General features: G+C 38.9%; 10 protein-coding genes, 2 long non-coding RNA genes, 6 other non-coding genes and 1 pseudogene across 25 annotated transcripts in view; 7 read left to right on the top strand and 12 right to left on the bottom strand.

The window, feature by feature from the left end:
• The first annotated feature begins 18,917 nt into the window (after positions 1–18,917).
• LOC131313816 (uncharacterized) lies at positions 18,918–21,083 on the top strand. The gene is made up of 2 exons (XM_058342323.1): positions 18,918–20,013; positions 20,161–21,083. Exons 1-2 carry the CDS (start codon positions 18,918–18,920, stop codon positions 21,081–21,083), a joined length of 2,019 nt encoding a protein of 672 aa, XP_058198306.1.
• A 14-nt stretch (positions 21,084–21,097) lies between these two features.
• Positions 21,098–23,649, top strand: LOC131313815 (replication protein A 70 kDa DNA-binding subunit B-like). The gene is made up of 9 exons (XM_058342322.1): positions 21,098–21,311; positions 21,537–21,703; positions 21,788–22,058; positions 22,135–22,219; positions 22,305–22,583; positions 22,659–22,791; positions 22,897–23,054; positions 23,136–23,256; positions 23,374–23,649. The coding sequence occupies exons 1-9, from the start codon at positions 21,098–21,100 to the stop codon at positions 23,647–23,649; spliced, it is 1,704 nt and encodes a 567-aa protein (XP_058198305.1).
• A 1,674-nt stretch (positions 23,650–25,323) lies between these two features.
• On the top strand, positions 25,324–27,687 carry LOC131313391 (uncharacterized). Its single transcript, XR_009196186.1, has 3 exons — positions 25,324–25,469; positions 26,790–26,854; positions 27,466–27,687. It is a non-coding gene; the product is annotated as an uncharacterized LOC131313391 (long non-coding RNA).
• Positions 27,688–30,036: 2,349 nt separating this feature from the next.
• Positions 30,037–52,021, top strand: LOC131315376 (two-component response regulator ARR17-like). Of its 3 annotated transcripts, none has more exons than XM_058344556.1 (5): positions 30,037–30,653; positions 48,057–48,133; positions 50,919–50,993; positions 51,204–51,274; positions 51,379–51,935. In XM_058344556.1, exons 1-5 carry the CDS (start codon positions 30,515–30,517, stop codon positions 51,515–51,517), a joined length of 501 nt encoding a protein of 166 aa, XP_058200539.1. In that variant the 5' UTR covers positions 30,037–30,514; the 3' UTR covers positions 51,518–51,935. The 3 variants fall into 3 exon arrangements, with proteins under 3 accessions (XP_058200539.1, XP_058200540.1, XP_058200538.1); XM_058344557.1 differs by lacking the exon at positions 48,057–48,133 and adding an exon at positions 30,924–31,000 and having other exon boundaries at positions 51,379–51,932; XM_058344555.1 differs by lacking the exon at positions 30,037–30,653 and adding an exon at positions 47,171–47,787 and having other exon boundaries at positions 51,379–52,021.
• Positions 32,023–32,108, bottom strand: LOC131315441 (small nucleolar RNA SNORD34). The gene has a single exon (XR_009196767.1). It is a non-coding gene; the product is annotated as a small nucleolar RNA SNORD34 (small nucleolar RNA).
• A 1,656-nt stretch (positions 52,022–53,677) lies between the features above and the next one.
• LOC131315381 (small nucleolar RNA snoR100) lies at positions 53,678–53,788 on the top strand. Its single transcript, XR_009196716.1, has one exon. It is a non-coding gene; the product is annotated as a small nucleolar RNA snoR100 (small nucleolar RNA).
• A 1,078-nt stretch (positions 53,789–54,866) lies between these two features.
• LOC131315374 (trans-cinnamate 4-monooxygenase-like) lies at positions 54,867–59,083 on the bottom strand. The gene is made up of 4 exons (XM_058344554.1): positions 58,386–59,083; positions 57,798–58,159; positions 57,429–57,559; positions 54,867–55,577 (listed from the first exon to the last, which is right to left on the bottom strand). Exons 1-4 carry the CDS (start codon positions 58,806–58,808, stop codon positions 54,979–54,981), a joined length of 1,515 nt encoding a protein of 504 aa, XP_058200537.1. The 5' UTR covers positions 58,809–59,083; the 3' UTR covers positions 54,867–54,978.
• A 6,532-nt stretch (positions 59,084–65,615) lies between these two features.
• TRNAR-CCU (transfer RNA arginine (anticodon CCU)) lies at positions 65,616–65,688 on the top strand. Its single transcript has one exon. It is a non-coding gene; the product is annotated as a tRNA-Arg (tRNA).
• Positions 65,689–65,868: 180 nt separating this feature from the next.
• On the bottom strand, positions 65,869–71,838 carry LOC131315373 (protein NETWORKED 4A-like). Of its 4 annotated transcripts, none has more exons than XM_058344551.1 (4): positions 71,536–71,838; positions 69,528–69,580; positions 68,572–68,683; positions 65,869–67,841 (listed from the first exon to the last, which is right to left on the bottom strand). In XM_058344551.1, the coding sequence occupies exons 2-4, from the start codon at positions 69,540–69,542 to the stop codon at positions 66,160–66,162; spliced, it is 1,809 nt and encodes a 602-aa protein (XP_058200534.1). In that variant the 5' UTR covers positions 69,543–69,580; positions 71,536–71,838; the 3' UTR covers positions 65,869–66,159. The 4 variants fall into 4 exon arrangements, with proteins under 4 accessions (XP_058200534.1, XP_058200533.1, XP_058200535.1 ...); XM_058344550.1 differs by lacking the exon at positions 71,536–71,838 and adding an exon at positions 70,800–70,939; XM_058344552.1 differs by lacking the exons at positions 69,528–69,580; positions 71,536–71,838 and adding an exon at positions 69,363–69,410.
• On the top strand, positions 70,893–71,707 carry LOC131315377 (uncharacterized). Its single transcript, XR_009196712.1, has 2 exons — positions 70,893–70,965; positions 71,526–71,707. It is a non-coding gene; the product is annotated as an uncharacterized LOC131315377 (long non-coding RNA).
• A 5,079-nt stretch (positions 71,839–76,917) lies between the features above and the next one.
• Positions 76,918–81,407, bottom strand: LOC131315375 (eukaryotic translation initiation factor 2 subunit beta-like; annotated as a pseudogene).
• Positions 77,528–77,609, bottom strand: LOC131315438 (small nucleolar RNA SNORD34). Its single transcript, XR_009196764.1, has one exon. It is a non-coding gene; the product is annotated as a small nucleolar RNA SNORD34 (small nucleolar RNA).
• On the bottom strand, positions 78,018–78,102 carry LOC131315439 (small nucleolar RNA SNORD34). The gene has a single exon (XR_009196765.1). It is a non-coding gene; the product is annotated as a small nucleolar RNA SNORD34 (small nucleolar RNA).
• Positions 81,408–81,972: 565 nt separating the features above from the next.
• LOC131315440 (small nucleolar RNA SNORD34) lies at positions 81,973–82,058 on the bottom strand. Its single transcript, XR_009196766.1, has one exon. It is a non-coding gene; the product is annotated as a small nucleolar RNA SNORD34 (small nucleolar RNA).
• A 14,621-nt stretch (positions 82,059–96,679) lies between these two features.
• On the bottom strand, positions 96,680–98,221 carry LOC131313759 (pathogenesis-related genes transcriptional activator PTI6-like). The gene has a single exon (XM_058342255.1). The coding sequence runs from the start codon at positions 97,926–97,928 to the stop codon at positions 96,933–96,935; it is 996 nt and encodes a 331-aa protein (XP_058198238.1). The 5' UTR covers positions 97,929–98,221; the 3' UTR covers positions 96,680–96,932.
• Positions 98,222–103,694: 5,473 nt separating this feature from the next.
• On the bottom strand, positions 103,695–109,398 carry LOC131312323 (ubiquitin-conjugating enzyme E2-17 kDa). 2 transcript variants are annotated; one of them, XM_058340001.1, is made up of 6 exons: positions 109,190–109,336; positions 108,924–109,000; positions 108,689–108,820; positions 107,848–107,975; positions 106,987–107,091; positions 103,695–104,092 (listed from the first exon to the last, which is right to left on the bottom strand). In XM_058340001.1, exons 3-6 carry the CDS (start codon positions 108,756–108,758, stop codon positions 103,949–103,951), a joined length of 447 nt encoding a protein of 148 aa, XP_058195984.1. In that variant the 5' UTR covers positions 108,759–108,820; positions 108,924–109,000; positions 109,190–109,336; the 3' UTR covers positions 103,695–103,948. The 2 variants fall into 2 exon arrangements, with proteins under 2 accessions (XP_058195984.1, XP_058195983.1); XM_058340000.1 differs by lacking the exon at positions 108,924–109,000 and having other exon boundaries at positions 109,190–109,398.
• A 1,197-nt stretch (positions 109,399–110,595) lies between these two features.
• LOC131313619 (uncharacterized) lies at positions 110,596–112,163 on the bottom strand. Its single transcript, XM_058342023.1, has 2 exons — positions 111,190–112,163; positions 110,596–110,868 (listed from the first exon to the last, which is right to left on the bottom strand). The coding sequence occupies exon 1, from the start codon at positions 112,113–112,115 to the stop codon at positions 111,234–111,236; it is 882 nt and encodes a 293-aa protein (XP_058198006.1). The 5' UTR covers positions 112,116–112,163; the 3' UTR covers positions 110,596–110,868; positions 111,190–111,233.
• Positions 112,164–113,013: 850 nt separating this feature from the next.
• LOC131313618 (probable inactive receptor kinase At5g58300) lies at positions 113,014–118,348 on the bottom strand. Of its 2 annotated transcripts, XM_058342021.1 has the most exons (5): positions 117,992–118,348; positions 117,099–117,193; positions 114,541–115,862; positions 113,226–113,880; positions 113,014–113,161 (listed from the first exon to the last, which is right to left on the bottom strand). In XM_058342021.1, exons 3-4 carry the CDS (start codon positions 115,805–115,807, stop codon positions 113,237–113,239), a joined length of 1,911 nt encoding a protein of 636 aa, XP_058198004.1. In that variant the 5' UTR covers positions 115,808–115,862; positions 117,099–117,193; positions 117,992–118,348; the 3' UTR covers positions 113,014–113,161; positions 113,226–113,236. The 2 variants fall into 2 exon arrangements, with proteins under 2 accessions (XP_058198004.1, XP_058198005.1); XM_058342022.1 differs by lacking the exon at positions 117,099–117,193 and having other exon boundaries at positions 113,014–113,880; positions 117,992–118,341.
• Positions 118,349–123,405: 5,057 nt separating this feature from the next.
• Positions 123,406–123,705, bottom strand: part of LOC131313203 (26S proteasome regulatory subunit 6B homolog) — a 6,437-nt gene continuing 6,137 nt past the window's right edge. The window contains exon 6 of the mRNA XM_058341379.1: positions 123,406–123,705. This exon is cut by the window's right edge and continues 157 nt beyond it. The gene's annotated coding sequence lies outside the window, so the exon portion shown is untranslated.

Below are 123,705 nucleotides of genomic sequence, written 5' to 3'. Positions count from 1 at the left end.
CGGGATGCATGTGCTGTCTCAAGGACGGCGGATTGACTACCTGCCGATCCCCCATCTCTACTGATTCTGATTCTGACTCTATCTCCGACTGGTAAAGCGGATTGCTGACACTAACTGACTCAAAAGGTAACTCTATATGAAGACCACTAATGGGGATAGACTCTGACTGGTAATCAGCTGAGTCTTACTCTAAACTAGAAGAGGAAAAACTAGAAAGCACAGGCTGACTCGACTCCAGTTCTTTCCGAGCTAAACGATGAGTCGGGTCGCGATAATAAAGAGGGTCCTGTTTAAAGGACACCTTTTTCTTAACACCTATGGTGACTCACTAAAAGACAAACGACATGAAAACTCACAATCTTGAACACACGTCGCCGTCCCCGGCAACGGCGCCAAAAATGCTTGACCGACCGGGTGTTAATAAATAAAGACTAAAAACGCGTCCCAAGCGTAGGACTCTCGACCAATGTAGCACAATAATTCCGGAAGTACCGGAGTCGAACCACAGAGACGGACGGACGGTGTTGACTCAATTGTGATGAACTTTAGTTTAATCTGGCTCTTAGGTAGCCACCCTTTGTTTGATTGATTGATTTACTACCTAAATCACTGAATTGATTTAATTAACTATAAATTTAAAGGAGAGTACAGCCGTGGGAACCCAGCGTCTGCAACTAGCCTAACCAATATTTACTCGGGACACAATTATTCAATTCACTGATCTCAGAATAAGGAAAAAAGGGGTTCCTAATAAATGCCCACCACTTGTCACCAGCTCTCATGCGCATTTAAAATCTGATGATGCCTGGGTTTTGTTTATTAGAAAGGAATTTTCTTTCATATCCCAAAACTGTTGGAAAAACGAATTAATTCGTACCCGAGGTAAAACATTGATTAAACTAGTCACAGGACGCCTTCGTCCCGTGGCTGCACCCTGGGGAACTACTCACGCATGCTTGAAATAACAAAAAATAAAACCCTAGATCGAAACATGATCATCTATTGCAGAAGAGACGGAAAAAAACAAATAAAAGAAAGATCCACGTAGAATAGATAATAACGAACAACTTTAATTAACGAAGAAATTCGACAAACGTTACCAGAATCCAAGCGATTGAAAGAAATAGTGCAGAAAACTTAAGAACTGAGAGAAAACAAAACAACGTTAGTGAAAAAGCTGCTACGTAAAAGTCTGGAATGAAAAATCTACCCTAAAACTAACTTAAAACGAGGTATTTATATTAATCCCCGTTAAAAACAATAAAAATCCTAAAATTAATCGGAATTGGAACCGGCTTAACCCAAAACGTCAACGTTCGAGGCCCTTTTTAAGCCCCTCGGTAGCGCTACATCACTTTCCTTGTAGCGCTACCGAACCCCTTAAAATGCTGACGTCCGTTGACCTAGCTTTGGCCAATGTTCTCTCTTAACCTTTAGGTAGCGCTACACCAAAAAGGGTGTAGCGCTAGCCAACTCTCTGATCACTTTGTGGACTTTGCTATCCACTTCTGAGCGCTATACCACTTTTTTGTAGCGCTCGCGAATGACTACGGTGATTTCCTCGTCAATTTCACTCCAACACTTAGTCTCCACAGCCTTTCACGCTCACAAGCTCTATCACGGCCTACCGGGTACTTCTCATTAGCGCCAAAACATCTCAATTTCCTGCAAATCAAGCTCAAACACAAAATCCAACCATGTGCACGTATTAAATGGAAAATGAGAATTAAATGCACGTCTAACGCGCTAATTTCCCTACTTAGGCGCTTAAATTCATGAATTCCACGCGCCTATCACCTATCTATGCATATTGTCGCCTTTCTGCGTGATACTTTTTCGCTTGTGTCTGTTGTGTTCTTATCATTGGTGTTCCGCGCTGTGGGGTATTGCATGTATGGTTTTTAGCCGGCTTTTGCGGTGTTCTTGTTTATCTGCTGTTAGTATTGTAGGTTATTTGGTGTCTGGAAAATTGACCATGTTGTTGCGTCGAATGTGCACGTCATGTATGTATTTTTTTGCCTGTTAAGCTTCTTATAGATCGTGCTTCTTGCTTTGAGAAAAGGGGAAAAGATGTTCTCCGTTGACTGTTCGCTTTTTTGGATTTCAAATTTGGTGACATTTTTCCAGTTTCCCAATATTTTCGTTGTGTCAAAATCCTGCGTATTTTTTTAGGTTACAAGGTAATATTGGCCAACTCAGTTTTGTTTTGCTCTATATTCTCTATTCTCTGTGTCGATTGATTCAGCATTGGCCGCATGCTTGCGGCCGTCATCAATATCGATATAAGTAGAAGTTGCATCAAGATATTTTTTTATGGAAAAAAACCTTCGTTCCGGAGATTGTTGTGTTATGTCTATATACTTATTAAAAGATAACCAAATAGTAGTACTAACCAGTGCAGAAATTATGAGTCGATTGTTAGCATTTGCCACTGATAGCATTTCCCCCTCGCTCTAGATCAACGGCGAAAACACAACCAGCAGAGCCCCCCATGCACCAAAAAGACAAGAAGGAGAGCCCCGCATTCGACCATTCTTTAGTCCAAAAAATGTGTGCGCATGTAAACCAAATCAGCTGTTACTAACCAACAAAACGATGCATGTGTTTGTGTTCGTTTGCCAATCGAGAATAATTACGACTAATGTTTTGAATAAACCATGCAGCTCACGTGCTCGGCTCAATTCGACTCATTAAAATTTGACTCTACTCAGGTTGTTTACGCCTCTAATTGCAACCAAGATAGAATAGGTGCCAGAACAAAAAAAAAAAACCCAGGATAAAACTGAGATCTTTCAGGTCGAACTTCAAGTTATGCGATTTATGATCCTGTCGTGACTAAGTCAAACTGCACGTTTTCCTATGCACTCAAATCAGCCACTGTCTCTGATCCTCCACTAAACAATACAATCGTTCTGTCCTTTTCTAAGCCTGTTAGTCCAGCTCATCACACTCAGATACTGCATGTCCTTGAGATGTGTAATTAGGGATTGTTATTCTAAATAAGCCACTTGATTTAGTTTTTTTTATCTTTATTCAGATTTTTTTCGCATTTGTTAATTTTTCATCAAATTTTTAAGGATTATTGCTTCGTCGTAATGAGAGAAATCCAAAAAGTAGGGAGCTGCTATCGGAGTTATTTGCTGCGTTTTTTGGGCCCTGACCAAGATTTAGGTTGAATATGAAAATTCCCGCATTTTTTGTTTTGTGCCATGCTTTTCTAGCTTATTGATTCGACGTCACAAAACACATCAGAAGAGTAAAATTCCGCACTTTTGCAAAATATTTTCGACAGTACCCGCTTTATAGCCCAAAAACGGCATTTTCTCACGAAAGAATGCTTGTTTCTTAAAACACCTATGTAAACTGGCAAATAAAATTAAACTCCCGTTCCTTACAACAGCAAAAATTAACAACTTATACCACTTTAGCATGAAACAAAAACGATAAAATTAAAAAAGACATACAAAATTCCCAGATTTAGCTCGAGTCTGGATTAGATTCAAAAAAAGGTCTGCTAGCAAAGCCCTTCCTATTTCCAAAAAAAATATATATATATAAATCCCGTCTTTTCATGGGGAATTAGCGTACAATGCTCAACGTAGAATGAAGGGAATATTCTTCTCGCAGAGATTTTGGATTGTCTACGCTCTCCCTTTTTTAGCAATTTCCTTCTCGTTATATGCCGACAAGAAAACTAACCAACATTTTTACTCGAAATCATCCTAAAAACTGAATTTACTCCTCCAATTTTTCAAGAAATGGCAATCCGCAATTTGCAATTTCCACGTAATAAAAAATTTATAAACCAGCTTACCTAATTAAAGCAGACTCTTCCAGCCGAATGTTCCCAAAAAATTAGGCAATATTCATCGACAAAAATATTAAGTCACCGCAAAAAAAAAAGAGTATAACGTCTTCACATTACTTAGTGAAAAAAACGCACCAAAATTAGATTAACTATATCCACAACAAAAATCAGCTATCTCTGTGCATGGACACCGACACAAACGCAGACACCGACGCTGATTCAACAATCCAGATTTTTTTTAAAATTAAACACAGGCGCACCGTAGCATATCTTATTCATGTCCCCAAGGTCCTGTCGCGTGTTCGCGCATCTCCATCTCTAAACACTTGCGTCCGTCGACTTTTATAGATAACATTGCTCTATCAAGACAAATAAAACATTAATGAATATAAAAACGCTAAAAAACAGATAACAAAATATATCACTTTGTTTGGTTTAGATTTTAGAAAGTTATTTTTGAGAGTTGGAGTGGTAATGAGTGGAGAGAGATAGAGAGAAAGATTTATTGAAAACTGTGCCGAGAGTTGAGAGTTACTCTCAAAAAGTCCATCCAAGCAAAGTGACTCTCCGTTACTGTCATAGTACATTGTGCATGTGCCTTGATTGTAGTGAGCCTCCACCTCCATTCCCCATTGTCCTTCGTCTTTTCGAGCCGTAATTCTTGCTGTAGCCCCCTCCACATAAAAAACTGCAACTCCCAGATTTCAGAGAGTTATTCCTCGAGCTTAGATGCACGGACTTTCACCTTTATTCAACGACAAAAATATTAAGTGACCACAAAAAAAAAAAACCCATCTTCACATTGCTTAATGAAAAAACAGACACGAAATTACGTTAAATATATCCGCAGCAAAAATTAGCTACGTCTGTGCATAGACACCGACACAAACGCAGACATTGGCATTGATTGAAGAATCCAAAATTTTTTAAAAATTAGACACAAACGCAACGTAACATATCTCGTACATGTCCCCAGGGTCCTCTTGCGCGTTCGCGCATCTCCATCTCTAAACACTTGCGTACGTCGACTTTTGTAAATATCACTTCTTCATCGAGACAAACAAAACATTAATGAATATAAAAACGCTAAAAACAAATAACAAAATATGCTCTCCATTACTATCATAATGCACTATGCATATGCCTTGATTGTGGTGAGCCTCCACGTCCATTCCCCATTGTCCTCTCTCTTTTCCAGCCGAAGTTCTTCCTCCAGCCCCCTCCACATAAAAAACTACGACTCCCGGGTTTGGGACAGTTCTTCATCAGGTTTCCGTCCACCAGGTTTCGCCTTTTGCTCCCTTGGCATCAAAGAAAAGCAAAACTGGTGTATGTATTCTTCCATAACCTGTTATCCTGTGTGTTTGAACTGTTTACTAACTTCCTTTTTAGCTCTTAAGTAATAACCAACCCTTTGCTTTGTCCTGTCTGTTTGTCATCTTTTGGGTTTTACGTAATAGGCACATGTTTTTTGTTTTCCTTGTGCTGATCATTTACTATTACCTGTGATGTGCTCATTGTTTTCTGCATATGGTTACCTACGGTGTCCTCGTTGTTGTGTGAATATGACGTATAATATCTTCTACAACCCAATAAAAAAAAGCATACTATGTCACACCGGACAGATATAATCTCAACAAAGTTGAAACCAATTTATAGCAAGCCCAAGAATGTTCCCCGACAAACGCAAGAGAGCACGTTATTCCGAGCGATCACAGCACGAAAAAGATCGGCTGAATGCTTGGAAAAGGGTTTCATACCGTAGAAAAAAAAACTGGCCAGATAATCTCTTTCCAGTTGGGATAGAAGATCAAATCAGTATAGAAGAAAATATCAACTCCAGTTCCTTCTTCGATCATTTGTCAGAACACGACAACAATGACCGATGTGTTTCGTCTCCTCGCACCGATTTGATTACACAAGACACAGGTATCCTTTGGTTGCTTCCCTTCTGTAAATTTATATGGACTTTTCGTTTGATAAATCCCGCTGTATCTTCCTTGCATATTTGCCAAATTTTCCAAGTCAATCCTCAACATTATTCTCCGTCGTTCGTAGGTTGTTCAGAATTACCATCAACTTCAGCCCAAGATGCACCTGGTACGACAGCTATCCCAGATCCATTCCGTTTTAAATTTTGCGGTGTGTTGTTTTGTAACGTCAAAATCCTAACGCGCACACTTTCATGCAGCTATGCTGTTCGACATATCCGTAGGTATTTATTCAGCCCTCCATTATGTAACCTACAGTTCTTTGCGGCATGCGATTTCTGATTCGAAGTTTTAAATATAGGTGTGGCGGTTGGTACTCTAATGCCAATACCTGCTATCCGGCCTCATCCCATACCAGATGAGCCATTTTTGCTCCCATCAGTACCAAATTGTCCTCGTTGCACTGCAAAGAAATTTCCATATGAAACACCGAAGTTCTGTTGCTCAGGTGGTGAGACTTCCCTTTGTCCAACACAGATTCCTCCGCAATTGCAGAGACTATACTCAGGCTTTGGTCCACACTCCGCACACTTTCTTCAATATATCAAGCCTTATAATGATATCTTCGCGTTTACCTCAATGGGTGTGCACCTTGATCCAGTCTATGCAAAGCGGACTAACGGAATTTATACTTTTCGTGCACAAGGTCAAATCTATCATCTTATTGATAGCCTCTATCCATCCGGTCAGATGCCATCGTATCTGCAGCTCTATTTTTATGACACAGAGAAAGAAGTTGAAAACAGAAAAGCTGACAAAGACAAATTGAAGTCCGATATGATATCAGAATTAATTGATGTGCTCAGCGTCAACCCATACTCACAATTCTTTCGCAGCCTGCTTGATCGATTTCCTAGTCCTAAATTAATGGGTTGCCCCAAGCGTAGGGCGGAGATCGACGCAGCATAATATCCGGTAAGTCCGGAGTCGAATCCACAGAGACGGTGATGTGTGCTGACTAAAAATTCGAGTTGTAGAATTAAAATTAGCTCTTAGGTAGCTACCCCTTGTTGTTTTGTTTGAGATTAACTAAAACTTAAGAAAAATAACTTTTCTTTTCAAATAATTAAAAAGAGGTACAGTCGTAGGGTTCATAGCACTCGTAACCAGTCCAGATCAACCTGCTCAATTTGGTATTCTTAAAAATGTTCAATTTTGGATTGAAAAGATACCCCGCAAGATGCGAAACCTTAGGGTCGCCGTATACCCATGCGCAGCGGAGAATGGGTTTTGGACCCCCATTCCCCCGTTCACAAGGGCTCCGACAATGCCCAGATTCGTCCGCGGGAAGTATTTTTCCAATCTTAAATCATTTTTACATTGTTTGATAAAAAGAGCAGTACCCGAACTGATCACGGCGTGCTAATCACCCCGCGACCCTACCTATATCACTACTCACTAATCATTATGTGATAAACAAAAGAAACCCTAAATTGAAACATGATTCTATTACGCAAGATGAAAAATAAACAAAAAAATAACAACTAATTAAATACCAATGAATAACTTTAATAAAGAACAGAAATCAATACGAGTTACCGGTGTGCGGAGATCTGAACAAAACTTAAAAGAGAAAAACAAAGCTTCGAAGAAATCAATACTGTAAAATAAAGGTCGGAGTGTGTACTGAAAATACAGTGGGAGAAATTGCAGCCCTGTTCTTTCTTTAACCCTCGATCGCTGCTTGTGTTTTTCTCTGACAACCCTCCGTTCTTTTCTTTTCGCAGCTCTCTGTCCTCCCTTTTATATTTTTTTCCGCTGACAGCCGCCCTTTTTTTTCAAAAGCTGCTGCTGCCGATTTTTTCCAAAAGCTAAAGCTGCTGCCGAAATAAAATCCTAACCAAAGAAAATGGCACTCGGCAGTCCCTTTCTTCATTCTTTTCCGCCGCCTTGTTCTTTGATTTCGGCAGCCCCCAAATCTTCTCCTTTCATATGTGGGCATGTGTATATATATATATATATATTAAGCCAACAACCCTTCTCTCCTTTTTTAATTCTAATTCCAAGTCGGGGCCACACTTCACTGACCGACCTAATTCCCAATTGATCCAAAAGCCATTATTATCCTATGTAGTCATGCCCATGGACTACTTAAGTTCATAGCAAAATTCTTGACTCTGTATTGACCTTCAAACGGACCACCTTCAATCACCATATAATATTTTAATTTCGCACTTCTTGCACTAAATCCTCCAAATACTGAAAATACACAAATTAAGCATTAAACTCTAATTAATAACATAAATGAGACGTAACAAAGATAAATTAGGAGGCGCTAATGTGAACATTTACGCGCCTATCACACCCCCCAACTTACACTTTGCTAGCCTCGAGCAAAGAAAATAATAAAAAAAATTTATAAAACAACTGATTAAGAGATAGATCTTTTAAACCCCCGGGTGGCCCCGATAGGACGAGTGAAGTCTCGTGAGGATTTTCAGCAGTGATCATCCACAAAACACCGCGGATCCCTTTACTTGTAACTCAAAAACCTGCAATGCGACTCATTGATATGCCAATGCCAAGAATATAGCACATGCAAAACTAGTTCTGAAGGCTATCAAAACATAGAAATAAATCATGGCATCCAAACTTAGCGTGTGTGAGTAAGGACCTTAACCACAAGTGAATCACAACTAAGTACTCTCTCCGGACCGAGTCTCGACTTCAATTCTCACCGTGTTATGCACTCAACAAAAGAAAACGCTCGAAACATGGTGCATTTAATGAAACTTTCAATGTGTGCGGGCAGAAGTTATGCAATATGAAACCAAAATACCCCGCACACTTAGACACGAAAAGAAAGCTTTTTAAGGTAGACACATGATCTCATGAAAGGAATGTCAAGCATTAAAGACTATCTATCCATCGATCCACAACACATTACCCCTAAGATCAAATAGGACTTTTTCGGTTATATCGTTGGGTAAGGACAAGTGCTTCAAAGGTTAGGATAAATCATAAGCAAGTGTCCGAGAATAGGTTAAAATAACATAGGGCAAGTGTACCAATATGCACCCTCTTATCATTCTTTCAACTCCACCATATCTCTCAAATTTTTTACCATTCACACAATTCCCCAATGAAACAACTTGTATCTTCCTTGCAACAAGTATATTGGTGTCTTCCCTTATCTTTTTTTTTCTTTTTTTCTTTTTTTTTTTTTTTTTTTGCATGGGGAAGAATACCGCAACTCGAGTACAACATTTTTGAAACACTTATCATATTCTCTTCAAAAATTAACTTTCACATGATTAGCTTGCCATTCTCAAGACACAATTTGGTTGGTGAAGGTTAACAAGAAAAAGGCTCATGCAAAAGGCACAATGTGGCTTGCAATGGATAAAGTGTTTAAGAAAAGAAACGAACCGGCTCAAAGCACAAAAATGGCCTACTATCATCTCCTAGGGGCAATACAACCATATAACTTTCCATTCCCAAAAGAAGACATAATAGGCATGCATTAAGTCCCAATACTTGACGACAAAGATAATGAGATCGACAACGATTAAGCTTCTTTCTCTTTCTTTATTTTTTATGACAAACGAAGAGTTTATGTGACATCGCTCCAAAAAAAAATAAGGCACTAAAGCTCACATGGGCATAAGTCTCCACTAATCTAGCCATTGAAAGCACTCAAGTCACAACTCACAAACAATCAAGGTCCAAGAAATGTGCAGTGTAAAGATGCTAAGAATGTATGCCAGAATAAATTTCTATCGCCAAGTTAGCAAAAAAAACTACCATGCAATTTCATATTCAAGTACTGCCCAACAATTCTCAACACTAGCAACCAACAAGTAGATATCGCAATCTCCAAGATTCAAGCAAACAGGATCCAACAAAAATTTTTTTTTTTTTTTTTTTTTGACAAAATAAAGAACAAAATGATTCCTCCCCCCAACCTGAACTATTCAATGTCCGCATTGAAGGTATGAAAAATAACGATAGGACAGAAACGTAAAAGAGAGGAGAGATATCACCTCGAAAAGGAGAGGCTAAGCAGAGAAAATTATAGAGAAAGGGAGACCCCCCAACTTGGATCGAACAACCTGCAAAAAGTTAGCCTCCAAAACAGCAAGAAAAATAACTAAAAGAAATAAACAAGGCAAGGAATAAAATGAAAGACAAAAAAATTAAACCATGTGGCATCTGGGGCTGCCACATGCCTTACCCACCACTCCGTTGGTGAAGCAATCTCCACAGAGTTTGGACATTAAAGTCAGATGGTTTGGACAGAATTCTCGCTGCTAACTACGCGTCTGCCGTCAGACCCAACCTCCTAAGTACTACATACATAGCTTCGACCAGGTGGCTATACCAGACCATTATTCTAATTTTTTCCCCTTTTCCAATTTCTACTTTTTTTTTTTTTTTTAACAAGAAATAAAAGAACGAGTGTACAAAGCTTATTCCCAAAACCCAAGTCAATGATGGGTACCACTATTGCTAGGGGCCGGGTCCACTTCTTAGTGAAGACAGTGGTACGCGAAAGCTACCCGTCGGAACGTAGCCCAACGGCTACACAACAGGGTCATCCGAATAAACAGGATCGACCAAAACCTCATCAGGTTCACATATTTCCACATATTCCAAAAATGATTTTAGACGTTGCCCGTTAACCTTGGAAATATTATCATTCTTAGGGTCACAAACATCTACCGACCCATTCGGATAAACCTTATGCACAACGTAGGGACCGTCCCACCGGGACCTCAACTTACCAGGAAATAAATGAAGGCGAGAGTTATACAGTAACACTTTCTGACCAACACTAAAGGTTTTGGGCTGAATATTTCTATCATGATACGCCTTAACCTTAGCCTTATAAATACTCGCACTCTCATACGCATCATTCCTAATTTCCTCAAGCTCACACAACTGGAGCTTCCTATGGGCACCCGCCTCAGGTAAACGCGCGTTTAGCGTCTTAATGGCCCAATAGGCCTTATGCTCCATCTCAACGGGCAAGTGGCAGGCCTTACCATAAACAAGCCGGTAGGGTGAAGCACCTAACACGGTCTTGTAAGCAGTGCGGTAGGCCCACAAGGCATCAGTCAACCGAAGTGACCAATCCTTCCTATTCGGGTTCACGGTCTTCTCTAGAATCCCCTTAATCTCGCGATTTGCTAGCTCAGCCTGACCGTTGGTTTGAGGGTGATAGGCAGTAGACACCTTGTGAGAGATGCCATACTTGTTCATTAACGCCTCAAAAGACCTATTGCAAAAGTGCGTATCCTGATCAGAGATAATGGCACGTGGCATGCCAAACCTTGACAAAATGTTAGTTCGCAAGAACTCTAGCACGACCTTAGAATCGCTGGTCTTAGTGGGAATTGCCTCAACCCACTTGGAAACATAATCCACCGCCTAGAGGATGTACTCATAACCGTATGACACCGGAAATGGGCCCATGAAATCAATACCCCAACAATCGAAGACCTCTATCACAAAAATGTTTTGTAGGGGCATCATATTCCGCGGGCCAACCTTGCCTAATTTCTGACACCGGTCACACGACTTACAAAAGACGTACGCATCCTTAAAAAGACTTGGCCAAAAGAAACCACACTCACTGACCTTGGCGGCGGTCTTCTTTGCGGAGAAATGACCTCCGCACGCCTCGGTGTGACAAAACTCTAAAATTCCCCTTTGATCAGTTTCGGGGACACACCGGCGCACTATCTGGTCCGCGCAATACTTGAACACATATGGATCATCATAAATATATTGTCGGACCTCTCTCAAAAATCGCTGCTTCTCAGCTGTGGACCAATGGGGTGGAATTTGCCCAGTCACCAAATAATTGGCGATATCTGCAAACCATGGGCACACATTAGCAGCGAACAACTGCTCGTCAGGGAAAGAATCCACAATGGGGAGATGAGAGGTGGGGTCCTCAAACTCCAGACGAGACAGGTGGTCGGCTACTACATTCTCAACCCCTTTCTTATCCTTAATCACAAGGTGGAATTCTTGCAGCAAAAGAATCCACCGGATAAGGCGAGCCTTCGCATCCTGCTTGGTCATCAGATACTTCAAGGCCGCATGATCGGTATACACCACAATTTGCGAACCCACCAAGTAGGACCGAAACTTGTCTAAGGCAAACACCACCGCGAGCAATTCCTTCTCGGTAGTGGTGTAGTTCATCTGTGCCTCATTCAACGTCTTGCTTGCATAATAAACGACGCAGGGATCTTTCCCTCGCCTCTGCCCTAAAACCGCTCCGACTGCATAGTCGGAGGCGTCACACATCAACTCAAATGGCAAACTCCAATCTGGAGGCTGAACAATCGGCGGAGTAGTGAGACTCCGCTTCAATGTCTGAAAAGCCTCCTTACACGCCTCGGACCATACAAAGGGCGTGTCTTTTGACAGTAAATGGCACAACGGCCAGGAGATAGCACTGAATCCCTTAATGAAACGCCTATAGAAACCGGCGTGACCGAGGAAAGACCGAATGTCTTTTACAGACTTTGGAGTGGGAAGATTTGCAATCAAATCAATCTTCGCCTTATCCACCTCAATACCCTTGGATGAAACAATGTGTCCCAACACAATCCCTTGGGTCACCATGAAGTGGCACTTCTCCCAATTAAGCACAAGTTGCTTTTCCTCGCACCGTTGCAAGACCTTTCCTAAGTTCTCGAGGCATTCGTCAAACGAATCCCCGAAAACTGAAAAGTCATCCATAAACACCTCCACGATCTTCTCTACCATGTCGCTAAAAATTCCCATCATGCACCTTGAAAAGGTTCCGGGAGCATTGCACAAGCCAAAGGGCATGCGACGGTAGGCAAACGTGCCATAAGGACACGTGAAAGTGGTCTTCTCCTGATCCTCCATGGCTACCTCAATTTGATTGTAGCCAGAGTACCCATCCAGGAAGCAATAGAATGCCCGGCCAGCCACCCTTTCCAAAATTTGATCAATGAATGGGAGAGGGAAATGGTCTTTCCGGGTGCTCGCATTGAGCTTCCGGTAATCGATACAAACTCGCCACCCGGTTTGAACACGGGTCGGCACTAGTTCGCCCTCGCCGTTTCTCACGACGGTCACTCCTGCTTTCTTAGGCACCACCTGCACTGGGCTCACCCACTCACTATGGGCTATCGGGTAAATAATACCCGCATCTAAAAGCTTCAGCACCTCAGCCCGAACCACCTCCTTCATATTGGGGTTCAGACGACGCTGAGGTTGTCTAGTAGGCTTCACATCCTCATCTAGAAAAATGCGGTGTGTACACACCGTTGGACTAATACCCTGCAAATCTGCTATTGTCCAGCCTATCGCACCCACGTGCTTTCTCAACATGGTAAGCAACTTAGCCTCTTGATCTACCTCAAGGGATGAAGAGATCACAACCGGAAAAGTATCATCGCCTTTAAGGAAGGCATACTTAAGTGTGTCCGGCAGAGGCTTTAGCTCTGGTTTAGGTGGCTGGACAGACGATGGGAAAGCTGTAGGAAGTGGGGCGCCCAGTGGCTCAAGAACTGGGTTCCAAGCGGCGCCACACACATCCTCCACTGCAAGCATCTCCATTAAACTTCCTACCTCTGGAGAATCTAAAAATGACGCCTCCTCGGCGGTTAAGGTTATCTCCAGAGGATCCTTGTATAACACACTATCGACATGCTCTTGTACCAGCGTGTCGATCAAACTCACCTCATATATCTCCTCATCATCCTCAACCCGGCTATCCACGTTGAAAACATTTACCTCCATTTTCAAGTCCCCAAACGACAATTGGACTTGTCCAGTTTTGCAATTCATGACAGCACTGGAGGTGGCTAAAAATGGACGGCCTAGGATGATAGGAGTCTTTTCAAAGACCTCTGGTATTGGGCATGTATCCAGGACAATGAAGTCGACTGGAAAAAGAAACTCGCCCACTTGAATTAGAACATCCTCCACCACCCCCTTTGGAATTCTCACACTCCGGTCAGCCAACTGCAGCGTGACCGGTGTGGCTTTCAAATCGCTTAAACCAAGTTTCAAGTATACTGAATAGGGGAGCAGGTTGACACTCGCTCCTAAATCCAGCAAAGCCTTATCAAACTTTTGGCCTACGATCGCTATAGGGATGGTGGGACAACCAGGGTCTTTACACTTGGTGGGGATCTCAGTTTGGAGAATGGAGCTCACTTGCTCCGTCAGAAGCACTTTGTCCTGACCCTTAGTTCTCCGCTTTGACGTGCATAGATCCTTCAAAACCTTAGCAAACTGAGGAATTGCGTCAATGGCTTCCATCAAAGAGATTGGAAACTGAACTTTCTTGAATAATTCAAGCATTTGAAAGTTCACATTGACCTTAGGTTTCGCCACCAAGCGATTTGGATATGGAGCAACGGGTGGCATTGGAGTCGTGGGGGCTGCATGAGCAGGCACCACCACTTTAGGAGACTCCGCCTCTTTTTCTACCTCAGGAACACTTCCCAAATCTGGAATGATCGCTGGAATAGCTACCGGCACCGGAGGTGGCACCGATTTCTGGTTTAGGGGCAAATCTTTGTCAATCACCTTCCCACTTCTGAGAGTGGTGATCGCCTTAGCATCTTCCAGACTGAGATTAGGATTACTTGGGCCAGAAGAATCGCCCACATAATGGGTACCAGCGACATTGACTAAAGGTTGAGAAGGAAACTTTCCCTTCTCCTGTTGGACTTGTCCAACTGCCGCCGTCAACTGGGTCAATTGGGTCCTAATGTCACCAATTGCCTGTTTGGTTTGTTCAGTGAAGCTTAACTGAGACTGCATGAGAGCCTTCATCATCTCATCAGTCTGCTTATCCCGCGGGGGATGGTTTATGCCAGGGGGTGGTCCAAAAGATGAAGGGCCGAACCCCTGCTGCTGCTGAGGTGGGTAACGAAATTGGGTCATTTGGCCTTGAGGAGGCCGGAATTGCTGAACTTGTGGCTGAGGTGGTGCTTGGGGTTGCACCGGGGTTTTTTGATCCCTCCAACTCAAAAGTGGGTTTTGGGCCCACCCTGGATTGTAGGTATTTGAATAAGGATCCCAACGCTGGTTAAGCGCGTTCACCTCAGCCTGATTACTATGGTATGCATCTTTGACAATGGGAAATGCGGGGCAAGCAGTGACAAGATGCCCCGGACACTCACATAACGCACACACTTCTTCGACTCTCACCTCATTCGCCTGATGGACTTGCTTAAGCTTCAAGTCCTCTAATTGTTTAGCCATCTTGTCCAGCTGAGACTGGACATTGTGCTCTCGCACACTAGAAGGAAAAATGCCAGACCCACTGGGTCCCTGTGCAGCCATGGCCCTATCACCGAGGTCGGAAGGTTCCCAACTTCGGTGCTTCTCGGCCAACTCTTCGAGAAAATCCCACGCATCGTCCGGGGACTTATCTAAAAAATCCTCCTCTTTACAGAGGTACTCCATTTGTTGGACCGTAGCAACATTCAAGCCCAAATAGAAAAATGACACCAACTGGTGTTTCATGAAACCATGATGTGGTAAGGACAACAACAAGTCCTTGAACCGCTCCCAGCACCTTAAAAACGACTCGCCCTCTTTCTGCTTATACGATTGGACTTGGCGAGTCAGGTACTTCGATTTACTTTCCGAGAAATATTTCTTGTAGAATAAATCTCGGACAGCAGCCCACGTCGTGAGAGATTGTGGCTTCTGCATCCGCAACCACTTATCTGCATTGTCCCTGAGCGAGGCTGGGAAAAGCTTAAGGCAAGCATTCTCCCATTGAGTAGTGGTGGCCAGGGTGCGCACCAAGCCCTCGAAATGACGGACGTGCTCATACGGATCCTCATTCTCCTTCCCATGAAACAAGGGAAGGGCATTATGCGTACCAGGTTTAATGGTGAAAGCATTACGTGCTTCCACCGTCTCGGTTGGTAAAACTATTGGACTGAGAGGAGTGGTCCTCTCAGGATGCATGTGTGCACGCATCGACATCGGTGGCTCTGCTATTGGTGGCTCAATTATTAAATCAACAAAAAGAGCACCGATATCAAAAGAATCACCACTAAAAGACTCTCCCTCCACGATTACTTTCGGCTCTCTCTCAATGGCTACGAGACGCCTGGTATTGTCTCGGTAGTACTTAGGCTTTAGTGGTGATTGCTTTCCTACAATGGAGGATTGCGCACCTTTACCTATGATGGCTCAAACAAAATTAAAAATAAAAAATAAAAATAAAAAATAAAACTAACTACCCGAATTCTTTAACACACGTTACCGTCCCCGGCAACGGCGCCAAAAATGCTTGATCGATTTCCTAGTCCTAAATTAATGGGTTGCCCCAAGCGTAGGGCGGAGATCGACGCAGCATAATATCCGGTAAGTCCGGAGTCGAATCCACAGAGACGGTGATGTGTGCTGACTAAAAATTCGAGTTGTAGAATTAAAATTAGCTCTTAGGTAGCTACCCCTTGTTGTTTTGTTTGAGATTAACTAAAACTTAAGAAAAATAACTTTTCTTTTCAAATAATTAAAAAGAGGTACAGTCGTAGGGTTCATAGCACTCGTAACCAGTCCAGATCAACCTGCTCAATTTGGTATTCTTAAAAATGTTCAATTTTGGATTGAAAAGATACCCCGCAAGATGCGAAACCTTAGGGTCGCCGTATACCCATGCGCAGCGGAGAATGGGTTTTGGACCCCCATTCCCCCGTTCACAAGGGCTCCGACAATGCCCAGATTCGTCCGCGGGAAGTATTTTTCCAATCTTAAATCATTTTTACATTGTTTGATAAAAAGAGCAGTACCCGAACTGATCACGGCGTGCTAATCACCCCGCGACCCTACCTATATCACTACTCACTATTCATTATGTGATAAACAAAAGAAACCCTAAATTGAAACATGATTCTATTACGCAAGATGAAAAATAAACAAAAAAATAACAACTAATTAAATACCAATGAATAACTTTAATAAAGAACAGAAATCAATACGAGTTACCGGTGTGCGGAGATCTGAACAAAACTTAAAAGAGAAAAACAAAGCTTCGAAGAAATCAATACTGTAAAATAAAGGTCGGAGTGTGTACTGAAAATACAGTGGGAGAAATTGCAGCCCTGTTCTTTCTTTAACCCTCGATCGCTGCTTGTGTTTTTCTCTGACAACCCTCCGTTCTTTTCTTTTCGCAGCTCTCTGTCCTCCCTTTTATATTTTTTTCCGCTGACAGCCGCCCTTTTTTTTCAAAAGCTGCTGCTGCCGATTTTTTCCAAAAGCTAAAGCTGCTGCCGAAATAAAATCCTAACCAAAGAAAATGGCACTCGGCAGTCCCTTTCTTCATTCTTTTCCGCCGCCTTGTTCTTTGATTTCGGCAGCCCCCAAATCTTCTCCTTTCATATGTGGGCATGTGTATATATATATATATATATATATTAAGCCAACAACCCTTCTCTCCTTTTTTAATTCTAATTCCAAGTCGGGGCCACACTTCACTGACCGACCTAATTCCCAATTGATCCAAAAGCCATTATTATCCTATGTAGTCATGCCCATGGACTACTTAAGTTCATAGCAAAATTCTTGACTCTGTATTGACCTTCAAACGGACCACCTTCAATCACCATATAATATTTTAATTTCGCACTTCTTGCACTAAATCCTCCAAATACTGAAAATACACAAATTAAGCATTAAACTCTAATTAATAACATAAATGAGACGTAACAAAGATAAATTAGGAGGCGCTAATGTGAACATTTACGCGCCTATCACAGCCTGCGTCAAGTGCCGAACATTGACGAGTACGAGATAAGGCTAAAGCCAAATCCTCAAATGAATCATCAAACTGCTCAGCCACCATCCGTACCACAGGTTGCTGTTATGTGGATTGAAGACGAAGAGGCACCACAGTTAAACGAGCGTGACATACTTGTCCACAAACATGACGGCCATAGCCAACGAATCAGCCACTACTATGGTTGCTATGATCCCCTCCAATATCCGTTGTTTTTCCCCCTTGGCGAACCTGGATGGCATCAAGGAATAAAAAAAACAAAGCCTTCAGATGCATTAGTGTTAACTGCCGCACAGAGAAAAGTTTGCCCCCGACATTCAAGAACAGCAGAACAGTTAGTTGCCAATGAAGCAGCAGGTAAATACTTTTAGTTTCATTTCTAGACCACAATATTCCACTAATGACGTGTTTTTCTAATTTCTATGTTCAGATATTAACAGATCCTTATATGTTCAGTCAGGGAAACAAATGCTACCAAGGACCGTATGATCTCTGCTCGAGAATTCTACGCATACCGATTCCAGATCAGGAAAGACACAAACTCAATACTCCTTGAATCTGCGCGACTTTTACAACAATATGCTGTTGATATGTATGTTAAGATTGAAACATCGAGATTAGATTACTTCAAGCACAGACAAAAAGAAATCAGAGCAGACCTGTATCAAGGCATAGTTGACAGCGTCAACCATGGCGAATCTGATGCATCAAAGATCGGCACAAGAATAGTTTTGCCAGCTACTTTCGTTGGTAGCCCAAGAGATATGCGCAAAAGATACTTAGATGCAATGACACTTGTTGGAAGGTATGGCAAGCCCGATTTGTTCTTGACAATGACGTGCAATCCAAATTGGCCAGAGATCAAAACAGAGCTAAAGCCACACGAGGAGGTCCAAAACAGGCCAGATCTGATTTCAAGAATTTTCAGGAGTAAATTTGAATACTTGCGCAAGATAGTTATCAAGGACGAGCTTTTTGGACCAGTCGCCGCATATACATTTGCCGTGGAATTTCAAAAGCGAGGGCTGCCGCATGTTCACATGTTGCTTATACTGCAGAAGGGCTATAAATTCAGCACTATTGAAAAATTTGATGCTTTCATCTCTGCGGAGATACCAGACAAGAATAAACATCCGCATTTATATGCAATGGTCATTAAGCACATGCTGCATGGACCATGTGGTGAACTAAATCCCCAAAATGCATGCATGCAAAATGAAAAGTGCAAAAACCACTATCCCAAGAACTACTCTGCAGAGACTACTATCTCCCAGATGGATATCCGATATATAGAAGGCGACCAGATGGCCAACAAGTCCAGGTGCGTGGCCACATGCTGGACAACAGATGGGTAATTCCATATAGTCCATAATTGTTAGCGATGTTTGATTGTCATATTAATGTTGAGGTCTGCTCTACCATTAAAGCCGTCAAATATCTCTACAAGTACATCTACAAAGGCCATGATAAGATCATTTACCAATTGGTTGCTTCAGAGCAAAATGAAGAAATTAATGAAATACGACAATTTCAGGATGCAAGATGGGTATCCCCACCGGAAGCAATGTGGAGAATCTACCGTTTTCCTCTTTATGAAATGCAGCCTGCTGTTATTAGCCTACAGTTACATTTAGAGGGTCAACAAACAATCAACTTTAAAGATGATTCGAATTTGCAAAGCATAGCAGAAAGCGATTTCATGTCCAGAACGATGCTTACACAATTCTTTTGGATGAATGCTAATCATGAGAAGGCAAAACAACAAAAACTGCTCTATGTCAATTTTCCTGAAGAATATGTATGGGACAATCAATCAAGATCATGGCATGAACGCAAACAAAGAGGGGTAATTGGGCGTATCGTCACTGCAAACCCAAAGGAAGATGAGAGATATTACCTCAGGCTTTTGTTAACGCATGTTCCAGGACCAACTTCGTATGTTGATCTCAGAACTGTTCAAGGAATCACATATCCATCATTTAGAGATGCAGCAACAACTTACGGATTGCTACAAGCTGATGACAGCAATGAAAAATGCATGGAGGAAGCATGTGCATATCGAATGCCCATATCACTAAGGCAATTATTTGCCACTATTCTTGTGTATTGTGCCCCAGCAAATCCAGCTGAACTGTTGTTCAAATTTGAAGAGCACATGGTCAAAGACTATATTTCAATCCAAAAACTAACCAAAGAGGCCGCACGCCAGCAATCGCTCGCGGCATTAAACTCCGAGTTACAATCGATGGGCAAGACGTTGAAAGACTTCCAGCTCTCCCACCTCCTTTCATCAACGACAAACCATGCCCCAATCTGCAAGGAAATCCAGGATGAAATAGATCTTCATATATCCGAGGCAGATCTACGGAGCCCAGCCCTATTAAACACAGAACAAGCCATCGCTTATAACCAAATTCTTGATGCAGTTTTCAATAACGAGCCGTGCTGCTTTTTCATAGACGGCCCGGGTGGAACAGGTAAAACATTCCTCTACTGAGCCATACTTGCAACAGTTCGCTCACAGAGAAAAATAGCCTTGGCAACTGCCAGTTTTGGAGTAGCAGCATCAATTTTACCCAATGGACGAACTGCCCATTCACGGTTCAAAATCCCAATAAATACAGATGGCAGGTTATCTTGCCATGTCGGAAAACAATCTGGTTTGGCCGCTCTCCTCAGAGAAACAGCCCTCATTGTCTGGGATGAAGCTTCGATGGCAAAAAAACAATCAATTGAAGCACTGGATGCTCTCCTCCAAGACATTACAGAAAAGAATGTTCTTTTTGGAGGAAAGGTAGTCGTTTTAGGAGGTGACTTTAGGCAAGTCCTGCCTGTCATCCCAAAAGGAACAAAAGAAGATTGTATCAATGCAAGTTTGGTAAAGTCTTACATTTGGAAATCGCTCACAAAGCTGAAGTTAACAGAAAATATGCGTGCCAGAACTGATCCAGCATTCAGTAGCTACATTCTACGCATTGGAAATGGTTTAGAACCAGAAAATGAAAGTGGCAATATTAAGTTGCCGGCCTTTTTAGCTCTGCAACCAACAGAAATGATGTCTGCTTTAGATCTGCTCGTTAGATTTGTCTTTCCAACCATATCCGCAGGTCCCCTCGACCTGTCGTCATTGACAAATTCAGCAATTCTCACGCCAAAAAATCAGGCGGTCGATGAAATTAATCACGTCATCACTTCCAACTTTCCAGGAGAGGAACACAGATACCTGAGTATCGATGAAACAACTGATCTAGCACAGCAGGGATTATACATTGACTTCCTCAACTCCTTGGCACCACCAGGAATGCCAACACACCAGTTGATTCTCAAGAGAGATATCCCAGTCTACTACTCCGAAACATTAACCCATCAAAAGGATTATGCAATGGAACAAGACTCATATGCAAAGAATTCAACAAACACACGGTTGTTGGTGAAATCACTGCCGGCGAAAGAAAAGGCACCACAGTTTTCATTCCCAGAATCCCATTGCAACCCAGTGACCCCCAACAGTATCCAATCGAGTTCACACGCCGATAATTTCCCATAAGACCATGTTTTGCTATGACAATAAACAAAGCACAAGGACAAACCCTTGATACAGTTGGTGTTTATTTGCCGGAGCCAGTTTTCTCCCACGGCCAGCTTTATGTGGCATTATCACGAGCAACAACAGCAGAAAAAATTAAAGTCCACCTCGGGCATTCAGAAATTGATCCGTCGGCGTACTACTGCATGAAGAATGTTGTCTACAAAGAACTTTTACAGGAAGCTAACTGTTCGTGATCTTGCACCTAAACTCCATTACTGTATATACATGTTTGTCTGTGTTCATATGTTGATGAAAAAATGTTTTGAATCAAACCAAAGCCCAGCAGGTATAGCTGTTGTTCTGTATTCAATCATATTCTCTTCGCATCTGCTTACAATCACACTGCACAATAGTCACGCATGTGCTCTATACTATTGTCCAATAACTCAGAATCGTCACCTATGCTAACAGCTGTTTTTACTCAGGTACCAATGGCTCCTAACATTTTGCCACTCAAAGACATCAATCTTAACTCAAAGAACTACACGATCCATGCAATTGTTGTTGAAAAGAACATGCCAAAGACATCAAGCAAGAGTTCTTCACTGTACCAGCGATTGGAGTTGCAGGACATACAGGTAACAAACTTACTAATCAAATATGTGCAGCTCTTTTCATATCCGCAAAAGCAGTGACCCATTCAAACATTTGTTGCGCGGCAGGGCACACGAATTCAGGCAACAATTTTTGGCAACAACATCAAAATCCTAGAGAATACACTTGAGCTGTACCATACGTACTCCATAAGCAATGCTGCTGTCACCGCAACAGTTGAACAGTTTCGCTTTCTTGAACAAAAGTGCCAGCTTACTATCAGTGCGCGTTCACCGGTTGAAAGCAAAAAGATTGATGGCCTGACGCAAAGATCAATTAGATTCAACTTTACTCCTCTTGCTCACCTTAACCAAATCAAAGATCCAGATCCCAACTTAGGTTCCTTTCGATACCATTTTGCTGTCCACTTTCACGATAAGAATAAAAACTCACAGATCCCTCCTTCATCTTGCAGACATCCTATTTGCCATTCTAGAGATTGGCCCATGCAAACCAGCTAATCACTCACGTGTTACAGATATTCTCATCGTAGACCAAAGGTAAAAAACCAACAAAACAAATTACATAATAGCTCCGCTTTATACTGAATAAAACTGATCAACTGTGTGATTTTCCAATCACCAGCCTTCAGCCAACAATCATGTCGCTATGGGATCAATTCAGTGACAACGAAGCCCCAGCAATGGCGACTTTGCGTGGAACTTTTCCAGTTGCAATTGCACACAGACTCAAAACGTCGTCATACTACAGTAATATTGACTTTCTCCATATAGCATCATCCTTGACTCAAATATGCATTTGCTTAGATTCATCCTTGTATTTAGGTATGACCCTTGCCACCAAAGTCACGTCAGGATTTACCTTTAACTCACAGATACCAGAAGCCCTGGAGCTACAATCATGGTAACAATGTCATTCAATTAGCCATTTCTTTTTGTTCCTGCCCATTCTGCTTTAATGCTAGCAAAACATGTACAGGTGTGTTGTCAATGCTGACAAAGTCAGGCAGTTACCATCACTAGCAGCAATGTACACTCTGCTCGCCAGATCAGCTGCGGCGCCGTCGTCACATTCAATCAATATTATTGACCTTCCCTCCACAGTGGAGAAGGTACTCAAGCCACAAAACCACACACATTTCTTTTATGCATCCAAACATAAAACCAAATTCTCCATTCACATACACATTCCTAACTACATCGCAATCCAATTATAGGTGCAGCTCATAAATGTCAAAGGCATAGCTAAGGTCACTAATTTCAATCAGCGGTTCCACTATCTATCTTGTTCGATCTGCACCAGAGCATCAAATGCATACGAAGATGCAGAGCTTTGGTGCAATTATTGTGCGCGTCGCGTTCCAGCGCTACCAAGGTAAAAAAAACACCGCGCCCCATTTTGTTTTGCGGTTCAAAAACAAGTCTTGCCACTAACTACTGTATTCCAAACTCTCAGGATCAAATTCACCATCAACATCACTGATCCAACGGCAACAATTGATGCTACAGTCTTTCCTGAGGTTGCTGAACAAATCTATGGCATTACTGGGTCTAACATAACAATGGACACTCCTGACGTAAGCGCAACATTCCCATTACCACAGAATCAATTTTTATAGCACTGCATTGACAAAAAATAAAAGGGCACGGGATGATTACCAAAAAAATACTAACTTCTTCATTACATAATGCAGCAACCACTTTCGCCGGAACTTCTCGACAAACTTGCAGAGCCGAAGAGATCCGACATCACCCTCAAGGCTTACATGTATGATTACGCTGGAATTGCTCAGTGCAGGTTTAACGTCCATTCCATGACCAACGAACCACCACCACAGGCAGTAGACAGCTCCAACCAATCCCTTGCTTTGCCTCCTCCCACACCAAGTAAGGACGAAAAGCTCCACGCAGCATCAGCATCTTCCCAACCAATGGAACAAAATTCAGCCAAAAAACCCAGGCTCAACTGAAACCAGACGAACTTTAGCGCAAAAAATTTCATGCACCCCATTTCCGTCTTCGCTGCTTTTGGTCCATATGTGTATAGCCATCGGCCAGTTCCTAATGGCTATCCTCAACAGCGTCTGTAAATAACCGTTTTGCTGCGCCCAAAAACTCTTGCCATGTCCCCACAACCCTTTGGTGGCACAGAACTAATGCCTTTACCATCTTACTTAATGCATGTATTCTACCTTTTTGCTGGGCAAAAACTGTCGACATCTATAAATAACCCTTTGGTAATCAACAGTTAATGCCTTTACCGTCTTCATCGATGTATATATTCTTCCTTTGTAACTATTGACAACCGCTTCCCACAATACACTCGAAGCACAGAAAGCCAACTGCCTCCACACATAACTTCCTCCCTTCAACGGGCATGGCATTCGTGCCTTGCACGAACGGAAAACCTAGTTATAAAATAAAAGATCTCGCGATATTCTGCGATACTGACAATCAAACAAGAATATGCATTTGACTTTAGATATGCTAAGGATATGTTTGGATATTTATCCCAAAAAAAAAAAAAAAAAGGATTCTGCTCAGAAAATCTTGACAAAGTCATTTGTCCGAGGACGAATCTTCGGGCAGCAAGATTTCGATCCTTCCTAGCAGTGGCGGAGGTAAATGGGAACCAGTGGGGGCCCCACTGATTTTTTTTTTGTTTTTATTTTCTAGTTTTAGTATTTGTTTGAAATAAATACAGTAATTATCATTATTTAGATAAGAGAAATGCTAAGTACAAAGAAAATGGGCAAAGAATTGACCCTTAAAGTGTACATGAACGGCTCAGATGCACGGCACACTTAATCTGAGCCGTTCATGTATACTTTAAGGGTCAATTCTTTGCCTATTTTCTTTGCCTCTAGAACTCCTTTTTAGATAATTCGTTTCCCGCCCACAAATACGCACATATCTAGGGATATTTTGTTCACTCACTAAAAAATACGTATATAAGATGAACATTACCTCTACTTTATTTGGAATTCATACCGTGTCTCACCCTAATGAGTAATGATCTAAACCTTTTGATTTTTAAGTCTTAATCTTTTAATCATTCATAAAAAAGAAATATCCATTGCAAATCCATAAGTGCTTTGTCAAATCACTCAAATTTTTTTTTATAGATTCTAAACTCAAAATTCTAAAGTAAAACCCATGTTGTTTGATCAAATACTACTAGATATTTGAATGAACTATTTTTTTTGCTTGAATTGTTTAAAAATCAAGCCCTAAAATGAATGCTTTTTATTTATCGAAGTAAAATTCCAAGGTGGACTACACAAATTAATTTGAGTAATTTTCACATACTTTATTATAGGTGGGTGAACAAAACAACACTCTAAACAAGCTCAAAACTCTCATTCGTTTCTTTCGCAACAAAACGCGAGGCACCATCACATCGCCAACGACCATCATCTCATGGATGTGTGAGTTGTCATTTGGAGTTTAGCTATCGTCGAAGTTTTCTGTAATACCCGTCCCGGATATTTAATATTTTAAACTCATAATTTAATTGAATTTTGTGTTTATGGAGTTAATTCATATTTTGTGAGTATTTAGTAAAAATGCTATTAGTCGATTGCATAAGTTAGGGGTGTGGTGGCTACACCATATAATTACCCTAGACGAGATATTTTGTAAATATCCCCTCACTCTTTCTTTCCTGGCATCATCGTAGAGAGAGAGAGAGCGAGAGCGAGAGAGAGGGGGAGAGAAAGGGAGGAGGAGGTCACGGCTAAGAGGAGGGAGGAAGGAGAGGTCCGTTTTCGACGATCCAACTCGGTGACAAGTAAGTTCTTGTACTCTAGAAGTGTAATCCATGTTTAATTTTATATTTGTGTGGTTAGATTCTCTATGGATTGAGTTTTGGAAGGAAATTGACAAAGTTCATGTTTTGGGTCAAATTCGTGGGTTTTGGTAATCTGTCTTTTGGGGGCCCTTCTGCTAGGAATCAATTTTTGGTGTCTTCATAACTGTAAAAGTACGTTTCAATACGAAGATTTCGGTACCAAGATCATGCAAAACCGATAATCACACAATTAGTTATGAATTTTTGAATACTGGCTGTTTGCTGGATGTGCGATTCTGTGCGTGGCTGTCTTCTTTTAACTTTCTGGGTATGATGAACATTTTGGGTGGCTTTGGGTCTTTTACAGGAGCTGCATATTTAAGTTAAGAAGAGATTGGCGTTGGAATCAAGTAATTTGGTTAAGTATACAATTTTTGGTGAATTTCTAAAGCAGGGTTGGTTGACTGGGGCGAAAATGGTTGCGAATCGGTTTTTCTTTTGATTGTTGGGTTAACCTCCTCTTGTTTCTGAACCTGGGATTTTAACTGAGTGTAGGGCTTGTAGTGGTGCAACTTTTGGTGTTGGTTTCAATATTTTTGGGTTTAAGATGAAAGAGTTATGATTTTTCAATCAATTTTACTTATTCCCGCGTAGAATCTGGCAGCAGCGACGGACTTTGGTATAATGGCCATAACTCGTAGCTCGGGACTCGAAATGACACACCGTTTGTTTTGTTAGAAACTAGACACATAGAGCTTTCCAACGATACATCCCATGCATCATGGGTATGTCCGAGCGATAACAGATTTGTATCTAAAGTTGACCTAAATTCTGCCTTTGCACCAGTTTTTACTGTTATGTTGAAGCTATAATCGTAAGGCCGTAGTTAGGTTACCCGAACTCTGTTTTTGATGTATGACCTATGGATTCAAAGAAGAAGAAGTCTACTTTTCAATGGTTTAAGTGTTGCCCTGGAATTCATGTTGTTTAATTAGATATGGCCAAAATAAGACAGGCTGGTTGTGGTTGTCATTCCTGTTTTGGGAGTTTTGTTGCGTTGGTCTGTTTGGTTGAGATTGTACACTTGTGGGTCTTTATATTTGATATTTTTGGATATGTTGGAGTACCTTGGAGTTTGGAAGAGGTGTGTGAGGTCTCCCGGGTATGTGGGTACTCCCAGACACCTCTAGAGATTTTGGTGACTTTGTGTAATGTTTGCCCCATTAGCTAGTGTAGAAGGCATGTTATGATTTGTTAAGCTAGCATTTGGTTTAACATTCCTAGATGTTCATATGCTAATATGGGTTAACTTGTGGCTAGGTATCAAGCCGGTCTTTTAGGAGGTGCCGAAACCATAAGTTTGGCATACTCCAGTCGAATGAAAGGTGAGTGTGTCTGATATGGTTCTTCTCAATAAGATATTGCTATGGTGGTATGTATATATCTTGCTAATGGTATTTTAGCTTTCAATATGATTATCGATATGTAAATAATGTGGTGGAGGTGATTATATATCAATGATATCATGCTAATCGAGGTTTAGCTATTGATATGGATATATGTGGTCGAAATTGTATATCATGCTATATATTGTTTTAGCTAATGGTATGCATGCTTGTTGTATGTTGATTGTACCTGCGAAAGGATTGTGGAGTGAGTCACGCCATGTCGTATGCCATTCCGTCTAATTAATGGAGGTTGGGAGCATGGTTTGCGGGACACAATGCCTTAGGTACATGGGAATGTGGCAGACGTGTCACTGCATGCTTGTGTGATTTATATTCATGCTGTCGTTGATTCAATTATTGCTATGTGGTTGTTTATTGGATAATATTGCTATGTTTGACGGATGTGGTGGTTATAACTAATGTACTCATATGGGTAGTGCAGTTATGTTGGTGGTGAATATTCTTATTGATATTCTTTTGGGTATTGTGACATTTTATTGAGCATTTCTATATCTCACACACTCTGGTTTTCCTTTTTGGACTGCCAGATAGCAGGTGGCTTAGAGTGGGTCCACTACTGGTCAACGCCTTGGAGAGTGCTGAGACTCGTGTTGGGTGATGTCTTTGGTTAGATTGTTGTGTAGCTGATTCGTCTAGAAGTTAACCTACATGTTATGTAATTAATTGGAAAGAGGGATATTTATTATAACTTGTGAGTTGAGGTTTTGGCGTTGACTTGGTTGTATTTTAAGTGAGAAGTCTTCCGCTAAGTTGTATTCTGATTGGTTGTAAAGTGTGGTGTGGTCTTTTGTGTGGAATGCCACGTGGCCGCGCTGACTCGGGCCCATTCTGGGTGCCGTTTGCGGGGCGGGGCGTGACATTTTCTATTTTATAATATCCCAATAATACATATTCCTGACTATGACATGCTTCCTAGTATTCAATATTCATATACAACTATAGGAGTATTGAACTCCACCGGTTTTAATCTCAAAAAAAAAAACTCACACCATTAGATTCGAAGCATTAATGTGCAACAAAAATACGATCCACAAAAGTTGTGCATCGGTTTGGTTAATACTTGAACCAAAATTTCGGCAACAAGTCCGAGCCACCATGCACATTTGACTATTAACTCCTTGCTTATTTTACCTTTCTATACTTCTGTTTTTTTTTTTTTTTAAATAATAGGAATTCCATTGATAGAAAAATAATCTTACAAATAAAGAGAGACTATCATCCTCAACAAAATGAATGAATAGCCACTCAAGTGGGTAGACTTCCAAGTTCCAAAAGGAGAGAAATCCCTCCTCTCTTGCTGCCCAATTAGGTTGTAAAACCCAAGGGGAGGGAGGAGGCCGAGGAGAGAGAAAGTTATTAATCTAGTGCCTTTCTATACTTCATTCGTCCCAAATTTTTCATCTTTTATGGACTACGTGGTATTTAAAAAAATCAACTTTCATAATTTTGAAAATAATCAATGTTAAAACTAATTGACATATATCAAATAAGATTCTTGTTACATACAACTGTATTATAAATTAAAAAAGAATAACTTATTTAAGGTTGTGTTGCAAACTTTACTGCCGACTAATGAGAGCTTGCCACGTCGTCAAACGTGAGCACGCCATATTTTTCCAAGGCATCTGCATGTATCTGATCACTCCCTCAAACACCTCTGTCTCTCGCCCCCTCTCTCTCTCTACCTTACCAGACCAACAACCATCACCAGCCACCACCGTCTGTTCATGTTCCTCCATTTAAGTTCTCCCGTCTCCGTCTGTTCCTGTTCCCGTCGAATCCGGACTCGATTGGGTTAGTAATGCAAATCTCAACGAAATCGGAGGACTGGTTCGTGAACGCGATGAATGGGTCGCCGTCAAATAGGGGGTTTTCCGAATCGGCGTAGGTTAATTTCTTGTTAGGGTTGGACAACGACGCTGCTTTGGGGAACTCGGATCCGGTGACGGCGGCGGGGAAGGACGAGGCGGAGGGGGGGGGGGAAGGAGGAGGTGGGGGTGGTGGAGTGAGAGTTCGTTCGGTGCGAGATTCGGCGATGCGGGTTGTCGATAGCGGCGGCGGAACAGCGGGAAGAGATGGTGGTGGCCGGTGATGGTTGTTGGTCTGGTAAGGGCCAGAGAGAGAGCGAAAGGGGGCGAGAGACAGAGTTGTTTGAGGTAGTGATCAGATACATGCGGGTGCCTTGGAACAGGGACAATACTTTAAGATGTTTAAAAAATGAAAATAATAATAATAATGAAAAGAGACCAGCAAATGTATAACCAGTTGTGTGGGACCAACTTCGAGATTTCATATGATCGAAACTGCTTAATTAGTTTAAAACGTTTTTTATAGAGCCTTATAAAAAATTAGCTCAGATCAGTAAAAGTAAAAGCCTAATCAATTCTTTGTTAAATTTTCTGTTAGAAAACTGAACGAAAAATCAATCAAGTTCTTATCGATATCTTATTTAAGGGAATTGACTTCTACATTCTTTTTTTACCATATACATTACCTTTTCTTTTCCTTATTCATGTGAATTTACCTTTTTACCATTCCATAAGTTTATTTTTTTACACATTAAGGGGCAATAGAGTAAATTCACACCAAATAAAAACAAAAAAGTAGTGTATATAATAAAAAGGAGAGTGTAGAAGTCAATTTCCATATTCAATTGATTTTTTATAAAAATCCTTAAAAAAGAAATTTTAAACAATTTGAGTGACTCCGATCATTTTAATAGGATAAATGAAAAATAATACTGAAACCGAACCAAACCGATTCTAAATTTTAAACAAAGAAATTTTAAACAATTTGAGTGACTCCGATCATTTTAATAGGATAAATGAAAAATAATACTGAAACCGAACCAAACCGATTATAAATTTTAAACAAAGAAATTTTAAACAATTTGAGTGACTCCGGTCATTTTAATAGGATAAATGAAAAATAATACTGAAACCTAACCAAACCGATTCTAAATTTTAAACAATCGGTTCGGCCTGCCACATTCATTAACCGAGACCGAATCGATTCTAAATTTTTTCCAAAATTTGAAGCCGAACCAAACCGACTTAATCATAAAACCGACCGAATTTATAAAAAAATTGTTTAATTCGGTCGGTTGGTTGGTTCGGTTTTGGGGTTATTTTTTTCATCCCTAGTGGGGGATTCAGCAGTGAGCTGTACCTATAGGATCTCTGAAATAGTGATCCGATTCTGCAAATAAACATTGGAAGGGGAAAGGATCAGGAAGACGAATCGATACAGAGCGAGAAAGAAGAGAAAGAAGCCCCCCCCCCAAGTCTGCTGCATCTGCTGCCGTATCCCGGTGACCTATAAAGATCTCGAAATATCTGTGACGCAGATTCTGATAGCGATTACTTCTATCTCTTTCCTCACGCTAACCTCTCTCTGCACACACATAAACGAGACAGAGATAATATATACATTACATAAACATTACACCCACGCGGCCACACACATGCGTTTCCTCTGTTCCTTAAAACTAAAATAAACGTTTCTTTTGCTCTTCGTTTTGCGTCTTGTTTTCTTTCGATCGACAGCTTCTTCTCTTCTGCTTTTGAGAAGGAGAAAATGGCGTGTTCGTCGCCGCCGACGTCGATCAAGGGTGCTGTGGTTGATAATGAGGAGAGGCCACATGTTTTAGCTGTTGATGACAGTTTAGTGGATAGAAAACTCATTGAAAGGCTACTCACGAACTCTGCCTGTAAAGGTAATTTACTAATCTAGTATTCTTTCTACTTGTTCCCATAATTCTTTCCTTCCGTACCTCTTTGTTTTCAAGTATTTGTTCTCCGTGAGTTCACGTATTCAAATGGCTCAAAAAGATAGCAAATTTTGGGACTAATGGAGGGTTCGGGATCCAGAATTAATCAAAGTGCGCACAAGTTAATCCAAACATCCGATTATGACAACAACAAAAAAAAGCAATTCGAAAATATGTTTAATTTGGCGGCTGATGAAAGTTGGTTGGTTAATGCAGTGACCACCGCAGAGAACGGGCAAAGAGCAATGGAATTATTGGGCCTAGGAGACGGACAACATACCATCAATAACAGGGTAAGTCGTCCATCAAACTTGTACTCTAATTGTGTTTGGACCAAGAATTTTTAGGGCGAGTAAGGAAAACCAAAAACCAAAAGGAAAAGTGTTGGGTTTCCATCTTTTTGGTAGGGAGATAGGGAAAACAAGATTAAGCTTTTGGATAGAGATAAGATTCCATAAATTCATTCATTGCGCCAGTGAGTACAAGCTATGGCTTTTAGCACGTTTTGTAGTACCCTTGCCTTCTAGAGAGGTTTGGAGTTCCAATTATATGGGGTGGCCGCGAACTCTCTGGCTGTTAGCCTGCTACCTTGCTGCTACCTAAACTTTGACCCGGGTGCTGTAGTGCACCCCCTGTACTACACATGTAGTGCGGTCAATCCAGTCATTTATTTCAGCTAGAAATCCTATGAGGACCGATCAAAACCCACCGAAATCGTACCGACGGCCACCGCCGGGCCGTCTACGGCCACCGGACGGCCGATCCGAGCCGTCCAAAAATTCTATAAAAAAAAACCGAGGGGGTCGTCGCGGGAATCAACGACATCCGATGTGTGTATGGTGGTTGGATCAAGCACCCATTTTTTCGTGTATATACACGAATACACAAAAAAGTTATTTTTTTAATTTGGGACCTTTCAAAAAATTAGCTGTATTTTTTTTATTTAAACAAAATTTGAAATCGTGGAGAACGTTAGAAATTGTGATATATAGATAACTGTTTGAGTGACACGAATGTTGAAAAAAAACCTAGCGATTTGAGATGGACATACAGAGGTAAGTATTTTTTGTTTTGTTTTGCCAGACGATAGGATGTCATATTATTAGTATTTGTTAGATTACTACAAGGGTTAACCTCATATCTATAAGAATCGAACCCTAGACTTCACGCTCGACTATTGGGACAAGTTTCCCCGAAGTTACATATTGTTTCATCTATTTTCAAAATACGATTCTGTTGATATTCAAGACAAATTCTGAGCAAAACCATGTGGCACACTAGTGCTCAATTTAAACATGAGAGAATGAATTACTCAAGTGGCCTCAGAACGTACAGTTCCAAATTCTCCGTCATGAACAATCAGACGATGTCGGCAAATGTTCAAATTCATCACAGGCCTCAGACGAAGATATATAGCAAGGAAAAACGTCACTACTTTCTCATTTAGAACATGAAAAAAAAAGGGAAGATAACGAACTTTCTACAAAGCAATAATGTGTTCTATTAGCTCGTATCATTTCATGTTAAAGGGTTTTGCACGACTAGAAAAATCATCAGAGCATGTTCAAGAAGATTTATATATATATACATAAAATTAACCACGGCTTTCCTTCCACACATAGAGATATTTAATACCCTTTCACTTCTGAGAAAGAGGACTCTTGCAACCATTGCAGATGACATTTGTTTGCACAAAACATGGAAAATATAACCACCACAGGAATTCAAGGATCCAAAGAACTCAACAAGAATGTGCTTAATTGGAAATAATTAAATTCAAGAGTAACTAAACTTTGTCAAGTAAGCGTGAAGAGAGAGAGAGAGAGAGATCCTAGAAGATGTCAAGTAAGCGTCAAAGCTAAGAGTAACTAAATTTTGGTATGTACTTTTTTTTTTTTTAAATGGCAAAGATAATTTTATCAATCTTTGAATAAGTATTGCAAAGACTAAAGCGAAACAAATATTTAAACGACAGGCTAACGATATCACAATCCACCTCAAATATTTCAATTAGGTTGGCACGTAAGAATTGAGACAATCATATACCAATTCAAGACTCAAAGGCAGACAAGGGAGATGACGAGAAACCCACTCGTAAAAAGGAAAAGAAAAAACAAAAGATTCAACTAAGTGAACAAAAGCAGGGGAACAAGTATCCACTACAACAACCTGAACACCATTGTGTCTCCTGACGTAGTGAACACCATTCCTTGTTATGTACTTATATAGATTTTGGATGTTGTAAACTAAACTTTGTTATGTAGTTATTGTGAGTTTGTACTCTCTCTCTCTTCACGCCACTTTCTTCCTCCCCACACAAACTTGGCCGCCACTCCTCCCACTGGTCTCCCCCATGCAGCCACCTATGTAGACCAAGACCACCTCCTTCTCCCGTCTCTGCCATCTCTCTCTCTCTCTCTCTCTCTCTCTCTCTCTCTCTCTACCCAATTTCTCTCTCTCCTATTTTTGCTTGGCCTCCACTCCTCTTCCCTCATATAAATACCCACCCCCAAGCTCCAAAAACAGACCACAACCACTGCAATCAGTGGAGAAGAGAGGAAGGAGAGAGAAAGCTGTAAGCTCCATCCATCGAGTTCTAGAGAGAGAAACCAAAGTGGGTTTGGGCCTCCGCTCAATCGAACGCCAATTCGAGCCTCCAACCTTCCAAACTGACCTCAAGCATCTCCAAGCGGTCCCCATTTATTCTGAATCTGTTTTCCATACGAAGAAAGAGAGGACATAAATTTGACCTTGCTCGTTTGGGACTCAAAATTACTGCGCATAGTTTTCAATAAATTTTCTCTATCTATCTCTCTATTCATTACTTTTAAAAACCTCCATCAAAACCTCCAAACGAACAAGGCCTAAAAGAGAAAAATGGACAACAAGTGAAAACAACAAGATGGGAGCATGGGACTATGAAGGACATGAGATGAAATTTCATTCTCATCACCTGCTCCCTGTAACTGTGAACAATACATAACGAACTGTGTTAGTATCCTGATGTTCAGGTCAGCTTGCACGCATCTCAACTAATTTTGGAGCCGTGGAGTTAATAACCGGACAAACTCTATAGTAGCTCCAATGTTTGATACGTTTGGCTTCCATGAGATTTGAACATGTAACCTTATGGGGGACAAACACTTCGGGGTACCAAATCTAAGTGGGTAAACAAAGAATATGTTCATTTCGCATTTTAACTTTGTTTTAGTTTTATTTTCTAATTATTAATTATCATATTACTCTCTCCAATCAGTACCTTATTTCTCCAATTATTACTTTCATTTCTCTCTATTCATTACCCCTCTTTTTAATTATTACTTTATTTCTTAATAAGAGAGCCATTGTTGCCAGTGACAAGTATGTCATCAACATAGACTAGAATATAGATCAAATCGTGGTCCTTATGGTATACAAACAAAGAAGAGTCGGCTTGACTATTCTGAAAACCAAAAGACAGTAGACATTTGGAAAGCATATCATACAATGCCCGTGGGGCCTGTTTAAGACCATAAAGGGCCTCATGAAGGTGACGGACATAAGTAGGAAACTCAGAACTAAAATAACCCTGAGGTTGCCTGAAATAGACTTGTTCTTGAATAGTTCCATGAAGGAAAGCATTTGAAACATTTAATTGTCTAATAGACTAGCCAACATAAAAAGCCAAAGTCAGAACCACCCTCACGTTAGGTTGTTTTACAACAGGACTAAATGTTTCTGTGTAATCTATACCTTCTGTTTGCTGAAAACCTTGAGCCACTAACCGTGCTTTGTATCTAGCCACTGAACCATCAGAATTTCTTTTAATTTTAAAAATCCATTTACACCCAATAATTGGAGCATCAGAAGGAGGGGAGACAAGGGACCAAGTGCCCTGTGACATAAAAGCAGTGTATTCTTCAGACACAGCCTGTCTCCACTTAGGAAAGGTAATTGCTTTTTTAAAAGAAAGAGGTTCTGTAACAGGAGGAGTATGAGTCAGAAGAGAGAAAGGGATTTTAGGAACATAAATACCATTTTTGCCTCTTGTAAGCATGAGATGAGTAGGAACCAAGGGAGGAATAGAAGAAGCAGGAGAAGAGGAAACAGGACTGGACAAAGTGGAATAAGAAGGACCAACATGTGGAAGAACAGGTGAAGGAGGAGATGAAGATAAATTGGTGGAAAAGAGGAAGAAGAAGAGAAAGAAAAAAATTGGGAAAAATCTTGCTTGGCTTGGCTTGGAATTGAAGATTTAACTTGGTAATACATGTTTCTTTTACTTGATTGCATGATTTGTATGTTAAATTTCATATCTTAGGGTTTGAATTTATGCTTTAAATGTTTGATTTAAATAGAATTTGAGTTTTAGGGTTGAATTCTTAAGAAACTTAAGAATCTAACTTGAAATCCCTTGGATTGAGTGTTTAAAACTTGTTTTGATGCATGAAATTGATGGTCCTGGAGTAGCTCTTCTATATCTATGAGGTTGAGCATGATTAGTGAGGTTTTGATGTGAGTTAGAAGTAGTTTGGATGGGTTTAAGAGTTGAAAATCGCAGGAAGAACAAGAGGTAATTTTTTGAAAATCTGCAGAGTAGAAATTTCATATCTGCCCTGATTTTGTGGATTTTTTTTGAGGCAGTTCCTAAGCTCAAAAAATTATGATATTTTTACTGAGAGTTCCTCTATGAGTTTTCTATCTATGGTAAAAATTTCGGGATCAGAATCAAAGTATTGAATTCTGTAAAAATTCGTGACCTTGCAGCTTGCAGTTTCGGACTGTGCTGACTGCACAGACGCATGTTAGGAAAACGGTCATATTTTTTAGCTCGAGCGATGAAATTGCGATCTGATTTCTGATTTTGAAACTAGATTCATAAACCTTAAAAAGTATGTGGAGTTTGTACCTTAGTTATTTCTGTGCAAAGTCAGATTTTAAGTTGAAGTTGATAAAATTACAGATTCTGAAATTATTTCTTGAGATTGGTTGTTTAACTTCATATGTCTACCTTAAGACCTTATGTTCATAAAAATAGGCTTGTTTAGCATTTTCTAATCATGTTTTTATTGCCTAATTGTTTTAAGAAGCTCGGGTGGTTTGTAGAGCCGAGGTGAGTGATTTAATACCTAAACACATAGTTTTGAACTTGTTTTCCCTATCAAGCTTAATTGAACATGTTTTATAAATTATGTACTCCATGGATAACAATGAAAGGTGGACCTATTTGTGAAATATTTGCGAATCTATTTAATGGCATTCCCAACGTCCGGTCTTGCTAGGGGACGGCTTAATGGCTAGCAAGGGTGTTTGAGGTTGGTGTGTGTTTTGGGATAATACATAGACGTCTGGCTTATCCACTACTAGGGACGCCCGGTAGCTTTTGAATTTTGAATAGCGGAATATGCATTATATTTGGCTTATGGTTTTGAGTTCTTTATTTTGAAATATTATCAAATTATTTTGCATTATCCATGGAAGGCATGTGAGTTAAGTATTAATCATTCACACGAACTTCGGCTTATGGATTTTCTTTTCCACCTTTCAGGAAGCAAAGCGCAGTGTGGTGGCGTGTTTACTTTTGGGACGTGTTATATTTTTTTTGTTGGAAACTTGTAGAAAGGAAGTTTTGCTTGTAGACACTTAACTTTGTATATGGTTTGCTAGCTTTTGGGTTTGTAAGTAAGCACAACTCTGAGAGGTTTACCTTTGGGTTTGTAAAACCTAAGTAGGACTTTGGTTCGTTATCAATAAAAGTCGTTTTTTGCTTCCGCTGTTATGTTTAGTCCCTTTTGATTATCGCTTGCATAGATGATATTTGATTTGTGATTTGGCCTTAGTGAGAAATCACTGGCATTTGTCATGATTAAGACCTCAAGGGGCGGGTCAGGGTCGTGACATGCACAATAGCCTAAGAAAATACAGGGTGTTGACCTAGATTCAAGCTTATTAGAAGAATAAGGCCTGAGCCAAGGAAAGCAACAACATCCAAATGGTTTAAGTGCTACATAATCTGGAGCAACATGATAGAGTCTATGAAAAGGAACATCAAATTTGAGGGAAGAATGAGGTAAGCGATTGATTAGGAACACAGTTGTGGTAATGGCTTCAAGCCAAAAACCAATAGGAAGATTGGCCTGTTGAAGAAGAGCAATGGTCGTTTCCACAATGTGACCATGATATTGGTTCCCTCCAATATCTCACCCTCACACGTCCAGAGATTGCTTTTGCTGTAAATTCTGTTTGCCAACACATGCATTACCCTCTGGAAAAGCATCTTACTGCTGTCAAACGGATTCTCAGCTATATCAAAGGTACCTTAGACTTGGTTTATGTTTCACCAAGAGTTCTTGTACTCTTACTGCTTTCACTGATGCTGATTGGGCTGGGGACGCCCTGGATTGCCGATCTACTGGTGGTTACAGTGTTTATCTTGGGGCTAACCTCATCTCGTGGTCTACAAAAAAACAGGCCACAGTTGCTCGTTCTTCTACCGAAGCAGAGTATAAGGCTTTAGCCAATGTGGCTACAGAGGTTATGTGGCTTTTACAGCTGTTCAAAGACTTATATGTTCCTTGTTTTGCTTCAGCTCCTATTATTTGGTGTGACAATGTCTCTGCTATATCCTTGGCTACCAATCCAGTGTTACACACATGTACCAAACATGTTGAAGTGGACTTCCATTTTGTCAGAGAAAAGATCAGTCACAAACAGTTGCAAGTTAGGCATGTGCCCTCTGGTTTTCAAGTTGCTGACATTTTTACTAAACCTATGACTAGTGATCGTTTTTTTCTGCTTCGCGGCAAGCTGTTGGTTGCACAAGTGCCCCCATCAACTTGCGGGAGGCTGATAACCAACTCAGTTCAACACAGCTCAAGCTGAGGTCCAAGCTGAGTCAATAGATGAGCCATCTGTTACAGCTCATTCCCCTGCTCCACTAATGCTCCACTAATTCTGTTAGGAAAGTAGTTAGAAAGTTTGTTACGCTAAGTAAGTTTCTGTTGAGATTGATTAAGTCAATTGTGGTAGCCTTGGTTGTATAAGTTGTATAAATAGCTGGGACCCTTTTCATTGTACTGTAATGATGGTTCCAATTGAGAAAAGCTTTTTATTTCTGTCTTCATCTTCAAAAGTTGTTATTTCTCTCTCCACTCACTACTAAAATTAAAATAACCCGAAACTAGCAAACAAACAAAGCCGTAAGTTGTTTTTACAACGTACGTACTATAATCAACTTGAATGTCCTGATGAAAAAAATGGGCTGGTGCGTGATTTCTGGGTTTTCGCGATTTTTGAGTTTACTCCTTGTTATTAGTCGCCTTTCCAGCTACATATGTTCTCCACCATTCTAGGCTTTGAATCTTCGATTGATCTTCTTCTCTGTCTAGCAATTTTAGGGTCAAAGTGTGTCCACTCAAACGGTACCTTTGTCCAGTCAAACTTGATGGGCTGATCATGACTTTGGTTTTGTTAATTCAAAGCTATTAGGCTGGTTCCAATACACTCGATCTCACTATCGTGCACGCCGTGTCGGACATGCCGGGGCAGAAACACGCTGAAGACCCACCCACGGAGATACATATGAAACAGCCCAAGTGGTATACATAATCCTTTGTAGTAAAAATTTAAGCGTTTTTAATTCTAAGCATTGTCATATCTCTCTTCAATTATTATTTTCATTTTCAAAATCTCAAAACGAACGGAGCCTTAACGTGTGGCACGTCGGCATGGTGTCATGCCTGCTACTTATGCCTTGTGCTTTGTATTTTTGATGGACAATCTCTTAATCATGTATAAATAGTGTTCCTTGCGTGTGGTGGTTGTGCTAAGTTAGTGTTTGATTTCGTTAGTTTGGGTGTTTGCAGAGTTAATTTTCCTATTAAACAAGAGTAGAAATCCTACTATGTATGTAAGAATATATCTAATTTTTTTCGTGTATCATGTCACATGTTCATATCCATATCTGTTACTTCTTAGAGCATCTTCAATGGGAGATGTCAATTCCTACGTGAACATTCTAACGGTAAAAATTGACACCAAAATTCAATCCAACCTAACAGTCTTCTTTGATGCCAATTCCTACGTGGATTTGAAAGCAAGCCTTCTCATACCAACTTTGACAACCATTTATAACCATTTATATTTTGGCATAAAGGTTGGAGAGAGATAATTTGATGTCAAATAAATAGAATTTGACATAAGAGTTGGAGAGGAGATTTTGATATCAAATTGGAAATGCCAAAATGACACATCAGCCTTCAAAAAAAATTGGCAGCCCCAATTTAAAGTTGAGGGTTGGAGATGCTCTTAGGTAGTCATCTTTCATCTTCTACCCGTAGTAGTAAATTAAATTATCGCTACATGCCTACTCGTACAATAAAGAGAGAAACTTCTCCACATGGAAGAGGTTTTTTTTTTGGTCATCATTCATCTTCCAATGCCGCTAAACGCTCCGAAGTTGTCAATTTTTCATGATTCACAAATAAATGCAGTCAAGAAGTTTGAGTCTATTTATTACTCCTTCCGTCCCAAATTAAAAGTTAATTTTTGATATCCGTATCAATTTCAATTCCTTATATCTTTCAATATGAATTTCAAAAAATATGCAATATGGATCTTGTTTAATAGTTTTCGATTAGTTCTATTATACAAAATTTTCAAACTCATAAAAAATATTACAGATTGAAAGATATAAGCGATAAAAAATAACACGAATTTCAAAAATTATCATCCTTTTGGAACAGAGGAAGCAGTGATTCCCCAATGGAGGCAGTTTTCCTTATCGGACACGGCTCTTTGACTGCATGTGTGTGTCTTGTTTTTTATGCGGCTGTGTTCTTATGAACTCTTAAACTTAATTTAAATCTAGAAATTGTCCTTATTTAAATTTTTTCTATATTTGTTAGTTTTACACCAAGCTTTTGTGGGCTAATGATTCGTCTCAACGGAAGAGAAATCAGAAAAGTAACTTCTTCTTTTTTACTTTTAGCCAAATATTTTAAAAAATAACCACTTTTTAGGTCAAAAGGTGTTTTTTAACAAGTGGGAGGGGACAATCAGACAATTTAGTTTACTTTTTTTTTTTTACTAAGTAAGTTTACTTGTATATTTATAAAATAGATGAAAAAAAATCACTATAAAGACTAATGTTCTGTTCCATTTCTATTTTTTTAAGTATTTATTTCTCGTTTTATGAGACAAGTCATTCTCTCACAATATATCGTCTTTATTTCAAAAATATATTTTTATTTTTAAAAATTTATTTAAAAAATGAGTACATATTTTAATGAGTGGAACGGGGCCTAAATTTATATAAGTAAACTACTCCATCAAACTTGAATGCAACATCATAATATAATGTCAAACCTCGTTATATTTTATAATTACTCAAAACTTTTTATTAAAAATCCACGGCCTGCAGCCAGCACACCATACATTTTTTTTTTTTTTTTGCCACGGCGATATACATCAGCACACCATACATTGACTTTTCAATTTCTTTTATTCTCTCTTCTGTTTTTTCTTTTTTCTGGGTGCTTCTAAAAAGGATATTGCTAGCTTTTTTAAAAAAATGCTTCCAACAAGCGTATCCGGCCACAGATTCAAATAAAAATGTATCGTACGCCATTTAATGCGTTTGAGTTTCACATGCATGGTGTAGCGTTTACCTACATCGAACGCTTCCAAGAACATTTGAGTTTTAGTGTATATTTGTGTATATTTCAACAAATCCAGATTGAGCTCAAGCTGTCCGTGGTTATAAGCTATAGCATAATAACCAGCATCTGCATAGATACATCCCTTTGGATACCGATAATGCTGCTACAAGACTTGATTGGTTAACCTTTTCGTTTAAATTTTTTGATTCGACAGTCAGAAGTGTTTGGACCAATTTATGCGTACCTCGACTATTACCTTTCTTGGTCCGGTCAAAAACAGGCCTTATATATCGTCTTTATTTCAAATATATTTTTTTATTTTTAAAAATTTATTTAAAAAATGAGTACATATTTTAATGAGTGGAACGGGGCCTAAATTTATATAAGTAAACTACTCCATCAAACTTGAATGCAACATCATAATATAATGTCAAACCTCGTTATATTTTATAATTACTCAAAACTTTTTATTAAAAATCCACGGCCTGCAGCCAGCACACCATACATTTTTTTTTTTTTGCCACGGCGATATACATCAGCACACCATACATTGACTTTTCAATTTCTTTTTTTTTTGCCACGGCGATATACATCAGCACACCATACATTGACTTTTCAATTTCTTTTATTCTCTCTTCTGTTTTTTCTTTTTTCTGGGTGCTTCTAAAAAGGATATTGCTAGCTTTTTTTAAAAAATGCTTCCAACAAGCGTATCCGGCCACAGATTCAGATAAAAATGTGTCGTACGCCATTTAATGCGTTTGAGTTTCACATGCATGGTGTAGCGTTTACCTACATCGAACGCTTCCAAGAACATTTGAGTTTTAGTATATATTTGTGTATATTTCAACAAATCCAGATTGAGCTCGAGCTGTCCGTGGTTATAAGCTATAGCATAATAACCAGCATCTGCATAGATACATCCCTTTGGATACCGATAATGCTGATACAAGACTTGATTGGTTAACCTTTTCGTTTAAATTTTTTGATTCGACAGTCAGAAGTGTTTGGACCAATTTATGCGCACCTCGACTATTACCCTTCTTGGTCCGGTCAAAAACAAGCCTTTTACGTCGGAATTAAAGAATTCGCCAGAGATTTATCTCTTACAATCTCACGCAACCGAGGATGTAAGTTCATCCCCTCTTGGACATCACCGGACTGAATTATTGTGCTTGCATTGACATCACCATTTGCAATTTGCAAATTACTTTATGCAGGTGCATGTTTTATTAATGACACATTTGGTAAGTGGGTGTACAGTGGAAGGCGGCTGTTGCCTGTCGTGGCTCTTGATCGATCGCCATTGTTGTGGCATTTTGTTACTTAAATTGTTGCTTTCGAATCTGTTTGGTCACCAACCGTTGGACCCACCAAATCCAATTTCTTTTTTTAGGCCGTGTTCTGCTAAAAAAAAAGGTACTTATCTGTACTTATTTTTTAAATTAAATATAATATATTATGAGAGAATAACTTATTCTTATAAAATAGAAAATAAATATTTAAAAAATAAAAATTTAGCAGAACGGAGACTTAAAATCATTTCGATTTTCTTTTGAGGAAGCCCCCTCCCCCACAAAATATAATACGCCTATCTAATTGCATCCTTTCAGAGTGGTAAATGTCCTGGATATATTCTATGATCATCCGACTTAACTTTGAGAGCTCCACCACAAAAAGAGATGAATGAAATAAAAATCATCGGTCTATCGATTGATATTCGAATTAATGACTTCTCATGAAATGACGATAATAGAACATGTTTGATGTGTGTGTGTTTTTTTATTATTTATTATTTTGTTACATAGTGCTCTCTCTCGACTTACTTATTATTAGTACTTAGAGCCCATTTCGCATTGTTTTTTAAAAAAATGAGTATTTATTTCATATTTTTAAACTAAAAAAGAATTTATTTACGCAAATAAATTTTTTTTCACCTTTCAAAAGATCTTAATAAAATTTATCAAACAAAATTCATATTGCTAGAAAAATTATTTGTATAAATACATTACTTTTAAGTTTAAAATTACATTCTTAAAAAAATAGTAACTACTTACTTTGTTTGGGTAAAATAGGTGTCTGTGGACTACTGGATATGCGTAAGCGTGACCAAAGAAGGTGGGGGCTCCCCCACTGGCTATCATTTTGTTGTTGCCCCTCCAGCCCATCCACTATGTCAGAATTTTGCCTGTTGATGTCGGGAAAGAACTTCATTTACCTCTCTTTTTTTCCTCTTTTAGTTTTGATTACCTCGATGATTTTTTTCAAAGGCAAAAGAAATTTCATTTATCTCTGAAATTATAAGTACAAAAATTAATAGGAGTAAGGAATGATAGCATCAAATTCGTAACCCGAAATCCAAACGATCCACAACGCAAAGAATAATTTTATATCCATCCGAGACTCAATCCCCGAGTTTGATTACCTCAATGTTTGAAAGCTATGTATTTTGTTGCGTTTATATTACATACTTTTATTAGGACCCTGTCAAAGAAAATGGAAGATTTTTTTCCTATATACTTAAAATAAAAAATACTAGTAAGAAAGTTGAAGATTCTGAGAAGGGGCAAGAACATTCTCGGAAGACCCTTCCTTATAGGGGTGTGCAAAAAACCCTTGGCCCGACGGACACGATCTGACCCGAAAGGTTTCGGGCGGGGCCGAACATGTGGTTCGGTCGGGGTACGGATTTATTTTTTGAAAAAAAAATCAATTTTCGGTTCGGAGTTCAGGGTGTTGTTTTCTTACCCGACCCAACCAAAAGACGTCCAATTCATATAGATTACTTCGGTTTTGGTCGGACCCGACCCGATCAAAAAAAATCGGGCACGCGGATGGTTATTCCCACTCGTTCGATTCTGGTTCGGGGCCAAAATAATCAATACCCGACCAGTCGGATCGGGTTTGGGTTCAGGACCGAACCCGTCCCGTTCAACCCGTGCACACCCCTACTTATGTTGAAATACACAAGAAATGTTTTACTTTTAGATATTAATGCCCACGGGGAAATTGTAGGGTCGTGAAAAGTCTCCGTTAAAATCTCAAATTTAGAGACTTGCTCTGTCAGAGGTTTACCTGTCAATTCTTTTCCAGATAGTGATCCCCACAAGATATGAAATTTTCTTGCATTAGGTTGGTCAACCCCCTCTAACTAACTGAAATTCAAACGGTCATAATTTCAAACGGTCATAATTTCTTCGTCTGAAATCAAAAACATGCAAATTATATATCGATTTCAAGGTCTTGAAGTCAGCTTTCTAATGACACCAAAATCATATTACGATTCAAAGCACACAGAAAGTTATGATCAAAACGGTCTTTCTGTCTACCAGCCCTTACTCTTTTGATCATAACTTTCTGTGTGCTTTGAATCGTGATGTGATTTTGGTGTCATTAGAAAGCTGACTTCAAGACCTCGAAATCGATATATAATTTGCATGTATTCGATTTCGGACGAAAAAGTTATGACCGTTTGAAGTTATGACCGTTTGATTTTCAGTTAGTTAGAGGGGGTTGGTGCCAAAAAAAAAAGTTAAAAGGGGCAAAGTGCACGCGAGGCTTAGTTAGAGGGGGTTAACCATAGTTTACCCTTATTTTTATCTTATTTATTGTGCACGTGCCTTGGACTGAAAAGGAAGAAGTGAAGAAATAAATCAGAAGAACATGTTTTAGATATTATAAAATAAAAGATCTCACGATATTCTGCGATACTGACAATCAAACAAGAATATGCATTTGACTTTATATATGCTAAGGATATGTTTGGATATTTATCCCAAAAAAAAAAAAAAAAGGATTCTGCTCAGAAAATATTGACAAAGTCATTTGTCTGAGGACGAATCTTCCGGCAGCAAGATTTCGATCCTTCCTAGCAGTGGTGGAGGTAAATGGGAACCAGTGGGGGCCCCACTGATTTTTTTTTTGTTTTTATTTTCTAGTTTTAGGGAGTATTTGTTGGAAATAAATACAGTAATTATCATTATTTAGATAATTCGTTTCCCGCCCACAAATACGCACATATCTAGGGATATTTTGTTCACTCACTAAAAAATATGTATATAAGATGAACATTACCTCTACTTTATTTGAAATTCATACCGTGTCTCACCCTAATGAGTAATGATCTAAACCTTTTGTTTTTTAAGTCTTAATCTTTTAATCATTCATAAAAAAGAAATATCCATTGCAAATCCATAAATGCTTTGTCAAATCATTCAATTTTTTTTTTATAGATTCTAAACTCAAAATTCCAAAGTAAGACCCATGTTGTTTGATCAAATACTAATAGATATTTGGATCAACTATTTTTTTTGCTTGAATTGTTTAAAAATCAAGCCCTAAAATGAATGTTTATTATTTATCAAAGTAAAATTCCAAGGTGGACTACACAAATTAATTTGAGTAATTTTCACATACTTTATTATAGGTGGGTGAACAAAACAACACTCTAAACAAGCTCAAAACTCTCATTCGTTTCTTTCGCAACAAAACGCAAGGCACCATCACATCACCAACGACCATCACCTCATGGATGTGTGAGTTGTCATTTGGAGCTTAGCTATCGTCAAAGTTTTCTATTTTATAATATCCCAATAATACATATTCCTGACTATGCCACGCTTCTTAGTATTCAATATTCATATACAACTAGAGGAGTATTGAACTCCACTGGTTTTAATCTCAAAAAAAAAACTCACAACATTAGATTCGAAGCATTAATGTGCAACAAAAATACGACCCACAAAAGTTGTGCATCGGTTTGGTTAATACTTGAACCAAAATTTCGGCCACAAGTCCGAGCCGCCATGCACATTTGACTATTAACTCCTTGCTTATTTTACCTTTCTATACTTCTGTTTTTTTTTTTTATATCAACCAAAAAATAATAGAAATTCCATTGATAGAAAAATAACCTTACAATAAAGAGAGACTATCATCCTCAACAGAATGAATGAATAGCCGCTCAAGTGGGTAGACTTCCAAGTTCCAAAAGGAGAGAAATCCCTCCCCAGTCTTGCTGCCCAATTAGGTTGTAAAACCCAAGGGGAGGGAGGAGGCCGAGGTGAGAGAGAAAGTTATTAATCTAGTGCCTTTCTATACTTCATTCGTCCCAAATTTTTCATCTCTTTATGGACTATGTGGTATTTAAAAAATCAACTTTCGTAATTTTGAAAAAAATCAATATTAAAACTAATTGACATATATCAAATAAGATTTTTATTACATATAACTGTATTATAAATTAAAAAAGAATAACTTATTTAAGGTTGTGTTGCAAACTTTACCGCCGACTAATGAGAGCTTGCCACGTCGTCAAACGTGAGCACGCCATATTTTTCCAAGGCATCTGCATGTATCTGATCACTCCCTCAAACACCTCTGTCTCTCGCCCCCTGTCTCTCTCTACCTTACCAGACCAACAACCATCACCAGACACCAGCCACCACCGTCTGTTCATGTTCCTCCATTTAAGTTCTCCCGTCTCCGTCTGTTCCTGTTCCCGTCGAATCCGGACTCGATTGGGTTAGTAATGCAAATCTCAACGAAATCGGAGGACTGGTTCGTGAACGCGATGAATGGGTCGCCGTCAAATAGGGGGTTTTCCGAATCGGCGTAGGTTAATTTCTTGTTAGGGTTGGACAACGACGCTGCTTTGGGGAACTCGGATCCGGTGACGGCGGCGGGGAAGGACGAGGCGGAGGGGGGGGGGGAAGGAGAAGGTGGGGGTGGTGGAGTGAGAGTTCGTTCGGTGCGAGATTCGGCGATGCGGGTTGTCGATAGCGGCGGCGGAACAGCGGGAAGAGATGGTGGTGGCCGGTGATGGTTGTTGGTCTGGTAAGGGCCAGAGAGAGAGCGAAAGGGGGCGAGAGATAGAGTTGTTTGAGGTAGTGATCAGATACATGCGGGTGCCTTGGAACAGGGACAATAGTTTAAGATGTTTAAAAAATGAAAATAATAATAATAATGAAAAGAGAAGCAAATGTATAACCAGTTGTGTGGGACCAACTTCGAGATTTCACATGATCGAAACTGCTTAATTAGTTTAAAACGTTTTTTATAGAGCCTTATAAAAAATTAGCTCAAATCAGTAAAAGTAAAAGCCTAATCAATTCTTTGTTAAATTTTCTGTTAGAAAACTGAACGAAAAATCAATCAAGTTCTTATCGATATCTTATTTAAGGGAATTGACTTCTACATTCTTTTTTTACCATATACATTACCTTTTCTTTTCCTTATTCATGTGAATTTACCTTTTTACCATTTCATAAGTTTATTTTTTTACACATTAAGGGGCAATAGAGTAAATTCACACCAAATAAAAACAAAAAAGTAGTGTATATGATAAAAAGTAGAGTGTAGAAGTCAATTTCCATATTCAATTGATTTTTTATAAAAATCCTTAAAAAAGAAATTTTAAACAATTTAAGTGACTCCGATCATTTTAATAGGATAAATGAAAAATAATACTGAAACCGAACCAAACCGATTCTAAATTTTAAACAAAGAAATTTTAAACAATTTGAGTGACTCCGATCATTTTAATAGGATAAATGAAAAATAATACTGAAACCGAACCAAACCGATTATAAATTTTAAACAAAGAAATTTTAAACAATTTGAGTGACTCCGGTCATTTTAATAAGATAAATGAAAAATAATACTGAAACCTAACCAAACCGATTCTAAATTTTAAACAATCGGTTCGGCCTGCCACATTCATTAACCGAAACCGAACCGATTCTAAATTTTTTCCAAAATTTGAAGCCGAACCAGACCGACTTAATCATAAAACCGACCGAATTTATAAAAAAATTGTTCAATTCGGTCGGTTGGTTGGTTCGGTTTTGGGGTTATTTTTTTCATCCCTAGTGGGGGATTCAGCAGTGAGCTGTACCTATAGGATCTCTGAAATAGTGATCCGATTCTGCAAATAAACATTGGAAGGGGAAAGGATCAGGAAGACGAATCGATACAGAGCGAGAAAGAAGAGAAAGAAGCCCCCCCCCCAAGTCTGCTGCATCTGCTGCCGTATCCCGGTGACCTATAAAGATCTCGAAATATCTGTGACGCAGATTCTGATAGCGATTACTTCTATCTCTTTCCTCACGCTAACCTCTCTCTGCACACACATAAACGAGACAGAGATAATATATACATTACATAAACATTACACCCACGCGGCCACACACATGCGTTTCCTCTGTTCCTTAAAACTAAAATAAACGTTTCTTTTGCTCTTCGTTTTGCGTCTTGTTTTCTTTCGATCGACAGCTTCTTCTCTTCTGCTTTTGAGAAGGAGAAAATGGCGTGTTCGTCGCCGCCGACGTCGATCAAGGGTGCTGTGGTTGATAATGAGGAGAGGCCACATGTTTTAGCTGTTGATGACAGTTTAGTGGATAGAAAACTCATTGAAAGGCTACTCACAAACTCTGCCTGTAAAGGTAATTTATTAATCTAGTATTCTTTCTACTTGTTCCCATAATTCTTTCCTTCCGTACCTCTTTGTTTTCAAGTATTTGTTCTCCGTGAGTTCACGTATTCAAATTGCTCAAAAAGATAGCAAATTTTGGGACTAATGGAGGGTTCGGGATCCAAAATTAATCAAAGTGCGCACAAGTTAATCCGAACATCCGATTATGACAACAACAAAAAAAACAATTCGAAAATATATTTAATTTGGCGGCTGATGAAAGTTGGTTGGTTAATGCAGTGACCACCGCAGAGAACGGGCAAAGAGCAATGGAATTATTGGGCCTAGGAGACGGACAACATACCATCAATAACAGGGTAAGTCGTCCATCAAACTTCTCTAATTGTGTTTGGACCAAGATTTTTTCAGAAATGCTAGGGACAAAAAAAATTTATTTCGAAAGTATTCCGAAAAGATCAACTAGTGGTTGAGATTCACTTTGATATGTGTGACATAATCATCAAAGTGATTCTCAACCATTGATTGCTATTATCGGGGTACTTTCGGGATAAATTTTCTTTGTACCTAGCATTCTCCAGATTTTTTAGGGCGAGTAAGGAAAACCAAAAGGAATGGTGTTGGGTTTCCATCTTTTTGGTAGGGAGATAGGGAAAACAAGATTAAGCTTTTGGATAGAGATAAGATTCCATAAATTCATTCATTGCGCCAGTGAGTACAAGCTATGGCTTTTAGCACGTTTTGTAGTACCCTTGCCTTCTAGAGAGGTTTGGAGTTCCAATTATATGGGGTGGCCGCGAACTCTCTGGCTGTTAGCCTGCTACCTTGCTGCTACCTAAACTGTGACCCGGGGTGCTGTAGTGCACCCCCTGTACTACACATGTAGTGCGGTCAATCCGGTCATTTATTTCAGCTAGAAATCCTATGAGGACCGACCAAAACCCACCGAAATCGTACCAACGGCCACCGCCAAGCCGTCTCCGGCCACCGGACGGCCGATCCGAGCCGTCCAAAAATTCTATAAAAAAAAACCGAGGGGGTTAATGCGAGAATCAACGGCATCCGATGTGTGTATGGTGATTGGATCAAGCACCCATTTTTTCGTGTATATACATATATACACGAAAAAATGGGTGCTTGATCCAACCACCATACACACATCAGATGCCGTTGATTCACGTGTGGACCCCCTCGGTTTTTTTTTTAGAATTTTTGGACGGCTCGGATTGGCCGTCCGGTGGCCGGAGACGGCCCGGCGGTAGCCGTCGGTATGATTTCGGTGGGTTTTGGTCGGTACGGTTACCAACACTCTATTTCGGCAATGAACGGCTCGGATTTTTATCTAAATAATGGACAGCTAGGATTTGTTGGATTTCGAATTAAATCCAAGCCGTCCGTACCGAGATAGACGGTCGGATTGGCCACACTACACGGGTGCACTAAAGCCCCTCCTATTCCCTAAACTGTAATTGATGTGGTTTATATTTTTTATTTGTCCGATTCTTCTAGTTGAGATGAACCAATGATCCTAAAAAAACAAAATTTGATGCAAAACTAATACAGGCAAAAAAAGTTAAACGAAGACCAAAAAAGAAATTAATCTATAAGATTATTAGTCCAAAACTTTTTGTTTTTTGAAAAATTGTCAATTTCATATCAGAGCCCGAATGCAATATAGATTTCATCAAATGAACCAAAACTACCAAGACTTTGACATAGGCACCCCCTGCAAAAGCAACACCGACGAAACGCCTAGATTATTAGGAACCAATCTAGGTCCAGGTAGTAGAGAAACCCAAATGGTTTCCCAGCTCAAACACGTGAAAGCTCACATGAAATTTGGACGGCTTCACGGTCGAGATACCAGCACCTACGGGAGAATCGATAGACGATTCAACCACAGATACTGAGAACCACCACAGCGAAACCCAACAAACAGCAACGAACCAAACTCCAAAACATAGAGACTTATTCTCCACCACCAACACCCATCGGATCTGGGGAAACCAGACCGATACAGACCCGGACTGGAAGATCCAACCGGAAAAGCCAGACAAACCAGCAGAAGAAAAAATACAAGAAAAAAAAAAAAAAAAACCTAACTCATCAAACCCTAACCCCAACACACCATTATTACCTCGCCAACAGCCACTTGTTGCCGGATTTGGGAAGACAAGGAGGAGACATGACAATTCTAGCCCACAGGTCGCCGGCCGGAAGTCGGAGAACCCAAAGCTTGGTCACCACGAACTCAGCATCTCTTGCTCTCAAACCGTGAAAAGATACACCGGCGGGGAGGAGAAAAAGAGGAGAAGGGGGAAGGGAGAAGAGGGGAGAGGGAGGGGGGGAAGAGGAGGCGGCGCCCCCCTCCCCCAGATCTGGAAACGAAATGGGTTTTTTTTTTTAGGAGAGAAAGTAGAGAGAAGGAGGAGAGTCTGGAATTATTAGTCCAAAACTAAGCACTAAAAAAGTTTCACACTTGGGCAAAATTTTCTCCCTAGAAATCATAGCCTCCCGCTGGAAATCTTGCTTCTCTATCATATACAATGGACTTGAAACTTAAATGTTGCTTGAAATTATGTTATGTAAGAGCAAACACCAAAGTTATCTATAACAGTTTTTAGGTGCTCCAGCAGAGATAGCAAATGAACACCAAACTAATTTAACTCAACCTTCAAATCTACCTTCTCTATCTCTACACATTTGTTACCTCCCATCAACCTTCAAACCCCAAATTTGAAGGTTGCGGGTATGATGGTAGATGCCCGGGACCAAGTTTTTATTATTTATTTTTCTTCTTTTGTTTTAAGCATATTCTATTCTTTTTATATGTACCTTTTTCTTTTTAATATTGGGTTTGCATTTACTTTTTTGTGAAAGCAAAATGTTGCTGCCGATTTTGAAACTGGAAGTGAGCAGTACAATTTTTTTTTTCCAAACAGCATGAATAGTAAAAAAAATGTTAGTTGTTTTTTTAAAGTGAAAGTGAAACAATAGACGTTACCGTTTGAAATTAAAAAAATGAAATTATTATTTATTTTAATCCTTTTACACTTTTGCCTAAAAATACTAACCTACTTGTCCTTGAGTTTTTTAACTACCAAATTTTTGCTCTAACATCTATAAAATTAATTACTTTTGCAGGAGTCTATAAATCTGATCATTACTGATTACTGGATGCCAGACATGACCGGGTATGAATTGCTTAAAAAAATCAAGGTGAGACAGCCATTTTTGAACATCAACAAATAAATGAAATGTCAGATTGATTAGCCTTTGTGGTACATATTTTCATACTTCATTCCTGAATTGGTCGTTCATTTCGGTACATACACCCCTCACAATTGAAAGCATCCTACAATATTACAAAATTCGTTAAGTTGATGAAATTTTTTGTATACTTGCCCTTTTTATTATCCCTCGTGACAGGAGTCGTCGGACTTGAAAGAGATACCGGTAGTGATAGTGTCGTCTGAGAATGTTCCAACTCGAATCAAGAAGTTAGTGCTAGCTCCTACTTAAATCTCGTTCATATTATCATTGTAACTATTCTGTTCGATCACATAATTAGTCGTTCCAATTTTTTCGCTTTTGAACGATGCAGATGCTTAGAGGAAGGAGCTCAAGAGTTCATGTTGAAGCCTCTCCAACAATCAGACGTGAAGAAGTTGAGATTTCACATGATGAAACTAAGCAAACCAACAAAGAGCATGCCCTTACCCAAATCTGCACACAAATTCTAGAAGTCGTTGACTCAAAACCCCTAAAAAGATGGTGTTGGTTGGCGATGGTTTTGAGTGGGAGGAAAATTTTGGTGACTGAGATTGGGAGAATCAAAAGCCTTGAACTTCACGAAGTTTTCTTCATGTTTGAAGCTCGCGATGGTTGTGGTGGTACGTACCTGGTGTTGTTGGATGGGGTTGGAGAAGATTTTTTTCTCTCGGTGGCCAGGGGAGGAGGAACGAAGGGAGATGGAGAGTGTGGCAAAATTGTGTTTAATAAGTAAAACTCAAACTTCTATTCAAATTGTGCGTAAAAGTTTGAGTAAAGGCTGGAGATTATGGGAGGCTATGGATGGAAAGGTAATGGATTGGGCTCGAACATGAATATTTGAGATTTTTGTTTTATGAATTACGGGCAAAACAAAATGCATGCAAATGTACAGCACGCAATTCGAGTTGTACGTATGGATTCTTGAGAAAATATTTTCACTTGAGCAGATGTTATGAAGTCATGAGCAAAGTTATATAATTTGTTCCTTAATAACACATCCTAAACATTTGAGAAAACGTTGAAGATTCGATGATTTTATTAGATTTTGGCAAAGCTCTAATTATGTGATTAGGCCTTAGGGTGAGATACTTAGTTTGAGAAAAGGGTAATCACATATGAGCCCGTTCAAAAAAACTTCCTTTGCAAACCCCCCATTGCTCTACGACCAATCAAACCGAGCATTGCCTTGTGAAGCAACTCCAACCAATATGTCACATATATTAAGTGAAAGTGAAGCAATTCCAACCAATATGTCAAATGCCTAATTATCATTTGACATCTCCTCTCTAATGTCAAATTTGGCATACGATGTCAGATATTTTCTTTGGTTATTTAACTCCCCAAAACTTGATAAATTTTGGCTAGTTCAATCGTCTTTTTCCTTGGGTTTAAGTTCAAAGGGTGAGGTCATGGATCAAGCTGATAGAGCAGTGGTCAGCCTCTTGTAGTTATCCGACTAACATACTAAAGTCCTACTGCGTGGCAAAAAAAATTCTTAATTAAGAAATTATGCTTATTAGTTAGAGTGGAAAATATAGAGATGTCAAATTCTAAGAGCATCTCCAATCAAGAATGTCAAATTTGACATGACTTGCTAAATTGAAGAATTGACATGTAAAGTAACTCCAACCACAATATCAAATACTTATGTGTCATTTGAAAATTTATTTAATTACTTTACTCCAAAACTTCCTAATGATAAATTTGACATGTTGATTGGAGTGAGCATCTTGAAGATATCAAATTATAACATGTCAAATTGCCACGTAAGCCTTAAAAAAAATTTGACAATGCTATTATTAATTCACAAATTATGCAATTTCGCACAAATAAGACCGTTGTATTTGCAACAATGTCGATAATAATTAAAGGTGATAATTGAAAAGAAAGTCTATTTTTACCTTTACTTTATTCAAATCATTTTCAATCATCCAAGGCAATCGATTGATAAGGGATATTGATGACGACGATTAAATATTCCTTATAGTAAACACAATCATGTGAACGGTATTTACTTTTAAATATGACTATGCCTATACTCAATAGCATAGGGAGGTCAATGTCTCGGACTTCAAACTCTGCCCCCATTCTAATAGGGTCTTTAAATAATAAACGATAGAATGACTCTCCAAAAATTAGCCGAGGTTCACGTAAACCGACACGTGGACGGATTGAATATTTTTGTGATTTCTTTTTCCCAAAAACGTGTCAACGAAAGTAGTTAATTTGGGCCCAAATTGTCTAAACCCATCAGACATTTCGTAGTCGACAAAGTTTGGGCCCTTGAACGAACTGGGATCCAAAAATGTTTCACCAGAATGCAAACCCTGTGTTTGTTCGGGGGTAATTTCGTTATTTCATCGCGTACGAAACCCTAGCAGGACTCTCGGCCCGCCTATAAATGTCAACCGAAGCAACAGAAGGTTAGAACTTGGTGCATTTAGATCCATTCCTCCCTCCCCCAGGGTTCCGTTGATTCTCTGCTTCGTTTTAGGGTTTCCTTCCTGTCTTTCAACTTTGTCGATTTTTCCTCTTGATTTTGGTTTTCGATTAATTGAGTGGGATGAATGAATAATCTATCTATCTATCTGTCTGTCTGTGCACAATTAAGCCGATGCTCTGGATGTTAAAATTGAAGGAAGCATGGTTATGTGTACAGAAATTGAATCTGGTATAGGGTCTTCATGTCTGCCCCCTCTGATTTCCCTTCTGATTTGGGGGCCTGGATACGACCCACATCTTCTTCTTCTTGACCTCCTTCTTTCTCTCTTCTTTTATTATTTTTTATGTCTTCAGTTAACAAAAGCGATCAAATTAATTAATTTGTGTACATATTCTTTGTTTTCGTTGGGTTTGGAGATTTTTGATCAGCCGTTTTTATCCTCGTGTATGTTTAATTGGGTAATTATTAGATTTCTTGATGACGAGATAAATGCATGGTTTCCAAACGAAGCTGCCATCAGAGCATCTACGGCCATAGTCTTCTTTTTTACTAAAAATTACTAGTTTTTAGTTAATTTTTCTTACAATTCTGGACACAAATCTATACCTCGTTAATGTTTTCCCCTCAATTTAAGAAAGATTTAAATTTATACTCAAATCTTAAGAGGTTGTTTTTCATTCTGAAATTCATTGATATCATTATTGATGTTTTTACCTAATTTGTTTTTGCATACACAGGTTTATCCATTGAAATGCTGCATAGAAAAAGAAACTCAAAGACCCGAGATGCTCTTTCCCAATAAAACCTATGAACCTGTTGCTTTTCCGGTTTACTCCTAAAAAATAAGTATTTATTTATAATTTTTAAATTTAAAAATAATAGATTTACCGAAATTAAAAAATGTACAATATAGATTTAGTTTTATAGATCTCGATCAGATCTATCACAACAACAGAATCCTTGTACTACTTATTTGGAATGTGGAACAGGGTACTTGGAATGTGGTACGGGGTACAAGTCAATTACCGAAATGCCTTGCTATGCTACATATGCAATTCTCCGAACTTGTAAAAGATGAATCAACCTTGTGATTAATAATAAATTCACCCGAAGATATATGATTTTGAATCTGTAAAAGCAGGCATTTTGGAATGTAACAGAGGAGAAAGTGAATAGACCTTCCCAGAAAGTTGTGACAAACCAAAAGCACGTTAGATCTTTTGTTGGGAGACTTTGTATGGAACCAGCTCGGGCTATCCGCCCAAACTTTGCAAATTGCATACGATCGGTATGGTGTTTGAGCTTCATTGCAAAATCTACAATGTCGGTAATTTGTAGTAACAGAGTAGTCACCAAAATGAGAAGAGAGGGAGAAGTAGCGAGAAGAACAGTCACTGAAAACTTATGAATTAAACTTTCCAAAACCAAATGCTTTTTGTGTTCTGAACCCCATAGTGGAAACACATGCGCGCACAGTTAAGATACAATTCAAAATGATATCGGTTTCAGAACAATGATAGAATGCTTCATAATCTGCAAGCTGAATTGCCCGGCCTTCTCTGCAGTGTCTATCTTTGATTGTCCTGGAGGAGGCAAGAGATCGAAATTCTGGACCAAACGACCCAAAGTGATGCCAAGAATAGGCAAAGCCAGGATAATTCCAGGGCAGCTCCTCCTACCTACACCAAACGGAAGGTACCTAAAGTCGTTTCCATTGGCCTCCACCTTAGACTCCTCTTCAAAAAACCTCTCCGGCCTGAACTCCTCAGGGTTCTTCCAATTGTCGGGGTTGTTGGCAAGCCACCACGCGTTTACCAAGATTTTGCTCTCTGCGGGGATATCGTACCCACCTAGCTTTGCATCGTGGAGGTTCATGTGGGGGACTAGTAAGGGAATCGCCATCCGGAGGCGGAGAGTCTCTTTGACTACGGCTTGGAGGTAGGGAAGCTTTTCGATGTCTGGCTCGGTGATTTGGACTCCAGGGCCCAACACGGTGTCGAGCTCGTTTCGGAGCTTGTTCTGGATGTGAGGGTTGTTGACTAGCTCTGCAACGCCCCATTCTATTGACCATAATGTTGTCTCAATTGCTGTTTCATGGAAAATTGTTGGGCACAGTCATTAGGCGACGAATCAAACGAACATAGGCATGAGAAAATTGATCAATCACCGCAAAAAGACAAAAAACAAAACAAAACAAAACATAGCACACAAATATACATGATTCGGCAAGAATGCCGATGTCCACCGCTCATATCTCAATCTCACTATATTTACAAGTAAAGATGAATTTCGATTGCGGTTGCTAGAATAGCTAACAAACATACATGCTAGGTATTACATCTGCAAAGTAGTAATAGCATAATTACTTAGGACTCTCAGGAAATTTTCGCAAACCAACATATTAGCTGAATCAGTTTTGTGATTATGAAATCAACAAATTAATAGAATATAATTATCTTGGATTAGGTAAGCCATCTAAATCCAGATTACCACCCCAATTTCTCAACCGATCCATACCCAAAAATCAACAGGATAATTCAATTAACTAGTACTTATGAAATTAATTAAATGGTGAGCACAGTTAGGTGTGGTAGTTGACATTGACCTAGTCCTCTATTAGGGGGCACAAAGTGAATTGGTCACCAACCAGCCATGGTTAATTAGTGGGATTCCACCAATTTTAGACTCCTTAATACTTGCCAAGTCAGAAGGAAAATTTCAAATTCGTAGACCCAAGTAGGCAAAGTAATGTCCAACTCGATCAAGCGTTATTTGACATTTCCACACAAGTTTTTCCCAGCTGCATGTTTGCCCATTTCGGAGCATTGTCGCCCGGCCAGGACGAAAAAACAGCACCCTTTTTTCGGTGTACTGTACATACCTTTTCCCCGCATTTTTATAGGACGTCAATTAAGTTTTTAGTGTAAGAACTACGTGCAGTAATCTCGACACAAATACTACTACACCTAATCCAACTAAAAATTTCACTTCTTGTGTACAAGCCCGTGCACATTCCAGTACGAAAGTGGATTTTCTTTTCTCGGCCAGAGCTAGAGTGGACGCTAGCTACTTTATCAATACGAACTTCAAACTTAAATGTAGGTACGAGACCATCGGACCAAAAGAGCCTAAGTCCAAATAGTATCAGAATTACGTAAATGACAGCAGTAACACCGATGAATTCGAAGCAAAAGATCAGACAGCATGGTCTTAAGTGGAAAATCTTTGAAAGAGTGCACGGCTTGTTTTAGCGCGCGACTAAAACAGGTGTACCCTGTTCAATACGTACGTACTTAAAGCTGGATCTTCAGTAGCCACTATATGGGATACATGTACATGTTAGAATTTTCACAGTTCCGAGCCCTAATTTCTTGCTCCAATTCATAGCATGTGAATAAACTTTAAGCTGCAACATACCTGAAGATGAAGATGCCATAGATGGAAGCTTGAGTGATGAACTGAATTTGATCTTGAGATGGTCGAAGAAATGTGAAACCCACGTGTACAATGCGTACCAATTTTTCCCCAGAGAGGAGTATCTACTCCCTTCCCTCTTTTTTCAACAGCCGTGTAACTCAATGGGCTAGACACACAAATATATATGAGGATGGGAGTAAGATCTCCTCTAGTGCTTATAAAATGGCCCAGCCCATTATGGGTCCAAATTGATCATATAGCACCGGGCCCACACTTAACAAAATACGTACTAACAAAATTAGGTGCATCAAAATAACTCATTACAAAATGGTGATCACTAACCAAATGGGTCTAAACAAATACTCCGATAATTTGATAGTTGAACTAATCCGGAACTTTTTAACACAAATGAAATATGCTAGTCTACAAAATTGGAATAAATCTAACAATACACAGATAAGAGGATTAGAAAGTGGAAAATTGAAAGGGGAAGTAGGAAAGAGTAGAACTAAAAGAATTACCAGCCACGTTGATGTTCTCAACAATGTAAAGAACATTGTCCTCATTGATCTCTCCTTTATTTTGGGCATCCAAAATATGATCCATCGCACATTTGCCATTGCTGTCCATGCTCTTCCTGCTTCCTAACTTCCTGCAATTTAAAATTATGTGCATCGCTAAGTGATAGTGAACCCACGCATACGTATGGTAGTAAGTTAACATGGTGCACCAGAATGCATGTGTTCAAATCTCACGAAAACGTGTGATTTTAAAGCAATGTTGGGACATGACCAGGTGACGTGCAATGTGCTATCTTTAATTTTTCTTCAATAGCTATCAAACAACCGTCTTTTTTGACTAAAAACCAAACCGAAAAACAAAAAACTTACTTCCTCTCATCAACAAAATAATCCTTGAACAGCTTCAACCTCCTCTCCTTCACATCCTTGCAAACCTTCAAGTACCCCCTCAAGAAGGGCCTCAGAACCGGAATGAAATCCCCATAGTTATACTCAAAGCTCTGAGCCAACCTACTCCTCTCCCCATTCAACGCCTTGAGCTTCACAAACAACGGATCCTCCTCGCTCTCGAACCTCCTATCAAACATAATCCTGTACATGTTGTTGTACATCATCAGCTGCAACCGCCTCCTCAACACCATCCCATTCGTCGCCGCCTCCGGGTTCTTCCTCACGTCCTCCACCACCCGGCCCGCCTCGTCCTCCCACCCGAACCGGTTCTGCTGCACAACCTTTTTTTTTTTATCGGCAAAAGAAAACTTCATTAGGATATTGAGATAAAAAAAAAAAAAATGAAATCATTACAATAAGACAAAGAAATGAATCGAGAGAACTTCGAAGAGACCAAAACCCTCCAAGTGCTGCAACTCCCGAGAAAACTTGACATACCCCTCAGCCTCTCGATCTTTTTCAAATAAAATAATAAAATACACAAAACACATAACAAGCTGCACATACCTTGTTAGTAAAAAAAGGGACGGTCATGATCCGCCTCATCTTCCTCCAGTGCTCGCCGTAGACGGTGAACACCATGTCCTGTCCCTTCCCGGTGAATATATCGAAGACGACGTTCCGGGTGCGGGACCCGAACTCGACGCCTTGGGTGTGGAGGACGTCCTTGGCGAGGTTCGGGGAGGAGACCACGACCAGGTTGCGCTGGCCCATGCGGAGGAGGAGTATCTGGCCGAACTTCTTGGCTAACTCGGTCAGGTTGCGGTGGTTCAAGTCGTCCCCCACTTGGAGCCAGTTTCCGAATACGGGCACGGGTATGGGTCCGGGAGGGAGTTTGAACCGCTTGCCGCGGAGCTTGGAGACGGCGATGGCGAGTAGCGTGGCGGCGAAGAGGCCTAGGAGGGTTTTTTCTAGTAGGAGGAGATCCATTTGGGCGTAGTAGTTGTGATCGAAAGGTGAGTATGTAAACTCTCTCTTTATAGAGAGAGCGAGAGAGAGAGGGAGGGAGGTGAAGTGATGAAAACACAGGCGTTTTATGAGGCGGTTATCAATGGGAGACGTTAGGTGGCCGCGGGGGGCGTGTGGGGGTGGGTGGAGGATGAAGGGGTTGACTGTGATAGTGTTAACGGCGGGTTTGATGAGGGGAGGGAGAAAGATGGCTCAAGGGAGTAGGTAAGGCAAGGCTCCGGGTATCCTCTGGTTTAATTCAGTTTTGAGGGGTCGTAATTTTAAATATCGGCCGCTACTAGCATTTTTTTGGGGATTTCAGTGCCGGGTGGACACAGTTCACGTTATGCCGAGCACATATCTTGGCCGTCTAAATGTATTTTGGATAATTCAAATCTATTTGGGCTTAGGTGGTGTTATGATAATTTTATAATAAAAAATTATTCAAATAGATCCGAACTATCCAAAACACATTTCAACGGTCGAGATGGTGCTCAACATCACGTGGCGCGTGCCCACCCGGCACTGAAAAACTTCTCCTTTTTTGGGGTTTGGATTTGAGCAAATCCACATCAATCCCGTATAGTCCAAATAAAGATTCATCCATTTCAAATAAAGATCTAAAATTCTTTTTTAAATATCCCATGTGGCACTGCCCACAATAACGAAGTGGATTATCCAGAATGTCACCATATGAACTGGACAAAAAGCAAACTCCTTTACGATTTACCAGTTGAATTGCAATTTTTCAAAAGCAAGGATATCTCAATCTCAATTCATTGGAATTTTTGACTACATAGGCCGACTTTTGTTAAACGAAAAGTCGGATCCGGGATTCCCGCAGGATGAGGTGTATTACAAAGTTGTAATGCATCACGCAATCCGTCCATCTTAACAATCAACGATTTAGATTTAAAATAAACTCTTCCAAAAAAAATCTTTCTTAAAAAAATTTGTTTTAAATATAGACAATTAAAAACACTTTTAAACGTTTGGATAATGCCCTAAGTACAGCCCCTCTAGTGCAGAGGTGCAGTACATGGTTTCCGAATCCCCAAAAAGTCTACCTTGCGGGGATTGGTGAACTAGAAAAGTAGTACTAGCACATATGAAGTCAACTATATTATTCTTTATTTCCTAAACTCTGGAAGCCATGTGGTTGTATTATGTAAAATAACTAGCGCATGCCCGTGCCTGAAGGCACGGCTCAAAGAATGCGGCATGGGAACTGGCTTTTAGTGTCGTTACTCTTCAGCAAAATCGTGCCTATGGACACACACTCACATAACTTGACCCCAACACAAATCGATTTTTAATTAGTGGGGACCGCTTCGACTAATCTAAAATTCAATAGCTTCATCGAGAGTCAGTCACACTCACACTTGAAGTGAAATTAACTACAAACAATGTCATCTTAGACTAAACGTATTGTGATTGCACGTTCAACAAATCGTATACAATAGCAATTACAAAACCGACACAACACCAGTGAGAGATCCATCTTCGTTCTCTAACCTATTAAAACACAATCAACCGTAATAAATTTCAAACCCCAATTTATCATGACTTACATTCGAATCATCCTTTAGATTCTCACCCGTTCTAAGCCACTTCAACCCATTCGTATCTCTTTCCACTTCTTACCATAATCAAATCCTCTATTCTCATCTCCCTCTAGTAATAGCCGGAGGACCTCACATCTTGCAATATTTCTGCATGAAAACTGAAACCCATTGCATGTGATCCTTATGCACCTGCCCACCTCCATAGCTCTCTCATGCAGTTTCTCCCATTTGCAACACCAACCCCTGCTTCATAACCTAAAAAAAAGAAATTAACAAAACTAAGAATATTATCAAAATAAATATTTTATTTGTCCTACCGCATATTAATTTGACGCAACATCAAAAAAGCAACAAAGACACAATCTTCAATTAGAATTGGAATTCCCATAAGAAACTGGAATAGAGATCATGTTGGTAATGAATCTAATGAGACAAAAAAATTATGTTTACCATAGTATTAGTTTCAAACAATGAGTTTCACTCCATCCACAACTCGTCAATTCATAGATTAAGCTAAGCCAAGCAAATTTGAGCCAATATGTACATAGATGCCTATGAAAAGGTGTTTTGGCACTTTTGGCGTACTATGGCGTGGCAATGGAAAACACAGCTGGCAAAGCATTTTGGTCATTATATTCCAACTAAATGTATAAAATATGAAGGCAAGCAAATTCAAAACAAAAAGGTTCTAAACGGTATCATACCACCAAAAGCTAATCCTTATTAGACCACCAAAACCTCAGCCATATGATTTCTCTTACACCAAAAAAAACCATTTGTAAAATAAATTCATGTATGATATTAAAACTTCGAAGTCATGGCTGAATGTAAATGTAATATAATAAGGAACATCTCTACCTAATTAACTTACCGTAATACAATGGAGTCTTCGGTCAAACTACAAAATTAATGCTGAAAGCCATGTAAGGAAATATAGAATCGCAAGACCAAAACAATTCAGTCTTAATGTACACTCCAATTACTTTATATTTAAAAGAGTTCCAAAATCCTTAGCAAGATGTGGGCACAAAACAAAATTAAATTTCGAATTAATACGAACTATGACTTCAAACTGAGTCGTCTCAATACCTACATTAGGAAGCATTTCTCTGACAAATCCTCTAAAGCTAGATTGCCAAATCTGTTTATTTCACCAAAGCCATGATCAATAAAATAACCCTCATACTGCAGTACACTAATTAATTCATGGTCTTTCATATGGCATCCATTATACAGGGCCTTGCTATGAAAAAACATAATGTTTAATTAGTTGGCGACAAAGCAAAACTATGTCAATAAAATGCAGTGCACTATAATAGTGATTACATAACATAAACATAAAAATATCTCACATACCTTGTTCAAAGATAAGTTTTCGGTATATACATCTAGATTGGGTTTCACTGGTAATGGTTGTTGAAGACAAATGCTAATGAAAAAATTGGAGTTACAATTGGAGATCTCTTGGAGTTGCAATAGGCAGTTCCTAAACGTGGTTTGAAGGGGATAAAACCCTACGGAGGATTTGTGGATGCTTTTCCGAAGGCCAACTCTTCATTTTCAAAAAGTGGGGGGGGGGGGTACCGGCAGGTTTTTAAAAAATACTAAGGAGTACATTTTACAAAACCAGTGAAACCAAAGATATCTTATTTCTAAGTTCATTTAGTACCTAACTTATATTCAACATTGTCCACCCCACAACTTACCAAACGAAAGAAATATTAGAGGAAGCAGAATAAAATAATAAGAAATATTGGCATATGAAAATTCTTTTCATCTTTCATTCCCAATGAGAGGTTCCAGGAGACACAAAGCGTTCAGTTGTAGCTTTACTTCAATTCCGTTTTTTTTAGAACCTTGTATACCAAAACAAATATAAATTTAGTGATTCATCACAATGAGAGTTCACAAACATAAATCAAAAAATAAAGTGGAATTGCACCTAGAGAGGTAATATGCATTTAGAACAAAAACATGTTGTTTGTTTTACTTCAAAAATTTCAAATTGATTCTCACCTAATTGCCCACTGATAGTTGTCTAATGCTTTCATTGAATATTCGGCATAATTTCACACATTTTTAAGGCACAAATAGATCTTGTTGCTCTAAATATCCTACTTTAAAGATGAATCATCCGATTTCTAATTTGGATTTGAGAGGCTTCATTCCAATCATAGTCCGATTTTAGATGTTTGACTTGCCCTTTTCAGTACCCAGTCCGGCTACTTTTTTCCATGATTTTAACGAACACTTTTTTATGCCCACAAAAAAAAAGGTTTCATTTTTAGCACAGATATCACAGCAAATTCCATATACTTTTAGCCCCCACCCCGAAATTAATTATTAGTCTACTTGAATTACCTGTTTGGTTGGTTAAAATTGGGATACACATCCATTTCGCCTCCTGTGACCTCGCCGGACCCTTTAAACCCTTTACTCTCTCATTTCTGTTTTGAAAAAAAAGAAGGAAGAAAGTAGCTGATTGGAATTACCACAGAGGGAAAAAACCATATTCATTAGATCAGCCTCCCCTCCCTTTTTTGAACAACATCACTAAGTTTTGCAAAACACTCTTATTATGAGAAATTCATCAAAGATGCCTTTTATATTAAAAATCACATGCGAGTACACTTATCAAGTCTCCAATAAAATAACCAAACAAACTAACCCTTTGTTAAGGTTAATCTTAACAAAGATAAAATTACGGAAGAAGACCACCGGCTATACTCCAATTAAAATTGCGAAAGATAAAATTAGAAAGGAAATAGAGCTAATACTACCTAATCAAGAACTTAAATGTTTAGACAGCCAATATGAGTTCTTCACCAAGGCTTTTTATCACACATAGCGATCACGTCTTTTTATCAAATATGTGTTTTTTTTTTTTTTTGTCTACATTCAAAAAATGAAAAAGCAGATTTAGAAGAAATAAAAAATCTCACCAAACTAACCGTCTACCTTCAATATAGTAAAAATTCATAAGCATGCGAATGGATAAATGTAAACAAAAACTTTAAGTGTACCTCAATTTTACTATAAACTTGTTAGGTAAACCTGCTGCAAAACAAACTCAAACATCATAAATTAATTTAGAAATAATCCCTACGTAATCGAGTTTTGATGCAATTAATAAAAAAGACCTGAACAGAAAGACCCAAACAGGAGCACCGGAAGAATAGAACTTTGTTGCCATCAACGTTGTTGGATGAACTCATATTCATGTTGCAAAAATGTGAACAAAAAACCCTAACTGAAGAGGTAAAGGACCTCTCAATTTTTGAACTACGGTTGAGAGAGAGAGAGAGAGAGAGAGAAGGTTTCAAATTTTGAACCAAAAGGAGAAGGGAACAAAATTAGGTTTTGGAAAAGGAAATAAAATTAAATCAAAATCATACCTCATTACTGATTCATCTAATTCTATATCAGGGAAACATTCAAGACTAAAAAAGGAATATAGAATGGAGGGCAGAGATTTATGCAGAATGAGGGGATAAATCTAGAGCGTTGGTTGTCTATTGGATTCAAACACAGCTCTGTTTTATTATATAGATGTATAGCAAATTATAAAAGGGATTGAGGTTTTAGGAGTGTGAGCCCTGTGCTGTGACCTCCTATTTTAATGTCCAACATCATGATTTTTTTAAGCTCATTTTTTGCGGCCAAAAACTCGTATGATTTGCCCTATCCGATTGGATTTTGTATTCTTGGCTCTCTCCCTCGTTGAATAGGTTTGGAAATAAGGCAGCTGCACTCGGCCAGAAACACATGTGGTCACGCAGGGGCAGATCCACCAATTTGGTTTCGATACTTCTCCTACTCCTACTCCATTGGGGTTCCACAAGAAAATTTTACAAAGTCTTTGTGCTAATGTTTTGTCAGATGATAGGAAATTCACGGCTCCGCGCAATCTCAAGCGTTCAAAAGTGTTTTAAACTATCCGGATTAAAAAACAATCTATTGACATTTATAGATTATTTATTACCGTTAACGACCGAGATTGAGCATTGTAAAACTTATTCACAACTCCTCAGTGAATAAGTTTTTCTCATCTTAGATATCATATCCAATCCTAAGATAAATATATAAAATGCAGAACTAAATTTGTGGAAAAATCGCGGTTAGCTAACTACTAACCCAGTCCGTTACAAACAGATAATCGCCAATCGGGAAGAAAGAAAAGAAAATAAATCATCCCATAATACCCAATTGAAAGGCCTAGCTATGGTTCAAAGAAAGCCAAAAAATCATCCCGCAGCTTTTCACCCTTGTTTTTTTCAATCTCTCTCTTTTCCTCCGAGCATTCAAGGTACAACAATAGCTTATACTAAAATGAAGGCCTTTTTTTTTCAAAAGCAAAAATGATACAATCACACTCATTTACACACTCACATACAAAAGGTTGTGGGCTCCACACACACTGCATACATCTAGTGTGTGTGGGTGTGTAAAGTGAGTATGGTTGTAGCATTGTTGTTTAAAAAAACGTACTGCATCAAATTCTTTTCATATTAGGTGAAAAGCCCACATTTTCTACCATCATTTATGGATCCTTCTGTACATTTATTAATTGCAATAATCCAAGCGGCACAACTCGCAAAAAAGTATATTCACGCATAAAATCATGAGCAATGCTACTGGTATAACAGAAGTAGGCACAGACAGCCCGTACAGCGTGCGTTTGGGCCCGTCTCAGGTCTAACAAAAATAATCGGAACCGCTCATTTTGTTCAATATATTTTGCTTAAGGCCTCCGTAAAAAATCAGCTCTATCCGATATCAATAAAGGCGTTTACGAAGCATCCAAAATTGCTTATGAAAATTTCTAAAGCGATTTTTGACGCTTCGTAAATGCCCTTATCGATGTCGAATGGGGCTGATTTTTTACGGAGACCTTAAATATAATATATATTAAACAAAATGAGCGACTCTAATTATTTTTATTGGACCCGAAACGGGCCAAAACGCTCGCTGTACGCGCTGTCTGTGTCATTTCTGCTGTACCAGCAACATTTCTGTAAAATCGTAAGGTTCCCATGTGGGGTGGGTAGAATTAATTAATCTCTTCGAAAAAACAGATTTGGTGAATAAAGAGGTCACGACACGTGACACTTATTTTGTCGGTGGGGAAGGAAAAAAGAAAGTATAAAAGCAAATGAGAACTGCGCTATCACAAACAACAACAATTCTTATAAGAATTAAAAACTCATGTTTTCTTTCTAAGAAAGCGCCTGTAGCTCAGTGGATAGAGCGTCTGTTTCCTAAGCAGAAAGTCGTAGGTTCGACCCCTACCTGGCGCGATTTCCTTTTATGTGTTTTGCACCTGCCCCGAGACGCAATCCAGACACTGCTTTCCATTTTTACGCAATAGAAATAGCATTCAAATCTTTCAAACCCAACCCGGGCGAGGCCATTCACCAAGAAAAAATATCTTTCAAACCCAACCCGGGCGAGGCCATTCACCAAGAAAAAATGGGAAAGAGTCACCCAAACACCAAAATCATAAATTACAAACGCGCATTATTACATAAGCGAAGCAGCCCAATACTGCTACTGCCCTTAATGGCAGTTTAGATGGTGTATGGCATGTAATGTAAGATAAATAATGCTTCTGCACTTAAAGAAACCGAAGAACCATGAGGCCACTGGGCCATTCCTAACAAAGGCAAAGCACACAAATTTCTCGAGAAAGGAAACTTGGAAAATGAATCGAAAAAAGGAAAGGCGACAAACTCCCGGAAAGATGAATATACCCAACCTCACATCTAAAACTAGGAAGCCATCACAGGAAGTCGCTTGTGCCCAACAAAAGCCTGCCTAAGCCAATGATACCCGGTTCTATAATGCTCTAGAGAGAAACACAGTTGCCGTATCGCCTCCCGTTTCTCCTCTGCTCCTTCCAATATCTCCTCCCTCTGCTTCTCCACCTCCTCCTCCAGTTCCCCAACTCTTGATCTCAGTTTTTCCACAAGTCTACGTGCGCCTTCAGCTCCAGCAATCAACTCAACATGCTCCATGTGCAAATGCTTCAAATGCCGGTCCAGATGTTCAATTTGATCATCTCTATCGCGTACCTCTGCAACTAGTGTGGTGATTTTAACATTAATTTCTTCTTTCTCCAACTCAAATGCAACTTTCAATTGCTCAATTTCAGCTTGCAGCAAACATTCCATATCTGCTTTTCCAGCCTTGACTCTTTTAACCTCCTCCTCTAGAGTTTGACAACGTAATTCCCATTCTTTGAGATTATCCTCCAAATAAGTTTGTTCCTTTGACAATTTAGTCAGTTCAGCCTGAAGCCGCACGTTTTCTTCAGACAAGCTTTTGTTGGCGTTGGAAATCGTTTCCCTCAACCCCCTAATCTCTTGATCACGTTCTGATAAATTGGCTTTGTACCGCGCAATTCTATCCTGCAGTTTTGAAACTTCTTTGTGGTCCTTATTAAGCTTGGCTTTCCACGTAGAAAAATCTTTCTGAGCCAATCCAAGTTTATCTTCCAAGCGTCGAATAGAGGATCTGCTATTCTCAAGTTCATGTCTCAAATTTGCTACTTCTCTATCTGAACCTTGAAGCTTTTCTTTTGTGATTTTCAGCTCTTCCCCAAGTTTCTGGTCTAAAACTTCTTCCTTCAACCCATCAATTATGTCTACAACTTCTGTCGACTGTTTTTTCTCCATCTCCAAATCGGCTCCAAAAGTCTTGACATCTTTCTGCCTTAATTCAACTTCAGCTTCCAAATTTTTATCTTCTTCTTCATGGAATCTGTTTTCCTGTAGCTCAAACCTCAGCCTAGCAATCTCTTCTTCGTAAAGCAGAATCTTTTCTCTTGCATCTCTCTTTCCCTCCTCCAATCCCTCACTTCCATTGAATAGATAATGTGAATTCCCATTTCTTGTTCCCCTTTTAGAGCTATCTGTACTCTCTTCCTGTTGCATCCGGAGCTTCTCTTTCACATCACGAAGCTCAACCTCCAATTCTATAATCTTCCTACGCAGCCTTCGCTCCTCACCATTTCCCGATGCAGCTGAATAACTGGTCACTGAGGAATCATCTGATTCCGCCTCCGAATCCAATGTGGATGAGTCATCACCTTCTTTGTTGTACACATCAGAGCTACTCCCACCAGAACCAAGGAAAAACTCAAAACCAGCAGCTCTAGGGCCAGATTTACGCCTGCTGATCCTTTGCTCAGGAGAAGGCCCCGAGGAGGGTGGCTCTGAACCACTGTCTGAGATACCTGAGCCCTGGGATTGGAGATCCGAGGGAATGCTCCTCCGCAATTCTCCAGTAAGGTGATCGTAACGCTCAGCCAGTGAGCGGTACATGCGGTAGAATTCCTCGACTTGAGAAACCAATTCTGGTCTCTTCCGATAATACATCTCAGCCTTTTTAGCAAATGACTCTCCATCCTCTTCAATCAGTTTCAGCATTCGTTTGATGCTCTGGTCCATATCTGAGATCAATGACCCTTTCGTCATTTTCATGTTTCCCATTGACTTCTCAAAAATTAGAATTTGCAATAAAAACGAAATATATAATGATATAATAGTAGGTCTTATTCGAATTAACCCTCCTACCACCCAGAATTGGTGGCATCACCACTACTCCTGGCCTTTTAGTGAACTGTGGCTATCATTTTCCAGTGTCGACACCTACATCCCCCTTTTATGGCCAATATGTAGTTGACTGTCACATGTATCAAAATACCACTAAACTACACAACGAAGAATGATGATTCCCGACAAAAACCGTCCATGAAGGAAAAGATGCCACGGCCAGCTGAAAAATTATGCCATCTTTGGTTTATGCACAAGAAAATTAGATGGGAAGTTCAATAAACAAAAGGCAAATAAATACAGTGGCGCAAAATTTCTATAACCACCAGAGTTTCTACACAAGAAATTTGTCTGTCTTTCAGAATCGTATACAATCTATAGATGAATATGGGGCGGAATAAACAGGTCTTAGACTCTTAGGGAACTATAAAGTTCGCACTCTGGTCAATTCAAGGCATCCATCATAATATGTTGCAGAATCAGAAACATATCCGACTTTTCTAGAGCTATTTGCTATTGACACAGCATCTGCTATTTCAGCTTTTCATCTCTTTGTTAGGTGCTCATGGGGTAGATAGGCATGCAAAAAAAAAAAAAAACCATAAAGACACAATATCAGTTGCTTACCCTCTAGATTTTCCGCAAGCCACTTCGAGTTCTTGGGACTGATGTGGCTATCCCACAACCAGGAATGTGACTTCTTTGACTCTGTCCTCTTCATGTTTTTATTTGCCTTAACCTGAGATAGGCAGACCCAAAAAGGGAAAGAATATTAGCCATTTCAAAAATAGCATTTTCACAAACCTGAAACAGATAAATGCATATTTATGTGTCAAAAAATATGTAATATGTGCAATATACATTTCTTATGAGAAAAGTATTTTCACCCACTGGCATCATAGGATGAAGGCCTCACCATAGCCTATAAAACCAAAATGGGCAATTGTTTCGGAATTCTAGAAAATACATCTCTTAATCTACGAGGACGTTAGAAATTTTAATCTAGAAAGTAGCATGGTAATGAACAGGATTAGTTACATCTGTAGCTGGACTAGTTTCGGCGGGTTGTCATGAGCTGTATGGAGTATGCCTACTATGGTTAGACATAAATTTTATTCCTTTTTCCACCTACTAAAGAACATATCACTCCACGGAAATCAAAGTGATGAAATGTTAGGCCGCTTGAATCGAGAATTTCATCTACCAGCTTATTTGACACCCACGAATCTGCTAGCTGCATACGATGCTTACAGTGGGCATAAGATTTCCCAGAAAAGGTCATATGTTAAAAATCTAGAACCTCCTAAGTCAAAAGGCAATCATTAAAATTTCTAACCATGAAGAAATTAAAAGGCAATCATTAATTGCTGAATTTGCAATTAAAATTCAACACCAGGAAGAAAATCATTCGAACTTACTGCAATTCCAAGGTTTCCAATGATAAAGTTTTGTGTACCATAGAAATGAGATGGTGTACCATAGAAATGAGATGGAGCTAGATTGCCTACTTTTGGACTGTAACATCAGACGATATAGTGAGGACGATATAGTGAGGTAGAATTTAGTACAAGTAACTTGCTTACCAAAGATGAAGCCATTTGACAGAAAGCTAACACTTTTGAGATGGTAAAATGACCTGGGTAAAACAAAAAACAAAAGAAAATGGGGTGGATCATTCACAGAGCTACACATAACTTAGCTTGAAAAACTTCAGCACTACCTATTATAACTATAAATAGAAGTTATCACAAAAATAACAGATTAGTATCAGCGTGCAATGGAATAGTGCTATGTCACTCTAGATTGTTGTGTTATGCAAGTCTGCAAATTGAATATAGCAATTTGTTAACTTCAGGTTGGCTTCTGTTGGTGACGACCAACACAATTGATTACGTGTTACAATTCTCATGTCAATTAACCGTCGGAGAGGTCAAAAACATAAAACACCCATGAAGATCTCAGCCCAAAGTAGCATTACAATAACAATGAGCATTGGTTAGTCTGAGGTAAGAAAAAGAATAAGATTGCTTGTCAAATATAGAAGTATAGTCCAATTATAGGATCAAGGATGTCAATGGAATGTATTAATGAGCATGAGAGCAACCATTTTGCCATTGCAATTGAATAAGAATGTTTTGATTGAGAAATGGAAAGTAAACAAATTACAAATAAAAACCTTAGGCTATGTTTGGAACTTAGGGAAAGTGAGGGAAAAGAAAGGGAAGTTAAAAAAAATTTCTTTGCCATTGTTTGGTTACAAGAGAAAGAGAAGAGAAAAACAACAAATTCTGGAATTGTGAATAGTAAAAAATTTCCTCTCATTTTTTTCCTTCCTTTTGTTTCCCTAAGTTCCAAACAGAGCATTAATATCGGTTATAGGGAAATTTATTACTCCGTATGATGATATTTCATGCCAACCGAGACTGACATGTTCCCATGTTTTTCTCTCTAAGGAACAAGAAAATTCCGTTATATTGAAACAGAAAAAAATTACAAGGGCAAATACAGAAATACAACTATAACAACCAACAAAAAAATACAAACAAAATGCTTCAAAATGTCATCTACTAATGAGGTCCTATTCCTCTAAGGTTCTTATTTTTTAAATACTTACCTTTTGCTCTTCAAAATAGATCATTCTCTCACAATACATCGTCTTTAATTCAAAAAATTAAAAATAAGTACTGCTTATTTTCTCAGCGGAACCGACCCTGAATAAAACATGCACCCATAGAGCCCAAGCCCAAAGTCAGAGCAAAAAGGCCTTGAAAGCCTTTGAAAGAGTGGGCTGCGAGAGTAGGCCGACAGGCCCACAAACACGCGTCATCGAATAAGGTTAGAGAACCGACACGCACCTCGGTTTAAGTGGAGAGTGGTAGCCACGCGCCTCTAAAGCGCGCCAACCTCCCTTCGACAGAGAGAGAAATATATCTGGATAGTAGTAGTATTTTAATTTTTTTGACCCCAAATAAATGCACAACTGTCCCAAGCGAGATTTCCAGCTATATCCAACGCGGTTCGGTTCTCAATCTGAGACAACCAAAATAAACAAACAAAAATACTCCAGTTAATTACGGAGTATCTGGCTACAATAGTTAACTATAGTAGTAATTAATAAACGAAACAGGCTGATTAACCAAAAACGGGAAAAAAAAAAAATGAAGATGTCACATCGGAACGAAATTTCGTCAATCGTCATACACAAGATTCAGTTGAAACGGTGCAAATGGCAATGCAAATATCTGACCCAGTTTCTTTGATTTTCCCTTTCGAGTACCTTCCGCTTCAGAAGAAAACTAAGCCAATTTTGGGAAGACACGAATATAGATGAATTTAGCAGACTAAATTCACACGAATCGGAACGACAGAAGGTGATAGCGAAGCTTTGAAAGTCCAGATTTCAGAGAGAGAGAGAGAGAGAGAAGCACGCTGGTGGGAAAAGGTCTAGATCATTTAATTTAACAGTACTTTTTGTTTAAATCCATAATCAGAAAGTAGATAGTACAAAAAGAAACGATAGATTAAAAAATTGAGATGCCTATAGTAGTAGTAATTGGGAAGAATTGGAAGAAAATCTAGAGCTGGTCTGACCTTTTTATCGAGAGTCTTGTAGTGCAGTTGGTCGGTGAAGGTTGGAGAAGTTGAATCCGGCCAAGAGATACAAAAGGAGTTGGAAGCACAGAATTCAAAATTCCGGCACAGGAGAGAGAGAGAGAGAGAGAGAGAGAGAGAGAGAGAGGGCCCGATTGGGGCTAGTTTGGAATCAACAGAGGAAAGGGAGGGATGAGGGTGGAAAAAGACAGACCTTGATTTCTCATCTATCTGATGATGCCTTGCTCACAGGGAGATGGGATTTTTGGTACTCCATTCCAAAGTCAATACTAGCACTTTCTTGGGTCCATTTTAGTAGCAAAAGCGATGTATTTTATGATCGGTCATAAATAATGCATTTCAGGTGATTTTTGAATAAAATTTTTTTTACTTAGCAGCCCTCTTTTAGTAGAGGCAGCATGTGGAGAAAATTCATTTGCATATGTGTTGAGCGATTTTTTGACCGTTAAATTTAAAATATGAAAAAAATCGTACAATTCAATGACCGAAAAATAATTCGGCACAGAGGAACGGAGATTTTCGGGATAGATTAGATCCCATTATAATATATGCAACATCATTGAGATTTAAACACATATGAGTAAAGGAATTTAATACTACTATCACAAAGTCTTTAGGACAATAGGGCTTTTTCGGCCTAACTTTGTGCTGCCAGTCTCAAAGTTAGTACTTTCATTCGTTCCATTTATATTCAAAATGATTCAAACACATAACTAAAGCAATTTAATACTTCATATATTGAGTGAAATTTTGTTCATCCTTTTTAAAAGAAGATAAACATTATTCTCTCTGTTATTGATTGAAATGGTATAGGTCTCACTCGTGCTATACACTTTTTGATAAGCATGACATCACTTTGTAATTAGATTCACACTATTTCAACAAATAAGAATAAGGGTAATATTTATCCTCTTAAATGGAGGGCGAACAAACTCAACTCCTCCATATTGCATAGTTTTAGGGCCTCGTTGTCCTAACTTTTTGGCATTTTTTTGTTGTCATCTTATATAATTTTTTTTTCTTCGATGTATAGTTTTACATGATTAATATTCTCACTGAGACAAATAATGTGATGTAAAAATTTGACTTAAATCTAGTAACAATTTATAAGAGAAAATAATCAAAAGGGCCATACGAATGAGACGATTAGAGTAAATTTTGCTCGCTTATATTACTCTTATATATCCTCCATACAACTACATTCATTGTGATACTTTTTAAGACGACGAGAGGTTTTTTTCTAACTAGTCCATACAACTGATGGTTCTAAATTTTTTACTCATTCATCAATAAATTTTGTAAGGGTAAGGATTTTTCCGCGTCATTGTTGACGATTCTACCCAATCACATAAAAAAAACATCACTAATCTTTCTTCCCCCTAATCTACTATTGTTGTTTTTAGGCCCTCTATGTCTTTCGTTTTAACCATTTGAAAAATGTGAAAAAATTCACACCTCAAGTGCAAGATTTTTGCAATAGAAATTTGAGAATTGTTTCACAGTAGGAGAGTGGAAGTTTGGGATCTCACCGTGAGAGTACGATAACAGTTTTGACATTAACAACACTCTATTTCTTTTCTTCTTTGATTTTTTATGGGTAAAAAAGGTATATTAGTGCCGGCTGAAGGCTATAAGTGGAAATTTAATTACTCGGGAAAATACTTGGCTTTGGTAGGACGGGAAGTAATTTTCGGTAGGTTAATAATCAATTCCACTTTAGAAACCGACTTTAATTTAAGTGGCCCCCCTAATCTTAAAAGGAAAAAAAATGAAGTGGGACCTACTCGATTTTTAAAGTAAGATTCACGATTGAATATTTGATGTTAAGATCTGCCCGCGGGAGAATACGGGAATTACGTTCGTATTTGAACCACTTGCTGTAACAAATAGTAAATGTATACCAGATTGCAGGAGAACTATTTCGGAATCTCATCCTAATGATTTATTGAAGTCGGTTTAATTTATTTATAAATTACTTTTAGGAATTCTAGGAAAAAAAATTGATCATTCAGATATTGGTGAGGGCTTAATCGATTTTCGTCCCTGAATTAGCGATGGTAGAAATTGAACGGAATAATCGAGCCTTTGCCGATATCTAAACAAGCTGTGTTTTTACTGACTCTTAAAAACACGTTCTAAACAAATTTTATGGTTCCGACCATTTATGTGGAATGATCCCACACAATTTGGTATACATTCGAGGTATAGTTTTTTTTTTTTTTCTATTTGGAAGGCACTTATGAATAACCAATTGTTTATATCTGATCTTGTTTTATATTTTTGGCTTTTCACAAAACAGGGTGCTAATTACCCTTATAGAATTACAATACCATAACACCACATTAATTAAGTGAGATTTGCAACAACTAAATCAATCCAAATATACCATATAACAATTAAAGAAACAGTCACACATGAGGGGAAACAACGAAATACTCTTATCAATTTTTGCATTCAGCAAGATTTGACACATTGACTTCTCAATAGAGAGCGTACAAAGTTGACCAACTAGGCTAGTCATAATTGGTTGTCAAAGGGTTTTATCAAATTATTCGTTGGACCCGTCCGGATCAATTGAAAATCAACAAGATCAATGACCAAGTGTGTGAGAAATTGAGAATATATAGAACTATAGATCTTCTTTCTTTTTTTTCTTTTCTTTTTTTTTCTTTTCTGAACAGTGAATCTGTGATCTTCTTACTGAGGTGCATCATTTTTGAATTGAAAGTACTAGCATCGGTTATGAGCCTACGGACATTGGTTCTTTCCAAACAGTCCCTTTTTTTTGGGTAAATCCAAACAGTTCCTTATCATAAGAATTTTAATAGAGTTCAGTCAAAGAGAAATAGATTACACTACTAAAATAGAGTAGTAGCTTAATTAGACTTCTTCCACGTGGTGCTCCAAAATTCCAGGGCCATTTGACAATTTTGTAGGCCGGATGCAGGCCTCTTGCTTGTCTTATCTTATACAGTATGTCCTTAAAAAAGGTATCACGATGCCAATTATTTGTCTGCTTTAGGCACGTTTGGATCACATGGGTCTAGGAAAATGAATCTGGGTGCTGGTGCATTAGGGACAGTATGCGTATGCGTATGCGTGTTGAGCCCATCTGAGTTCGGCAATGGACGGCTCAAATTACATCTCGGCTGATGACTGAGATCTATCAGGCGAGATGCAATCTAAGCCGGCCATTGCTGAGTATAGACGATTCAGATAGGCTCAACATGCATGTTGTCCCCCAGAGACAGAGGGACAACATGAATCCCGGATTTAAGTTTCCACAAGTGATAAAAAAAGGGTTAGAAGGGTTAAAAAGAGACTTATTTTCTTTCATAAAATATAAAGAAAAATAAAAGTTTTTTTTTTTTTTTTTTTGTGATCCGCTAAAGAAAAATACTAGTCATTTAGCACTTTTAGCATAGAACAAGCCAAAATTATACAAACCAAAGCAAATCAACATTGATAACAAATCGATGGCAAGCTGAACAGGGACAAAATGTTGGAAATTTTAGGTGTGAATGAACTTGGGAGGCTTTGGTTTACCTAGGGCCTTCGGCTTTCCCGAGCCTCTTCAATCACTTCCCCTCTTCCTTGGCGGGAGTTTTTCTCCTTTTAAACCCACCACATTCATGACCCGAATTCAATTATGGGTAGTAACTAGTAAGTACTTTAAGGATCTCTCGATGGCTATACAAGGAGCATCCCAATTTCATTGTTCTTCATGGTTTTCCAAAGTTCCAACAGAAATTCCTGAGCTCATTCCTTGTGCCAGAGAGAGAGAAGCTAGTTCAGTTTGCCAAGGCTACTCACGGTGACATTGTGAACATTTGATCGGTTTGAAGGCCAAGAACCATTTGACTATTTGAGTTCCTTATAAAAATTCTTATTTTATAGTGACATTGTAAACATTTGATCGGTTTGAAGGCCAAGAACAAATAGAAGAGCATCTTTTGGAGTAATAAGTTGGCAGAGATAGATAGAGTAATAGAAGTAATAAATGGCGAGAGAACCATGCCAATAGAGAGGAGGTGATTCTGAAAGCTGCTCATAATTCTCGTATACATAAACAATTTCTGTTAGAGCACCATTAGCATGGTATATGCAGAAGTGGATGAACAATTATGACAGACATAACAACATAATCCATGTAATTCCCGGTCATTGGGGGTATGGGCAGATGAGGATTGGAGACACCTTACCTTCAGCAATATGCACAAAATAGTTGCTCTCAGAATACCACTAAAACAATGATCCCCTATACCTATTTTGCTGCCAAATCATGCCTCTAAATCAAAGCCAAATGACATAAGACATGCCTAGAGATTCAATTCAATTTCTATGCATATTACATTGATAGAACAATTAAGACAAACATCTTGATATGAATGTATTCCTTCCCAATTCCCATCACTTCATATGGCCGATAATACCAAAACTCCATCTCATTTATTAGCGCGCACACACTACCACTACCAGGACGGACAACCCACTCCTGTCCGGAATGGGAGGGGCTGTAGTGCACCCGCCGCACTAGACTGTGTAGTGCGATCGATCCAACCGTCGATCTTGAAACGGACGGCTTGGATTTAATCCGAGTTCCTACAAATCCTAATCGTCCCTCCTGCCCATGCACATCATCATTGTTAAAGGCAAATTTCGACATCAGCAGCTTCCCAAGCTCTACCCTCGATCTCACCATTCTCTCATCTTTTCTTATTTTCTCTCGCTAAAAATCAAACCCACTTTTCAATCTCTCCTAAAGGTTTCAATCTCTCCTAAAGGTCTTCACCCACTGTTTGTTTTTTTAGCAATATTTGCCTCACCTGAAATTGAAAAATAATCCCAATCACTTCCCTCTTTTTCCTTCTTCTGATTTCTCTCTCCTCCTTTACTTCTTTCGCCAAAAGTTCCATACCTCATAAGGATCAAAATTGGCAGAAGAGATGAGCTAATGTGCTATGACATGATTTAAAAATGACAACCTTTCAATTCCACCTCCCTAGCTGGCTAGAAAAGTGAGAGAAACAAATAATCCACAAATCAAATTGAGCTCAGATTGCCCGAACAATTAGTCCAATTTTGAAACAATGAAAATTGCAAACTCATTAAACTCATCAGAGCATAATTACCACAATGCAGAAAACAAAAACAGATCCAATCAAAGAACTCACACACTGTTCATCGAACACATATACGTACTCTTTTCTCTCCACTTCCATCTCTCACTAAGAGAGACTGTCATCTTGTCCAACACGCCCTCTTGGGCTAGATGTAGGGAAGTAGAGGAGGAAGGGGAGAAACAGGTTCGCTCCAAATAGAGAACAAAGCTCAGATGAGAGAGAAGCAGGAACTTGGATAAGAGGGAAAACAGGTAAATCTGTAATTGAACTGAAACGTTCGTGGCATTATTGTTAACCAATAATTTTTCAAACATCCTCTCATATATGTGCCTATTCACAATTAGCACGCATTTGGTTACCCAAGTAGAAGAAAAAAGCTCCTTCAATACCCAAATCACCTCGTTTGCTTCAACCATATTGGAACCGACAAGTCGCTGCACCATTGTGCTCAAGGTAATACAACTACACGGAAATCGTCCACAAAAAAAAAAAAGAAAAAAAAGAAAGAATATATCCGTTCGAAATTATGTTCCAGTCTTCTGACGGCCAACACGGGCTACAAAACCAGCTTTGATTGGAGCAACAGATCGCCCAGAGCCACACTACAACAGCACAAAAATCAAATGTCGGTTAATTTGCCAGCATAGGCCGCAAAGTAATAACTTGTTCTTTGTACCAGCATACGGACAGAAACCCAATGATCGGTTGACAGATGAAACAAATGAACCAAGTACAGACATACCAAAATCCAAGCAGATCAGACACACAAGGAAGCAACTGTTTTTTTCTATATTTATGAAAAGAACTTTTCTTTCGTTCGATTCCATTATAAATGAGAGAAGTACCCAAGAGGCCTCAGAACAGTTTCAAATTCTCCATCATGAAAAATCGGACAATGTAGGCAAATGTTCAAATCCATCATAGGCCTCAAAGTTACACAGGAGTTAAAAAATAGGGGTAATTTTGTTATTCTCCCCAAGTGCAAAGAGTTTTTACTTCGTCCTTGAAACTATGGACAGTTTCCATCAGATATGTGAGGTCCCATAACGATCAGACCTTTTAAGTTGAAATCCAATAGTTTAAGTACAAAATAGGTACGTTTCACAATTTAAGGACGAAGTAAAACTTTTTGCATTGTCTTAACTTTCTTGATTCCAATGCAAGCAATGTTCTAAAAATCGTTAGCCGCTAGTCGAGTGATTAATCTGCGCATATTAATTAGTAATCAACGATTAATCGTTAGATAGACCTAATCGGATAGGCCCCACCAGTGATTAATTTAATCGGCAATTAATTCCTTATTTTAGAACACTGAATGCAGGAGACTAACTATGAAATACGGGCCTCAGAATAGCTTTAGATTCCTCTTCATCGATAATAGAATCAGACAATGTAGGCAAAAACTTGAACATCATAGGCCACAGACGAAGATACGTAGCAGGGAAAAACATCACTACTTCCTCATTCAGAGCATGAAAAAAGGGAAGATAATGAACTTTCTACAAAAGCAATATTGTGTTCTGTAAGCTCGTATCGTCTCATGTTAAAGGATTTTGCACGACGAGAAAAACCATCAGAGCATGTTCAAGAAGGTGTTTGTTTTTTTAGATAGATGTTTTTATAGACGTCCCCGGAACCGCCTCTCTCTCTCTCTCTCTCTCTCTCTCTCTCTCTCTCTCTCTCTTTATATATATATATATATATATATATCGGGACGGTTCCGGAGACACCTAAAAAAACACCTAAAAAAATACCTCATAGTTCCCGATCAAATTTTGATGATCCGAGCCACTCAATGTGATCAGAACGTGATTTTAAGGATACCCGTGAGAAATCAGCAAAAAAAATGACCGGGAAGGGCTTGATCCGAACAGTTTCAAACAGTTTTTTATTGAACGGTTCAAATAAAAACTGCTCAAATCAAGCCTTTCCCGGTTATTTTTTTGCTAATTACTCGCGGGCACCCTTAAAATCATATTCTGCATCACATTCTGCACACATTGAACGGTTCGGATCATAAAAATTTGATCGAGAACTATGAGATTTAGATTTAGGGTGTTTTTTTTTTTAGGTGTTTTTTTGGGTGTCCCTTGAACCATCCCGTATATATATATATATAACCACGGCCGGCCGTCCACACACAGATATTTAAAGACTAATACCTTTTCACATCTGAGAAAGAAGAGTCGATTCTCCTTTGAAAGAATTGTGTCTGGACCCTTGCAACCATTGCTGATGACATATTCATCTGCACAAAATATGGAAAATATAACCACCACAAGAATTCAAGGATCCAAAGAACTCAACAGGAATGTGCTTAATTAGAAATAATTAAATTCAAGCCAATGTCAATCAGTTTTTAGCCCCTTTAGGCAGTCATCTTAGTTACTCCTACTGTCAGGTAACAGAGAGATGGAACTTACTGGCATATCTCCGCAAGATTCCCTCAAAAAATTTAGGCGCAAATCTACCCTTCACAACCAATCTTTGTAGCCCATCAATGGATCCACTTGTCCCCAATTCAGCCAGCAAGTCTTGACATGCTCTGGTTGCCTATGCATCCTGTAGCACCGACAGAAGTAAAAAAGGACACACAGTCAACTACTAGAAAGGATAAACATAAACTGGAAAAGAAGCAGCAGTTTTCAAGTACATTCATGAACTAAGTTACAAGCATGCATTTGTGCAGGTTGATTGCCTAACAAAACTCAAAAAAGCACAAGGTAAAGATATCTAAGATGATGAGATCCTTGACGCAATGAGATTTTACCTAATCATACAACATCATTATGAAGTTCAAAAATAGAATAGAAGAGGAATATGCAGAAGGAAATCCAAAAGATCTTGGCCATACGTATTGCAGATATCCATTAAGTTAGCAAAAATGGTTTTCTTTGTGCCTTCACGAAGAACTTGTGGCGGCCTCATGACTGTTCTACATCTATCTCCGGTAAGCTCCGGATTATTATCATGTAGAATGTTGAAAACGAGGCCCATAAGCTGCACATGTTTTGATGTAAGGCAATTAGATCCACATCCATACAACCACACATTAAGAACTAGGAGATTACTTAGGGTAACTCGACGGGTAGCCAAAGCATTGTTTAAAGGGAAGAGAAGGTGGGGCATTGTACCTCCTCGTATTCATAATCTCTGTGGCTCCCTTTCCATTGAAACTGTGGTTGCAGGATGATACCTTCTCTTTCTTTATCCTCTCCAATATGATCTAAAAGTGGAGGGAAGCTTCTCTCTTAAGTTCATTCCAACAAGACAACCATAAATGTTGATTCCAGCTACTTAATTGCAACTATTGATTGCAAGACTTACCATCCAAATCATCTACTACTACTACATTTTCCTTATCATCGCTCAAGGTATCGGTCTGCATCTGAAATAAATTTACCAGGGTCAGAAAACTTTTAGCAACACCTTTAAAAAGATCCTATCGCTCAAAACAAATAGCATGATGACTTTTAGGTTTTTTCTTCTTCTTTTTCAAACCAGTGAAGGTACTCTCAAGACCATCAGACACTGCAAGCATAAAGTAATGAATTGGGTCGGATTAAGAAGATATAACTCAAAATAACAATGGTATGTAGAACAACGTATGCCAATGGTATGTAGAACAACGTATGCAAGGAACTTTTCAATCGTTATGTGGAGTTCATAAACCTGACAAACATTCAGTTTTCTCGGCCAGCTTGTCCACATCATCGTCTGCAGGATCTTGAATTACGACTTTCTTCCTTTTCTTCTTTTTTGGAGGATCAAATGGGCAATCTGCAATGTAATTACGTATATTGAGACACATGAACCAAGGTATATCCACATGTATTGAGACACATGAACCAAGGTATATCCCCTCAGCAATGCCATGTGGCTAAGTGGTCAAGTGCCACAAGATTGTAAACCAAGGGTGTATCAAAGTACGATGATCGATTAAAAAACTAAAACATTCAGAATGAACAAGAATCAGCATTAATGAGGTATCCTAATTTACAGTGAAGCCACACGGCAAGACACATTTGCGTAATCTAATAAGCGGGCAGTAGATCTTTTGCTTCGCTTAGTTAGCGAAGAAAAAAAAATTCAAAATGGCCCATAATCAGATGCCATCCTAATGTTTGATGATTTCTTTGCCTCTTCCGTGATTACTTGTAAAGAGAAATACTTGCATTGCCGAATCAGTCCAAAGACAATACCTTAAAATTCAACCACACTGGGATCATAAGTTCAAACTACTTGCTTTTTAACTTAGAAACCAATAACGTAGAAAATTTTCCTTCATGCTCTTCAGTCTTGAATTCGATTCTGCTATTTTAAGCACAAAAACAGAGACGTGATCCAACACAGCGGAAACTTAACGCTAAATGACATATAAACGGCAGAGATACACTTACATCTGCCACCACCTCCTCCTTCACTTCGCTTGGATTTTCTTCGTCAGCCATGATTGTATCAAAACCTTCAACAAAGAAACAAAACGGACAGAAGATTAGAAAAAACCAGAAAGCAAGAAAAAAAGAAAAAGACGTCATCAATTGAAAGGGAGAGAAGGAAGAACAAATTCAGATGAAGCGTTGGTTACCTGTGGATCGCGAGGTCGCTCTTTCTTCTACCGCAGCCAACGATGTGGTTGATTTGTCTCTCACGCAGTCGGTGTATACGTCTATAGTAACCCTTTCTTCTTCTTTAAAATACGGCTAGGGCTGTATTTAGGGCACTGAACCAACGTTATAAATTTGGGCTTATCTACGTTATTTGACACGATCTGGACAGATCCAATCTTATGTTGTGGGCCTAGGCCCATTATTACTCCCTTCGTCACAAACTGCTTGTCATTTTTTTTTTAATTTGGGACTTTTCAAAAAATTAGCTGTATTTTCTTTTATTTAAACAAAATTTGAAATCATGGAGAACGTTATAAATTGTGATATATAGATAACTGTTTGAGTGACACAAATGTTCGAAAAAAACCCAGTGATTTGAGATGGACAAAAAAAACCCAGTGATTTGAGATGGACATACAGAGGTAAGTATTTTTTATTTTGTTTTGCCAGACGATAGGATGTCATATTATTAGTATTTGTTAGATTACTACAAGGGTTAACCTCATATCTATAAGAATCGAACCCTAGACTTCACGCTCGACTATTGGGACAAGTTTCCCCGAAGTTACATAATTGTTTCATCTATTTTCAAAATACGATTCTGTTGATTTTCAAGACAAATTCTGAGCAAAACCATGTGGCACACTAGTGCTCAATTTAAACATGAGAGAATGAATTACTCAAGTGGCCTCAGAACGTACAGTTCCAAATTCTCCGTCATGAACAATCAGACGATGTCGGCAAATGTTCAAATTCATCACAGGCCTCAAACGAAGATATATAGCAAGGAAAAACGTCGCTACTTTCTCATTTAGAACATGAAAAAAAAGGAAAGATAACGAACTTTCTACAAAGCAATAATGTGTTCTATTAGCTCGTATCATTTCATGTTAAAGGGTTTTGCACAACTAGAAAAATCATCAGAGCATGTTCAAGAAGATTTATATATCTATATACATATAATTAACCACGGCTTTCCTTCCACACATAGAGATATTTAATACCCTTTCACTTCTGAGAAAGAAGAGTCGATTCTCCTTTGAGAGAATTGTGTCTAGCTGGACTCTTGCAACCATTGCAGATGACATTCGTTTGCACAAAACATGGAAAATATAACCACCACAGGAATTCAAGGATCCAAAGAACTCAACAAGAATGTGCTTAATTGGAAATAATTAAATTCAAGAGTAACTAAACTTTGTCAAGTAAGCGTGAAGAGAGAGATATAGAGAGAAACACATCCTAGAAGATGTCAAGTAAGCGTCAAAGCTAAGAGTAACTAAATTTTAGTATGTACTTTTTTTTTTTTTTAAATGGCAAAAATAATTTTATCAATCTTTGAATAAGTATTGCAAAGACTAAAGCGAAACAAAGATTTAAACGACAGGCTAACGATATCACAATCCATCTCAAATATTTCAATTAGGTTGGCACGTAAGAATTGAGACAATCATATACCAATTCAAGACTCAAAGGCAGACAAGGGAGACGACGAGAAACCCACTCGTAAAAAGGAAAAGAAAAAACAAAAGATTCAACTAAGTGAACAAAAGCAGGGGAACAAGTATCCACTACAACAAGCTGAACACCATTGTGTCTCCTGACGTAGTGAACACCATTCCTTGTTATGTACTTATATAGATTTTGGATGTTGTAAACTAAACTTTGTTATGTAGTTATTGTGAGTTTGTACTCTCTCTCTCTTCACGCCACTTTCTTCCTCCCCACACAAACTTGGCCGCCACTCCTCCCACTGGTCTCCCCCATGCAGCCACCTATGTAGACCAAGACCACCTCCTTCTCCCGTCTCTGCCATCTCTCTCTCTCTCTCTCTCTCTCTCTCTCTCTCTACCCAATTTCTCTCTCTCCTATTTTTGCTTGGCCTCCACTCCTCTTCCCTCCTATAAATACCCACCCCCAAGCTCCAAAAACAGACCACAACCACTGCAATCAGTGGAGAAGAGAGGAAGGAGAGAGAAAGCTGTAAGCTCCATCCATCGAGTTCTAGAGAGAGAAACCAAAGTGGGTTTCGGGCCTCCGCTCAATCGAACGCCAATTCGAGCCTCCAACCTTCCAAACTGACCTCAAGCATCTCCGAGCGGTCCCCATTTATTCTGAATCTGTTTTCCATACGAAGAAAGAGAGAACATAAATTTGACCTTGCTCGTTTGGGACTCAAAATTACTGCGCACAGTTTTCAATAAATTTTCTCTATCTATCTCTCTCTATTCATTACTTTTAAAAACCTCCATCAAAACCTCCAAACGAACAAGGCCTAAAAGAGAAAAATGGACAAAAAGTGAAAACAACAAGATGGGAGCATGGGACTATGAAGGATATGAGATGAAATTTCATTCTCATCACCTGCTCCTTGTAACTGTGAACAATACATAACGAACTATGTTGGTATCCTGATATTCAGGTCAGCTTGCACGCATCTCAACTAATTCTAGAACCGTGGAGTTAATAACCGGACAAACTCTGTAGTAGCTCCAATGTTTGATACGTTTGGCTTCCCTGAGATTTGAACATGTTACCTTATGGGGGACAAACACTTCGGGGTACCAAATCTAAGTGGGTAAACAAAGAATATGTTCGTTTTGCATTTTAACTTTGTTTTAGTTTTATTTTCTAATTATTATCCTATTACTCTCTCCAATCAGTACCATATTTCTCTAATTATTACTTTCATTTCTCTCTACTCATTACCCATCTTTTCAATTATTACTTTATTTCTTAATAAGAGAGCCATTGTTGCCAATGACAAGTATGTCATCAACATAGACTAGAATATAGATCAAATCGTGGTCCTTATGGTATACAAACAAAGAAGAGTCAGCTTGACTATTCTGAAAACCAAGAGACAATAGACATTTGGAAAGCATATCATACAATGCCCGTGGAGCCTGTTTAAGACCATAAAGGGCCTCATGAAGGTGACGGACATAAGTAGGAAACTCAGAACTAACATAACCCTGAGGTTGCCTGAAATAGACTTGTTCTTGAATAGTTCCATGAAGGAAAACATTTGAAAGATTTAGTTGTCTAATAGACTAGCCAACATAAAAAGCCAAAGTCAGAACCACCCTCACATTAGGTTGTTTTACAACAGGACTAAATGTTTCTGTGTAATCTATACCTTCTGTTTGCTGAAAACCTTGAGCCACTAACCGTGCTTTGTATCTAGCCACTGAACCATCAGAATTTCTTTTAATTTTAAAAATCCATTTACACCCAATAATTGGAGCATCAGGAGGAGGGGAGACAAGGGACCAAGTGCCCTGTGACATAAGAGCAGTGTATTCTTCAGACACAGCATGTCTCCACTTAGGAAAGGTAATTGCTTTTTTAAAAGAAAGAGGTTCTGTAACAAGAGGAGTATGAGTCAGAAGAGAGAAAGGGATTTTAGGAACATAATTACCATTTTTGCCTCTTGTAAGCATGAGATGAGTAGGAACCAAGGGAGAAATAGAAGAAGCAGGAGAAGAGGAAACAAGACTGGACAAAGTGGAATAAGAAGGACCAACATGTGGAAGAACAGGTGAAGGAGGAGATGAAGATAAAGGAGCAGGTGGTGAGATAGGGGAAGTATGAGAAGGACCTGCTATAGAGATGGGAAAAGTATAGGGAATGACAAAATGAGGAATAGAATTAGAAGAAGAAGAAACTGAAGATGCAGGCTGAGAAGTAAAGATGAAAGTATGATAAGGAAAGTCATGCTCAATAAACTTTACATGTCTAGAAATATAAACCCTATGAGTAAGTAGATCTAAACAACGATAACCTTTTGTACTGTAATATCCCTAGTCTTTAATTATGTTTTAAGTTAATTATGTGATGTGTTTTAGGCTAAATATGTGAGTTATTGGGCTTAATTTGCTAGCTAAATGAAATTGGAACATAAATTGGTAAATAACACACACACTCAATAATTTTTCCTAAGCCTAGCAAAACAAAAACAGGGCTTCTACGTTTTTTTCTTTGTTCTTATCAAAACATAGAGAGAGAGAGAGAGTGAGAGAGAGAAAGAATCGGTGGAAAAGAGGAAGAAGAAGAGAAAGAAAAAAATTGGGAAAAATCTTGCTTGGCTTGGAATTGAAGATTTAACTTGGTAATACATGTTTCTTTTACTTGATTCCATGATTTGTATGTTAAATTTCATATCTTAGGGTTTGAATTTATGCTTTAAATGTTTGATTTAAGTAGAATTTGAGTTTTAAGGTTGAATTCTTAAGGAACTTAAGAGCCTAACTTGAAATCCCTTGGATTGAGTGTTTAAAACTTGTTTTGATGCATGAAATCGATGTTCTTGGAGTAGCTCTTCTATATCTATGAGGTTGAGCATGATTAGTGAGGTTTTGATGTGAGTTAAAAGTAATTTGGACGGGTTTAAGAGTTGAAAATCGCAAGAAGAACAAGAGGTAATTTTTTGAAAATCTACAGAGTAGAAATTTCATATCTGCCCTGATTTTGTGGATTTTTTTTGAGGCAGTTCCTAAGCTCAAAAAATTATGAGATTTTTACTGAGTTCCTCTATGAGTCTTCTATCTATGGTAAAAATTTTGGGATCAGAATCAAAGTATTGAATTCTGTAAAAATTCGTGACCTTGCAGCGCGCAGTTTCGGACTGTGCTGACTGCACAGACGCATGTTAGGAAAACGGTCATATTTTTTAGCTTGAGCGATGAAATCTCGATTCGATTTCTGATTTTGAAACTAGATTCATAAACCTTAAAAAGTATGTGGAGTTTGTACCTTAGTTATTTCTGTGCAAAGTCAGATTTTAAGTTGAAGTTGATAAAATTACAGATTCTGAAATTATTTCTTGAGATTGGTTGTTTAACTTCATATGTCTACCTTAAGACCTTATGTTCATAAAAATAGGCTTGTTTAGCATCTTCTAATCATGTTTTTATTGCCTAATTGTTTTAAGAAGCTCGGGTGGTTCGTAGAGCCGAGGTGAGTGATTTAATACCTAAACACATAGTTTTGAACTTGTTTTCCCTATCAAGCTTAATTGAACATGTTTTATAAATTATGTACTCCATGGATAACAATGAAAGGTGGACCTATTTGTGAAATATTTGCGAATCTATTTAATGGCATTCCCAACGTCCGGTCTTGCTAGGGGACGGCTTAATGGCTAGCAAGGGTGTTTGAGGCTGGTGTGTGTTTTGGGATAATGCATAGACGTCTGGCTTATCCACTACTAGGGACGCCCGGTAGCTTTTGAATTTTGAATAGCAGAATATGCATTATATTTGGCTTATGATTTTGAGTTCTTTGTTTTGAAATATTATCAAATTATTTTGCATTATCCATGGAAGACATGTGAGTTAAGTATTAATCATTCACACGAGTTTTGGCTTATGGATTTTCTTTTCCACCTTTCAGGAAGCAACGCGCAGTGTGGTGGCATGTTTACTTTTGGGACGTGTTATATTTTTTTTGTTGGAAACTTGTAGAAAGGAAGTCTTGCTTGTAGACACTTAGCTTTGTATATGGTTTGCTAGCTTTTGGGTTTGTAAGTAAGCACAACTCTGAGAGGTTTACCTTTTGGTTTGTAAAACCTAAGTAGGACTTTAGTTCGTTATCAATAAAAGTCGTATTTTGCTTCCGCTGTTATGTTTAGTCCCTTTTGATTATCGCTTGCTTAGATGATATTTGATTTGTGATTTGACCTTAGTGAGAAATCACTGGCATTTGTCATGATTAAAACCTCAAGGGGCGGGTCAGGGTCGTGACATGCACAATAGCCTAAGAAAATACAGGGTGTTGACCTAGATTCAAGCTTATTAGAAGAATAAGGCCTAAGCCAAGGAAAGCAACAGCATCCAAATGGTTTAAGTGCTACATAATCTGGAGCAACATGATAGAGTCTATGAAAAGGAACATCAAATTTGAGGGAAGAATGAGGTAAGCGATTGATTAGGAACACAGTTGTGGTAATAGCTTCAAGCCAAAAACCAATATGAAGATTGGCCTGTTGAAGAAGAGCAATGGTCGTTTCCACAATGTGACCATGATATTGGTTCCCTCCAATATCTCACCCTCACACGTCCAGAGATTGCTTTTGCTGTAAATTCCGTTTGCCAACACATGCATTACCCTCTGGAAAAGCATTTTACTGCTGTCAAACAGATTCTCAGATATATCAAAGGTACCTTAGACTTTGGTTTATGTTTCACCAAGAGTTCTCGTACTCTTACTGCTTTCACTGATGCTGATTGGGCTGGGGACGCCCTGGATCGCCGATCTACTGGTGGTTACAGTGTTTATCTTGGGGCTAACCTCATTTCTTGGTCTACAAAAAAACAGGCCACAGTTGCTCGTTCTTCTACCGAAGCAGAGTATAAGGCTTTAGCCAATGTGGCTACAGAGGTTGTGTGGCTTTTACAGCTGTTCAAAGACTTATATGTTCCTTGTTTTGCTTCAGCTCCTATTATTTGGTGTGTCAATGTCTCTGCTATATCCTTGGCTACCAATCCAGTGTTACACACATGTACCAAACATGTTGAAGTGGACTTCCATTTTGTCAGAGAAAAAATCAGTCACAAACAGTTGCAAGTTAGGCATGTGCCCTTTGGTTTTCAAGTTGCTGACATTTTTACTAAACCTATGACTAGTGATCGTTTTTTTCTGCTTCGCGGCAAGCTGTTGGTTGCACAAGTGCCCCCATCAGCTTGCGGGAGGCTGATAACCAACTCAGTTCAACACAACTCAAGCTTTTGCTCCACAGCTCAAGCTGAGGTCCAAGCTGAGTCAAATAGATGAGCCATCTGTTACAGCTCATTCCCCTGCTCCACTAATTCTGTCAGGAAAGTAGTTAGAAAGTTTGTTACGCTAAGTACGTTTCTGTTGAGATTGATTAAGTCAGTTGTGGTAGCCTTGGTTGTATAAGTTGTATAAATAATTGGGACCCCTTTCATTGTACTGTAATGATGGTTCCAATTGAGAGAAGCTTTTCATTTCTGTCTTCATCTTCAAAAGTTGTTATTTCTCTTTCTACTCACTACTAAAATTAAAATAACCAAAACAAAGCCTTAAGTTGTTTTTACTACCTGCGTACTATAATCAGCTTGAGTATCCTGATGAAAAAAATGGGCTGGTGCGTGATTTCTGGGTTTCGTGATTTTTGAGTTTACTCCTTGTTATTAGTCGCCTTTCCAGCTACAAATGTTCTCCACCATTCTAGGCTTTGAATCTTCGATTGATCTTCTTCTCTGTCTAGCAATTTTAGGGTCAAAGTGTGTCCACTCAAACGGTACCTTTGTCCAGTCAAACTTGATGGGCTGATCATGACTTTGGTTTTGTTAATTCAAAGCTATTAGCCTATTAGGCAGGTTCCAATACACTCGATCTCACTATCGTGCACGCCGTGTCGGACACGCCGGGGCAGAAACACGCTGAAGACCCACCCACGGAGATACATATGAAACAGCCCAAGTGGAATACATAATCCTTTGTAGTAAAAATTTACCCCGTTCGTTTTAGCGTTTTTAATTCTAATCATTGTCATATCTCTCTTCAATTATTATTTTCATTTTTCTCTTAATCTCTCTCCAATCATTACCTATATTTCTAATTATTACTCTATAACTCTCTACACTCATTGCCTATAAATTCAAATTCAAAATCTCAAAACGAACGGAGCCTTAACGTATGGCACGCCGGCATGGTGTCATGCCTGCTACTTATGCCTTGTGCTTTGTATTTTTGATGGACAATCTCTTAATCATGTATAAATAGTGTTCGTTGCGTGTGGTGGTTGTGCTAAGTTAGTGTTTGATTTCGTTAGTTTGGGTGTTTGCAGAGTTAATTTTCCTATTAAACAAGAGTAGAAATCCTACTATGTATGTAAGAATATATCTAATTTTTTTCGTGTATCATGTCACATGTTCATATCCATATCTGTCCGTACTTCTTAGAGCATCTCCAATGGGAGATGTCAATTCCTACGTGGACATTCTAACGGTAAAAATTGACACCAAAATTCAATCCAACCTAACAGTCTTCTTTGATGCCAATTCCTACGTGGATTTGAAGGCAAGCCTTCTCATACCAACTTTGACAACCTTTCTCCTCCATGCCAAATTTCAAAAAATAACCATTTATATTTTGGCATAAAGGTTGGAGAGAGATAATTTGATGTCGAATAAATAGAATTTGACATAAGAGTTGGAGAGGAGATTTTGATGTCAAATTGAAAATGCCAAAATGCCACATCAGCCTTCAAAAAAAATTGGCATCCCCAATTTAAAGTTGAGGGTTGGAGATGCTCTTAGGTGGTCATCTTTCATCTTCTACAGTTGTAGTAAATTAAATTATCGCTACATGCCTACTCGTACAATAAAGAGAGAAACTTCTCCACATGGAAGAGGTTTTTTTTTTTTTTTTTGGTCATCATTCATCTTCCAATGCCGCTAAACGCTCCGAAGTTGTCAATTTTTCATGATTCACAAATAAATGGAGTCAAGAAGTTTGAGTCTATTTATTACTCCTTCCGTCCCAAATTAGAAGTTAATTTTTGATATTCGTACCAATTTCAATTCCTTATATCTTTTAATATGAATCTCAAAAAATATACAATATGAATCTTGTTTAATAGTTTTCGATTAGTTCTATTATACAAAGTTTTCAAACTCATAAAAAATATTACAGATTGAGAGATATAAGCGATAAAAAATAACACGAATTTCAAAAATTATCATCTTTTTGGGACGGAGGAAGCAGTGATTCCCCAATGGAGGTAGTTTTCCTTATTGGACACGGCTCTTTGACTGCATGTGTGTGTCTTGTTTTTTATGCGGATGTGTTCTTATGAACTCTTAAACTTAATTTAAATCTAGAAATTGTCCTTATTTAAATTTTTTCTGTATTTGTTAGTTTTATACCAAGCTTTTGTGGGCTAATGATTCGTCTCGACGGAAGAGAAATCAGAAAAGTAACTTCTTCTTTTTTACTTTTAGCCAAATATTTTAAGAAATAACCATTTTTTAGGTCAAAATGTGTTTTTTTACAAGTGGGAGGGGACAATCAGACAATTTAGTTTACTTTTTTTTTTTACTAAGTAAGTTTACTTGTATATTTATAAAATAGATGAAAAAAAATCACTATAAAGATGTTCTGTTCCATTTCTATTTTTTGAAGTATTTATTTCTCGTTTTATGAGACAAGTCATTCTCTCACAATATATCGTCTTTATTTCAAATATATTTTTTTATTTTTAAAAATTTATTTAAAAAATGAGTACATATTTTAATGAGTGGAACGGGGCCTAAATTTATATAAGTAAACTACTCCATCAAACTTGAATGCAACATCATAATATAATGTCAAACCTCGTTATATTTTATAATTACTCAAAACTTTTTATTAAAAATCCACGGCCTGCAGCCAGCACACCATACATTTTTTTTTTTTGCCACGGCGATATACATCAGCACACCATACATTGACTTTTCAATTTCCTTTATTCTCTCTTCTGTTTTTTCTTTGTTCTGGGTGCTTCTAAAAAGGATACTGCTAGCTTTTTTAAAAAAATGCTTCCAACAAGCGTATCCGGCCACAGATTCAGATAAAAATGTGTCATACGCCATTTAATGCGTTTGAGTTTCACATGCATGGTGTAGCGTTTACCTACATCGAACGCTTCCAAAAACATTTGAGTTTTAGTGTATATTTGTGTATATTTCAACAAATCCAGATTGAGCTCGAGCTGTCCGTGGTTATAAGCTATAGCATAATAACCAGCATCTGCATAGATACATTCCTTTGGATACCGATAATGCTGATACAAGACTTGATTGGTTAACCTTTTCGTTTAAATTTTTTGATTCGACAGTCAGAAGTGTTTGGACCAATTTATGCGCACCTCGACTATTACCCTTCTTGGTCCGGTCAAAAACAGGCCTTATATATCGTCTTTATTTCAAAAATATATTTTTATTTTTAAAAATTTATTTAAAAAATGAGTACATATTTTAATGAGTGGAACGGAGCCTAAATTTATATAAGTAAACTACTCCATCAAACTTGAATGCAACATCATAATATAATGTCAAACCTCGTTATATTTTATAATTACTCAAAACTTTTTATTAAAAATCCACGGCCTGCAGCCAGCACACCATACATTTTTTTTTTTTTGCTACGGCGATATACATCAGCACACCATACATTGACTTTTCAATTTCCTTTATTCTCTCTTCTGTTTTTTCTTTTTTCTGGGTGCTTCTAAAAAGGATATTGCTAGCTTTTTTTAAAAAATGCTTCCAACAAGCGTATCCAGCCACAGATTCAGATAAAAATGTGTCGTACACCATTTAATGCGTTTGAGTTTCACATGCATGGTGTAGTGTTTACCTACATCGAACGCTTCCAAGAACATTTGAGTTTTAGTGTATATTTGTGTATATTTCAACAAATCCAGATTGAGCTCGAGCTGTCCGTGGTTATAAGCTATAGCATAATAACCAGCATCTGCATAGATACATCCCTTTGGATACCGATAATGCTGATACAAGACTTGATTGGTTAACCTTTTCGTTTAAATTTTTTGATTCGACGGTCAGAAATGTTTGGACCAATTTATGCGCACCTTGACTATTACCCTTCTTGGTCCGGTCAAAAACAGACCTTTTACGTCGAGATTAAAGAATTCGCCAGATTTATCTCTTACAATCTCACGCAACCGAGGATGTAAGTTCATCCCCTCTTGGACATCACCGGACTGAATTGTTGTGCTTGCATTGACATCACCATTTGCAATTTGCAAATTACTTTATGCAGGTGCATGTTTTATTAATGACACATTTGGTAAGTGGGTGTACAGTGGAAGGCGGCTGTTGCCTGTCGTGGCTCTTGATCGATCGCCATTGTTGTGGCATTTTGTTACTTAAATTGTTGCTTTCGAATCTGTTTGGTCACCAACCGTTGGACCCACCAAATCCAATTTCTTTTTTTAGGCCTTGTTTGCTAAAAAAAAAAAGGTACTTATCTGTACTTATTGGAAAAATATTAATAAATATTTATTTTTTAAATTAAATATAATATATTATGAAAGAATAACTTATTCTTATAAAATAGAAAATGAATATTTAAAAAATAAAAAATTTAGCAAAACGGAGACTTAAAATCATTCCGATTTTCTTTTGAGGAAGCCCCCTCCCCCACAAAATATAATACGCCTATCTAATTGCATCATTTGAGAGTGGTAAATGTCCTGGATATATTCTATGATCGTCCGACTTAACTTTGAGAGCTCCACCAAAAAAGAGATGAATGAAATAAAAATCATCGGTCTATCGATTGATATTCGAATTAATGACTTCTCATGAAATGACGATAATAGAACATGTTTGATGTGTGTGTGTGTGTTTTTTTTTTTTTTTTTATTTTGTTACATAGTGCTCTCTCTCGACTTACTTATTATTAGTACTTAGAGCCATTTCGCATTGTTTTTTTTAAAAATAAGTATTTATTTCATATTTTTAAACTAAAAAAGAATTTATTTACGCAAATAAATTTTTTTTCACCTTTCAAAAGATCTTAATGAAATTTATCAAACCAAATTCATATTGCTAGAAAAATTATTTGTATAAATATATTATTTTTAAGTTTAAAATTACATTCTTAAAAAAATAGTAACTACTTACTTTGTTTGGGTAAAATAGGTGTCTGTGGACTACAGGATATGCGTAAGCGTGACCAAAGAAGGTGGGGGCTCCCCCACTGGCTATCATTTTGTTGTTGCCCCTCCAGCCCATCCACTATGTCAGAATTTTGCCTCTTGATGTCGGGAAAGAACTTCATTTACCTCTCTTTTTTTCCTCCTTTTAGTTTTGATTACCTCGATGTTTTTTTTCAAAGGCAAAAGAAATTTCATTTATCTCTGAAATTATTAGTACAAAAATTAATAGAAGTAAGAAATGATGGCATCAAATTCGTAATCCGAAATCCAAACGATCCACAACGCTAAGAATAATTTTATACCCATTCAAGACTCAATCCCCGAGTTTGATTACCTCAATGTTTGAAAGCTATGTATTTTGTTGCGTTTATATTACATACTTTTATTAGGACCCTGTCAAAGAAAATGGAAGATTTTTTTCCTATATACTTAAAATAAAAAATACTTGTAAGAAAGTTGAAGATTCTGAGAAGGGGCAAGAACATTCTCGGAAGACCCTTCCTTATAGGGGTGTGCAAAAAACCCTTGGCCCGACGGACACGACTTGACCCGAAAGGTTTCGGGCGGGGCCGAACATGTGGTTCGGTAGGGTATGGGTTCATTTTTTGAAAAAAAATTAATTTTCGGTTCGAGGCTCAGGGTGCTGTTTTCTTACCCGACCCGACCAAAAGAGGACCAATTCATATAGATTACTTCAGTTTGGTCGGATCCGACCCGACCAAAAAAATCGGACACGCGGATGGTTATTCCCACTTGTTCGGTTCGGATTCGGGGCCATAACAATCGATGCCTGACCAGTCGAGTCGGATTTGGATTTGGGGCCGAACCCATCTCGTCCAACCCTTGCATACCCCTACTTATGTTGAAATACACAAGAAATGTTTTACTTTTAGATATTAATGCCCACGGGGAAATTGTAGGGTCGTGAAAAGTCTATGTTAAAATCTAAAATTTAGAGACTTGCTCTGTCAGAGGTTTACCTGTCAATTCTTTTCCAGATAGGGATCCCCACATGATATGAAATTTTCTTGCATTAGGTTGGTCAAACTCGTGTACGTTTTCGTTTAATTGTAGCCATCGAATAATTAACTCAACCCAAAAGGCCAAAAAGGTGGTCTAAGTTCATGGGTGAGAATATAAGTCATGGGTGGGAAAGCGAAATAAATGATGATATATCGACACTAACATGAAAACGTGATAAAGAAAACAGAAGGGAGGATACGATAAGTGTTAACCTGATATTGAGAAGATTAAACTGGGTAGTCGAGTGTGTTCTTTGATGTCGTGTTGAGGTTGGGTTTGAAGTGATCATGTTTGCCTTCTTTATACGTAGTATGTATGCTTAGATGAGGGTGTGCACTGGTCGGGCGGGTCGGGTTTGACCTCGAACCCGTCCCTGACCAGTCGAGTAGCAATATTTTAGGCCTGCAAACCGAACAGAAGAGGGGTAAGAACCGTCCGCGAACTCGATTTTTTTCACCGGATCGGGTCCGACCAAAACCGAATTAGTCTTTTATGAATTGGTCGGGTTGGGTCAGGTAAGAAACGCACCGCCTTGAGCCCTAAACCGAAAACTAATTTTTAACAAAAAGTGAACCCATACCCGTCCGAACCACATGTTCGACCCCACCCGAAACCCATCGGGTCGGGTTGGGTGGGCGAGTTTTTTGCACAGACCTAGTAATATGTATGCTTAGATGAGATGCACGTGAGTTAGTGAAGTGAGACATGAAAGAGAAAACGATTGTTTAAAGAACCCGAAATGTTTCTGGGTTATTAAAGGGGAATGTAACAAGGATATACGATAATGATGATGGCAAATAGAGGTTATAAGCAAAAAGTGTTTGTGCGAGGTTAAGAAGATTGGCGTGCATAGGATAGAGTTCAATGTAAGTTTTGTTTTGTTGTTAAGTGTTGAGGTTGAGTCACATATTTTACTCTTGGTCAAAACGCTATTGTTTTTATTAAAAATGTTTTCCCTTGGCACTCATCTTTTATAAGCACATAGAGTTAGTTAGAGATTTTTTTACTGGGCGCGTGTTTGCTCGATCCTTCATTTTCAAGTACCCACCTAAGCATATAGCTTGGAGAGCTTGGAGAACAAGTCGGGTGTTATTTTAAAAGCCTTGTATTTAATTATGCCATCGTTTCATGTAAAATGTGTTCTGAGTAAAGAAATATGTAGTTTCGTTATAACACGTTCAATTATGAAGGATTGTAAAAGATGTATAACTTCTTCTCTTTTTGAGCATTAATATGTGAGGATATTGGTCAATCTGATGATGTTTTGCATAACATTTTGGGTATGTATAAAGATGATATTTTAATATTTGAAGAAGTAGTATTATTTATATTAAAATTCGTGGATGTGACAGTTCTATTGAAGATGAACTGTTGTACTGCAATCAACGCATTAAAAATGTTTTGGAAGGTGAATGTGCCGGTAGACAACAAAGCAGAGTGTACTCTCTTAAACTTGTCTTGCCTATAGAGTTTAGAGTCCCTAGACATTGTTAGATGTTGGAAACACTAGGCTGAAGAAAGGGGAAACAATAATTCTAACACCACACTCATTCCCACACCCACACTCACAACAAGGGTGGGGCCCATACACACTGGATGTGTAGTGTGTGCGGGCTTCACTTTTGTTGTGAGTATAGATGTGTGAATGAGTGTGTAAATGGGTGCGGTGGTAGAAGGACTCAAAGGGAAAATAGAGAAAATTGTGTTTCCAGAACCACTTTCTCCGACTCGGTTCGATTTCTAATAAATTTTCTTTCCACCTGTCGGTAGTTGTTACTCACATCTTTGTATCTATCTTTCTTATTACTTCTCACCCCAAAAATCTTCACCACTATATCTGTTCTTGGCCCGGAGAGAGGCGGCCAGGGAGAGACTTGTGAAAGTAGGTAATCCTGAAGGGGACATGGGGAGTTGAAACTTCAAGATCCAGGCAATAAATAATTCGGTCTAGATGGAGCCCCCCACCCCCCACTAATCACACTATCACAGACAAGTGATAACTTTGGGGAGCCTCCCATTTTTTCCAAAGCACGTGTCCACTTTCCACCTCAAAAAACCATTCCAATCCAGGCTTCCAGCTTAGCATATATAGCTTTGAAAACACACTCTGCCCCCACTCCACTTGTAAAGAAATACACGTCAAAGATCCATTCCACCATTACATAAAAAATCAAGAAAAATAGTAAACTACTACTACTAACAAATACTGTAACCACTACCACTTTTTTCTATCACGTGCATATATAATTAAGTGAACTAGGAGTATAATATAGTATGACCTTACAAATATCCTAAATATCTTTTTTTTTTTAAATAAATGTTCAGACCAATTTACATGCACTTCAACTAATTTCAAATCTATGAAGATAACGACCATATATAACGCCCATTGGCCTCAAGATTTGAGATGATTGACATGTGTAAAATTTGAATATGCAACCTCATGGTTAAGTATTTATTACTATATTATACCCACCTTATCAACCTTTGGGGTTTGTAAATGTCTTCCTTTCCAACTCTGTAACATTCAATACGTATGCACTTGTCATTTCTAATCACAATTACCAAATATAATGAAAGCTGACTTTCACGTTCCATTTTTTATTGATTGCGCTCTAATTTTAACGTAAAATTATTGATAACTTCATAAACAAAATAAAGCGCCATCAGTATAGAGTGAAACGCGAATATCAATTTAATTACCAATAAATAACAAATACAATTCTACAAAATTCATCTTATCACTCACACCTGACATAATCGCCGTATATTAATCGAACTATACACATACAGTACAGCACTCCGTAGCAGTCAACGAATAAGCACTTTCATAGTATTACAGATGAGCCCCTGTATTTTTCTCAAAATTACCAACAAGTCCCCACTCAAAAGACAAGAGATAATTCTAGTATCTCGTAGGTAGCATATTTATCTCACGTCAACGAGGAAATCGTCGACGTCGAACTCAACGCTCAGATCGTCCTCGCCGTAGAAACCCTCCGACATAGCGAAATCCGGCAGGCTTAACGGCATATCGATGTCGAAACCAAAGGCGTCAACGTCACCGTAACTGAACCCATCGAACGGCGTTAACTCTTCCTCGTAACGGACGGCTGACGTGGGCGACGACGAGTCTGCCACGTTTCCCAACCCATCCCCTTCCGTACTATTGCCACCATCCACCGCCGTCTCGTCCACGTCGCCGTGACTAAACGACGTCAAATCCTCGTAACGCAGCACCGACGTCGGCGACGAAACCGCCACGCCTCCCAATTCTGTTCCCTCCGTCTTGCCCTCGACCGCCGTTAAATCCTCGTAACGGAGGACGGACGTGGGCGACAAAGCCGCCACGTTTTCCAATTCTACCCCTTCCTCCGTCTTACCCTCCGTTACCGTCGGAAAGTTCGTAACGGCGGCAGGACCTTTCAACATAACGGCAGCTCGATCGTACACCGTGGCGGCTTCCTCGGCCGTGTCGTAAGTCCCGAGCCAGACCCGTTTTCTCCGGGCCGGATCTCGGATCTCTGCCGCCCATCGGCCCCAGGGACGTCGACGTACGCCGCGGAATTTCTTCCAACGGGTGACGTCAGATTCCGGCGAGTCAAACCTCCTCTTCTTACCACTACTCTTCGCTGGTTTCCTTACGGATTGGACATGAGGGGATTGGTCGATGTTGATTTGTTTGACGAGTCTCTTGACTCTCCTCCTGACGACTTGTTCGCTTTCTTCGTCGGAGGAAGAGTCGGTGGCGTCGGCGTCGGTGAGGATGATGCGGACGATTCTGTGGCCGAAAGCGGTTGGGGAGTCGGCGGAGGAGGTGGGTTTAGGGTGGTGGATGGTGTGAGTGGTTTTGATGAGTGATAGTTTTGTCAGAGTAGGGGAAGGCATGGGGGAGGTGAAGGAGAGACCCTCCCTGCACACCATGAAGCTTAATTCTAACAGAGATCGAGGGTGACGATTTGGGGAGCAGAGAGAGAGGAAGTAGGAATTGAGAGAGAGAGAGAGAGAGAGAGAGAGGCGAGGTTTACAAAGAGAGAGAGAGGCAGAGTGTGTGTATAAATGGAAAGAGGTGAGAAAGAGACACGGGAGTTGTGGCGGGAAGAGGGACTGATGAGGTTAAGTTTTGGCGGGAAAGGCGGTGACCGAGAGTTATTACTGGTACAATAATTATGAGAGAGAGAGAGAGAGAGAGCGAATGACATGAAGAGGAGTGAGGGCAATTAGTGTGTATTTATATTGCACGGGTTTTGGAACATGTTAAGGGCAGGCGTTGCTTTCTCTCTCCTTCTCTTTTTTTTTAAGGAGGGTAAGAGGGTAATTTTACCTACCAAACTCACTTAGGCAGTTGCTGACTAGGGAGATGTAGAGTGAACCCTTTAAACACATACACACAAACCCAAACTCCTGATGTGGGAGTCAGCCCATCTAACGCAGGCCTAAAAGCCTCGCCGCGAAATGCAGCACAACGGCAGCGGACTCAAAAGACCTACACCAAAAATCGGATCCCTCCACAACGGGCGGGCACGACTTAGTTTTCTCTCTGCTTCTCCTCAGTCCTCACATCACAGTATTAGACTAGAGGAGAGAGAGAGAGAGAGGACTTTTCCGTGACTCTATTGTCGGAGAGGAAAACCGAAAACGGGGTCAGGATGTCCCATTGAACAGCTGGACTAGTTTGACGTGTCAAACGGGTGAATATTGCTGTTTTTATTTTGGGGAAGTTTAGTTGGAAATTACGTCCAAATTTGTTATTGGATCCAATTGCTATTTGGCTATTTTAGAAATTCAACGATTCTTTACTGTGTTCATACATACTGCAGTTGTATTGAAGACATATGGGACAAAAATACGGATCATTTTTTATTTTCTTAATCAAATGTCCCGTCGCATAATAAAAAACATAGCAGATTGTAAGTTATACAGTATATTCTCCGTTGTGGTGTCAAACTATTTGGAAAAATTAGAAAATTATGTAGAATAAAGAAGAATGTCTGACGCTTAAGTCTTATAATATCAAACTATCTTATCCGCTGAATTGTAGATCGTTTGGAAAGTGGTAGATCATTTTTTTTCTTAACTAAAACTCGGGTTAAAACTTTGTGGGGGTACAGAGTAAATCATCTTGAGATTGGTGCATTTCGTTTGGGCATAAAAAGCATTCGAAACCCCGATTTCTTTCTCCGAAGCTGTAATTCGTTGCCCTTTCTCGATCACCCGCAGAAAATTTGCCAAGGCCTTTTCGTCTTCGTCTTTGTACTGTTGTATGCACGCCATTTCATCAAAACAACTTCAGATATTTTTCAGTGGGCACTATGGCACCTCCATTTACCGTTGCCATATATTTCCACGGGTGGCTAGATCTTCTGATAGACCAAATAAGAACATTAGGTCAAAGTTTAATGACATATGTTTTTCGAAAATCTTTTTAAAGGCCGGGCCGTGAATAGTTGTTTACGTCACTAATCGCGGCCGTCTAAAAGCATTTCAGACGGGTCCGGATGTTAACGAAAATTTTCTCAGATAAAAGTATTAACATCCAGACCGTTCAGAACACTATTGGACGGTCGCCATTGATTTCTGCGGTAAAGAAGCTGTTCACGGCTGAGCCGTGAATAAGCTTCTCACATAGATTTACTTTTTAACTAAACTTATTCAGAAATTAAACATTTATGAAGTCAGGGCTGGGTGTTTATACAAAACATTTTTGCCGATCAAGAAAGAGAAGAAAAGAAGTCAGTGCTTACGTGGTTTATTCTATTCACTTTTTTGGAAATTTACACAGTTGTTGAACTCATTGCTGAGGTAAGCCTTGGTACCATAGTCTATTCTATATCCATTTTTTTTTTTTCTTGTGGATCAATCACTTATCCATTTTTTTTTTCTTGTGGTCAATCACTTCTCTGATTCAGTAAACAGGTACACATATTCCATTATGACTAGATCATCTATGGAGTATAGTTCAATGAAGAATGACCCAATAATGATATTTTTAGATAAATAGGTAATTCAAAATGCTAAAAATGATTTATGAAAGGTTGTCTTTTTTAGCTTTGTGGAGTGTCAAAGCGACCGTAATATGCATTTGTTATCTGTATTTATTCTCTATTTTTCCTTAAAGTATTGACCCTTGTCCTAGAAGGATTGTCGACCCTTGCATATGATGCAGACACACATTGGGTCTATTCTCTTAGGACTCTTGTCCTAGAACAACTTATTACTTCATCATTTTATCCATCTCTCTACTTATTATTTCAAAATCCTCATTCAAAATCCATACCAAACAATCCCATATGCTCGGTCTCTAGTCTCCGAGTGAAGGAAAAATAACCCTGAATAGTATTGCATGACAAAAGAAATTCGTACTAAATTTTTTTTCATGCTAAATAAAGTGCCCTTTGTGATGTGCTCATTTTTACCAAAACAGAGTACTGTGATTTTGTTTTCACAAGTTCAATTGACACACACTGAACGAATTTACAACACGAAAATCCTATCTAGAACTCATTTTTCCTTAATCGCAAGAACAAAACTTGTCATTGCCAAACAAAAAGCACATCAAATTGACTGAGTACTCCTTGCTTAAACTAAATGCCAGCGCAGGAATATGCAGCACCGTTTAAATGGCTTTGAGGGGGTTTTTTTTTTTTTCCTTTTCACATTAGAGGAAAAAGCCAAGCAATGGCGTTGAAAAGCAAGACGGGGTTAGGCGATGTTTGGTTTTGGCTTGAAGGAGAAGCAAAGGCAAATATGCCAAGTCGGACTGAAAGGCACATGAGCAATTATTTAAATCAGAACAGGACTGGACTCTCACTTTTGCTTGTCAACTAAGTGATCATATGGTAATAATAGTATTAGAATCATGGGCGGCACTACCATAGAGCGACAAGCGAACCTCCTCGACTCAAAAAATACACTAAAATTTTGTACGTTTGCTACATGCAATTTGATTTTTTTCTCTAAGACGTCGGCACTAAATTATTCTTACGTAGCCAAAAATATAGTCACTTCAATTTGTGAGTATGTAAGTAATATAGCTCAACAAAACAAAATTAGCTAGGCCCAATAAATTTTTAACCAGAATACAATATGTTTATTTTGTGTAGCACTGCAGATTAAAAAAAAATTTCATTACGTCTTTGTTATCGCTGAACTAAATTCATGGAGCCACTCCTATGACACTAGAATTAAAACAAAAGTGAGAATCAGTGGATGCTTAAATATAGAGTATTTGCAATCTTAAGTATGAAAATCCTTTTAGCACCTCCTTTTCTACATATCAGCGGATGCTTGGCAATCTTAAGTATGAAAATCCTTTTAGCACCTCCTTTTCTACATATCACCTTTTCTCCTGTACAAAGTGTGTGAAACTAAGACGAGATAAAACTTAAGAAGTTTGGCCAAGTAGACATGAGAAATGAATTAAAGGACTCATCCTCAAGAGATCGCAAGTTCGAATTTTACGAAGCTTAAATATTTCAAACCTCAGGACTATTGCAAATTGACCCGATCGTTAATTTCAGACTCTTGAATTAATCGAGTGGGCACAATCTAGTCGTTGGAAAACAACTAGACAAGATGTAATGCATTTTACGAAGGGGGAAAATGTGTGAAATAATCTCTCCCCAATGTACGGTCACCCACTCAACTACTATTCAACACGTGTCTCCTTCATTTAAACAAAATCCATGTGAAAGATTTCCCAACATAAAGTCCAACTGGACCCCAATAACAGCAGAAACCTCACAGAAGGCCCAAACAGAAGCAGCCACCAGAGTTTAAAAAATAATTTTTGTACAAGCCCTTAGATAATTAAAGGTCACCTCCATTTCCATGGTAGGTTTGTTTTGTATACACAGAATGATTCAGGACATCAAACTAGCACATCACTTAATTTCGGTTACCTGAATCCCATCTTCGCATCACTTAATTTTGGTTAACTAAAACCCATCATCCACCGACAAGGAGTTTGCTTTCGAAATTTGAGTCCATTTTTCAGGCAGTAAAAAACGATATTTGTACTTTTCTTTTTTTTGGCCGGGCAAAGATCTTACTGCCCATCCACGAACGAACTTCAGTTGGTTCTTATTCTTATCCCTTGATTGATGCCACATCCAATCATGTTGAGATCATAAAGTAGGAGTAGTCCCTATCCCACAATATACTCTATTTTGGACCATAGGCTAGATCTCGCTTTGCATGTTGGGAACCTCTCGATCCCCACCCACCAAGCAGTCAGGATCATACTAGCCTTTCGCAATTCGGACGGTTCCACCATCACAATTTTATACGAAATCCCAACTCGCATGCTCTGTTTTCCTTTGAACAAGTGGAGGGTGTAATCATTTTTACAATAAAATCAGAGGAATACTTTCATTTTCTAATGACTCAGGTGTCCAAATTAGTTTAAGTGGACCCTGACTAAATTTTAGAGGACCAATTCCATAGTTCACTGGTGAAAATCTCTTTAGAACAAAGAAAAATTAAAGATTATATAAACTGGCCTCATAAGATCGAGCTAAAAGCACCCAAAGAGTTTTGAACTTGAGATCTAAGAAAGAGCTAACCCCTAAGTCGAAGCTTTGATGAATTAGACCATCAGGACAACATTTGTGATTGAAATAAAACAAAGAATACTCTACAAAGTTCGTCCACGCTCCCCCAAAAAACAGAGGAATGTCCACCCAAAAGGATTTTCAGGAGGGTCAACCAATTTAACTAGATAAAAGTACTAATAATATCGCGAGGGAGAGCTAAATAACTTCATTTTTTTTACAGATGCCATATCCATATATATGGTCACAAGATAGAAATCGTTACAAAAGAAGATGATTGAGACAGGCCAAATCAGTAAAAGAAAGCAAAGAATATAGAAGAGGAAAATGAAGAGGTGGTTTAAGCCTACCAGCTCGGTTGTATCTTCAATAGGCACAAAACAAGGGTTACGAAAAATCCATGACGGGTTCTGCAACGCGCAGGAAACAATAAAGAACAAGCTCAAAACAGTGAAAGCCCACATCCCATTATGTCATGATTTGTACGCAGAAAAAACAACCTTGAATTGAGAATAATGTGCTGTGGTGTGTATGCATGTGCAGGTACCACGAAGATGATTATGAAGAAAAATAATCACAACTTTAGGTGGACAGTTCACCTACCGAACAATACACATTGACTTGGTAGATTAGAATAGTACAAAGTGAAGCACATCACTCGTAACTAAATTAAGGTCCAAGAAATCATGGAAAAAGAACAGGTACCAGGTCTTGTGATCACACAAAAGGGGTACCAAAACCCAAACGTCAAAATTATGGAAGCATGTCAAGATCACACAAGTCAAATGCCTCAAAACTTTCCAGCCACAGACTAGTAACCTACTCTAAACACATTTACATCATCAATTAGAGTTTTCAGGCAAAAATTCTCGCTTTTATTTATTTAATCAGTTATATCCATGAAGCCCGTATGCACCTAATAAAATACATAAGGATTTCATAGAATGCTAGTAGTAACCTAATTGATTTTTTTTTTTTTTTTTTGAAAACCCTTGGGAGAGGTGTAGGGCCAAAGGCCAGCGACGAAAACCCTTTTCAATGCAAAAATTTCCTAGAATGCTACTGGTGCTGCCAATACTTTAGCAAAAGGATGGAAACGACTTACCTTACAAATAATGCAATGTGCATTCACAAGAGATTTCAGAAAGCAAAGCATTAATTAGACAACAACAAAGCATCAATACATTACAGTTTTTTTTTTCCCCTTCCAATGTCTTAGAATGGATATTCACAAATTTAGAGATCCAACTTTCTTGCCAAGCTCAAGTCTGAGAGAGACAAATAGAAAATTTCCTTACCAAGCACTTTTATTCTTCCACCCGAGGACATTGGAAAAGGATAGAATTACAATTCTCTAGAAGAGCCAAGTGGGATTCTCTTACAATCATGGCATCATCCCATGGCATACTTCTGGGTCCAGCTGCGCGCAGTTGCCTCATATTTGGTCCTGTCGGTCTTGTACATGTGAGCTATTTCTGGCACAAGAGGATCATCCGGGTTTGGGTCCGTCAGGAGGGAGCAGATAGATAATAAGACCTGACAAAAAAGTTCAAGATTGAAACAGGATTCCCAAAGCTTTGAAGATGTTACTCATGGGTAGTGCAACACAATCATTTATCATCCAAAACTGTAGTGAGTAATAAAAAAATGCAAACTTGTTCCTCGTATTGATATTCGAAATGACATTCCAGAAGAATTTTGACGTCAAAGGGCATTCAGAGTTTTTAACACCACAAAGTGTATATAATGGGGTTCTTGTAGGTTTCTTTACCGATGTTTGGAAGATGGGGAAGGGAGTTGATCTTGAAGGTGAAGGGAATCCCAACTTCTTGGTAATCCATGTCAACCCAATGTCCGGTCATATGGTGTAAATAGCTGCTACTCTTGGGCACTTTTCTATTGTCGTTCACATTCAAAAAAATAAAATTTCACCTTCAAAACTCTGCATATGGAATTATAAGTACCTAAGATCAGAAGCCTGAGTTGAAACTTGGATATAACATAATTTCCCCAAATTCTTCGCACTGAAACTTCTTATGCCACTGGAAGACTCATACCAGAAACTTAGACAGCTTCTATCCTGTAGATTCACTATTTCTTCTCCATAGCCGCTTCCCTGCTTCCATCCTGCAACCTTTTTACTCGTCTTGGGCATGGACATAATCAACACACCAATGTGGCCCATACGCTACTACCAGGGCAAGGTGAAATCCCAAGAAACAGAATAGCATCCATCAGTTGGCCTGGGTGACCAATTTTAAATAGATAATTCCCATTTTAACCATTCAATGGCAACAATGCCTTGAAGAGTCACTAGCAAGAAAAGGTTGGAAGTTACATTCTTCTAGACACCAGAATATTTTGAAGGTTGTTTCTCCATTCTTTTTTGGAGGCCCCTGCCCCTGCCTGTCCCACCCATAATGGACTGACATGGAATAAAAAATACCACATTACACTGCCCACTAGCAAGAAAAGGTTCAAGATTACATCTTCCTCTTCTTTTGAGTTGTCTTTTCACTTCAACACAGGCACAGGGGGTTCTGCGTTCGGAACTGTTTAATAAACTTTCCAAAACCAAGAAAGCGAACAAGAGGAAGGAGAGTTCTGATTAAACAGTATGGAGAATCAATAGAACTCTTCCTTGTTTGATTTTGTCCCAACTGAGACCACTGAAAGAAATAGAAGGTACCCTCTTGAAATGGGACGCGGAATCTATCCAAGGTTCTTTGCATGGAATAAAGCTAGAAAGTGTCACAAACACAATCCCGAGTAAGTACTCAACATCAAAATGACCACTAGGTCCACATCACATGCCTGCTTAAAGATTATTGTTAGCATGCAACCAAAGATAGAAAAGATTTACCACAGACAAGAAAATCTCACAGCAATCTGCAAGCATCAGCAATTCCTAACATCAATCAAATGAACTTTTAATTCACACCATTGGCTTAACCCCCACACTTGTTTCCCTTGGTATACTAACCATGTACTTTGACAAGGCTGCTGGTGGTGATGCTGGTCAGGATGATGGAGAAACAACCACTTAGTTATGATTGTGGTGGCCGTGGATGTTGAACATGTAAACCATGCTTGATGTCAGTGCCCAAAAACAAAAATGGTGGCAATATCAGCCGCTATAGAAGATGCTGGTGCTGGGTCTTGTAGCAGCGGTGGTGTTGGCATGGTGCTATTTATGGCACAATGGAAGAGATTTTTAATGCCAAATATGTTGATGCCACATCGAGTAGTGGTTGACCAAGGACCAAGGTAATAGTGGACATACGTGACTTTCAGGCAAAAAAAAAGAAAAAAAAGAAGCAGAACTGGCAGCCTGATTGAGATACTGGTGAAACTTTATCTTTATATCTCTGTTCAATTCCCCACTACTTTTCCCTTCCAATTTGAATCTACTCCTTTGTCCTTTCCCATTAATGCTTCTTTTCCTTTTTGTCACTTCACAATTCTTTCTACTATTGATACCGGTGGAGACTACCCCTGGCATATGCAAAGACTAAAGACTTTCAACCTTCACCAAAGAACTTGAAAGATCAACCAAGGATCTGAATCCCAATTATATGTTTGGAACAAACAGTTTTAGTAGTACTTTTTACCCCCGGCAAGGGAAAGTTAACAAAGAAGTGGCACCAAGTGGTTATCACTTGTATAATGGACAAAGCACTTAATAATGGTGACTTCATACAAACGCCTCCACAAACTCCAGCAATCGTGTCAAAATGCTACTCTTCAGAACCAGTTCTTCCGCGACCAGAGAAGTCCTTGGAATACACTTTGCAAGTACATCAAACACACTAAGACCAAACAAAGAACGTTCCTTTTCTTCTCTACTATAGGCCCCCTACAAGGTTGGCAGACCAACCATACACAGAAACATTACCTAGAGGTCTCTTGCCACCAGAAGGCGAACAGGAGCAGAGTCAGATACCTCATGTTGTTTAAAATGCAACACCAACTCATCTCACATTAACGTCTAGCCTCATAATCAAAACATAGATTGTAAAACCATGCAATGCCAGCTAAAGTGAAGCCCTTGCCTCCTAAGCAAATTTTAGATTTATATTAACCATGTGCCACTATTTGCACAGGAAAAGCATCCTTAGACTCTCCAAAATTGAATCACTTTCCAAGTAAAGAAAAGTTTGCTATGATACAAAAGACTCACATTTGCGCCACCAATATGGTAGTTGGGAGTCAAACAATGCCAAAATAAAGGAAACTAGACTTGTCAAGGGCAGACATACTGGCACAAGTCGTTTGATATCTTAAACCTTCTATCAAAGCAATGAGATTTCAATGATAATTTTACAGTAACACGCTAGCATACAGAGTTTATGTCATTCGCAATACCAAGTTTGAAGGCAAAGCAGATTTGAGGATTTGATTCAAAAGAGGAGATACAATATAGATCATACCTTGGATATGGTTAATGCTGGACTCCATTGCTCTTTCAGAATGTCAAGGCAAATACTTCCATTGCTATTAATATTTGGGTGGAAGACCTTAGTCCTGAATGCTACCTGGAATGTTCATTCAGTTAGCCTTCACAAACCACAATGGATTCAGATAACCCCAGGTTATGAAATTTGAATTAATAGACAGAGATTTCACAAAATTCCCTGGTTTTATATGTTCTTTTAAAGGATAGAGGGATATGATAAGGACACAGACATTTTTTCTTTGCTCCTATCCTTTTCAACACATCTCACAGGTTCTCTCTTGCATTATCAATTGCTTATTACAGTCGTCATATTGACACATACTTGATAATGAGGCAATCTAAATGGAATTAAACATCTGGTTATGAGACATTGACTCCTTTAAATTTTTTCCCACTACTCGTGAAGGTTGGAGGAGGGGGCGACCAGCCATAACAAACCTCCCCCTGGTTGTGACCATAGGGACTCCACACTCGCGGTGGGTCCCGAAAGGGACCAAAGAGCTATAGCAACTACCACCCTACCAAGAGCTAGTAGAACACTACCGGGCTTCACAAGAGCTAGTGGAACATATTGAATCCTTTATTGGTTGCTCTTAAATGGAGTAGTAGTTATAGGATTACTGTACTTTAACTTGTATAGGAGTAGTTATGGGATAAGGGTACTTTAACTTGTATAGGATTGCATGCTTCCATTTGTATACAAAGATGTACATCTTTGTATTGCAAATGGAAGCACGCAATCCTATACAAGTTAATATGACGTCCTTAACTATGACTATCGCATAACATTATAGAACTTCTAGAACTCCTAAAACACAAAATTGGAAATATCTACCTTAGGGGGCTTAAAAGGGTAATCAGGAGGAAAATGAATAGAAACCAGAAACACGCCTCCTGCATAAGGGCTATCGGTGGGTCCCATAATTGTTGCTTGCCAATGGAACATGTCCTCGGCTACCGGACCTGGAAAAACGAAATAAGCTCAATACACTGATATAATTTCTTTAAATATTACCTTATCAACTGAAAAACATCAAATATTGTCATAACAACTGGACCATTAGCAAAACATAAACTATATATAGAGGCCGCGACAAATCACATAAGCTCAAAAGACTAAGGATCTGCCTGATAGCTGTAAATTTCCCATAAAGAGATTTTACATTACTCTCCATTGAGACTTAAGAGTAGGATTTCAAGATGGAGTTCACGAGCTCCATGGCGGATATAAAATAACAGCTTAATACACTATGTTTCTTCATTTTAAGAACATAGTTCAATAATAATTCTAACTGAACGTATCTTTACCACCTCTAATCCGTCTGTTTCACAAGCCATCTATGGCTAAACCTCTAATAATCAAAATAAAATTCAAAATTTTAAACTTTTTGAGTCAAGTCAATTCAGATTATTACAACTTTCGATTACTTTGTCGCCCAAAAAAACCTTTTGCATTTTCGGTTGAATTTTTTTTTCCTACACAAAAACTTTTTGAATTTCATGTTCCAAGTGAACTTTCACCATTTAAAATCCGGGTGTATATCCAAACTAACCATAGGATACTTCATTAAATACCTTTCCTAATCAAACTGAACAATCAGTCAACAACACCATAAATCCACAACTGCGAGCCCAAATAACACTAGAAATAGAAGCAAGCAAGCAAGAAAACACACCAGCACTGCACGACGTTGGAGGGTCCTTCTGCAAATCCTTCAGCTCCTTCAATATCCGTTTCGACGCCATAACTACAACACGCAGCTACTACCTCAAATCAAAGAAAGGCGTAATCTAGGTCACTGAAAAGCCTACACAAATAGCAGATCGTCAGCTCAACGACATAATAATATACACACAACCATAACAACTAATCCGATCAGTACCAGAAACCCTAGCCAAGGAACAGCTCACCAAACAAAGACGAAATTCAAGATCTGTTGATTTCCTTCCACCCCCCCAACAACAACTACCCTAGACAGCATCCACGTCTATGAAAACGCCAAATCACAAGAATTCACTCATATGTACAAACAGTGAGATAAACAACAACTACCCTAGACAGCATCCACGTCTATGAAAACGCCAAATCACAAGAATTCACTTATATGTACAAACAGTGAGATATATATAGATAGATAGATAGATAGATAGAGAGAGAGAGAGAGAGAGAGAGGTACCTGCGGATGGATGAATTTGGCGAGGGGACGGAGAATCCAGAGAGAGAGGCTGCGTATGTAATCAAGGAGTAGTAGGAATATAGAAATAAAAATCGGACAGCCGTGAACAGCTTCTAGAATTTTCGTCGGGAGCAAATAATTGGCGTACGATTAACGCCAAACCGGCATAAAGTAACTGTATTTATACGTTGCCAAACGCAGCCCAACATGTTCCGCCTCCCTGTCTTTTTCTTTTTAATTTCTTTTTCCTTTTTTATTAGTGACTCACAAGTAAAGCCTGTAAATGAATTCAGCAGCTCGCGACTTGTTCGACAAAAATTTGGCTCGTTAAATGAAGTTCGATTTGATTAAAAAGGCTCGTTTATTAAATGACTAAGCTCGTTTATTAAAAAGGCTCGTTTATTAAATGACTAAGCTCAAATTTTTAGCTTGTAAATGAGTCGAGTTCAAACTCAAAAAAGTTCGACTCGACTCATTTGCAGCCCTATAGTCACAAGTACCAAAAATTATTAGGTGGTCTAAGGCTCGAAGTGTGGCACCACAACACTCATTAATAATACCACGACAAGCTTACAAACTATTGGTGGTGTTCCAACACGGCTTAACACAGAAGACGTGTTACTCTGCAAGTACTACTAGTTTAAATTTACTACTACTTTTAACGTTGTAATAATAAATCAAGCCCTACTTTTTTAAACCTAAATTTCGTTTTAATTATGGTTGATGGCATTCATAACTTTTGGTCGATAAAAATGTCTTACATATGTGGACTTTTATAATCCTGAGAACATATGTGTGTTTATAGTGCCTTTGTTATAAAATAAAATAAAAAATAAAAAATTGTAGAGTTTTAAGTTTGAAATTCGCCACTCTAACCCGTTTAAATTATTGCATCAAGAGAAGTTTAGCAGAGACATATATACATAAGGCTAATTTGTCCAGTATTTATTCAAATCAATTTTGAGGGCCATTCGTTCGAAGCGAGAACTATTGTGTACCACACTCGAGCCGGATTCAACTGGGGAGATTTCAATCTTGATGCCAAGAAAGTCTCGTACCTGGTAAAATTTAAAAATGGCTCTAAATAAGGACGGATCAGTTTGGTCCTCGTTGAATTTTGGAGAAAATTATCATCTAGCTCTATGTCTACACAGTCAACTCGGATTTTTTTCAATTGTTTACAGAACTTAATGTAATAGTCAACAACTAAGATAGATGAAACGAGAGAGAGAGAGAGAGAGAGAGAGAGAGAGAGAGAGAGAGAGAGAAGAAGAAGAAGAAGAAGAAGAAGAAGCTCTGCATAGAATTCTTTCTTCTTCTTTTTGTTAGAAAATGAGCTGTGCATAGAAATTCTGTTTGGTGCCTTCATGCATGTGTTAGAAAAGTACTACTAAATAACAGCAATGAACACAGGAAATAACAATTTAGTTGATTAGAGTACATATATTTGCAGGGAGGAAGCGGGGATCAATTTCCTAGATTGTCAAAAACTAATTAAAGAAGACTTTTACTGCTAGTATATATACTTCAAAAAAATGAATATGTCTCCACAATGTAATCTTCATTAATCATGCCTAGCTAAGCACGAGGAGTAGTTTTCTCACGACTCCTTTTTGATAACTCGCTATCTGATCCAACGTATCTTTGGTACGCAACTCCGTTTTGCCGACGAACTTCACCTGCGTGCGCACAAAGCATTTGTGTAAAGCAACTATCAGAAAACCAGGTGATCGATCGATGAATGTTGAACCATTTTAGTGCAGGGCAATTGCAAACTAGAAAATACAAATCTTCCATGCCAAGCTAACGCAGGGGATGGAGAGATTGGGATGGTTTTTCAAACTGTTTCCATCAGACCAAAAGCGAAAACGTACTAAAAACGATACCAACATAACAAATTTTCGAACAAGCAAGCGAGAAAGCAAACTAAAAACTGAAAACGATACCAAACATAATCGATCAACCTCAAATTCATCAATGTAAAGCGATTCGAAACAAACCAATGTCAAGAAACATGACGGTGTCGCCACAAGTTGGATCCATCTCACAAGAAATGGAACATTTTGACCCGGCATTGCGGCTGCAGCCCATTGTCGATGTCAACCTGCTGAATACTAGAGCACAGCACTTTCAGAGGCAACCCGCTCAACTTACGCCCTTCCATGTTCACAGTTATGCTCCCTTCGAACACCACATCAATCACCACTTGCAGGTCTTTGTAATTCGATTTCAAATCATCAGCGGCCGCATCATCGACCACCGACTTCTTAACCTCTGTCGACACATTCAGTAACGACACCTTCTTCGGATTCTGCTTGAACGCTGCGACCTCTTTCTTCCCCAGGTTAATGTCTTCCGACGAGACTTCGACGCTCAACACGCTATAGGACAGGTCATACCGGTCGTTTTTGTTGGTGACGTTGATGAGTAGTTGGATGTCGGCGGTCAAAAGGGTGTTTTCGTCTTTCTTTGAAATCTCGAGTCTGGAGATGTTTAGACTCTTGATGCGGAATTCCGGTAATGCGCCCTTGACAAAAGAGAGGGACAATGCACCCAACAGCATGAGCCCAAGAACGAGAAAACCGACGACCAAAGACGTCCAGGCACAGCACAGCCTGCGCCCGCGACGTTCTCTTTTGACATCGTCGCCCGAGTCCCAATCGCGAGCCCGGGGTTTGGTTGATATTTCGGACAGGTTGTCCTCATCCCGGTTACGAGCCTGGTGTTTGGGAGGCATTTCGGGGAAATTGTTCCTCTCGGGGCCGGAATCCCAATTACGAGACTGGTGTTTGGGAGCGGGGGTTTCGGAGAAGAGAACGCGGCGGCTTGGGTTTCGTTGGAAGCTTTGGTTGCGGCTGGGGGCTCTTGCCAATGGCAGAATTGGGCCGGCGCTGCCTGATGATATGGGCAACCCCGAAGCGGCCATTGTTAGAGAACCCTTCTCTGGATGTAATAGAAGATGAAAGTGAGTTTCGGACCTCAAATCTGGTTAACCACACATGTTTTGTTGCTCTAGATTTTAGGACAACCTCACATCTATAGTTGGTAAATCCAGATTTTGCATGGAATAACAGACATTTCGGTTGACAGTGGTCAACGTGCATGAGTATTCTACAAGGAGGGAAAGAGGAGAGAGAGAGTGATCGGTTGAGTAAGAGAGGGGGTGCTCGGATATTGGCAGTCCAAAACTTATTTTGGACGGCTCGGATGAGTGCTGGATATAGCCACGTGGTACCCAATTTGCACCAAAAAAATTCTCCTCTTTTTTTTTGAGTCATTTGTCTTTTGTAAATTTCTACCCTTCAGGTGAATTTTTCTTAATTTTCAGATTTATCCTAAATGGAAAATTTGATGTTTAAAGAAAATGTAATCATATTTTCCAGAAAATACACTGTTAGAAATTGGTATTGAGAAAATATGAGTGAATTCACATTAATTAAAAATAAAACACCGATACAACAATTATATACATGTCAGAATCTACACTTAAGAAAATAAGGTAAAATCTACATATGAAATCCTTGATTTATGTCCATATTAGCTCCTTGATTTATGTACATATTAGCTCTTTGATATCAACTAAGATACACTCCAATATACACAAAAGACAAAATAATCCTGAAATTTTCTGACTTTTTTTTTTTTAATTTTTGGTTTTTTGGTCTTGAGTGGATATGAACTGGAAAAGCAAAAACTATTGACAAAATAAGAAAAAAAAATGTGCTGAGGAAAAGAAAGTCCTTTTAGACATCCAAGGGCTAAAGCAGAGCTACAAGAAGTCAAGTACAATCAGTCCTGAAGAATGTAACAATTATGCCACCGAATTTCTAAGGAAAAATCACACAATTGAATGGATTCACACGCTTTGAAGCAATATTTCTGAAGCACCCAAAAAGGGAAAAAAAACACTTTGAAGCAATACATGCATGTGAGGTTTAAGCAAAGGGGAAAACATTACTCTAGCAATGTAGGCTTCAAACTAATCATCAGATGCATTCCAGAAAATTGACTATGTAATAACTAAAAAAGAACAAACATACAATTCAATCATGGAGTCTGCCCGCTAGGTGACCCCTCTTTTGATTTGCCCTCTTCCGGCGGAGACGTCCGGTTCTCCGAGTCGGATTGCCGTATCTCTTCAATCATCCGAACAACTTCCCCCATATCTGGTCGCATGTCCGGCTCCCTTACAACACATGCCATTGCAATCTGCAGCATCTGCACCATCTCCTCTTCAATGTTATCAAACCTCATCAACTCTACATCAAAAACCTCAGCCGTCCACTCCTCCCTCACTACTGACTGGACCCACCTAGGGAGATCCACCATGTCGTCACGTCCAGGCCCTGGTGACTGGAGTGGTTGTTTTCCTGTCAGCATCTCAAGTAGGACCACACCGAAGCTGTAAACATCGGATTTGTGGGTGTGCTTTCGGGTTTCGATCACCTCAGGCGCACGATAGCCTGCGTGTCGAGGTGGATTGGGAGGGAAGTTCATTATAGGGGATAGACCAAAATCAGAAACACAGCCGTCTAGGTCTTGGTTGAGGAGGATGTTTGAGGCCTTGATGTCTCCATGAGTAAATTTTGTGCCACCAACGGAGTGGATATGAGCAATACCCCTTGCGGCTCCGAGGGAAATCTTTACTCTTGAGTCCCAATCTAATGGAGTTCTTTCAGTGCCCCTGTTTGCTGTTATTTCATTGAATCGAAAAGGAGAGAGCAATGAGAAAAGTTGATTCAACAGAGTGATTTTCAACAGTTACATACAAACAAGAGAGCTATTGGTATCATGAGTTGATGTAGAAATGATTTCAATATACAACCTAATGAGATCTCCAAATGCATCTGTACCCTCCAAGAAATAGATTCCAGATTGAGCAGTCTACTAGTGTTAAACTAATATAAACTTGAAAATTACCTCAGTATAAACTATAGCCATGTGTACAATATTTTGGGCAGCATAAACTTACAGTGCCAACTTGATCTTCACTCACCTGAACCTGAAGTGTTCAACATATGTATCTTACATCGGATATACATAATCTTTTACTACCGCATCAGAGGATGACTAGTTACTGAATTTATTACTTTTATTTGTACTTTTTCTGTTTCGTATAAGGCAATATACTATTACTACCCAATGTTTATTGCACCAACCAGGGGTGATTAGAAAGGTTAACTGGGTCGACACATAACCTTCAGCATTGTTTCCTTGGAGTGATTGCCCTTGGACTTCAAGCTATGTTTACGACACTCGTGCATATTGACAACACTAGCATCCCATTCTTTTTGTCATTTGAAGCGTAGTTAGTACATGCTTAGAAAATGAAACGAGCAGAAAATACATACCATGCAAGAGCGTAGACAAGCTGCCACCTTGGAAGTAATCATAAACCAGGAGCTTCTCATCCTTGGAGTAATAATAAGCACGAAGAGGCACAACATTTGAGTGCTGCCCAACTCTACCTATAATCTCCATTTGCTGCTCAAAGTCCTTTTTACTCACCACCACTTCTTTCAACCTTTTGACAACCACTGTCGTCGCCTCCTCCAAAACAGCCTTATATGCAGTCCCATAACTTCCCTTACCCAAGACCTCCGCTGAAGCCCTCAATAAATCCTCAAGATCAAAATTGTAAGAAGATCCTTCGAAGAAAACCAGCTTGTTCTTTTCAGGTTCCTGCACCCCACTCCCAAATTCCTCCTTTGGCTTCTCGCTCCTCACAGAAGGCTTTCGTTTCAACTCATTGCTACGCTCACTACCTTTTGATTTCAAACAAAGCAGGAATATGATTAGAATGACCAGAAACAGAAGCACAGACCCTCCGGCTGCAATGGCAATGATAACCCCCCTTGCGAGTTTCTTTCCAGAGTGAGGGGCTCCAGGAGGAGGAAAGAATGTAGGTGCGGGAGGTGAAGGGGATATTGGGGAGCATGGAATTAGCGGGAGACCACATAACCGAGAGTTTCCGACAAATGAAGAATTTGGGAAATTTTGAAGAGAAGATGGAATAGAGCCATTAAGATGGTTGTAGCTTAAATTCAAATGCTTGAGTTTTGGAAGGGTGACATTGGGAATGCTTCCAGAAAGCGAGTTGTTTTGGAGACTCAGTCCAGTGAGTTTTGTCAAGTTCTGAATCGTTGGTGGAATGACGCCTGCAAAGGAATTGAATGAGAGATCCAAAACATTGAGTGTGGGGGAAAAGGTGGTCGGAATGTAACCAGTGAAGTTATTACGTTGGAGGAAGAGGTACTGTAGGGAAGGCAGGGAGGGGATATCGGAAGGTAGATTTCCATTGAGGAGGTTGGAACGAAGGCTGAGTACCCTTAGGGCGTCCAACTTTCCAAGAGTGTTGGCGGGGAGGGGGCCCACCATTCCAATGCCAGGGAGCCGAAGGGAAGCCACACGAGTGCCATCTGAAGTGCAATTGATGCCTACCCAAGATGTGCAAATATTGCTAGAAAGGTTCCAGTTGAGTTTCCGACTATGAGGCACAGAAGCAGCAAAGGTGAGAAGAGCTTGTTTATCCGAATTGAGGTCGGCAAGAGTTAGGGGTAGGAGCGTGATAACAAGAATGATGGAAGAAAGCAAAGGAAAAGTAGAGCAGATTCTCATGGAGAGTTATTCAATAAGAGATGTATGAAACTCAAGTGTGCAGGCCTTGCTGGTTCTGTGAAGACCACAAAACAATGTTAGATGGCCAAATAGCAAATGAAGCAACTACATCAGCCTTAAAAGACCTAGAAGTTAAGGGAAACTATTCTGTCACAAACATCAATTATGTATTTCACTAAACAAGCTTTGTCTATGCTAGAATGAAGGGATTCAAATGAGAACAGAAGCAGAAATGTTATTTACGATAACTGTTTTAGTAGAATGTAATTCAATTATCTTTCCCTTCATTAGAAGTGTAGAGAGAAACAACTGTCTCCATTATCCCTCAAACAGACTGTCTGTGCATAACCAAATGTGTCAAAGATGCAAAACTGTAAAGATTTAGCTTTAAAATAAGAATGTAGTCACACGAACCAAACAATAGAATTAGAAGAGGACATTTGAATGGTTGTCCGTGTATTTTCTAATTCTACCAGCCTCTTCACGAAAATATCAGGTTTGCTCTCTAGGTTGGTAATTGAACAATTAATATCGTAGGCTGTGAATGGTCATCCGTGTATTTTCTAATTCTACCAGCCTCTTCACGAAAATATCAGGTTTGCTCTCTAGGTTGGTAATTGAACAATTAATGTCATAGGCTGTCAAGTCAAGTTGGGGAATTGATCAATTCAAGGGATGCAAAATTCAGGCACTATTTGGAGCCTTGAGCCAATTTCTACTCCTTGAAAGGAGGTTTGGGGTTCGAGCTCATGGAGGAGCGTCAAACCCCGGTTTCCCGCTAATGCTATCTTTGGCCAAAAAGAAAGAAAGAAAATGCCGCTAGTATCACAATATTACCAGGTCAGAGGGCTGAAAAGTCAAAGTATCAGATTCATTAAGAGCTATAAAAAGTCTTCCACTCTCCACTCCTTTACCAAAAGTTCAAAAAGGAAAACAATCAATATCCAAAAGCAAGACACAGAGGCATCCCAGAAGGAATAAGGATCAGGCACAAGCTGTTTCTATCACCTTCTAAGCAGCCCAATCCCCATCCATAAAAGAAAAACACTCACTTAAAAAGTGAAAAAAAAAAGTCAATTTTCCTTTATTCCTAACTCCGAGAAACAGGAAGCAAATACAACTTTGGATACCAAAAAGTTGACATATCACATATCACTAATTTTGCGTTTTATAAATATCAAAACAGCTTTGGATACCAAATTAACTTTGAAGTCAACTACAAAATCATAACAGCTTTAAGAATCTGTGATAATACTAAAGCAAGTTGCGGAAAGCGAGGAGAAAGACTCACCAATATTTTACGGCTGTGCTGCCAGAAATACTAATCATTTCTCATTAGGATCCCATGACTAAACACATCCTCCTGAATGTCGTACAACTAATACTCTGTACAAGCAAAATGAGATGTCCCAGATCAAAATTCACCAAAATCATACTAGCTGCAATGACAACGGAAAACTGAACTTGAAAGTAGTTCCTTAACTACTTCAGATGGAGCCAACGAGTGAGGGGGATAATTTAAGCAAAATTCTCCACCTACATTCACTTAAAATTTCCGCATCAGTCGGAGCAGTTAAACCACCAAAGTTGCATTACGCGAAAGTAATTTTAAGTTCACAAAGCATGACGCAGTTATTTGGAATACTTCAAACTACAACCTTCCCAATTCATCTACCTACACTACATTTTCCCACAAGGCTGTCTTAAACTCTAAAGTCAACCTACACTACATTTTCCAAGTTTCATTCAGAATTCAACAAAAAATTCAAAGATTGGATCAACCATTTACACATATCCAATTGGGCCGATTTTTAGCAGAGGGACTCGAAAAATTATTTTAAAATTAATAAAACGGTTCGGATTATTTGTGTGAAACCCAAAAAAGTAGGCCCTGCATGGCGTATGTACATTTTCGGAACCCCAAGCATTTCCGCAAACAACAATGATTTCAACAACTACGGCAGCTATGAAACAGAAAACTGCATGAATCAAGGTAGCAATTAACAAGCAGCAATTATTATCGAAAACAGCAAACAACAATGATTTGCATGAATCGAAATATTGTGCAGTGTTTACTCAGATCTGTCGCTAGACCTTGTTGCAGTAGAACTAAAGCACAAGAAGGACCCCAATGGAACATATTATTGACCTAGCAAGTGAAGCGAGGCAAGGAAGCAAGCAAACCTGAAAACACTCGAACGAAGACCTGTTTTCTACTGAGTATTGAAGAATCACGGAATTAAAGCACAATGCCGTAGCGACATTTTCGTGGAGATTCATGTGCAGATCCGATGGTACGACCTTGTTAAGCTGAAATTTGGTAATTGGTTGCTTCAGACGTCGGGTGCTCACCTGAAGATTTGTCTTACTAGGGAAAAAGGAGGATGGTTTTTGTTTGGGGAAAAATGACGTCGGAGGTGGAAAGCGTAAAGACAATGGTTGTTGAAAATGGGAAGAAATGGGAGTGAGCGAAACACGAGAGAAGCAAGCTGTCTGTGAGTGTGTGTGTGTGTGTGGGTGTGTGAGAGAGAGAGAGAGAGAGAGAGAGAGAGCATCGTCACTCTATATAAAAGCTTTTTGATTAGGTAACCAAATCCAAATCGCATAATGGTCTGTTGGAAGAGAGTTTAATTTTAAAATTAAAATTCAATGGAGCCCAATCTGTTACAATAATTACACCCCCCCCCTCCCCCCCCCGACATGGCGGAAAACTTATGTATTTAATTAATTTTGTTAGTGAATTTTTCAGTTTTTTTTTTTATCATAAGTTTGTAATTTTTTATTTTTAGGATAACAAAATTTTGAAATTTTAACATTAAAACCAATAAAAGCTCAAGGGAAAAAAAAAAAAGCCTGACCAATAGAGACAAAAAAAAAAAAATCAGTAATGCCTTGCTTTGCTAAAAATATGGTATTCGTGCTGCCAGTGCTAGAACTACGGTTTACGTTATTGAATAATAGTAGATGTGATTGTGCTCTCTTACGAGCATCATTTTTTAACTAATAGTTTAAAAAATCATAATTTCAAATTGGTGGTTACACATTTCCCAAAAAAGAAAAAAGAGCAGTTGTAGCTAGTAACTAAAAAGTGTTAAACTTTCTTTAGCACATGATGAGATTGAGCTTACAAACTTGTTTAGAATCTTTAGATCATGAATTAACAAATTATGTCATATATAGAACCCACTAATAAGGTCCTTCCAAAAAATGAAAAAAAAGAAAGAAGAAGAATTTAAGGGTAACTACTAGTATGTTACTACGGGAGACGATCAGTCCCACCATGTACCTATTGATATGAGATCAATGTGAACTTACGCAAAGCTGATATTCTCAACAAGATCTAAAAATTAAACGATTTAACGAATGAAAAATAGATCGAAGAGGAGTTGGATCCTATTGCTAATGGTCCTGGATATTTAGTTTGAAAACTTTTGCCTTCAAATGATCATTAGTCAAATCAATAGGGCCCCCCTTTGAATCTGTCTCATGTTACTTGGTTGATGTTAGACAAGTAGTTAGAGCTTCAAGTGACCTTTATATATACTAATTACAGCTTCATTTTCATGTATGTTAAGCATTAACTTCTGCCTTAAATCTAGGCTATGAAGTGCTTTTCGCTGGAAAACCACATGCAAATATTCATGGGATGAGCAAGTCAAGGTAGGGAGTTCGAACCAATTTGTCCACATCTCGACTAATTTTGGAGGACTATAAAATTCATTGTTCACTAGCGGAGACTCCACTTGTAGTCAGAGCAAATGCTCTATGAATTGGACCCAAAAGAGTTAATAGCACACGAGAGGTATCGAAGTACCTAAGAGCTTAAGAGAGAACAAATCCATAAGTCGTCTCTTTGAGCCCATGAGCCCATCAAGTTGTGAATCTTCTGATCCCCAACAAGGGCCACAAGAGAATTTCTTGTACCATGCATTTACTCTTCTGCCGTTGCTGGCCGAAAAGTTAGATGACAATGAAATCTCACGTGACCCAATTTAATTCCGGGCATGTTCTCTTGTGAATGTCTAACCATGCACCGCTATAGCTTTCTCTTTGTTCCCTTCAAAAAAATGATCAACTTAATACTACAGATTTTTGACATATCTCTCTCATTTTTTTCCTCGATCTGTTATTTTCACCTCAAGTTCCTCCTCTTTCTCGCGAAGACAGAAATTGAGAAAAATCTAGAGTCTCACACCATGGATGTATAAAAAGTGAACATCGTACACCGCGCTTAGAGGTGTGTACCGTGGCCGTGTCCTTGAAACAACTCAAACGCAGCCGAATGACTTGATGTGAATTATTATCGACTTTTCGATCATAGAGTGGACTTGAAGTTTCAAATCTTGCACTGAATATATATCTTGACTGTTTAACAAAAAGGACATGGAATTCGTGGTGCTTATGTATTAGGTCGTACGTCAATTGCGCACATTCAATGGCATATGAAAGCTCAGCAACTTATGCCACATATGAGCAAACAAGTACACAGGACCAAGTCAGAAGTTAACTCATACGGGAAAAAAAAAAATTTTAAATGCTTTTAATATCAATGAACTTTTGTTATAATTTTAGTGATTGCAATTGAAACTATCATAGGAGATGAAAATCAAGAATTCTCTATTGGTCATTAAAAAGTTGAGCCCCGTTCCTTCGTCGCTGCTGTGCACGTAGATCATATCGAGCTGCGAAACAATCAATTTCCAAAAAAAAAAAACTGCAAAACAATTACAAATACTTTGAAAAAACACATGTATTAACGGAACGTCGAAAACTTAAGTTCCAAGTAAGTGGGAATCAACTGAAACTATTCGGTGGCTGTCTTTAGCTATAAAAAATTGATGGCGGTTACTGTCGTTAGGTGTGATCGAGCTGTGCTTGCTTGATTTTCTATCTACTCCAATCTAATATCATAAATTCTTCGTGATAGTTGTCAATTGCAGAAGCAATAATGTAGTGAATTCGGCTTGTCTAACTGGACTGCAGAGATGTGGTCCAAATGATCACAACCGTCAGATGGTATTTTTAATGATCCAGATTTGTTTTCAGTCTATATTATCAGTAATAAAATATTTTTATCGGTAAAAAGATTCAGCAAATCTGAATCATTGATTATCAAGACAAACGGTTCAAATTGAACCACACAACCTTCTCTGCAATTGACAGCGGAGAAGCCGGATCCTAATATATTGGCCTGTTTCTTCTGAAATTATAAGAATCATCCACCGGTGCTTGAATTTGGATGTTTTGAATTTATCTATTTAGATTTTTAGGTAGAAATCTATTCGTTAATTTTTTTTTATTGGGCCCATATGTAATGTAATCTGTCATTATCGAATCCCTTTTACAGTAATTATAAGGGGGCCCACAGCCAATGACATCAAGGGGACAATCATTTATCAACAAATTGAATTTGGTCTGTCCTAAAATTCTGATAGAACACAGTCGCTCACATGTTGACATTTGAGTTTTGACCCATTGCATTATTTTAGGCAAAAAAAGAACAAACGTAGGGCAAAAGCAATGCCCACATTGTTGTGATGCGAAATCTCAATGAATTTAAAAATGAGAGTAACAGATAATGGAGTGGAAAAATATGTACGTTCTCAAAAAAAGAAATCAAAGTCAAATTGCGCCATCCTGTTTGTCTGAAAAATCGAAACGCGGTGAAAATAGATCCAAACGGATGCGACTACTGCGGTTTTTGAATTCCGGAGGCAATACTTAAGAGGTAGAAGAATCAGAAAGATAACAAAATAAAAAGGAAGACAGAATGGGTTTGGTTAATCTGAAACCCATTGATTTTTCTTCCGAACAAAGGAGATGGTGTTCCGAGCCCCAAATGGTAAGAATTGTTGATATAGTAAATGGTAAGAAAACAACTCCTGTTTTTTTGCGATGTAATCTTCGCCTTCGGGTTTGAATGAATTATTGACTGATTCAAAAAAAAAGGGGTCAGCTTAGAGGCGAAGGCTTGAGACTTGAGGTTTGCTGACTCCTAAAATTCAGGTTCGAAACTTCTTAAAAGTTATCAACTCCTTTGGGATTAGTCCGGCCTCTGCTAGTGGACGGTGAGATTGATCTCCCGAGATTAATCGAGGTGCGTGCAAATTGGCTTGGACAGCCGGTTATGAAAAGAAAGAGGATAATATACGACCAATTACCAAATGAGACGTAACAACAAATATCAAAATCTCAACTGTCCTTGGGTAGCAGCTGGAAGAAACTTCCAGGCCCCAAATTTGATTGGTGATTGTAACGTTTCCCCCACTTTAACTAACCTCGGTGGTGTTTCCCATTCCTCTTTGTTGTTTCAATCCCATCTTCATATCCAGGGGCGATAAACAAGCCAAACGAGTCAAGTGGGTAGTTGATCAAGCTTAGTTTGATAGCTTAAAAAGCTTCAAAAATATGTTCGAACTTTGCATGATTATAAGACAAGCTGATCGCAAACAAGCTTTAATCAAAACAAACACGAGCTGATCTCAAGTAGCTTAAATTTTTATACATAATAAGACGAACGAGCCGAGTAATAACTTGTTTAAGCTTGGCTTCAAATCTTAACAAGCTTTAAAAACATGTTCAAATTTAATTTGTTTATGCGGCAAACCAATCTTGAACAAAAACGAGCCCAATACTCAATAGCCTAGTGTTAGGATACAGCTCTACGTTGTGTTCAGTACTCATAAAAACTGTATCTAGTTTCTACTATAGTAAACTGGAGTTGAGTTTTGTTCACCCTCCATTTAAGAGGGTGAACATTACCCTTCTTCCTATTGGTTGTAATAATATGAATCCCACCACAAAAAGATGTTATGTTTACCAAAAAGTGTATTGCATGATAAGCATGACATCACTCTGCGGTGGGATCCACACCATTTCAATCAATAAGAAGGAGGGTAATGTTCACCTTCTTTTAAGGAAGGTGAACAAAATTGCAACTCTCATTTTAAGCAACCAACGGAATCATTCACGCCTAAATCCGCAAGGAAATGGACTAAAGAAAGAGCTATCAGTAGTGGGCCAAACCCGGTTTTAACTATCGAGCTGAATCCGTCCAAGACTGGGTCTGCCAAAGCGGGCAGCCCAGAAACACCTAGAAGCAAGATGGGCCGAATGGTAGTTGGCCGTGCTGCCGACCTACCCGTCCTGTATAGTCCAAAAGGGGCCCCAGGACCCAGATTCTGTAGGGTAGGTCCTGACCGATGGTATGCCCAACCTGGATGAGGACATCGGCGTCAGTAGCAGGAAGGAGGTGTTTGGATCTACACATAGTGATCTCAAACCACCACCCCACACTATCCTACAACAAAATTTCAGTGTACCATGCAACAGCAGGCAACATTCACTCTCATGCCTTTTACTAATAATCTACCAAGATAAGTTCAATGTTACCTAGAGGTCACAAAGATATATACTATGCTGGTAGAGCTCCAGAAAGCAATGAAGGTCAATAACGGGTCAAAGGCTAGGATGCAAGCTCCCACGCTACCAATGCAACCAAAAAGAAGGTAGTTTCACTGCACGAGCAACTCAAATAAGATGGCTGCAAATCGTGCAACCAAAAAGAAGGTAGTTTCACTGCACCAGCAACGCAAATATGATGGCTGCAAATCATCAACCAAGAACTTCTAGATGTCATAGGAAGGGTTTTTTAAAGAGAGAATTTCAGCATGTCAAACAGGATACGCCATTTGGTGGCTAAGCTCTTTAAAGGTGCATTCAGAAACAACATCATGTAGCATGTGAGACATAAGATCATAAAATCAGTTCACACCTAGAAACAACATTCGACCTAGATGCTTTTTTCAGCTTGAAGGAAAATGGTAGAAGAGATGAGGCAACGCCTGCAGACCTCACCGAAGAGGGGAGACCGTGAGGGAGTAGATGCTAAATGCCCA

The sequence above is a fragment of the Rhododendron vialii genome, chromosome 13a, assembly GCF_030253575.1.
Source record: "Rhododendron vialii isolate Sample 1 chromosome 13a, ASM3025357v1".
In the NCBI taxonomy this organism is placed as follows: domain Eukaryota; kingdom Viridiplantae; phylum Streptophyta; class Magnoliopsida; order Ericales; family Ericaceae; genus Rhododendron; species Rhododendron vialii.
The sequence above is the reverse complement of the archived record's forward strand: the minus strand, read 5'-3'. Positions and strand labels throughout refer to the sequence as shown.

Bases quoted from the DNA above. Each gene is read 5' to 3' on its own strand.
- LOC131313816 (XM_058342323.1), top strand. From the start codon at position 18,918: ATGTTTGATTGTCATATTAATGTTGAGGTCTGCTCTACCATTAAAGCC. The intron at 20,014-20,160 runs GTAAAACATTCC...CAATAAATACAG, and splicing joins AGACGGCCCGGGTGGAACAG to ATGGCAGGTTATCTTGCCAT.
- LOC131313815 (XM_058342322.1), top strand. From the start codon at position 21,098: ATGACAATAAACAAAGCACAAGGACAAACCCTTGATACAGTTGGTGTT. The intron at 22,059-22,134 runs GTTCCTTTCGAT...TTCATCTTGCAG, and splicing joins AGATCCAGATCCCAACTTAG to ACATCCTATTTGCCATTCTA. The intron at 23,055-23,135 runs GTAAAAAAAACA...CCAAACTCTCAG, and splicing joins CGCGTTCCAGCGCTACCAAG to GATCAAATTCACCATCAACA.
- LOC131315376 (XM_058344555.1), top strand. From the start codon at position 47,649: ATGGCGTGTTCGTCGCCGCCGACGTCGATCAAGGGTGCTGTGGTTGAT. The intron at 48,134-50,918 runs GTAAGTCGTCCA...TTACTTTTGCAG, and splicing joins AACATACCATCAATAACAGG to GAGTCTATAAATCTGATCAT. The intron at 51,275-51,378 runs GTTAGTGCTAGC...TGAACGATGCAG, and splicing joins GTTCCAACTCGAATCAAGAA to ATGCTTAGAGGAAGGAGCTC.
- LOC131315374 (XM_058344554.1), bottom strand. From the start codon at position 58,808: ATGGATCTCCTCCTACTAGAAAAAACCCTCCTAGGCCTCTTCGCCGCC. The intron at 58,160-58,385 runs GTATGTGCAGCT...AAAAAAAAAAAG, and splicing joins TCCCTTTTTTTACTAACAAG to GTTGTGCAGCAGAACCGGTT. The intron at 57,560-57,797 runs GTAAGTTTTTTG...TTTAAATTGCAG, and splicing joins TATTTTGTTGATGAGAGGAA to GAAGTTAGGAAGCAGGAAGA.
- LOC131315373 (XM_058344549.1), bottom strand. From the start codon at position 69,226: ATGACCTTTTCTGGGAAATCTTATGCCCACTGTAAGCATCGTATGCAG. The intron at 68,684-69,148 runs GTAGATGAAATT...TGCCTATCTCAG, and splicing joins CGTGGGTGTCAAATAAGCTG to GTTAAGGCAAATAAAAACAT. The intron at 67,842-68,571 runs GTAAGCAACTGA...CATTGATCTCAG, and splicing joins GCTTGCGGAAAATCTAGAGG to ATATGGACCAGAGCATCAAA.
- LOC131313759 (XM_058342255.1), bottom strand. From the start codon at position 97,928: ATGGTGTGCAGGGAGGGTCTCTCCTTCACCTCCCCCATGCCTTCCCCT.
- LOC131312323 (XM_058340000.1), bottom strand. From the start codon at position 108,758: ATGGCGTCGAAACGGATATTGAAGGAGCTGAAGGATTTGCAGAAGGAC. The intron at 107,092-107,847 runs GTAGATATTTCC...TGAACATTCCAG, and splicing joins ACCCTTTTAAGCCCCCTAAG to GTAGCATTCAGGACTAAGGT. The intron at 104,093-106,986 runs GTATGATCTATA...CTTTTTTGTCAG, and splicing joins CAGCATTAACCATATCCAAG to GTCTTATTATCTATCTGCTC.
- LOC131313619 (XM_058342023.1), bottom strand. From the start codon at position 112,115: ATGGCCGCTTCGGGGTTGCCCATATCATCAGGCAGCGCCGGCCCAATT.
- LOC131313618 (XM_058342021.1), bottom strand. From the start codon at position 115,807: ATGAGAATCTGCTCTACTTTTCCTTTGCTTTCTTCCATCATTCTTGTT. The intron at 113,881-114,540 runs GTATGTATTTTC...ATGAAATAACAG, and splicing joins CTTGTCTACGCTCTTGCATG to CAAACAGGGGCACTGAAAGA.